Source organism: Manis pentadactyla, chromosome 1 (assembly GCF_030020395.1).
Source record: "Manis pentadactyla isolate mManPen7 chromosome 1, mManPen7.hap1, whole genome shotgun sequence".
NCBI lineage: Eukaryota > Metazoa > Chordata > Mammalia > Pholidota > Manidae > Manis > Manis pentadactyla.
The window spans coordinates 138,539,096-138,683,274 of NC_080019.1; the positions used below are offsets into that span (position 1 = coordinate 138,539,096).

General features: G+C 35.8%; 2 protein-coding genes and 1 long non-coding RNA gene across 4 annotated transcripts; 1 reads left to right on the top strand and 2 right to left on the bottom strand.

The window, feature by feature from the left end:
- Window positions 1-9,656: 9,656 nt before the first annotated feature.
- Window positions 9,657-10,583, bottom strand: LOC130682253 (uncharacterized). Its single transcript, XR_008995526.1, has 3 exons — window positions 10,357-10,583; window positions 10,086-10,184; window positions 9,657-9,723 (listed from the first exon to the last, which is right to left on the bottom strand). It is a non-coding gene; the product is annotated as an uncharacterized LOC130682253 (long non-coding RNA).
- A 3,009-nt stretch (window positions 10,584-13,592) lies between these two features.
- On the bottom strand, window positions 13,593-30,258 carry RBM11 (RNA binding motif protein 11). 2 transcript variants are annotated; one of them, XM_036881551.2, is made up of 5 exons: window positions 29,990-30,158; window positions 26,814-26,976; window positions 25,376-25,448; window positions 23,773-23,866; window positions 13,593-22,136 (listed from the first exon to the last, which is right to left on the bottom strand). In XM_036881551.2, the coding sequence occupies exons 1-5, from the start codon at window positions 30,083-30,085 to the stop codon at window positions 21,849-21,851; spliced, it is 714 nt and encodes a 237-aa protein (XP_036737446.2). In that variant the 5' UTR covers window positions 30,086-30,158; the 3' UTR covers window positions 13,593-21,848. The 2 variants fall into 2 exon arrangements, with proteins under 2 accessions (XP_036737446.2, XP_057357745.1); XM_057501762.1 differs by lacking the exon at window positions 26,814-26,976 and having other exon boundaries at window positions 29,990-30,258.
- Window positions 30,259-30,454: 196 nt separating this feature from the next.
- LIPI (lipase I) lies at window positions 30,455-78,393 on the top strand. Its single transcript, XM_057488534.1, is given in 6 exon segments — window positions 30,455-30,542; window positions 44,001-44,195; window positions 49,776-49,880; window positions 58,714-58,825; window positions 64,272-64,448; window positions 78,306-78,393. Coding segments are annotated over 6 exon segments (765 nt in total).
- Window positions 78,394-144,179: the final 65,786 nt, after the last annotated feature.

The window sequence follows — 144,179 nt, forward strand, 5'->3', positions numbered from 1 at the left end:
TAATTGAGGTGTGTGTACATGTCTTTATGTGTGCGTGAAATCTAAGATCTTCTGTGATAGCTAAACTTTTCCTGCCACTTAAAATAATAAGAATTGGTTCAATTCCCAAATCCATATCTTATGAAATATTCAGGGAGTTCCCCAAGATTTCTGGGAATACCCAGCATAAGCACAGCTATAGCCATCTTTATTTTCAAATTCCTGCTTCCACTAAATTTGTACAAATAGTATATCGGCGCTACTCCACACCTTGTTAACTCGCTGAACTCAGGTTTCCTTATTTTCAACACACACTCACACGCACACACACAAGTCAGAGAAGGTCTTTACTGGCATAGGTGACTTTACTGATGATCAGGACTAATTACCTAGGCTGATATTGTTGAAAAGTAATTTGAAATTGTAAATACTTTGAAACTGAATCTTAAACACTATCCTGTGGTGCTTTCCACCAACAAAGGGTTCAGTCTTGTGCTATTTGATCAGTTGTCTTCTCTGTTGCTCCTCTTTCTGGTTTTCTCAGTTTGTCTACTTTCTCACATACCATCCTGTTCATTTCTACGCAGTTCGATTTTATTTTCCTAGATTCCTACTAACCAGACGCTCTCTAGTGGCGTCTCAAGGCATCTTTCCTAAACAAAGACTTTCCTGCCTAATAGCTCATGCAAGCTATTAAGATTAATTCATTTTTGAACATTTCACTTGTAATGGATTCAACTAGTATTCAGCACAATTTTTATGTAACTTTATTGTGTAATTTATTTAAGTTCTTGAGGAATTAATTAGTAAAACGTTAAGTAGTTTCCCACATACCTTGCCAAAACAGCTTCTGTGAAAATAAATGATCTGTCAATGAACAATATCAAATAAAAATATCTTCCAAGAGGTGATTCACATGGCCACATTTCATAGTAGTTCATCCTGTTCTGTGTAAAAGAAGAAATAATTAAAATTAGAACGTTTCAAAGAGCCATATTAAAGTTTTTGTTCTTTTTTGTTTGTTTTGTTTAATGGTACTGGCAACTTGGCTTTTACTCATCTGTAAAATTCTGTGTGCTGAAGTAGTATTTTTCATTTTTAATGATCATACCTCAGTGAAATACCTATACAGACACTTGCATGATTAAAAGTATATTTTTTAAAAGCTGTCCATTGTCACTCCTGTGTTACAACTAAGGAGAGTTCCCTGCCTGAGGACTAACTTTTTGGAGCAGAACTGTCACCTCTGCTTTTCTCCTTCTATTCTGCAAAGCAATCAGCTACATAAACTAGCTGCAGTTAAGGCACATGACATGCACTTGTGAACAAGGGACTGGTTTTCAGGAACAAGCTAAAGGAAGGAATATGGGCTCAGGTATGATTCAAAGACATCATGGTTGACGTATTTTTGAGAAAGAGCACAGTGAGAGAAGAGCAAAGTGTCAAGGAGATGTACTAATCAGCTCTAAAACATGCTGAATGCTCTTGACTTTGGACCTTTTACTAGAAGCGCAATGTCTAAAGCTTATTGAATTAGGTTGTCAGAATGAAGTTTGATTTTGCCTACCATATAGTTAACTGGTTGTTACTCTCTACTGGATTTAATAATTCAGACCAAATTTAAGGATTAGCTGGATTGATAATCAAACCCTGTCTTTAAAGTTATTTACAAAACCCCAAAGGAAGTGTCAATAATTGGAACTCAAGACAGGGAGTCCTATTCTCTGGAAATAGTTTTTAGTTTGACTTTGTAGTTCTTAGAACTGGAATGATTTCCTTAGCCTTCCTTTGACATCTGCTAAAAAAGGATAAATTATTCTGTATAACCATTCTAATTTTTTCTTTTCCATTTCTCATTGCAAAAGTGAATTTTATAAGGGATTTTAGACATCGTTATATCCATAGTAACAAAGGGGATGATGAATCAAAACATTAATGTTGCTTTTGCATAGCAGAAACTATAGAATAAAGTCAGGTGATTTGTTGAACACAAGTGATTTAGTCATGTCTTTGCATCATTACTGCACTCTGGGATATCCTGATAGTTGCCTTGGATTTGCTAAGAATTTCATCTCACTGTTCTTGCTGTGTCACATTGTAGCAAATTATTGATTACAGTCTGACTATGTCAGTTAGATAATGCATAAACAACTTGAGGAAATGAGATGTATTTCTCTTCTCCTACTCATGATTCCTACCCAGTGAAAAATATTAAAATTCATCCTTACACAGGTACTTGAAGAAATGTATCAATTATTTGAGTCAATGGATAAGCAAAGTCACAGAAATATGGAAAACTGAACATAGCTATAGCATATCCTTGTGATGATATTAAAAACTGTTAAATGGTATTGCCTTCTTGAGTGTTTTCTCATTGATATGAAACACAGCTTTGCATTTAAGTGTTTGTTCTGAGAAAAAAATCATTCAATTTCCATGCAGTCTTTCATGATTACCAACAACTTTTGCAATAAATATGACATATTAGATGTTTTGTGGTCTAGAAGGAAAAATACTAGACATTATAAGGTATCTGGAACATTCTTAAGTTTCTTAATACTTAACATATGATATAGATCATTGTTTCTTATTTTGCATATGAGTAAAAGAAGAATAGAAATGGTACAAGTTTCCTTGGTCCGTATTTCTATATTTGATTTGGATTGGATACAGATTTCAGACATTCGGTTTCTTGAAGAAATGTTAAAGTATCTGTTATATATGGAATTTGGTACAACTAGTATATAGTAATTTCTGAACATGTTCTCAGTAATCAGTTTAAATGCACATATATGTTCCTGCAATCAAATTATTTATCAATGCACACTGAATTAAGTATTACGTACTAGTAAACAATGATATCTTCAGATGAGTGGTAAGAAGAATCAATACCCCGTCCACTAGATTTGAAGGAACTGTGAAAGAATTTCAATCTAAAACAGAACTGGAGGTTATAAAAAGAAAAACCTTATGCATGTGTCCTCAGGAAAATAAAACTTAAGGGCTGAAAGATGGATTTCCATACATGCCTGATTTATAGAAAACTGGTAATATTGGAATTTTCTTGAATGAAAAGGAAGTAACCAGGGGTTGCCTCATATCAACCTTGGGATGTTTTACTCATGATTTCCAGAGACAAGAACAAGAAATGACCCAGGTAGGATTGGTCTCACAAAATTGGCTGAATTGACCTTTTTTGTATGACTTGACTGTTTTTGTCTTCTTGGGCAATTTTCAAAGCTGCTCTCCATTAGTTTTTATTTTAACAGACCGAGTTCTTCTCCCTTTACATTCTCTGCTTATAAATATAGCCCACTCCAAACTCTCAGTGAACTTACCTGTAACTTGCTACAGTTTGCATGTTCCAAATGACAATTTCTCAGCTAATCCCAAATAAACTAATTTTTATAAAAATGATTTTGAGTTTACCTCTTTATTTCGGTTTACAGTACTACATCTTCCTCCGGAGGCATGGTGACAGAAGAGATGAACTTGCTTGTATGATATGACTGCTATTAAGAGAAGTCATAAGGATAATGTGATTATTGTAATGTTTACTCTTTGTGTTTAAATTAATTGTGTTCCCTAGCACATATTTAAATGCTTTTCTCAGGAACAGATAACGTAAACGACAGAAAACATCAATAGTTTAAATTTTCTTCCAGGATTATTTGGAGGCAAAATCAATCTTTTATACAGTGTTTTTTTCTGACCTGCTTGCTTTGGTTTCCTTTTTCCATATCATGAATAAAAACTGTTTGGTTAGGGACTTCCTGTCTTTTTAAGAAAATGGCTATAATTAATTTGCTTCACTCAGCTTCTGAGTCAACCAACCAATCTAGAAATAGAAGAAGATAAAAACCCAAACAGCCATGGTAGTAAGCTTGTCTGAATATGGGAAGTTTTCTAAAACTTTCAGGCTGATAGAAGTGAAAAACCGATTAGCTCAGCTATGGGAAGCAGTAAGTCATTCTCTCTCCACCTTCTGCCATTTTTTTCCTCTTTCAGAACTTGAACCTTTATCAATTAGAAAAATTGATACCTATTCCTCTTCCTCCCAGATGCTACTTTGTGATGTTAGCATTTACATTCCAATTCAACTTTCTCTACTCCTAATTAGATACCAAAATTCCCATCATACTAGTGGGATAGAACCAAGGGCCACCCAAAATAGAGATCGGTGTGGCTTACTATCTTCTGCAAGATATAATGCTCACAAAGAGCATTAGAAAAAGGTACGGGTCAGGAGGACCTCTGGTCAAGTTGCACACTGAGAGACCTATAGATTCATGTGCCCTACCTGTTAAGAACATTAAGAACCAGGTGTTGAATACAGAAAGGGCTCATCTAATTTTTGCAAGACACAAATAGATAAAAGCCTTCTAAATAATGAAAGAGCAGATGAACTGAGCACATATTACTGAAAGAGTGTTTTGGATAAAGTCCTAAGGAAAGAACAGGACTTGCTTCCAAGTCGGCACACAATGGACATAAACTCATTCCTCATTCCACGCAACACTGTACCTGAGGAGAGTTCTGGTTTAAGGAGTACATTTTTTTAAAAGAGGGAAATTAAAATGTATGCTAAAGCAACAGAAAAGAAGTCATTTAGTTTCAGAAAAATGAGACTTAAAAAGTTAGTTACTTTATGAAATATAATGATGAGCTTGTGTATTCTCCTCAGGATACAAAGTATCTCCACATTAACTGAACATGGCAGCAGACCATAAAGAAAGAGCAGGTTAGCATGAAGGTGAATAAGACATGATAAAAAAGGGACATGGGTGAGAAAAACAAGGATGTTATGTGACTCATAAATGGACAATAAAAGCCAAATTGGAAGAAGAGCACAGCAAATTTCAGGTAAAATCAATGAGAATAAATTTACACCTTTAAATATCCTGTAAATGAGAAGAAATGAACACGTTGACTATACTTTCAGATTTTAAAAAAACATGATAAAGAGAAAAATCCTAAAAGTATCCAGGTAGAAAAACTAAGTTACTTATAAAGAATGAAAGAACACTCATACTGGCCCTGGAATTTACCTTTGGAACTTCTTCCACATATTGATTGGCACTTCGCTTTCTTTCTTTCATGAGTCACTGGTTAATATTATTTGCCATTTTTAAAACTAAAATATTTTAGTTATGATTCATAAATGCTGGTTCTTATTTTAAAACTCAAACAATACAGAAATATAGAGGAAAACTGTCTCTTGTATCTCCTGATCCTCCTTAGAACTCTTAAGAGCAAAGCTAGTCACTTTCAACTAATGCAGTGGGAGCATTAAAAGAACCCATCTTTCTGACTGTTAGCTCCTGGAAATGTATGCTATTAAATAAATTCATCAACAATCAGGAGTTAGCACAAAGATGTCTAGCAGAGCATTAGCTATAATAGTGAGACTGTTCAAATTCCTAACAATAGAGTTATGAAGGAATATCATGAAGTGTGTTTCTTTCACCTGCATTAGTTTGGACTTTAAAATGTGATCATATGAGCTTTAATAATCTGTCTTCCTCTTGCCCACACACGTTAATGGGAAGACAACAGTTGGTCAGTGAAGAACAGGATTCTTGCAATTGAATATGGAATGACTGCATTTTGGGGTAATGGGGCGAAGTCTGAAGATATGACCATGGGGGTGAGCATCTGAGGGAGGGTAAGAGTTGAGCTCCTCAGAGGAGTTTAGGGAACTAAGTTACTGGTGCTTTGGAAGGATTGGCTAGGTATACATTGAAATCACTGAAAATTTTGGCAGGAATGGCATTGAAAATACTGACAGACACCTAGCAGTTAAATTCAAGAAATGAGAGAGCACTGTAAAGGAGGCAATGAGGAGGCATGGCAGGTGATATATTACAATAGAGAGAAGGGAGAAGGATCTTGAAGTGTCAGTGCTGAGCAAAGAGACTAGTGCCCTTCTTCCAGGCTAAGCAGTCTGAGGCAGTTGCGAGAGAAGAAGGCTGCCCTGAAAGGGTTGCCAAGGAATCAGTGTCCTCAGTGGAAAATCTAGTTTCGGTTAAAGTAGGAAAATAAGAGAGCAGGTTAAGGAGTCAGGGGACTTTTCTGTTGACTGACTATGAGTTAAAGAAACACAGCAAGAAGGTTCAAGTATTGGGAAGGAGTAGGAAAATGGTTAAGAGCAGGGATGTTTACATAAGAGCTGGGACAATTGGGATGACCTGTGTGCTTTTTGTAGCATAGGAAGCAACTCAAGATGAGCACCATAATAAGACTGATCTTAATGGTCTCAAGGGAAATAGTGTTGGTGAACCGGTGAGTCCAAGGTTTGGAGGGAGGGGGAGAAAGAGCCATGAGGTCTTGCCAGAAAACAGAGATATGGAGTGCTCCTTTATTCCTATGAGGAGGCCAGAGAAGGGGATGTCCTGTCAGTACAAGCTATCCTTTTGGATGGAACCCCAATATGATTCATTCTACTGAGGGCTTTTGAACTATACCCATGAAACAGCTGTAGATTTCAGATTCTTATTTATAGAACACCTTATACTCTACACTTTCTTATGCCTAGATTCTTATTTACAGGTTATAGGAAATATGGGGGAGCCGAACACCACTTTAATATTAGGAATTAGAAAACCTGAGATTGATAAGGGTGGAGCTGCATGACAATCACTGTGAATAAACAGGAGATTTGGAAAGATGGGAAGAGGCTACTTGTCTCCCCACATGAAATGCAAAGAAATGAAAAGCATTTAGTGAGATAAACAGCATTTTTGTAATCTTATTTGACCTGAGAAGATTAACCTGGGTTTGAAGCTTTCCAGGTTACGTGGCTTACACTGGCTGGAGTTTAAGTGTGACAGACAAAATCAAAGAGATAGCTACCCAGCCAGCTCAGAGAAGGAGTCAAGTCAACAATTAACAGAATATGCAAATTCTTAGAAGAGATTTAATGCAAGTTATTTCTGAAGACTTTTAAAAACCAGGTTTTAAACATATCTGTTTATGGATATAGATTAAATGGGATTTTTTATGGTTTACATTAAGTGAACATTAAAATTTTTACAGATTAACTCTAGGGTTAAATCTTCATAATTTTACTCTCTCTCTAACCGTAAGGATGGAAAAGTTGTCTGTAGATCTAAACATTCCAGTTAATAGATACATTACAAAAAGATTAAAGGCAGGTTAACTTGCAGAAATACATTTAAATTGTTCAATGAGCAAGTGAGCATATGGAAAGTTATTTGCATTGGTTAATGGAACGTGACAAAAAAAAAAAATCAGTTCTTTCCTTCCCATCTCACTGGTATTTAAAGGCAAATAAAACCAGTCTGATTGCATTAAAATTCTGAAAGTTGGGCTTAGCAGAAATACTTTAGAGAGGAGAAGAAATTGTCCTCACACATCTTCACCTGAATTCCAAAGATATGAGAAGACAAAGGAGTAGCAGAATGGAGGCCAAGACATAACATCTTGGGAGGAAGATAGATTATTTTTTCCAAATGACTCCCAATTCCTGGACTCCAAAATTCAACAAGTTTACAGACCCAGTAAAGATGGTGCTGGCAAAAGTTATGGTGTGGAAAGCACCTACATCTTTTTTTTTTTTTTTTGAGAGGACATCTCTCATATTTATTGATCAGATGGTTGTTAACAACAATAAAATTCTGTATAGGGGACTCAATGCACAATCATTAATCAACCCCAAGCCTAATTCTCAACAGTCTCCAATCTTCTAAAGCATAACAAACAAGTTTTTACATGGTGAACAAGTTCTTACATAGGGAATAAGTTCTTACATGGTGAACAGTGCAAGGGCAGTCATATCACAGAAACTTTCAGTTTTGATCACGCATCGTGAACTATAAACAATCAGGTCAAATATGATTATTTGTTTGATTTTTATACTTGATTTATATGTGAATCCCACATTTCTCCCCTATTATTATTATTATTATTATTATTTTTAATAAAATGCTGAAGTGGTAGGTAGATGCAAGATAAAGGTAGAAAACATAGTTTAGTGCTGTAAGAGGGCAAATGTAGATGATCAGGTGTGTGCCTATAGACTAAGTATTAATCCGAGCTAGACAAGGGCAACAAAACATCCACGGATGCAGAAGATTTCTCTCAAAACAGGGGGGTGAGGTTCTAAGCCTCACCTCTGTTGATCCCCAATTTCTCACCTGATGGCCCTCCTGTGACTGTGCCTGTCTTAGGTTGTTCCTCCCTTAAGGAATCTTACCCGTCTCTGGCTAACCAGTCATCTTTCGGGGCCATACAGGGAAATGTAAAGTTGGTAAGTGAGAGAGAAGCAATATTGTTTGAAAAGGTTAGCTTTTTACTTCTTTGCAGATTTATGCCCTGTGGCTTCTATGCCCAGCATTTGTCTTGAGGTATCTTTAGCACTTGGAGGAATTATGATACTTGGTAAATTCGATATGAGGCACGAATTCTACTTAGGGGTTGTAATTATGAAGGAAGAAGAGAAGCTATAGAAGTAGCAGATGGAAGAAAACATGGGAAGATTGATTATTTCTTTGACATATCTTCTTGTAGTGTAACATAAGCATGTATAGGTTTTAAACTACTAATTAAATTGCGCGCACACGTTAACATAATAGGAATACAGCTACATAACCAAAGCAGACCTACAATTACCAGCCATATCCAGTGAAACCAGGAAAACCAGTTAGGCACCCTAGGCATTTGTGAAAACTTATCAATGATATGATGGATATTGTCTAACTGAATTTGAATAGTTTGAGAAAAATCAGACAAATTAAAACAACCCATTCCTGGGAACTGTTCACATCCCATATATTCTTTTAACAGTAGATAGTCTATAGTCGCAAGATTTTGGAGCCATGCAACTTGCACTTCTCCTAATTCTTGGTTGAGTTCCAACAGTATAGATCCAGTCAAATTTGTTGTTTTACTGTATGCACAGGCCAGCTTAGATATCTCCTTCCTCATTCCAATGGCAAGTCCAGGAACCGGTGGGATGAATGCATCTAGAAATGCAACAGCGCCAGGATCTTTGTTGAAGTTTTTTGATAACTATCTTCTGGAATGACTCTTCCAGAGAATGTTGATGTTGGGAGTTCTTCTTCATATCTTATCTTAATTTGTTTTCTGGGTAGCCAAATTAGGCTTTGATCCTCTGTATAAACACAAACAAACCCTTTGCCCACACTTTGATATGCCGTTTATACCATTATGAAGAACTTATTGGAGATCACCACACAGGAACTGCTTTTTTTTTTTTTAAGAGAAAGGAATATTATCAGAAAAATGTACTTCCATAGCTGATCATCTGACACCCTTTAAATGATCAAAATTAAGGATATTTAAAGCATGCATTAATTGGTGATTTGCAGTTAGTTTTATCCCATCAGGGAGTAATCCCCCTTTTCTTTCTTTCCTTTTTTTTAATCATTAATCTACAATTACATGAAGAATATTATGTTTACTAGGCTCTCCCCTATATCAGGTCCCCCCCCCACAAACCCCTTTACAGTCACTGTCCAGCAGCATAGCAAAATGTTGTGGAGTCACTACTTGTCTTCTCTGTGTTGTACAGCCCTCCCCTTTCTCCCACCCCCCCATTATGTATGCTAATCATAATACCCCCTTTCTTCTTCCCCCCCTTATCCCTCCCTACCCACCCATCCTCCCCAGTCCCTTTCCCTTTGGTACCTGTTAGTCCATTCTTGGGTTCTGTGATTCTGCTGCTGTTTTGGAGAACACCTACATCTTGAGGCCAATTCACACCTAAGAAGACCAAGGGAAAGAGCAGTGCCTCTGCTTTTCCATTTTAAAAAGGTATGAACTCTTTTTTTTCTGTATCCTAGAAGCTGCAGACTGAGATGTCTCACCTTGAAATGTTTTCTAGTTATCTATTGCAGAGTAATAAATTACCCCAAGCTCAACTGGCTAAAAACAAAACTTTTTTTATATTTCATGATTCTGTGGGTCAGAAATCTAGTCAGGGCTCAGTTGTAAAATTCTTCTGCTTCCTGTGGTTTTGACTGGGTTCATTTGGTGGTATTTAGCTGATGGGCAGAATCAGAGTTTCAAAACTGATTCACTTGCATGCCTGGCCTTAGAAAGGATTGTTGGAAGGTTGGGTTCACCTGTGCTCTTCAGTCTTTCCACATGGTCTCAGGCCCTCTTCACATGGTCCTTCCAGTGAACTTTTCATATAGGGACTCCAGACTCCAAAGGTGAGTATTCTGAGATAGAGGAAATGGAAACATTAATCTCTTAAGGTTTTTTGGGCCCCAAAACTGGCACCTCATCCCTTCGGCCACCTTTTGTTTGCCAAAGCAGTCAAAGAGCCCACTCCAACACAGAGGAGAAAACAAATATCCCATAATTCCAGGAGAGGAGTGCCAAAGAACTTACAGTCATCCTTAGTGTGTGATCATTTGCCTGCCTTCGGAATACACAGGAAACACAGTTACCCTCCAATGACCCCTGGAGTTCTCACTGCATTGCAACATCACGCTCAGGCCAGGTTCCAGGTGGCCATCACCTAAATCAGATCCAGGCATGGATGAGGCTTTTTGGCTAATGGGGCACAGTTCCTTTCTATATGATGAGCTATGAACTAAAGAGACAAGTTTTTCTACTACCCAAGCAATTGTGAGACAAAAATAAGTGAAGAAGAAACTCCACTTCAAATAGGGAGGGAATGAGAGGCATAGAGGGTACCGGTCTTTAGCAATTCTGAATTCCAGGACTGGGGACAGTCTTGCTTCCTAGGAATGACTCCCTGGGCTCTTGATTGTCTTCTGAACTCTTGGTTCTACCTTTTCAGTCCTTATCTATATGGAATGGCCAATATTTTGCACCCAACTAGCCTTTTCAGCCTACTTCCTGCCCATAGTAAGTTGGGAAGGTCCAAAGATGTCTTTTCATTTTGTACTTTTAAAATCCATGCCATTAGCATGAACCACAAACACATTTTATTTTTACTATGACAGGCCCTTCTCTATTTTTGGCTAAGAGTACAGTTATTATGGGGCAACAGCTACACGATAAGATCCTTTAGTGCCCAAGGAGGCAGGCTCTTACATTTTTCTTTGAGGTCTTCACAACGGGGATTTACAGCAGTCACACACTTGTAACCTTTACCCTGAGTTTCTTTTAGTGTGCTGGATTTTATATTTGCTAAAGCTATTTCTTTGAGATCTTTTTCTGGGAATAATGGGGTATAAAAAACAATTTTATTTTCAAACCCAACAATTCCTGGATCCTTTATATTTCCTCTAAATTTCTAAAATCTGAATAAAAATGGTACAGTTCCTTATTTAGTTTCTGTCTCCCTTCCCATCCCCCCTTCCATCTTACAATTAATTATAGGAAGCTAGATGAATCCTACTGGAATTTTCCACATTCTGTCTGTAAATCTTCCCAGCTAGATTCATGAGTTCATTAAATACCTTATTTATTTTCCACATTTTAACAGGGAGCTATGGTACCAAACTTGCCAGTAACAATGTCTCCACTGTTTTTTAATTCTCACTGTCTTCTGAAGCCTCTTCCACCTTTAACCAGTCCTTCTGAAGCTCCTTTCTTCTTTTGCCTGCTGCCTTCTTCCTGCCATCCTGTCCCAAAGCCAATGTCACCTGTTTTAGGCTTTTACTATGACAGCACCTCTATTTCAGGCACCGAACTTTGTAAGATGCAACCAAGGAAGAAGAACTATTATGAGTGATAGGTATTTATTCTAGGGATTAAATCATACACAGTCATGGAACCTGGTAAAGAAGTCTACGGAAGAGTGTTACCTCTGCATCTGGCAGTCAGCTGGAAGCAGTTGTAGATTAATTTGACAGAAGTAGAGAAAAAAAAAAGGAGATTGTGAAGTGGGTTAACCAAAGACTAACTGGAACCCATATATATTTCTCAGTATCTCCAACTATGATGATGTGGGTGGTTGCAGAAGTAGATGATGCTTTCACTACACAACCATATACAGGCCTGCCTTAGGACTAAGAAAAGCTGAACAAGGAGATCCAGGAAATGTAGCGCAGTTGTGGGGCTAAATGCTGCCCCATGCCAATGATATGAGCCTGCAGGACAGCAACAAATGTGTAAGCTACAACAGTGAGACATCCTATGTGAACTTCAAAGCCTAATGTGACTGCTTCTGTGCTTCCTTCCAAATATCATTTCTGATATAGCTAACCTAGCCTAGAATTATAGAGATAAGAATTCTAGGAAATGTAGTTCCAGCTTAGCTATATTAACACATTACAAATATACTAAAAATGGGTATGATTCCTTCAAGGTGAGTTCATTCACCACCAAGTCTCTGATGTGCCTTAACTTTTAAAGAATTCAGAAAGTTAATAGATACTCAGGAATTTTACAGCAATGATCCAATATCCAGCACATTTAGAAGAAAGCCAATTCCTAGCCATGAGGGCTATAATTACAGAAATCAGTTTTTAGCATTGCCAAAGTCTATTGCAAGAGATTTAGTTGTAAATGAGTTATGATGGTTAGATGGGAAAAGGAGTAAGTATCCTAGTTTCAGCTCTGATTGAATGCTTGTTATTCATTTAATACCAGGCAGTCAATGCTTACCAAATAGACATACAAATTGTAAACTTATACTCATTTAGGAATGTTTCCTGGAGAAGGAATATTTTGGCACAAGCATTTGCCATATTTCTGGGAAAAATCTGCTAGACATACTCGTTCCTTTCTCCCAAAGTGGCAACTGAAACATTACTAACATCTTACAAAGTGTGGACATTACAGTATTGGAAGCCTTTATAATCTGGAAAATCCTCTTCATTTTCACTTCCTGGCTCTTCATTGCTCATTAAAGGGCAGCTTTGTCAAGTCATGTGAGTTCCACATGTCAGAAGGAATTTTTAGCCCTGTTGGTTTTACCTTTTGTTACAGAATTGCTTAAACCTACAGAACCTTCCTGCTTTCATGTTTGCTTCAGCTTGTTAAAAACTTCCTCGGCAGATTTTTTACTTGGAGCTGCTGTTGATGTTTCTGGCATCCATGGATCTACCAGCCTAGAGAGAATAACCATCAGTCTCTCCTCCACTTCTGAATTTCACAACTTTCAAGGACATGTTCATATGACACAATTGATATTTGCATTCCACCTGTAGTAATTATACCATTTGACTCTCTCCAAAAGCACTAATATTTCCTGCTCTTGAGCCAAAGGTAATATTACATGAATTCCAGATTAGCCTCTTCCTGATTCTGGATGCTGGAGAGCCATGCCATAGGTGGTGTCTCCATGGGGAAACACTTCTCTAATATCAATATAAATGTTCAATGACTATGGAATGTTTAGTCCTTTTTAAATATGTGTCAACACCATTGGGAACAGGACTGACACATGTTTATACCTGGAAAAGAATTTACAAAAAACCTTCATGTTACAAGGCCTACTGATTGAACAAAGATGAGAGAAGAAAAAAGAGAGGAAAGAAAAAAGCAATATGAGATTGTTCACTTTATTATGTATTTCAAATGACACATTCACATAAATGTTCAAAAATGTTGATACTCTTATTGTTTTAATCCTGAATAAAGACTTCTTAAAACTAGAATGATTGATAAAATGTAAATACACTTAGATTAGAGTGCAGGTAGCCTTATATATATTTTTTTGAAATAAATTTCCAGGACTTCAAATAATTCTGTAGATATTTTAGCTCACATTAGATAAAAGGGAAAAGGAAGCCAAAGCAAAATTAACCCTTCAAGATGATTATTTTTCCAGGTTGCTTAATTATAGGTAAGTGGTTCTTGAATGTAAACTATTTTATATCAATAAAATAAAGCAAGCAGAAAACAAATTTAACTGCATTAAAAACTTACTGATTTAAATGTTGTATGGAGATGCAAAAGCCAGGGGAGACAGTACCTTATATTCTGAAGCCAGAGTAATTAAGACAATGTAGTATTGTTGTAAAGCCAGAGTTAAATGGAATAGCATAAAAGGCACAGAAACACGAACAAGTATGAATTTTTTATATGAAAGAGGAGTCATTTTTAACTAGCCCTTTGGAGAATAAGGTTAGATCCTTAACTCATACCACACAGTAACATTCAATGTAAGTAGATTATACATTTCAATGCTAAATATGGAATAAAATGCCAGAGGAAAAGTTGGAACTAGTCACGTAATTTAATAATGAAAAAGCCTTCCTGGGAATAATGATGATGGCTGTTAACAAATATCCATTCAAATGCACTGTCCAGTTATTATAGATCCTGCAAGTAAATTCTTAGTACCAGCAGTGTGATAATATGTTTAGAGCACCGGAACAAGTCCCATGAGATTTATATTCCAGCTTTTCTCTGCTGAAATAAGATACATGTTTTTGGGCAACTGAACTTCAGCTTCCTCATTTCTAGGGTGTTTTTCTCAGGAATAATGTCTGGCATGCAGTAGTCTGAATAAATAGTAGTTACTGTGACTATTAACCTCTTACAGCTTCAGTCTCCTTCATTCTTTCATTCTTACTACTGGAGAAGTAATGAACATATCCAGTAGTAAACAAAAAAAGTATGATTAATGGTCTTTTCTGTTATTGCCTGAAAATCTACTTATTGGAAGAGTTGAGTGAATTTATCTCTGCTCCCACCTTTTGTTCAGCTGGTATATAAACCAGCTTTCTTTGGGAGTAACTTTGGAATTGTGCGGGCTGCATCTTCTGTGCCCTTTTCAGGGACACCTCTAGTTAAAATGTATTCTAAGCTGGGAAGGTTACCTCCAGGTCTTCGCATTAAAGACTTAACAGTGTCACATTTGGAACAGGTGTATTTATGCAGATCCTAATTGCCAAAGGTCAGATAATGGGTCCTTTGATTTAGGGAAGATTTTATATTTAAGGTGATTTATAGAGAGCTCCCATATGAAATAAATGCTGTCTTGGTATCTCTGGGAGGACCACATTGAAAGAAAGGCACAAAAAGTAGCATGGCTGGCCTAAAAGGATTCCTTAACAAAATTACAGAGTAGAAGTCAGACTTGCAAAAACTAATGTCCACCATACATTCTCTGACTTCCTCCCATATTCCCCTTTACTCCCAACTCCTTATTCCTGACCTCCCAGATTTAGAGATCTAGGATCTAGATGTCTGGACCCCTACCCCAAATCCATCTCCCTCAACCATATCTAGCTCCTCTTCTTCAAACAATTCTTTTAAGGCCTATAATTACTTGGCTTCCACAGAAAAATTTTTTGACCAGCTAACTGCCTTCTTTAATCTCCCTTTCCTTATAATAATTGCAAAAGGTTCTCCAACTTGACCTCAAAACATGGGGCAGTCAAGTCACTCATGTGATTACTGTCAACAAAGAAATAGCTTTAGCTGAAGCCCCAGATACACATACCAGAGCTTAACTGTCCCTTTTAATTCCACCTACTTTGTATGGCTCTATAATTAGGTCCCAAATTATAAGGCCCAACAAGCCTTATACCTTCCCATTAAATGCCTATTATGCATGTACCCTGCCTCCCACCAGAAGGAACTCACATGCCCTGGACAACAGAAGACCTTTTAAATTGCAAATCCTTTTACCCCCACGTTCTAAAGATCCTACCAAATTTAATAATGTATAAATTATTTGCAAAATATAACTGGAAAGTTGGGTGGCCGTCCATAATCTCACAAACAGGGACCTGAAATGGCTGTCAAGGGATGTCCTTCCCACCTATGATTATATTGTAATTATATAACAAGGTAGCCAGACCCTCTTCCAGGCCCTTCTACAAATGATCAAGAAAGGGCCCAACTGGAGGCTGATATTCAGGACCTGATTAGAGAAGCCATTAGAGAAGACTTTACTCCAAAAGTTAACTGGGCTAAAGTAGAACTATGTGTCTGGAAGAAGAATTGTTCTAAAGCCTTTGTGGAATGCAGTAAGCAAACATTCTAAACACACAACTTCCCTAAATCCAGAGCCTCAGAATAGTCCTCAGAAAAACAATTTTTTGATTTCTGCCTTAACTGGAAATCTTTCTGAGGTAAAGAAGCAAAGTTAAAATAATGTAGTTTGATGGGAAGGCCAACCTGTTAGTGTTATCATTGAGGCTGTCATTCAGTTATTTGAAAACAGCTTGCAAGAAAGCAAGAAAAAGAAGTAGAAACAATAGTCCTTTCCTCACAACTGAAATTTTTACAAAAACAAAAACACAACTTTAATAGCAACCCCCAACCCACCTATTCTTTTTACAACCTCAGATCCCTGCCTATTCACCAAGAACACTTACAGTTGCTGTAAGAAGTCAGGACATAGGAGAAAGGAGTGTCCTATGCTTAAAAGAAAAGGCAACCTAAGTAGTAATTACATGAGACCTCAACATTCTCAGTCTGTTTTTTTCCCCATTTATGGGTCAATTTCTCATAAACCCTACCAATTGGTGGAGTCAGACAATCTTCAGTTGCACTCCAGAAGCCACAATTAAAATACATAATCAGAAACTGGATTTTTAAATTGATAGTTGTGTGACTTTCTCTACCACAGGCTCAGGATTTGTATTTACCTATCACTTCTAATTTTGTTCAAACTGTTGAGGTCTCAGGGCAACTTATGTTCTGCCCATATCCCAAGCTACTCTGGCATCCTCAGGGCCGCTTAACATTCACTAGGTTTTTTTGGTTCTCTGACTCCTTATCAGCAAATTTTCTAGGTAGAGATATGTTATTTAAATTCAGTGCTAACATACAATGCAACAAAAGGTTATCTGTAGTCCCCTAACCCTCAGACAAAATCTTAACTTTCTGACCATCACTAAAGGAATTCTTTTCAATTCAAAATCCTCTGAAGAAGATCCAAACTTAAAAGATATCCCTATTTTTGGGCCTAAGCCTACAAATGACGTTGGGTTATTACTAAATGTAGTGCCCACATTATCTGTAAAAAAAGCAAACCTTTCCCATCTGTAGCCCAAAATTCTGAGATGTACAAGGAATTCAACCTATAACAGGCTTCCTTGTACAAAGTGCCCTTATTTCACCTACTTATACTGTAATACTCCAATCTTGCCAGTAAAGAAAGAAGGGAAATTTGATTCAAGAAGAAATCAAATCTACTGACATCCTCATTCCCTACCTCCCCATTCAGAAGACATCAACCTGAGAGTATATGACAAAGTCCTTAAAATAGTCTATAAGGTCTCATTATCTTCTGATCTCATCTCTCCTTTGATCAATCTCCTCTACCACACTGGTTTCTTTCCCTTTCTTTCAGGCATGCTTCCTCCATGGGGACTTTGCATCTGCTGTTATCTCTGTCCGGAGTGCTCTTCCCATAGATAACCACATGGCTTACTTTCTCTCTTACTTAGAGTTTTAATCCCTAAACATTTCTCTGTGTTTTTCCCCAGCAGTTATCAATTAACATCTAACTCTATATTTTATTTATCTAATTTATTCTTTCCACTAACACATTCCATGAGTACAGGAATTTTTATCTTTTTTATTTAGTGCTATAACCCAAAGTCCTGTATCCTCAAGAGGATGGGGTGATACTGACAAGAGACAAGCCACTATCTTGTACAGAGTTAAAACGTGGAGCCACCCTTCCAAGGAGGGGTCAAGAGCAGGGCTGACAATGTAACAGTTGAGAGTCAGTATAGAGACTCCTAGATCTCCACATTTCTGTGATTGCCTTTCTTTCTCCCAGGATTCATTTTCTTGAGGAATGGAGACCCTCGTGCATTTCCATTGCACAATGTGTTTACATCTATTATAACATAGTCCTGAAATCACCTTTCTGTCCATCTGTGTCAGCAGACAATTAGCTCCTTGAACGTTGGGAACATACTTTTTCAGTACTTTATTCTCAGCACCCAAATCTGTGTTTAGGATGATAGGCATTCATTATTGATTGCTTAATGATGATTTGCTTAACGATGCTTCAAGAGGGAATGAAGAGAACCTGAACAAGGTTAAAGTGAAGAGTTAATGACCACTTAGAAACTGAATTAAGGGAATTGTCTAGAATAACTCCCAGGGTTTCAACTGGCATGCAAGACACCCTGCAATGTTTTGCTTGTGATTAACTTGGAGGTGGGATAAAATCAATGAAGATGTCAGCTTGGGGTAGGTAACTATCCAGGATATTACTACTTTTCTCTTATAGAAATAAAAACAAAGACATTAATCATTAGAATTCAGATAGTAACTATGTTGGACTGATCAACAATATTCATTTAAGGAATATTTTCATTTATTAAACTCCCCAAGCAAAGTCAAGTAGATGAACCCATTATTGTCAGGTTCAGGTTCCTTGTACATGATATTACATTATCTTTCAGTTGCTGGTCTCAATCCTCTCCAAGCTTATCATGCAGGAAATATATGAGCTTGTAATTCTTACATACTGGTTATGTTCTCTAAGTCCAGTACAAATAGCAGGTGTGTTTCTTCCTTTTGTGACCTATTGATTATATAATAAGATGGTATTGGAAGCTCAAAAGGAAATGTTACTAGGAACCAGATTAATACATCACTTGTTCTCACTTGGTAAGGCAGTGTTTGCTTATACATGAAATAATTTTTGCAGGTTGGCCCTGACTGGGAATAAAGAGACTTAATTAGTCCATAATTAGGGCATCATGTGACTTTGCAGAACTCATTCTGATAAGGCAGAATAACATCATTACTAACCACTTCAGTAAATATTACTTAGTGCAAACTGGAGAGGCTGTGCTCACTGAACTTCCTCAGGCTGAGGTACAGAAGCAGGCATCATCCCTAAAAAGATGTTTTTTGAACTTTCTGCAGTCAAATATAGTTTCCATAGAGATTTCTGTTAGTGTTCACTTTTACCAAAATCAAACTCAGGCTATTAATTTACCTTTCTTAATAGGAAATAAATTAATGAAAGACAGACTTTTAATTCTGATGTAAATAGCCTTACTAGGATGTACACAAGAGGAAATAAAAGTGGAATAGGAAGACTTTAGACTACAGACCTGAGAAGTTCAGATGGTACTTCATTAGTTCCGTAGGATGATACTCCAAGAGCCAACCCTACTTCTCCAGCCCTCCTAGGGGCAGGGAGGATGGGGAACCACTCCTCCAGCCTTCCTTCCTCAGGAGCGGGGGAGTGGGGGACCAGTCCTCCCACCTTTCTTCCTAGGGATGGGGAGGACCCGGAACCAAATAGCCAAGCCATCATCCAGGTGAGGCTATTTAAACCACATCTGTGGGAGCCACATCCACCCTGGAAAATATGCCCAGACCTTAAACATATTTAAGTGGGTATGGGGTGAGCAACTGGTGATGCTTCTATCTTTTCATTTCCTGATCGGGCTCTAATAAATGGGCCCATTTTCATTTCTTTAAGTGCCTGACAAAGATTGTTTCCTTATACTTGAAGTATGTGAATGGACAAGAGGGACTGAAATGGTTCTCTATTAAGTCACCGAAGTGAGGTCAATGATTGTTGCAACCCTCCAGCAACCAGTCCATAGTAAAATACTGGCCCAAATTGGTCAAAGAAGAAAATATTTGGGGCTAAAAAAATTAGGGTAAAATTCAAAACATAATTTTCATTGCTAAAGAGACACCCAGGTGGGCATGCTCAGTAGGCACTGGACAAAAGCCTGGGGATACAGTTTTAAAAGTGTTACCAAGAGAGAGAAATCTCACTTTTGGATCACCCATGGTTTATTAGTATTTAGCCATACAAAGAAAGAGGTTGACTACATGTCAGTGTACACTGTCCTTGCATCTGGATAGTGCTAAAGAAAGTGTAATAATTCTTAAATCTTTTTCTTTCATTTCTGTAAAAAGGTAACCAAAAACATTACTGCATCATAATTTTACATTAATCATGTTACAATAACTTAGTTACTGCATATCTTATAACAATTACATTTAATGCTAAGATTTCAAAGGTAAAATACTTGTCTCAACAGTTACATATTTGATACCAGAGCTAAAGGTGCATCATTTTAGCAAAGATTTCAAGGGCATGCTTTGCACTCATCTTTTTCACCAATTTTAATTCTAACAATTTTTTTCAATTGTTTTTCTATTGTCTGATGCATTACAGAAATTCATTAAAAGTAAATTAATGAAAATGAGAAAAAAAGATGATTGATTTTGTTCTCAAATTCCAAGCTTCTTGTTGTACATACATACTTAAAAATAGATTTTGAGAAGGGAGAAATAAACTGGAAAAATAAAAAACCCTCTAAAGCAAAGAAATAATTTTAACTCAAAGATATACATTGAGAAAATTGAAAATTTAAAATTATATAGGACTGTATATGATTTTAACATTTTAAGGGAAGTTCTATATTTTCTAACACTAAAAGACACCAGAGTATATATGTGAATTTGCCTTCTGGTTGGTTCAAATTAAGTTACTTTCTAAAATTGATATTGAGGTAATTCCTGCCTATGATGAAAGAAGTTGCAAGAATTCCTTGTAGTTCATATAACTGTACTTCAATATGATTTTCTTCAAATAAGCCACCCTTACTTGCTAAGACAATTCTTATGTATACATTTCTTGTAACACCCATCACAATACTTCAGGGCTTAGATAAACTGTAATGTAGTAAGAACTGAAAAGGTTGAGGTGAAGTTAATGTGTTTAAATATATATCATTTTCTATTTATTTAGAAACATATATTTCTCTTTGCATGATCTGAAAATTACAAAAATGCAAATTTAAATGGAATAAAGAGTCACCTTCTTTAAATATTCAAGTACATGAAAGTATACAGGTCAAACTACATCAAGCAGAATTTAGTTTTTCATGTTGATTAGATAAAAATAGATTAATATTTACATTTAAAACTCTACTGTTTTGTATATTTGTAAGCGAAAGTTAAATGTACTCATTTTGCTAAAAAGTCTTTATTATCTAAAATAATAAATATTTATAAGTGCTATGCAATATGTAAAAGAAATATCCAAGCATGGCTTTTCCTGTTAAATTGGTAACTCCCAATGAAGTTGCATGATTCTTTCAATTAGTTTTAGTAAATATTTTCAGTATGTGAGTTTACAATGAGCTACTGAAAAAATAAGTCCAAATAAACTATTAATTTTACATGTAGTCTATTTTCTAAAAATAAATTAACCAGAAATAGGAAACTTGATTTGAAAATATTAAATATCATATATTAATGAAATGTTATTCTCTTATGTTATCAAGACTTAAATATGTCAAATACACCCTCTCAAACCCAGCTGGCAAAAAATAAATACTGTTATAGCTAACTAATTTTCAAGAAATATAACTAAGTGAGAAGTAAAGAGGCAGGTGTTCCTATTCATATACATTCATATAAAAAGGGAACATCCAAAAACTAATCCCATGATAATCATCTTTCCTTTGGTAACACTGTCATATATCCTCATTTTATGAGATAAAACTGTAGGACAGTAAGGCTCAGAAACAACATATTTAGACAAAAAAATAAAATGTTACTAACAAAGGAAACTAAAGCCTGCTTATTCCATTTTGTTAGGAATGTGAAACTCCTAAATATTTATACCAGTTTCATTCAGAAAGTCCCCCCACTCAGTATCGCCAACAATCCAGCAGAACAGGGTGCCTTATACTTAAGTGCTCAGTGGGTGTCTTTTGTTTAACAGTTTAGTGAATTTCATCATCAGTAGTAAAATATAACAACTCAAAGTGTATTTCTTACCGACAGTGTGTCAACAATACCATTACAAATATGAAACCTAGTACATTATATTAATTTTAAGTTTTTGTCATTCAAGACAAAAACTGAATAGCAAATCCAATGTCATATTGTTATATATTTCAAAAAAGACAAGAAAGTCATGAAATTTGTCACTTACTAGAAAAAAGATTCTTTTTTCTTTTAAGAAAATTAAGACCAGTATAGACAAATTTCATTTGAATGTAGTACTAATACCTTTTCTTCTTCTTACACTTTTGAAACTTTTGGCTGTATTCACTGCCTCTATTGTTTTCTGTGCTACTATCACTATCACTGGTTTGTTTTTGCCTCTTTTGTTTATTCATCTGATAAAGGTCAGGGTCATTTGGTTGTTGGTGAGTCCATTCATAAGAGCTGGGTCCGGCCTCTAGATCTGGAACATGATTTAGTGAGGAAGACACAGATGTGCTATTAGGAAGGAGTGCGGTCATCTCATAGCAAGGAAGCTGAAGGGCTGGGTTATATGCATGCCATTGCTGTGGAAAAAAAGACATTCACCTACCAAAACAAATCCAAAAATTTCACAGTACATTCATACTACAAATAACTACCAACGAATAAAACCATGTGTTAGTATATAAGGACAGTGACTTTTCAGAGTAGGGATATGGTAGCTTCCCTAAATGGTTAACATATTCAAGTAGTGCATAGCTTACTACAATAGAGATTAGTGCTGTCCTATAGAAATACAAGCGACACACATAGTTTTAAATCTTTCAGTGGCCACAATACAAAAATAAAAAAATAGGTGCAATTAATGTATTTTACTCAAAAATATTTTAAAAATTGATACTTCAACATATAACCAATTTAAGAATAACCACTGAGGTATTTTACTTTCCTTTTTTCATAGTAAGTCTTTGAAATCTGGTGAGTGTTTTATACTTACATCTCAATTTGGATGCCACATTTCCAATGAAAATACTTGATCTAAATATAGACTATATAAAATTTGTAGTTGAAAAAGCAGACTCACATACTCAGATTCTTTCAAATATTCTTAGTTTTTCATTAAATGGACCAAATATTTGTTTTTAAATTTTAATTTAAAATGAAATAAAACAAAAAACTAAGCTCCTTAGTCCCATAAGTGACTAATGGCCACCATATTGCATAGCATGGTTATCAACTGTTAAGATAGAGATGCTTTCTTGTTTTTAACTCAAATTTCTAACTACTCAAAGTAGAGTAAAGATTAATAGAGATAACATGAACTTGTATATTTGTGTGTATGTGATCTTTATCAAAGATAAAAAAATTCTGGGAAGAAGATATTGACAGTTTCAGATGAGAACTGTTTACTAATATCTCACTGTAAGAATTTTTTTTTTAAACTTGAATTATCAGTTTTCCTTATGTTTACAAAGTGAAAAAGGCTATTCAAAAAATCTGAAGCTCACATTTATGTTGGATGTTTGCAAAAATCATATCCTGTGAATCAGAAGAGCTGTATTACAGTCCCACATCTGTCACAAATGAGCTGTATGATTTTGGGCTTGTTGATTAACATCCTATACCTCAGTTTTACTATGTATAAAACAAAGAGTTGGAATGAAAAAAAAAATCTTAAATTCTCCTTTAACAATAATGACCATAACTATAATTACTAGGTCAGACCATATTTTTGGGAGCCTTTGGAAATAATGTAATTTACCAATTGAGGATCTTTGCCTTTAGTTAAAAAAAGAAATTTATTTAAAAAAAAGTCCATACCCAAAAGCATATTTGTGATTGATGATTACATTATATAAAAATACTTCACCTAGATTACATTAAAGTGTTTCACCTAATGAAATTATTCAATTCTAAAAAATATTTTTAAAAGTAGTCATTTAAATGAGAACTCTTTACTCCAATTTTAATTGGACCACAGCACATGATCACTACCATTCAGCCCTTTTCTGCTTATGCACTGGCTGTTTGCCAAGGTACCATGTGTGGGATTTAAGATGACCGAGTTAGAGCACACCACCACCTAGGTCGGTGCTAGGCTGCTTCTGTCTTTACCCCAGGCTTCAATTGGAGAACCATAAGTTCCAAATATTTTTCATATTATTCATAGTTTGTATCGTATTATAAATCGAACCAAATCGAAAAGCTTACCAAACTTACCATCTTCTGAAAGAAAAAATATTCTTGAGGTAAGGCTGCATTAATAGGAAAAGACTGCATGGGAAAGGAAGATCTGCCCACAACTTCTTCATTTCTTTGAGAAAGTGAAAAAGGAAGTAATAAAAAACGTTAAAATTCCTACACACAAATATCTTTTTTTCTTGAAAAAAAAAAGGATCTTCATAATAAAAAAAGGGCTTGTCTAGGAAAGCTCAGTTAAGAGTAATTACTTTTAAATTAACCATCAGTTATTATATTGATCATGCAGTAAGTTTAAGTCTTATTAATTACTATATATTGAAATTTCAATATTTAGAGTCATATTTGGCTTTCTGACATGAAGATATTAACATTTTATTTATATAAAGACAAAGAGCACTTAGATTATATAAAGAGAACAAAACAAGTCATTAAAAATCACCAAGGACAGATCAATCTTCTACAGATATAAAATGTGAAAAAAGTAGGAATTTTCCTCAATTTATTTTTGATGGTATCTTCACTGTTTAACTATAATAGTTATGTTCTTTCCTAAGTGGACTCTGATGTTACCATGAACTCACATTTGCTGATTTCTTCCATACATTAATTAACAAAAGTCCCTAATTTGAAAATTCTGTGTCCTAATGTTTTCATTTATAAGTGTAATATTCTTCTATGAATATAAAAGTGCTTCTACGGAGATGTCCAGTAAATTCCAATGTTATAAATACTTGCTAGATTCTATAGTTAGACTTAATTAGTTTACTTCCTCCATAGTATTCCACAATTTTAATGCTAATACTACTAATCATTAGGACAGGAAGTGTACTGTGGGTAAAGTAAAATGAACACAAGGCAGAGGAAAAGATGAAGGTATCTGACTAAATGGATAGGTGGTGATCCCATTTGTAAGTGCAGAGAGTAGTATTATAGAAGCCAGTGGGAGAGTGAATTTCTTTGAGGAAGTAATTAGACAGGTGTCAGCTGTTATGAAAGAGGAAACTGGATAAGCACTAAAGCCACTGAATTGTTGATCAGAAGGGTCCTGAAAACCCTTACAAGAGCAGCTTCCATGTATCAATAGGGTTAAAAAGTGACTGGGAAGTAAGAACGTGAAGAATAAGAGATTTTAGTTTGGGAGCCTTTCTATTCCATGTCCACTGGGATAGCTTGCCTGACAGTGTCCCGGGCAGCTACCACTCCATCAAGAACAAATAACCGAATAGCTTAATGTCAGAAGTTGTAATTTCAAGTCTAGCAACTATCACTTTTTCACCTTCGTAATCCTGGAATTAGTTAACTTATGCATCTCTATTTATTCAAATATAAAATATGGGTAATAGTATCTCTGTGATCCATCATAATGAGACCTTGAATGCTTATATGATTTAAAAGCTATGAAAAGTACATGGTAAACTATCTACTGCTGCAAATATTAAGACTGAACTTTAAATGAAAATATTTTCTTGTCACTTTTCATGATTTATGAAAAAAATGAATTTCTTAATTTTATCCTATGTCTAAATAGAAAGGTTTAACAATAGTCCAGTTTATATAAAAACTTCCTGGCATAAGAACATACTTGTTTGCTTTAACTTTGTGAAAAAGCATTCTTAATTACCTGTAGCTATGTGAATTTATCTTGACACAACTCTCAAAACTCTGATTAGCTGGTTCAGAAGAACGAGAACTCCCTTTAAAAGAAATAGAATAACAGATTACTTCATGGTACATTTTTTGGAATTCTAACATTAAACCATAAAGAACTCCAAACCTAAAAGGATGTAGCAGTGAGTAAAATTCCATACTCATATAAGACACATGAATATGTCTTTGATCTCCCAAGTAATATTTACAGATTGTTTATATTACTACAAATGAATAATAATGACACTTTGTCCAAAGCAATGGCTGTACCTAAGAGTCATGGTGACATGGGACCATATAAGGTAGATCATGCTGTTGTATTCTATACACCTGTAAACTAAAAATGGTAACTAATCAGTGGTATTTGTCTCCTGTGTAAAATGTGTGAGTTCTTTAAACTGCATTAACAAAAGGAAATTTAAGCTTATAGAGGAAACTGAGCAGCTGACGGAGGATGTGTCTGAAAATAATATGTCCTGGCCCGTTTTACCAGCCTTTGTGAGGTAACTTGGACAGTAGTTGAGAGCATCATGCAGCTGGCTATTTTTGCAAAGACATTAAAAAACTGAAATGCAAAGAGAAGCCCTTTTCCTTTGCAACAGGGCATTGTTTTATTATTCTTATTTGTTTTTAGTATAGCAAGAGGAACAAAAACAAAGAAACAAGGGCTACATCAGTAAGCCTGAACCATTTAGGGGAGGAAGACAGCATAAGCACTATAAGTACTGTGAACATTACTTTGCATAAGCATCAGCACTGCTGCTATCAGTCTCTCAAAACATGACAGGCCTAGAGGAATAGTACCATGTTCTCTGGGCTTCAAATCAAAGGTGATCAGTTCTTGACAAGCATGCAAGGAGAAGGCATTTGAGGCCATCCATGTCAGGAAGCTTCCTTCCATAGCTATTAAGGGTCACTCTACAGCTGCCTTTGGCCAGTGACTTTTAAAGGAGTTTAGCTACTGAGCTGTTTTGTACAGCATGATTTCCCGAGAAGGACTAAGGTGCTCACCCTGTCTTCCAAATAGTAGGTATTTGATACTATAAATTAGCATTGACAAGAATATTAGCAAATACAGCTTTGCAGTATAAAAGCTAGAGTTGTGTGTCCCCAGTTCAATTATATTTGCTTCATTTACAACTGCCAATAGTAACTATCATAACTACTTGCTAACTCATATTAAAATAGAACATTTAAACTTTTAATATGGAAAAGATGCTATGGATTGGCAGTGTAATTGGCAATATTAATTATGTAACAATATGGATATACGTGTGTTCTGAGAAAGTTTAACAGAGGCCACAGGGGCACTTTTTGGGTCTTACGTTACATAGAAAACAAAGTGTTCAGACCTCTGCGAACACCACCACCACCAAAACACATTTTTAAGATTCATCAGTGACAGGACCTACCAAATCGATACTGCACATTAATTGGTCTTCCATATAAACGAATTCCATTCAGCAAAGCTATGGCGTAAGACACTGATTCTGGGTGTTTAAAGCAGACAAATCCAAAAGACTTCGGCTTTCCTTCTCTGTCTTTGCATATAGTCACTTTGGTTAATGGGCCAGCCTATAAGAAACTTAAAAATTATTTTCTCATAAATCTCAAGATTTTTTTACACTTAGATGAATCAAGTATATTCAACATTAGATCTAAAAAACCTGCTAGCTTTAGGTAGCTCTGCTAATAATGTATATTCCTAACAATAAGTATCACACTTCATCACACTTTCTTGGTATTTTCTGGCTCATCAAAGAAACATTCATGACTGTTAAGAACAGGAAATTTTAGGTAACAGTTCCAAATCTTAAAAAGAAAGATATGTTATCCTTCTGTTAGGCTTAACGAAACAAGTTAGAAAGCATTGAAATCTAAGATTAAAATACTACTTTGTCTCCTTACATACTAACAGAGTGTAATTCAAAAATACAAACCCACTGTTGGTTGAATTATAAAAAATTGGTAACATATATTACAGCCTAATTTTTTCTGTCAAGATTAAAGTGTTTTACAAGAGAAACTAAATACATCATGCATTTTGATCTAGTAATTCCATTTAGCAAATATTCCAAAGCAAAAAAGTTTTAATACGTTTAACACTTAAGTAGGTGGATTATTAAGAGTGAAAAATTAGAAAGGCTCTAAATCCAACAATAGGAAAATTTAAGATTTAGTCTTTCTCTTTGCATTCTTTGCTTTCGCAGGGACTAGGCATCTTCCCTTCTATGGCTTCAAGGAACACTTCATTAACAAATCTATTTTTCCCACTCATGCCTCTCTCATGGAGACAGTCTCCTAGAGACCTCCATGTGACTGTGCTTCACTCAACATATTTGAAAGTGAATTCATTTTCTTTCCTCTCAAAATCTCTGCTTTAGCATTTCTTAGTTAAAAATACAAAGATAGTAAACCTGATTTTCTCACTTCAAAGGATAATCAGAAATTTGAAAGAAACTAATAAAAAGATACACAGTAATAAAATATTTATTATTATAAATAATTACTATTTGATTACCATTTTAATCAGTACTTTTCCACTACTGGCATTAAATGTATGAAAACACAAGTGGATAGAATATGCTTAAATGCCTTGAATTTTACAAATTCAAATATATGCCAAAGAATTTTTAAAGATAAAAATCCAAAAAGAAGACTGGCTTGTAGCAACAATCATATCTTTAGTCTTTTTAAACTAGAATGAAACACATAAAGAGTTTTGAAGTAGTCAAGATTTGCTAGGTTTTGCTGGGTTGAAACCTCTATAAAAGATACCTCACTTTAGTAAATCCTTCCAGAATATATATAAGGGCCTGGCCAAAAATAAAAACATATGCTTGGTTGCTTGATCTGTTAAAAGATATGACTATTTTGTATAGGTATAAATTATGAAAGTGAGATTATATATATACATATCTCATAGATCCATACAACTAATATAGATTCAGTACTTGACTAGAAATAATTTATGAATGTGAGGGCCTTCATGCCTTTTCTCCCCCAACTATCCTCCCCTTTCCAATCTCTTTTTTCGAGGCTCAACATGAAAGAAGCTTTCTGGAGAAAAATACCAATAAATTTCTTTCTTTTTTTTCTGTTGTCCTTTCTTTCTTCCCCCCTTCTTTTATTTTTTTAGAGTGACAAGTTTTAAATGATACTGAGGGAAAATAACTATTGGAAAGGATAGGTATTATTAGCACAATTAAAAAAGGGAAAGTTTAAAAGATGGAAAATTAGAAGAATTAATCATAAAAGCCTCGAATCAACAATATTTTTCAAATAACAAAAAGTTCTATGTCCAGAAAAGTAAACTGTGTTTTTGGAGGGAATTCTCTGTATCAAATTATGTGTATCTATAATTAACAGAGGGGTGCTTAAGTTTAGAGACAATGGTAGGGCCTTTCCAAAAAGGACCCCTTTTACCTCTAGTACTCACTTCTGGTAATTTAGCTTTGCTATTGTCTTCCTTGGAATTTGCCCTTATTCTGATTGGGGAGGTCACTATTTCTTGACTTACCAGTAGTAATAATAGTACTATCAGTAGCTGCAAATGCTTAGTAAGCCAGGCTCAGTTCTCTTTCACTTGGATTAGCTTATTGAATCTTTACAACACAAATGTAGATTCTATTACTACCATTGGACATTTGAGGAAACTGAGGCACTGTGACAGTCATTTACTCATCCAGTCACATAGCTGGCATCAAAGCTCAAACTCTAAACAACTTTGCTATACTATGCAAATTAAGAATCTCCTTTGTAAATTATCCTAAATCTTGACTAAAATTTCTCCTTTTAGAAAGAACAAGACTCAAATTTGTATGCTCAGCACCTTAGTGTTTGCCGTGGAATTCTGGATCATTAAACTGTTAGATGATGGCTAAATGAGGATATCTCTTTAGCAAGAGATACCTAGGTGTATTACAATAGGTGAGTGCTTACAGGAGAAGGGAGGCTTAATTCTGGAGGTACCAGATCTTGAAAAGTTTCCAGATGGTATTCTTGGTTTGATATAAAGCAAATTGGCCAGGGAATCAATTAGTCACAGTCATTATTTGGCTGCCCAAATCACCTCATATCTCTTTATCAATACTGGAGTAAAGAAACCTGCCACATAAAAAGGCTTAGGGGAGTATGTAATGTACAGGGAAACATTTTTAAATCTCTTCTCATTTCGCTGGATGTAAGGCATGAGGGTGTTTATTACCTTAAGAGAGACAGTGACAGGGCTGTTTCTGTTTTGCCTGAGACGATACCCAAGGCCCAGACAACCTGCGTGAGGAACTTACTAAGGGGGTGGGGGTTGTGCGCTGGGGTTTGGGAGGAGCTCTGTCACTGCGCACCCCCCGGACTCTGCAGTGCGGATGGGGATGGGGATGGGGATAGGGATGGTGCACACACTGACATTTCACGCCTAGGTGCTCACCTGAAGGCAGGTGCGCCGGGGCGGAACTAAGTTAAAAACCCAGGCTGGGGATGGGGTAGGAAGGGAGCCGAGCTCAGGGGCGTCCAGGTGAGCCCCGCCCCTCCGGCTGCGCTTCCGGCTCGGTATTCCCCGCCCCTCCGCCGCCCCTCACCCCCACGGTACCTGAAGGAACAGCTCGTAAAGAATCTCTTCCCTCACACGGGCTTCTAAATTTCCGACAAACACGGTCCTGTTGGCCTCCTCCTGAGTAGGGAACATCCCTCCGCTCTAGGCCCGAGGATGGAGAAGGCGGCGAGACCCCGCCCCTCCCCTCGCTTAAACTGCACCGCCCAGGAGAGGGGGCGGGGCCTGAATCGAGAGTGCGCCAGCGGCGGGGCGAGGCTGCGTGGCCACGCCCCCGGCCCCCACGGGAACCGCCCACCATGCCGCAGCCCACCCCAGATCCGGCTGGGACCACGCCAGAGTGACAAGAAAGGTCAGTGTGGGAAGTGCTTTGCCTTCTTGCTTGTGGAGTGGTTCATATACCTTAATAATTTTAAACCACAATATGTACATAATTAGACTAATCCTCCACTGTTAGACTGTTTGCATAGTTTCCAGTTTTTTGGCTATTATAAAAATGCCGGGATGAATAACCTTGCTCCTATATCTTTGCGCTTGTGTGGTTGTACTTCTGTGGAAAAGTATCTCGAATGTTTAGTGGCTGAGTCAAAGGGTTAGATCATTAGCCATTCTGACACATATTGCTAAATTATACAAAAATGTAGCGCCAAAATATATTCTGATAAACAATGACTCCCCCGTCTCAGAATACACTACTCAACTACTTGTTAGAGAATTAGTTGTAAAGTGCCTACAAAGCACTCCTGCCGCATAGGGCTCAATCAACTTTATATTTTCATCCTTCTCTTCCACATCATTTTTATAGTGTTGTTTATTGTATGCAACTTGTTAAAATTATTTTTAACATCTATGGTGGACTTAGTAAGTGTGTAAATAATATATTCTCTTATTAAACTGTAGGCATTTTATATATTTAATCATTCCTCAATACTTTGCTGTTTAATGCAATGGGACATTAATAACCCCAGCTTTCTCACTATTGATAGCAAGTAAAAAATATGAAAGTAAAATAATTTTGTATTTTGAAACACTGCTATGTATTGCTATGTCTTAAATGACAAGGTGATATTTTCATATTTTCAACATGAGCTCTGTAGAGCAGTAAAGAAAATAATGTGCAGGATTCATATAACAGTTAGTGTCACATCAAAAGCACAAAGCAAAAGAAAAATTGTATGTTAAATAGGAAAGATATTTTTTGCGTATGAACTTATTAAGAAGAATCTCTTCTAACTTGCATGACAATTACATGATCTTTCTTCTCACATTCTGAAATGACACAGTATATTTATCTTTGTTAGAGAAGCGCAGTTGCTACAGCTAAATGATGTGAAAGTACCTAGGTTATTTGCTAGGCTCCAGTCAGATTATGATGGGGGCACCTTATTAAAATGCAGTCTCTCATAAAATTCCCAGAGATCAAACGTTTCAAGATAATGATGAGGTTTCATCAGCAGTTACATTTTCATGATTTTTAAATGAGTCAGTCATTTTGTTTCTGAGTCCCCAGATCTCTGACTAGTAACTGTTGATTGTTGAAGAAAATTAAACATTTGTCTTCTTATAGTGTCTTTGGAAATTTGCAGAGACTTGAATTTCCAGAAAGCAAATTTCATTTTTGAGCTTATAATGCAGGTACTTAGAACAACTCCCTATTTTCCTGGCCTACTGAAGTCCCTTGCTGGAAGAAAAATAAGAGAAAAAATATGTAAACATGGGGAAAAAACTCTTGTAATAACTTTAAAATGTTTGCTATATTAAAAGAAAACTATTTTTCATTTTCAAATTATACATCTTCAGAGACAGACTAGTATTTAAAATTTTTAAATAGCCATTGAGTTTGGGTTGCAAAATGACCTAAACATGAAAAGGCCATATTTTACATTTAACAGATTGATGGATATGGATTTCATTATTGGTCTTACGGTGTATAAAGACAGCTTAGTTTGTAATCAAAATGAACATAAACCACAACTTTTTCTGACTTTTTCCATTTCTAGCACTCTCTAACATTACATCTGCTCTAGGCTTTCAACAAACATTCTTCCTGACTACTTCTGAAACCCTGTAGTTGAGAGGAATAAAGAAAGCCATAATTAACTTTTTCTTTCCTTAAATTTAACTTGTGTAGCTGAGTGTCTTTGACTTAAAAATCCTTTTCAAAACTACAGGCTAAATGGGAGAAAACAAACCACCTTTGCAACAAACAGGGAGGAGCAAAAGGTCAGGGACCTTTTACATTAAAACCTACCAGACTGTGCCAGTCTTACCAAAGAGAAATTTCAGAATTTCTCTTTAGGTGAATCTGAGTGCTTGTCTTACTTTTATCAGATTCCAAATGAGAGTATACATTTTTCTCTGTTTGATGTGCTGGACAAGATCTGGTAAGAACTTAATGACTTGATTTATCATAAAAATTTGTGTATAAAATAATCAGTATGGTCTTCTGATTCTGGGATAAAGAATGCTATCATGATATGAAAAAAATATGCTTTTTGATTATGTACTAATTATATTAGATTATTATGAAAAAAGTTTATGTACATATAAACATGTGTGTGTTTGGTAAATTTTATTTTCTGTATTTTTAATTACTTTCCAGATAATTGGTAACTAGAAAACTTTTGACAAGAAGGTGTAAATAGAAAACAAGTATTTAAGAGAAAGTTACAATAATTCAGTAATAGAGAAATCAATTCAGTATTTGAAAATCATGACAATTGAATCTTGATTCAATTTCATTTGTTCAAATAACCCTACTTTTGAGGAAAATTTTTACATAGGTAAACTGTCAATTACAAAACAAACAAGTTTTTTTTTCCTGTTATGCTGAAAACTAACAAAAACCAAAACTGATTTATGGTAATAAAGTAGAACTTTATTCTCCTGCTTTACTGGTTTGTGGTAATAAAGTTTACTAGTTTTAAAAATATCATCTACCACTTTGTGGTAATAAAGCAAACTACTTGTTCTACATTATAATAAGAAATTTAAAGTATCAATGAATAGTTTTTTGTAGTGATCTTGCAAAACAGATAATTTTCTTTGTTTTAAATTTATTTTTAAAAAAATTCTTGAATGCATACTTGAAATATCATTTTCAGATATGACCTAGAAGTTCAAATTAATGTTTTTTTTCATAAATTCTAGGAGGGTTTGAGTTTTATATGCAAATACAAAATTAAATGGTACTGATACACAGTTTATCATTTTTATTTTACTCATTGGAAGTTTCTTGATAGGGATTTTATGTTTGTATAATGTATAACAGTAAGACCTTAATTTGAAAGTCAGAGAAATTTAAAGTCCCTAACCTTTGTGCCATACCACAGTTTATATCATTTTAATTATAGTTTATACTCTATGTGGCAGACTTTCTGAAATTATTGTTTTGATTATTAGGCATTTGCCTAAATTTGCAGTTGCAAAATTCAGATATAATTACTAAATATGTTTGTCTCTGTTGACTAAAAAATGTAGCAGACTTCTTAGATATTAATAACAGTATATTATATAGAAAATAAGGAATTAAAGATTTCAGTGATTCTCAAAATCATTCTTTACCCATGCTAACTTTTATATATTCTGTCATTTTCCTCTAATTCCCACTGAAAATGAAATTTTCAGTAACTGATTTCATATGAGTATGCTTTATTCAAATTACCTGTGCTCCACCCTTCTTCCCTAGAGATTCAGATATATACCTTTTGGAGGGCATGTCTCCAGTCAGCATGAAAATCATTACATGATTACATCTGCCTTCATAAAAGGAAAAACACTTTGAAAAATTAAGATTAGTCAGATATTTTAATATCTTTTAAATAGGATGAAAGGGGAGTGAAGAGTAGCTGAACAAACTATATACAACTATATGTATCTCTATCCATGTATATATTCTTAGTACAGTTTCTGATTCATAGTAAGTGCTTAAGTGGCACCTGTGGTTGTTTGCTATTATTATTCTAGCAAGGGTCAACAAGTATTTCTGTAAAATGTCAGACAGTATTTATTTTAGGCCTGGAGGGCCATGCAGTCTCTGTTGCAACTATTCAACTCTATCACCATAGCATGAAAACACCTGAAGACAATTCATAAAAAATGAGTGTGGCTGTGTTCCAATAAAAGTTCATTTATGGGCACTAATATTTGAATGTACTGTAATTTTCACATCACAAAATATTATTTTAATTTTTTCAACATTTCAAAATGTGAAAACCATTCTTAGCTTGCCAGCCAGATTTGGCCTACAGGTGGTAGCTTGCCAGCTGTTGTGTGCTAGCAGCCTGGAAGTGAAGTCATCTTTCTCATTTCATAGTTGAAGAAAGTGAAATTCTTCTAACATGATAGAAATTACACCTGGGAATCTTGTTTAAAATGCAGATTTTTATTCATAGGTTGGAGGTAAAGCCCAATATTCTGAAATTCTAATAACCCCCCAGGTGATGCCCATGGGTATGTGGACTACATTTTGATTAGTCAGAGTACAGAAATTTTTAGAATCTTTCTTCCTAGGCTGTTTTTAGGACAACGATGTTTTCAAAATCCATGGAATTCTAACTCACTGCCTTAACCAATTCATCATTATTTTTTCCTAAATTGTGTACAAATCTTTCTGATGTGAGTAGTAATTTATTTCTGTTGTGTAACTAAAACCAGAAGCAACTTTAAATTCATTGTCCTGAAGTTTCTTTAAAATAAAGACTATGTGAAAGAACATGCAATTTGTAATTAAAAGCCTCAGATTCAAGTCTTGGTGACTTGTTACACTAGGCCAAATTGTTAAACCTCCCTTAACCTCAGTTTCCTCATTTTTAAATGGAAGTAAAAGTTGTAGTACTCAGTGCATTGTGAAGCTCAAAGGAGATAGACATAAATCTGCAATTTGGTCAGTTAAAAGCAATATAAATTAATATAGAATAACCCACTGTATTTTCTTCCCTATGCATTTTCCCTGTAATTCTGTCAGATTAATATCTGAGGGCTTCACACTGTATCTACATGTGTGCAGTTATGTAGACCTCTGTAGACTGCTTATATCAGAATCCCATGAGTTATGCATTTTAAATCTAGATGTACCTACCAAATCAGAATCTTCCGTATAGTCTCAGGAAATTACATTTTGAACAAACTTTACCATTCATTTTTTTTTTTTTTTACAACAGCCTTGACAGTTGTCTTTATTTATTTATTTTTTTTTTGAGAGGGCATCTCTCATATTTATTGATCAAATGGTTATTAACATCAATAAAATTCTGTATAGGGGACTCAGTGCTCAATGCACAATCATTAATCCACCCCAAGCCTAATTCTCGTCAGTCTCCAATCTTCTGAAGCATAATGAACAAGTTCTTACATGGTGAACAAATTCTTACATAGTGAATAAGTTCTTACATGGTGAACAGTGCAAGAGCAGTCATCACAGAAACTTTCAGTTTTGATCATGCATTATGAACTGTAAACAATCAGGTCAAATATGAATATTCGTTTGATTTTTATACTTGATTTATATGTAAATCCCATATTTCTCCCTTATTATTATTATTATTATTTTTAATAAAATGCTGAAGTGGTAGGTAGATGCATGATAAAGGTAGAAAACATAGTTTAGTGCTGTAAGAGGGCAAATGTACATGATCAGGTGTGTGCCTGTAGACTAAGTGTTAATCCAAGCTAGACAAGGGCAATAAGACATCCACGGATGCAGAAGATTTCTCTCAAAACAGGGGGGGTGAGGTTCTAAGCCTCACCTCTGTTGATCCCCAATTTCTCACCTGATGGCCCCCCTGCGACTGTGCCTGTCTTAGGTTGTTCCTCCCTTGAGGAATCTTACCTGTCTCTGGCTAACCAGTCATCTTCTGGGGCCATACAGGGAAATGTAAAGTTGGTAAGTGAGAGAGAAGCAATATTGTTTGAAAAGGTTAGCTTTTTACTTCTTTGCAGATTTATGCCCTGTGGCTTCTATGCCCAGCATTTGTCTTGAGGTATCTTTAGCACTTGGAGGAATTATGATACTTGGTAAATTCGATATGAGGCACGAATTCTACTTAGGGGTTGTAATTATGAAGGAAGAAGAGAAGCTATAGAAGTAGCAGATGGAAGAAAACATGGGAAGATTGATTATTTCTTTGACATATCTTCTTGTAGTGTAACATAAGCATGTATAGGTTTTAAACTACTAATTAAATTGCGCGCACACGTTAACATAATAGGAATACAGCTACATAACCAAAGCAGACCTACAATTACCAGCCTTCTCCAGTGAAACCAAGAAAACCAATTAGGCACCCTAGGCATTTGTGAAAATTTATCTCTGATATGATGGATATTATCCAACTGAACTTGAACAGTCTGAGAGAAATCAGACAAATTAAAACAACCCATTCCTGGGAACTGTTCACATCCCATATGTTCTTTTAACAGTAGATAGTCTGTAGTTGTAAGATTTTGGAGCACTACAACTTGCACTTCTCCTAATTCTTGGTTGAGTTCCGACAGTATAGATCCAGTCAAATTTGTTGTTTTACTGTATGCACAGGCCAGCTTAGATGTCTCCTTCTTCATTCCCATGGCAAGTCCAGGAACCAGTGGGATGAATGCAGCTACAACTGTAGCAGTGCCTGGATCTTTGTTGAGGTTTTTTGATGATCATCTTCTGGTGTGACTCTTCCAGAGAGTGCTGATGTTGGAAGTTCTTCTTCATATCGTATCTTAGTTCATTTTCTAGGTAGCCAAATTAGGCTTTGATCCTTTGTATAAACACAAACAGACCCTTTCCCTACACTTTGATATGCCCTTTATACAACTGTGTAGAACTCATTGGGGGTCACCACACAGGAACTGCTTTTTTTTTTTTTAAGAGAAAGGAATATTATCATAAAAATGTACCTCCATAGCTGATCATCTGACACCCTTTAAGTGATCAAAATTAAGGATATTTAAAGCATGCATTAATCGTCGATTTACAGTTAGTTTTATCCTATCAGGGAGAAATCCCCCTTTTCTTTCTTTTTTTTTTGTTATCATTAATCTACACTTACATGAAGAATATTATGTTTACTAGGCTCTCCCCTATACCAGGTCCACCCTATAACCCCTTTACAGTCACTGTCCATCAGCATAGCAAAATGTTGTAGAATCACTACTTGTCTTCTCTGTGTTGTACAGCCCTCCCCTTTCTCCCCCCCCATTATGCATGCTAATCTTAATATCCCCCTTCTTCTCCCCACCCCTTATCCCTCCCTACCCACCCATCCTCCCCAGTCCCTTTCCCTTTGGTACCTATTAGTCCATTCTTGGGTTCTGTGATTCTGCTGCTGTTTTGTTCCTTCAGTTTTTCCTTTGTTCTTATACTCCACAGATGAGTGAAATCATTTGGTATTTCTCTTTCTCCGATTGGCTTATTTCACTGAGCATAATACCCTCCAGGTCCATCCATGTTGATGCAAATGGTAGGATTTGCCCTCTTCTTATGGCTGAGTAATATTCCGTTGTGTATATGTGCCACATCTTCTTTATCCATTCATCTATCGATGGACATTTAGGTTGCTTCCAATTCTTGGATATTGTAAATAGTGCTGCGATAAACACAGGGGTGCATCTGTCTTTTTCAAACTTGATTACTGCGTTCTTAGGGTAAATTCCTAGGAGTGGAATTCCTGGGTCAAATAGTAAGTCTGTTTTGAGCATTTTGAGGAACCTCCATACTGCTTTCCACAATGGTTGAACTAAGTTACATTCCCACCAGCAGTGTAGGAGGGTTCCCCTTTCTCCACAGCCTCGCCAACATTTGTTGTTGTTTTTCTTTTTTTGGATGGTAGCCATCCTTACTGGTGTGAGGTGATACCTCATTGTAGTTGTAATTTGCATTTCTCTGATAATTAGCGATGTGGAGCATCTTTTCATGTGTCTGTTGGCCATCTGTATTTCTTTTCTGGAGAACTGTCTGTTCAGTTCCTCTGCCCATTTTTTAATTGGATTATTTGTTTTTTGTTTGTTGAGGCATGTGAGCTCTTTATATATTTTGGATGTCAAGCCTTTATCAGATCTGTCATTTTCAAATATATTCTTCCATACTGTAGGGTTCCTTTTTGTTCTATTGATGGTGTCTTTTGCTGTACAGAAGCTTTTCAGCTTAATATAGTCCCACTTGTTCATTTTTGCTGTTGTTTTCCTTGCCTGGGGAGATATGTTCAAGAAGAGGACACTCATGTTTATTTCTAAGAGGTTTTTGCCTATGTTTTTTTCCAAGAGTTTAATGGTTTCATGACTTACATTCAGGTCTTTGATCCATTTTGAATTTACTTTTGAATATGGTTTAGACAATGGTCCAGTTTCATTCTCCTACATGTAGCTGTCCGGTTTTGCCAGCACCATCTGTTGAAGAGACTGTCATTTCGCCATTGTATGTCCATGGCTCCTTTATCATATATTAATTGACCATATATGTTTGGGTTATTGTTTGGAGTCTCTAGTCAGTTCCACTGGTCTGTGGCTCTGTTCTTGTGCCAGTACCAAATTGTCTTGATTACTATGGCTTTATAGTAGAGCTTGAAGTTGGGGAGTGAGATCCCCCCTACTTTATTCTTCTTTCTCAGGATTGCTTTGGCTATTTGGGGTCTTTGGTGTTTCCATATGAATTTTTGAATTATTTGTTCCAGTTCATTGAAGAATGTTGCCAGTAATTTGATAGGGATTGCATCAAATCTGTATATTGCTTTGGGCAGGATGGCCATTTTGACAATGTTAATTCTTCCTAGGCACGAGCATGGGATGAGTTTCCATTTGTTAGTGTCCCCTTTAATTTCTCTTAAGAGTGACTTGTAGTTTTCAGAGTACAGGTCTTTCACTTCTTTGGTTAGGTTTGTTCCTAGGTATTTTATTCTTTTTGTTGCAATTGTGAATGGAATTGTTTTCCTGATTTCTCTTTCTATTGGTTCATTGTTAGTGTATAGGAAAGCTACAGATTTCTGTGTGTTGATTTTGTATCCTGCAACTTTGCTGTATTCCAATATCAGTTCTAGTAGTTTTGGGGTGGAGTCTTTAGGGTTTTTTATGTACAATATCATGTCTTCTGCAAATAGTGACAGTTTAACTTCTTCTTTACCAATCTGGATTCCTTGAATTTCTTTGTTTTGTCAGATTGCTGTGGCTAGGACCTCCAGTACTATGTTAAATAACAGTGGGGAGAGTGGGCATCCCTGTCTAGTTCCCGATCTCAGAGGAAAAGCTTTCAGCTTCTTGCTGTTAAGTATAATGTTGGCTGTGGGTTTATGATATATGGCCTTTATTATGTTGATGTACTTGCCCACTATTCACATTTTCCTGAGAGTTTTCATCATGAATGGACGTTGAATTTTGTCGAATGCTTTTTCAGCATCTCTGGAGATGATCATGTGGTTTGTGTCTTTCTTTTTGTTGATGTGGTGGATGATGTTGATGGATTTTCAAATGTTGTACCATCCTTGCATCCCTGGGATGAATCCTACTTGGTCATGGTGTACGATGGTTTTGATGTATTTTTGAATTCGGTTTGCTAATATTTTGTTGAGTATTTTTGCAACTATGTTCGTCAGGGATATTGGTCTGCAGTTTTCTTTTTTGGTGGGGTCTTTGCCTGGTTTTGGTATTATGGTGATGTTGGCTTCATAGAATGAGTTTGGGAGTATTCCCTCCTCTTCTGTTTCTTGGAAAACTTTAAGGAGAGTGGGTATTATGTCTTCCCTGTATGTCTGATAAAATTCTGAGGTAAGTCCATGTGGCCCGGGGGTTTCGTTCTTTGGTAGTTTTTTGATTACCACTTCAATTTCATTGCTGGTAATTGGTCTGTTTAGATTTTCTGTTTCTTTCTGGGTCAGTCTTGGAAGGTTGTATTTTTCTAGGAAGTAGTTCATTTCTCCTAGGTTTCCCAGCTTGTTAGCATATAGGTTTTCATAGTATTCTCTAATAATTCTTTGTATTTCTGTGGGGTCCGTCGTGATTTTTCCTTTCTCGTTTCTGATTCTGTTGATTTCTGTTGACTCTCTTTTCCTCTTAATAAGTCTGGCTAGAGGCTTATCTATTTTGTTTATTTTCTCGAAGTACCAGCTCTTGGTTTCATTGATTTTTGCTATTGTTTTATTCTTCTCAATTTTATTTATTTCTTCTCTGATCTCTATTATGTCCCTCCTTCTGCTGACCTTAGGCCTCATTTGTTCTTCTTTTTCCAATTTCGATAATTCTGACATTAGACCATTCATTTGGGATTATTCTTCCTTCTTTAAATATGCCTGGATTGCTATATACTTTCCTCTTAAGACTGCTTTTGCTGTATCCCACAGTAGTTAGGGCTTTTGTTGTTGTCGTTTGTTTCCATATATTGCTGGATCTCCATTTTGATTTGGTCATTGATCCATTGATTATTTAGGAGCGTGTTGTTAAGCCTCCATGTGTTTGTGAGCCTTTTTGCTTTCTTTGTACAGTTTATTTCTAGTTTTATGCCTTTGTGGTCTGAAAAGTTGGTTGGTAGGATTTCAATCTTTTGGAATTTACTGAGGCTCTTTTTGTGGCCTAGTATGTGGTCTATTCTGGAGAATGTTCCATGTGCACTTGAGAAGAATGTGTATCCTGTTGCTTTTGGATGTAGAGTTTTGTAGATGTCTATTAGGTCCATCTGTTCTAGTGTGTTGTTCAGTGTCTCTGTGTCCTTACATATTTTCTTTCTGGTGGATCTGTCCTTTGGAGTGAGTGGTGTTTTGAAGTCTCACAGAACGAATGCATTGCATTCTATTTCCTCCTTTAGTTCTGTTAATGCTTGTTTCAGATACGTTGGTGCTCCTGTATTGGGTACATATATATTTATAATGGTTATATCCTCTTGTTGGACTGAGCCCTTTATCATTATGTAATGTCCTTCTTTATATTTTGTTACTTTCTTTATTTTGAAGTCTTTTTTGTTTGATACTAGTATTGCAACACCTGATTTTTTCTCTCTGTTGTTTGCATGAAATATCTTTTTCCATCCCTTGACTTTAAGTCTGTGCATGTCTTTGGGTTTGAGGTGCGTCTCTTGTAAGCAGCATATGAATGAATCTTGCTTTTTTATCCATTCTATTGCTCTGTGTCTTTTGATTGGTGCATTCAGTCCATTTACATTTACGGCGATTATTGAAAGGTATGTACTTATTGCCATTACAGGTTTTAAGTTTGTGGTTACCAAAGGTTCAAGGTTAGCTTCTTTACTATCTTACTGTCTAACTTAACTCACTTGTTGAGCTATTATAAACACGGTCTCATGATTCTTTATTTCTCTCCCTTCTTATTCTTCCTCCTCCCTTCTTCGTATGTTGGGCGTTTTGTTCTGTGCTCTTCTTAGGAGTGCTCCCATCTAGAGCAGTCCCTATAAGATGCCCTGTAGAGGTGGTTTGTGGGAGGCAAATTCCCTCAAGTTTTGCTTGTCTGGGAATTGTTTAATCCCTCCTTTCCTTCATATTTAAATGATAATCATGCTGGATACAGTAGTCTTGGTTCGAGGCCCTTCTGTTTCATTGCAGTAAGTATATCATGCCATTCTCTTCTGGCCTGTAGGGTTTCTGTTGAGAAGTCTGATGATAGCCTGATGGGTTTTCCTTTGTAGGTGACTTTTTTTTCTCTCTGGCTGCCTTTAATACTTTGTCCTTGTCTTTGATCTTTGCCATTTTAATTATTATGTGTCTTGGTGTTACCCTCCTTGGATCCCTTGTCATGGGAGTTCTGTGTACCTCTGTGGTCTGAGAGGCCATTTACTCCCCTAGTTTGGGGAAGTTTTCAGTAATTATTTCTTCAAAGACACTTTCTATCCCTTTTTCTCTCTCTTCTTCTTCTGGTACCCCTATAATGCGGATATTGTTCCGTTTCTATTGGTCACTCAGCTCTCTTAGAATTCTTTCATTCCTGGAGGTCCTTTTATCTCTCACTGCATCAGCTTCTCAGCGTCCCTGTTCTCTGTTTTCTAGCCCATTAATCGTCTCTTGCATCTTTTCCATTCTGTTTTGAAGTCCTTCCAGAGCTTGTTTTATTTCTGTATTCTCCTTCCTTAGTTCTTGCCTATTTCTCTGCAAGTCCATCAGCATGGTTATGACTTTTGTTTTGAATTCTTTTTCAGGAAGACTGGTTAAATCTATCTCCCCAGGTTCCTTCTCAGGGGAAGATGTAGCAGATGCCAAAGCTGTCTGGGTTAGTCTTGTCTGGATCAAATTTTTTTGTCTTTTCATGTTGACAGGTGCTATTGACTTTCAGCTGGGAGGGCCAAACTTTCCACTTGCTACTGGCCTTTCTTTAGTGGGACAACTGCGACCCCTTGTGGCTGGTGTTGGGCAATTGCGTGTAGACTGGGTCTTTGTGTCTTGCCGGGCCGGTGTGGAGGAAGCTCCCTTGCTGAGGGCGTGGCCAGGCTCAGGCTGCTTCTCTGCTATGGCCGCGCCCCAGAGGGGTAATGGACAGGGGGATGTTTGGCTATTTATCTCCATGAGGGGTCTCAGAGCTGTTGCCCAGAGGGTTAGTGTGCCCGGGTTTCCCTGGAGTTTCCAGCTGCTGTACTGTGACCTGGGTTATTTCCCTCCAGCTTTTGCATCCCTGTCCCTTTAAGACTTTCAAAAAGCACTCGCTTTTCTTTGTCACAGGGACATCAGCTTCGGGACCCGCTCAGAGGTCTTGCTGCCCTGTTTCCCTAGTTTCCAGCCGTCCACGCATGCACTGTGTCTGCGCTCTGGTGCGGATGGCTAGCGCTGGGTGTGCATTAGTCCTGGGCTCCCTCTCCCTCCCCGCTCCGACTCCTCTGCTCCCGCCGGGAGCTGGGGTGAGGGGCGCTCTGGTCCTGCCGGGCTGGGGCTTGTATCTTATCCCTTTCACCAGGCGCTGGGCTCTCGCACGTGTGGATGTAGTCTGGCTGTTGTCCTGTGTCTTCTGGTCTCTCTTTTAGGATTAGTTGTATTTGTTGTATTTTCAAAAATATATATGTTTTTGGGAGGAGATTCCCACTGTCCTACTCATGCCGCCATGTTGCCTCCGCCCTCCATTTTAGTTCACATTTTAAACAGAAGTTATATAAGTCATTAAAGATGCATGTGTAGCCAAAGTATCATATAACACAGTTTGCTCTCAGGATTTTATCTTCACCATCATGGTTGTACTGTACAAACAGATTTATACACTCTTGCACTTTGTTGTTTTATACATAAATAGCTGAGTTACAGCTCTGGGTGTGGAATTTGGCTCACTTCAGAGCCATAGTGCAAAATGTGAGTCTCCAGTGGCATCAGGTCAAATAACACATGGCTAAGGCCATGCAGCTAGAGACGTTTGGTCAAAGCGATAAGGAGAAACTGGGACAGGAAAGGGATGTGATAAAATATTTTTTTCAAGTGGACAAAGACATTTTATTGATTTTTATTTTTGAATCTATGGGAAAAGATAATAAGCTTAAAAGACAGCAAAGACCTCCTAATAGTAGACAAAAGTCTACTCAGAAATCAGTTTGTTCCAGTCTGCCAGAGTTTATTACTGACTCAACTGAGGGAATTAATTTGATATTTAGAATATAGAACATCATGAACAGATGTCATGAAATAGCAGCTTCTTCATGTTTATCACCCGGCACATAGCTTTAATTCTAACAATAAAAATAACTGTTACCAACATGCATATGACCTCCAGTCAATCCTCTGAATAACTGATACAACTTTGACCCCTACTGTATACATATATGAGGGTTGTGATAAAGTTTTAATGTCACCTGGTTTCATAGTCATTTCTGACAGTGAGAAGAAAGGAGAGATGGGTTATTAAATTGGTAGCACTGTGTAGAGTTTGTTAAATTACTGAAATTATTTCACTGTGTTAATTATTTAGGAAATTTTCTTACAAATCTTATGTAAAAGGCATACTAAATTTAAGTTTTGAATGGTACCATTTTTTCAGCTGCTTGAAATAAAACTGCGTTGTAGTCAACACTTTAATGTTACTAAGTTCACAATGTTAAGAACTTAATCTTTAGTTTTTCTCTAATTTACTTGAACTTGGGTTAATACATCTACAGTTCTTTTGCTTCATTTTAACACTTAAGGAATTGAATTTATTAAATGCGACCACCAGAGAGCAGTTTACTTGTTCATGGCAGCTTTGGAAACAAACTGCAATTTTATTTCATTTCCTTGTTCTTCATTCAAAGATTATAAAATTGGTTCATGTGTGGATTGTGACGACTTTAAGAAAAAATCTTGTCCTTGGCTAGGTAAGAGAGATTGTTGTAATTACTGTAATTCTGTGTGGAAAATGAATAACAATTGTGTTACTATTTTTTCCTGGAAGCTTTCATATTTACTTGTGAATATGTTAACATTTTATGGAAAGATTATCTGTGGGATAACCAGAGAAAATAGTTCATTTCCTACTAAATTTTTTTTAGGTATTAAGTGAGGAATTTGGCTATTTTTCTATGCTCAATGTAGTAGGCACGTTTGGTGGTCTCATGATGATCCTTGTTCTTGATATACAAAAAGATCTCACTATTTATCTTCTGTGGAGACTAGCTCCACAAACCAGCTGAACTTGAGAGGGGTGGATGAGGAGCTTAAAGAAAACACAGAGAAAGGTACAAGAAAGATACGGAAACCAAAACTGGGATCAGGAGGTTCACTGCTTTCTGATGGCGGACAAATGACGCAGTTTATTTTCTGAGCACTACTTATATACACAAGCTCATAACGATGTCACTTCTGGACTGATCTCATACCCGGTATGTTACTTCCACTTCCAATGATCTCACTTCTGGTGATAATCACTTCCTGTAACCAGGTCTGGTGATGTCACTTCTGGGGTGACATCACATCCAGCCCTCCACATCTCCTCCTTCTTGCTTTATTAAAAAATGTAGATGATAGATATAATAGAGATTATAGAAAGTAGAAAGTTCCTTAACACAGCCCTTTCCTTAATTTCCCATAATATATTAAACATAGCCAGTCCCTTAATTCTCTATAAGATAATTAGAAAAGATAGCCCCCTCCCTTATGTTCCCATAGTGAAAGATTTCTGTAATTTCCCATAGTGTAAGAGAAAAGTGGGATTATGACCACAGCCTGGCTTTCCATCTGAGCTGAGCGTGGGCAGCAAAGCAGCCATAGGAGTAGGAGATCTCTCTCAGAGATAGTGAAGGTTCAGGCCTCTCCAAGTTAGTAGGGGTGAGGATCTGTGCCTCAACTCTGTTGGCCTCCAAGTTCTCTCCTGATGGCCCCCCTGCAACTGTGCCTTAGGTTGTTCCTCCCTTGAGGAATCTTGCCTGTCTCTGCCTAACCAGTCATCCTCTGGGGCCAATCAGGGCAATGTGAGGTATGAGAGTGAGAAAGAGTGGCAGCATCCTTCCAGAGGGTTGGTTTTTTGTCTCCTTGGTAGTTTATGCCTCCATGGCCTCCACGCCCAACACCTGCTTTAGGGTTCCCTTGCCAGCCAGTGGGGCCCTAACTCAAGTAATATATTTTGGGGAACTCAGGCTTTTTTTTATAATGTAAGATATTCTTTCTGAAACAACAGGGTAAGGAGGTTCTGCAAAAAGTTTGGTTTGAGAAGGAAGGAGAAAGTTACAGCCCCAGCAGATAGAAAAAAAGGGGTAAAAAGATTAGAAAATTTCAGTGGGTTGAAAACTTTTCCCTCTCATTTTCTGATTGAAGTTGTAGTTGGTGTAGGTTCAATTGGTCTGTGTAGCTTCTTTTCTTGAGGGCTTGCCAGCTAACTGGATGGTGACGATGGCTAACATCACTAGGAACAGCTTATTAGTCATTAGAGACAGATTCTGTTGTCTGACCATCTCCTTCCCTCCTGAATCAGCCTCTTGAGCTGTCCCCACTTGGGAGAATGGGCTCTCTGTGGTTGTTGTGATGTTGGATTTTGAGTTTAGGAGTAATAAACTATAAATGATAAAAAACTTAACAAATGACAATGGTTAAAGATTTGATGAGAGCTTATAAGACAGTTGATATAAGAATATATGGATATTTCTGTAACATAAAACATTCAATAAAGTTAGCAATATTCATTTGACAGTGCTTTCCAAGTGATTATGGAGGTAATTATTTATCAGATAAATAAACTGAATTAGCTAAATATTTTCCTCTTCAATGAGGAGAAGAAATTCCTCTGACATGTTCCAGGGGCCCTCTGGAAAATATCAGAGTTAACTAGAGGTAAAAGCACCTTTTTGAATTTGGTGTTGGGAAGTTGTCAAAAGAAAGTTTTAAGGCACTTGCCTAAATAGAATTATAGGTTATTATTAAATAATACTTATTATTTAACCAGAATGACTATAAAAAGTTTAAAGGCAAATACAGAAGGTTACACAGTTGTTAACATTTAGCTTACAGTCCTTTTAATATTAAGATTTCATTTTCTTAAGCACTCAGTAAACAGCTGTACTTTAAGAAGTTACCTTCTTTTACTTTCAGTACAATGCATTTCCATTCCTTATACCTTCTCTTATTAAAACACACATTCTTTAGCATACATAAATTTTTTCTTATATTAAGTAGTTTTAATAGAATTTAAAACCATTAGGTACTTTAACCTTTGGTGAACACTGAAATAGGCCATTGTAAACTGTTATACCAGCATTCCTCAGATTGATACATTTATGCACATGTTTTATCATTTCTGGAAATGTGCCTTACAACACAATTTCTCACTGAACACAAAACATGTTCATATAACTTAGCAAAACTTTAAGAATTTAGGGTACCACAAAATTCTCAGGCTGTTTGCAGATATACACACTATTATACATTAACACACTGTTATTCTTATGATGTTCATTTGCTACTCATTTATTCATTCTTAGCAACCATGCTAGATTACTCACAAAACTTTTACCAAACATTAGACAAAGTCAAGCTTTTCTTTAAGCATCTTCTTGAAAGATTTAACAGATAACATCAACTGAAATTACTTTACATAAACTTAGGCAGCTGATAACTATAAGGTCATGCCCATTTCAGTTAAACTTAAATTAGCATTAATGCTTAATAACTTTTCTTAGAATTGCTGGAAGTTTTAGAATGTCCAATTTTTATAAGCACTTGTCTGTAAATTAATTTTTATTAATGCCATCCAGAGGTAGGAAAATATTTTCATTTACACATTCAGACATACAAACGTACAGATTGAGATGTAATGACTACAGTCAACATAAAAGAATACATACACAGACAGAAACTAATACTAAGACTTTTTAGTTACTAATATCCAATTACAAAATGATTATTTAATTATGGGCTTGATCTATTGTCTGTTTGTTAAAGAGTAGGTTAAAGATGGAATCCATCCTACCTTCTACTGTGTAGTTTACAGCTGGGCCTGCACACTAAATTAATTGCCAAGTTGCAAATTACTAGAATGAGGTAGACTTGCAAAAGGAGGAGTGGGAGATAAGGAGAGGTTATTTTAGGCTTTCCAAGGTCAGATAGCTCTGACTTCAAGTCCCTAGGTGTGTCATCATTATCCTCCCCCGACTGATGACCCAGATTCTTTCTGAAAGTATTTTTATTTTTCCTGGGTTAGTTTCTGCTAAAAGTCTGGGAGGCAAAGATTCATCACTCCCTGAGGCCATGGATTTTACAAATGCCTCATAGCCAGCCACCGTCTTGTTTAAATTGTTTAGCCACAATGTTCCCTTTGAGAGGTTTATCTGGCAAACAGGAGGTTTTTGGGGAGGGGTCTAAACTCTTTCACTAAATTCCACAAAGCAAATGTTTCTATGGGAAAGTCCCGAGGCTCCTGGAGAGTGAAGTGCTGTTTAAGCTGCAGCCATATTTCTTGCTAAGTCCGCTCTAAAGCAAGAAAAGATTTTAACTGCTGGCTGGGCACATTACTGCCGCATGCGTGAAATGTAGTTTTAAGCACATGTACAAAGAGTGCCTGGTCTTTTGATCCAGAATGTCCCATATTTATAGCTTTAAGAGTATATACAAAATTTTTATAGTCAACCTGACAGTCTTTGACCCTTGCTATCCCAGGTTTCACTCTTGAATCTAATGGTCCTGTACCATCCCCTTACCTTATAGACGTATGACTATTCTCCTATGGGAGGTTCCTCACTGAAACAGCTGGCCATCTATGCGAGACCTGACCCTTCTCAGGTCCCTTTCACTCCATACTCAGGTCTCTGTTCAGGTGCCACCTACAGAGACCAGCTCCACAAACCAGCTGAACCTGAGAGGAGTGGATGAGTAGCTTAAAGAAAACACAGAGGAAGATGCAAGAAAGACACAGAAACCAAAGCTGGGATCAGGAGGTTCACTGCCCACTGAGGGCAGACAAGTGACTCACTTTATTTTCTGAGCACTACTTATATACACAAGCTCATAATGATGTCACTTCCAGACTGATCTCACACCCGATATTGTTACTTCCACGTACAGTGATATCACTTCCTGTAACTTGTCTGGTGATGTCATTTCTGGGGTGACATCACATCCGGCCCTCCACAATCTTCTACCTTTATTTTCACTAAAGAAAAACTTGTGCATTCTTAGTGACGCTGAAGGTTTTTTAAATGGAAAGTCTTAGAAGCAAGTGAAGAGGTGTGAACCATGGTTAGCTTTTCATTTGCTTTATCATTTTAATAGACTTGAATCATACATGGTTCACACCTTTTGTATCAATAAAGCTTGACAAGAGCAGTTACATATTGCAACTTTTGATAACTAGAGCCTGCTTGTGATTAATTATAGAGAAAAGAATCCACATAAGCATAGACTATTAGAGTGGGAAAGAATTTCAGAGGCTGTTCGGGGTTCTACAAAGAGAATACCAGATCCTAAGCATGTCTTGAGCACGTAAACATCTGATCAGTTTCTTGACAGCATCTGCCAGAAATGTTTCCGAAGCCAAGGGGCTCAATGAAATACAAAACCATTACAAACAGTGAATTAAAAGCCTCCTGCAGTTTTCTTCAGCAGGAGGTTTATACTGATGTACAAAGAGTGAATAAAGAATTGCTAGGAGAGGCAGGCAATATGCCTGTTTTGCCAGACTTACTTTCTGTCCACAAGACATCTTGTGGGATTAATTTTCTTCAGACCTCATGTCAGAAATTGCTTTTCTTGTCCCATTGCTTTTTCATATAAATGAGAAAATTGTGACCCAACATGAAAATATGGATTGCTTAAGGGCACAAGTGAGCACTAGAGTTAAACCTCTGAATTTTCAATTTCAGTATTCTTTCTGCCACATTCAGATCTCAAATTCGGAGGTGTATGAACAGAAAAATATATGAAGTAGGAAGCATCTTAAATATATATCTGTGTGTGTACATGTGTTTGTGTAATAGGTATTATATATGTACAAATAATGTACTGAAATATATGTATTATATATGCATTACATAGTGTATATAGATGCTATCTTACTATATATGTGAATGTGTATATGGGACAATTAAAGGCTGTATTCATGGAGCTAAATTTTGTTTTGAATTTTTATCTAATCAGTTTATTTTGCTGAATTCACTAAGAGTTACAAGTACAATTTTGAATTTATGAAATAATAGTAAAAACTCCTATAAATAGATTGTAGCCATAAGGGTAAGCTCTGATAAGATTTCCAGGGAATAAATTTATTTGTGAATGTTGAATTTAAGAATTATTATTGTAATAAAACAAATAGAATGTGAAATTATTTGAAAATTGTTTTCTAAGTTATAAAAATCTTTAAATTATTATAATAATTATAATACATTGATCCTTTAGTTCCTTTTGTGATTTGCAGTTTTTGTATCCTATTTGATGGACATCTAATTTCTAATGTTCTATTTCTCAAATCTCAGGTTATCAAGCTGAGCTATGAAGAAATGTTTTAAAAGAAAGAATAGAAAGAAAATCTCTTAGGACCACTGTGTTTTTGGATACTACTTGTACAAATCCATACTGTAGTAAGTTAACATTTTTAACAAATGAACAACTGATTAGTTTTACATACTAATTTATATTTTGTCCAAAATGTTCATTCTATCCACTCAAATTCCATCATGCATCGCCAAGGAACTTTAAAATTTGTTAGACCAGTTGTACAAATTCAAATAAGATTATTTAGATAAAATGAACATATCCTTTGGGTAATAGTTCCCCCCCAAAAAACAATCAAATTTCTTTGTTTCTTTCCCTCCAAATTTGCATGGTTATCCTTTCCACCTTTGGAGTTATGTCTGAATGACGGGTTACAGATTTTGACATCTATAGACACTATTACCAAGCTTTGGGAACTGAAACAGGAAAGTGCAAGTAAATAATAACATTCCCAATATGTTTAGAGTTAGACAAGAGAAGAAAAGTTGAAGAACAAGAGAGGATCTCTTAGAAATATATTAAAAATTAGATTTATGCAGAGCTATTAAAAAAAGCAAAATTATTTTATTTAGAGATGAAAATCTAGAAGTGGTTTATATATAAGAATAAATCTATTATATGAAGAATCTTGTGAGAGAAGTTTCCAGTCATTGCCATTGGCCTTGTTTACTGGAGGATAAATATTTAAAATAGATTCTCATATTTAAAAGTGTTTTTGGTCCATTATTGTTAATGATTTGCAGTCACAGTTGCTATCAATTTTAAGATATTATAATTATTTACACATCAGTGATGTCTTATTCAGAATTGGCTTGTGCATATTTTAAATTAAAATTTTTATTGAGTTAAATTTAGATTCTCATGCAGATAAAAGAAATAATACAGAAAGATACTATATATGTTTTATCTAATTATCTTCAATGGCAGATTTTTGCAAAAGTATAGAATAATATATCACCACCAGGGCATTGACAATGGTTCAGTCCATTCATCTTACTCATATTTCCCTGTACATTTGTGTGTGTGTCTGTATTTAGCTGTGTGCAGCTTAATCATCTTTATATGACTCTGTATCTTTCACCACAGCAAAGATACTGAACAGTTCTATCCCCACAGGGATCCCATAGATGGCAGTTTTATAACTGTATTTACCACCCTCCCATCTTGCATTTTTAATCCCTAGCATCCATTAATATATTCTTAAAATTTTCTTTTGAAAATGTTATATAAAGGGAATTATTTGGCATATGACCTTTTAATTGGCCTTTTCTTCACTCAGCATAATTCTCTGGAGGTTCATCCATTTTGTAGCATGTATCAATAGTTCATGCCTATGAATGAATTACATGAGTAGTATTCCATGGTGCGTATATGCGGTGTGTTTAGTCATTTATCTGTTGAAGGACATCAGGGAAGTTTTTTGACTATTTTGAATAAAGTTGCTGAATATTTGTATTCAACTTTTTGTGTGACTTTAAGTTTTCATTTCTCCATTATAAAAGCTCAGAAATGCAATTGTTGGGCCAGAAGCTAATTACACATTTAGTCTTACAAGAAATTGACAGTGTTTTTCAATGACTATACCATTCCCTCCACAAACTGTGAGTGATCCAGTTTCTCTGATTTCTTACCAGTATTTGGTTGGGATTATTTTAAAATGTTATCCATTCTAATAGGAGTGAAGTGATGCCTTATTGCAGTTTTAACTTTTTGTTGCTCCGATGTCTTATAATATTGAATATCTTTTCTGAATATCCTCTGGTGAAATGTAAGTTTGTGTCTTTTGTCCATGTTCCAATTAGATTGTTTTTTTCTTTTTAGACTGTTGAGTTTTGAGGGTTCTTTATATATTTTTGATAGTAGTCCTTCTTAGGTATTTGGTTTGCAAATATTTTTTTCCAGTATAACTATACTGTATTTTTATCTTATTCGCAAAGGCTTTTACAAGGCAAAAGTGTTTACTTTTACTGAGGTCTAATTTATCATTTTTTCCTTTCATGAAACATTCTTTTGGTGTCTAAGAATTGTTTGCTGAGTTCTAGGGCCTGAAGATTTTTTCCTACAATTTTTTCAAAAACTTTTATAGTTTGATGTGTTACATTTAAGTCTGTAATCCATTTTGATTTCATTTTTGTTTAATGTGTGGAGTTAGGATGAGGTTCATTTGTTTGCCTGTGGATGCCCATTTGCTCCAGCACAATTTGTTGAAAGGGCTATCCTTGCTTAATGAAAATGCTTTTGCATCTTTATCAGAAATCAGGTAATCATATTTGTTTAGGTTTATTTGTACTGGACCTGTGTCCTGTTCTCTGTTCTGTTTCTTTGACTAATGTGTTGATCCCTTTTCCATTACCACATATTAATTACTAGTAAGCCTTAATATCAGGTAGAATGATTAGTTTTTCTTTATTCTTCTTTGTCATGATTATTCTAGGGCATTTGCCTTTCAATATAAATTTAAAATAGGTTAGCAATGTCTACAACTTGGCTTTGATTTTAATAGGAGTTGCAAACCTATAGGTTTATTTGCAGAGAACTGACATCTTTACCATGTCACATTTTCTGATTCATGAACATATTGTACCTCTACATTTACTTTGATTATTTGATTTCTTCCATCAGTATTCTATAATTTTTGTTGCACAAATCCTGTGTATCTTATGTTGCATATATACATAAGCATTTCTTTTTTTGAGTTTTGGTAAATGATATTTAAAATTTTTGATTCCTCATTTTCATTGTTAGTATATAGAAATGGGATTGAATCTTTTATATTGAACTTGTTTACTGGGACCTTGCTGAATTCAATTATTATTTCTTGGACTTTTTAGAACTCATTACTTGGAATTTTCTAGGATGAAAATTTTCTAGGTAACAATCATGTCACCTACAAACAGAAAACTTTGATTTTTTTCTTCTTAATCTATGTATCTATTTCTTATTCTTGATTTATTTTAGTGGCTGTTACTTCCAGTACTATGTTGAATAAGATGTCTGTTCAAATAGTGAAATCAGACATCTTGCTTCATTTCCAATATTAGAGGGAAAGTATTCAGTTTTCCATTAATTACACCACTAAATATGATGTTACCTATAGGTTGTTTTTTATATAGATAATCTTTAAAATATTGAAGCAATTCCTTTATTTTCTTAGGAGTTTTACTCATAAATATGCATTGGATTTTCTCAAATTCTTTTGTGTCATTGATGTAATCATGACTTTTCTTCTTTAATTTGTCAAAATGTTGGATTACATTGCTTGATTCTAGAATGTAAGCCAGACTTGCATTCCTTAATAAATCCCACTTGGTCACAGTGCATTTTTTAAATATATTGTTGTATTTGGTGTGTTAATATTTTGTTGAGGACTTTGTGTCTAAGCTCATGAGGGATGTATATCTGTGGTTTTCTTTTTTGTGCTGTCTGGTTTTAGCAAAAGAGTAATGTTGTCTTCATGCAAGTGTAACAAGCTCAACATAAAGTGAGTTGGTAATTGTCCTTTAGTCTATAATTTTCTGTAATATATGGTGCAAAATTGATGTCAATTCTTTAAATGTCTGGTAGAATTTTCCAGTGCAATCATTTGAACCTGAAAATTTCTTTTTTGAGAACTTTTAGAAATTTAATTTCTTTAATGGTTATGGCACTACTCAAATTATCAACTATATATTGGATGAATTTTTATAGTTTGTGGTTTTCAAGGAAGTGGTCCATTTCTTCTAAGGTGGGGAGTTTATGAACATAAGATTGTTTGCACTGTTTATTATCCTTTGAATTACTATAGCATCTGTAGTAATGTCTTCTATTTCAGTGCTGATAGTGGTGATTTGCATCTTCTCTCTGTTGCTAGAAGTCTATCAGTTCTATTACTTTTCCCCCAAATACAAGCTTTTTGTTTAGTTGATTTTCTATTGTTTTCCTGTATTAAATTTCATTGATTTCTTCTCTGTTCTTTATTATATCCTTCCTCCTCCTTTCTTGGGATTTATTTTGTTCTTCTTTTTCTATTTTCTTGAGGTAGAACTTAGGTTGACATTGTTGGTTTGAGATATTTCTTCACTTCTAATGCTATGAATTTTTCTCTCAGCACTGCTATAGCTGTATCTCACGTTATGATATGTTATACTTTCATTTTCATTCAGTTGTGTGTATTTCTTTTTGAAATCTAAATATTTTCTAAATTTTATAATAAATTCTAAATTTATAATTTTCTAAATTCTAAATTGAAATGTTGTCCAAATTCAAATAAGATTTGGGTGAGGCTCTAGATAGAATTTGTCCTTGGGCAAAATTGTCTCTGTAACATATAGATGTCACATATGTCAATATATGTAGATCTCCAATCTACAGGGTTTTTGGGAATATTGTAGTATCATAAACACAGCCAGACTGAACTGAAAGTAAGAGTCCAAACATGAAAGGATATTGAGGGATCCCCAAAACGCTACATGCAAGAAACAGGTTGATAAAACTATTCAGATGAAAGTGTATGCTATTTTCATACAAGAAAGGAAAAGAAAGGAAAAAAAAAAAGAAGGAAGGAAGAAGGATAATTTTGAGAGCCTAGAACACAGAGCTGTGCCCCATGGGACATAACCTGGGGGAATAAACAGGGGTTTATTTCCAGGCCTTGAAACCAGACAATATTTGTTCCACTAGGCTGTACAATTTCTTGGGACCATTGACTGCATTTTCTTTTCATTTTCTCCTTTTTGAACAGGGATGTCCCTAACTGGCATCCCATGCCTGTACCACTATTACATTTTGGGAACAGGTAATTTGATTCTTGAGTTTAACCTGAGAGGTGTTAACATCTACATTTCTACTAACAATATGTTCAGAGTAACCTAAGTGTTTCTATCATGCTCCTCAAAATTCTTCCAGATTCTGCTTATTATCAATTGCAAATCCACATCCTTATTTTTAGGTGTTTTGTTGTAGCAGCATACCATTCTTCAGACCAAAATTTGTATTCATTTTCTGTCACTATCATAATAAACGAACTCAGTAGCTTAAAACAACACAGAAGTTGTGACACAGTGTCACTGTACAAAAGTCATGGTGTCAGCAGAACTGCATTCCTTTCTGGAGGCTTTGGGGGAAAATTTGTTTTCTTGACTTTTTGAACTTTCTAGAGGCTTTATTCCTGGGCTTGTAGCCTCTTCTTCCACGATGGCGGGTTGAGTTGTTACATCACATCACTTCAGGCCTTCATCTACATCACGTCTCTTACTGATTCACTTCTGTCTTCCTCTTCTGCTTTGAAAGCCTTTGTGAGTATAATCTTTGTGATTACAGTAGGCCCACCGGATATTTCAGGATAATCTTTAAGGGCAGCTTATTAACAACCTTAATTCCATTTGAGATCTTAATTATCCTTTGCCATTTAAGGTAACATATTGACTGATTTCAGTGAGTAGGACATGGGCATATTTGAGGAGTTCTACCACAATTATAATATGTATATGTGGTTTTTCACAGTACATTAGTATCAACATTCTATCATTTCAAGTGAAATGTGGGTACTCCACTTGCATTTAGGTCCCTTTACATTCTCCACTTTCAAATATTGTCTTGAATGCTAGATTGTATGAAAATTTGTATTTCAGTCATCAAATATGATTTATAAAACTCGTGAGGAAAAGGGTAATTAATGTATGTACCCATATTTCTTCCCTTCCCATTGTCCCCTCTTTCTTTCTGGTGCTTCAGGATTATTTATGTCAGCAATTTCTTTCTTCTGAAGAAATTTCTTCTTAAAATATTTTAGAATGGGTCTGCTAATGAGCAATGTTTTAAGTTTTTCTTTGTTTGGGAATGTCTTCATTTCTTCTTTATTCTCAAAAGATAGTTTTGCTGGATATAAGACTTAGTATTGTTCTTCCTTTTAGCACTTGAAAAATGTGTCACTTCTTTTTGGCCTCCGGGGTTTCAGATGAGAAATTCATTGTGACTCAAATTGGTGTTCTTCAGTAGGTAATGCATTATTTTCTTTCTCTGTTCAAGATTTTTTCTTTGTTTTCAATTTTCTGAAGTTTAATTATGGTACGTCTTAGTGAAAATTTCTTTAGGTTTAGCCTGGTGAGGTTCACTCATCTTGAATCTGTGTGTTTTTTTCACCAAATTTAGAAAGTTATCAATTCTTTGAATATTCTTTCATCCCCATTCTTTTTGTTCTCTTGCCTTTCTGATAACACAGATATCACATTTGTTCTAGTCCCACAGGTCCCTGAGGCTCTGTTCATTTTTTTTCCTCAGTCTGCTTTCTATCTGTTGTTCAGATTGCGTAGCAGATTGACCTGTCCTCAATTACAGATTTCTATCCTTTATCATCTCCATTGTACTATTGAACATTTCCAGTGAGTTTTGTATCTGTTACTTTTCATGTATGTAATTTCTACTTTGTTTTCTTTTATGGCTTCTATTCCTTTGCTGATTTTTCTGTTTCTTTATTTTTTTCAAGAGACTCTGACTTTGAAGCATTTTGATGATGGCTCCTTTAAAATCCGTGTCAGAAAATTCTAGCAACTGATTCATCTCAGTGTTGGCATTAGCTGATTGTCTTTTTTCCACCAAAGTTGTGATTTTTCTTTGTCCTTAGTAAATGGGTAATTTTCAGTCACATCCTAGACATTTTGTCTATTATGTTAGAATTTGAGTCCTATTTAAATCTTTAATTTTAGCAAGCAGTCACATTATTTAAGTTTTGGCTTTATGTATTCTGAGGCTGTGATTTGTTCATGATTTTTATATTTTCCTAATGACTTGTTTCTTTTTTTGATTTATACATAAAATTGTATGTTGCCTTACAGACTGTTCCACAAGATTCTGTGAAGTTTGCCTCATAGACCCTTTGAGTCTTGTCTTCTTGTATATCTTCAATATTATATTCTATAGTATTTTATTTCACTTATTTAACAATAAATATTTATTATGAATATTATCATTATATCAAGTGCTCACTTATATTTACCAATTTCAGTTTTCTACATCTTATCATATCCTCTCCTCCCCCCACTTCTTCCATATGGGTTTAACTTCTATCTTGCTGAAATATATCCTTAGTGCCATTTCTCCAGTAGTTTCTCTCAGTTTGTTTGTTTCCTTGAAAATGTCCTTGTCTCCTCCTTACTCTGGAATATACATTTAGTTCAGGATAGAATTCTACATTGCCAGTTATTTTTGCTTAGAACTTTGAAAATATTAATTCTCTTTTTTTCAGATAAGTTAATTTTTAAATTATTGCCAGTGTAATTGTTCCCTGCAGATTATCTGTAGTTTTCTTAATTAATTAATTAATTAATTAACCTAGCTATGTGTTTTTTATGCATGATTTATTATTATCATTTTCTAGTCTCAGTGATTAGTTCAAGTCTATTAAAAATTAACCAACAATATTTGTGCTATTTCAAAATACAGACTCATGTCTTTTTTTTTAAATATAGAAAATTTAGCAGTCAGCTCTTTTTCAAAATTCTCCCTTCAGCGCCAGTTAGACTTTTTTTTTCCAGAGCTTATTCTTGGAGCATTTTTTAATGTGAATATTAGGGGTGTTCCTTTACCAAGTGATGAGTGTAAATTTAAATCCCATGTTATCTGGAGTTTTATTAGTCTAAGGAATCTTTTTTTTCACCTAAGACCCATATACAAATAGGTAAGAGGAATTTTCTAAGTTGTTCTTTCAATGACAAATGAATTAAGGTCTCTGACTCTGCAGAGATTTTTATTTCAGACTCATCATTTAGCATCATATCTCCTGTTCCAGCATGAAAGTTGACACTCCAGCCTCTGTCTCCATGCTACATCCAGTTCACAAGTCCCGTGGGGTAGCAGGGCTTCAATCCTTAAGGCTTGTCTTTAATTTCTCTTCATTTCTGCCTCCTGGTATTTCCCCTTCCTTCATCTGAGCTTGGTTGTGTATTTAATTTATGAATTGTGTGCTCAGAAATTCTTTGTACTTGTAGCAGGAGGTGAGCTTATTCTCTAACATTTCAGTAGGTCATCCTACCAGACATCATCTGGGCAAGTCTGAATGCCCACTTTTTTGGGTGAAGTAGACCAAAAATTTTTGTCTAAAGCTGGTCAGTCACTTCAAAGTAAGAAGCATTCCTTTATATGTTTTATATTAGAAATTGATGAGGCACACTGGAAATGCATTACCTTATTTGAAGTACTAAGCATCAAGCATAAGGCAAGAAATTACTCTTGGCTGTTTAGTAGCAACATTTAACAGTTAGCATGCATAATTTTAATACATGCTTAAAGTTATTTTAAATTTTATGTATTCCATGTTCTGTTTATATAAATTGTCTTGTAAGAGATGGTGCATAGTACTTGGGAAAACTCACAGAAAGTCAGAACTTTCTGTATAGCCAGACAATATTGAGTATAGGTGTAAGTTCAGCATCCTTGCCTGTTAAAGATACTCAATTTTTAGTAGGGATATTTTGAATGAGAACTACTATGAGTTCACTCTGTATAGGATTGTTTAATTTTATAGTCATTCCTAAACAACCAGTGGAATTGAGAATTATATTAGTCAAACAAATTTATCTAGTATACTAATCAGATATTAAGGAACTTTATCATACTTAGATGTGAAGTTGAAAAAGAAAAATTCTATAATTGACTTAAATTTGAAAATTTTGGTTTGTAGATCAGTAAGTATTCAGTAATTATTTGGCTAACTCTTCACCATACCCATGACTATCTGGCAGACTTTTACATTCCTCATTTTTAATACTAGTTAAAAATTGACAAGAAGTAACATATAGTACTCATGTACCAAATAGCTACATCTTAATTTACATAGATAATGTTTACCTAGATTACATACATGTATATGTACATTCATATCTGCATATATATCAACACAAAGTTAAAATAATGTGAATTGCATTTTAAGTTTTTTTTTTGTAGCCTATTATTTTGTTCTTAGTATAATTGCTCTGAATAAAACTATGAAGAATGGCTGTATTGCATTTAAATTATTGAATCAGCTTGGAATGACTGAGTTGCCAAGACTCTATGAGTAAGTATACTATAGTAGTTTTCTTTGTCTTTTGTAAAGTAAATGTTTGTTTTCTTCAGTTTGTTTGGAAGATAATCCAAATAGTATAAATTTTCTATCGAATGAATATTAAAGTGTTAGATATTAAAAGGATCTCAGGTGTTATATTTTAATTCATTGATTCTATGAAGGAAGATACTGAATATGAAGAAGACTAAATATCTTATTTGTGTTATACATCTAGAGACTATGAGAGTTAGAAAAGAAGAGACTTATTTTTTCTATTTTAGCTCTCACTCCAGTGTTCTTCCTCTCAAACCACCTTGCCTTCTAATTCCCTCTAGTTTTTAGGCAGTTTTGTATTCACAGTGGTGTGAATCAATATCTAGTGACTTCTGTCAATAGAGTGGCCCAATTTCAGTATTTCAGAGAATGATTCCCAGCCACAATGCCCTAAATAGTAGGAGAGGGTTTGTTTTTTGTTAAATTTTTATTTAACTTTTTATGTATGTATTCATATTTTTAAAGTTATCTAGAATGTATGTTTGTATGTTTAATAAATTATCAAACTGGGAAATCCATTTTCCTTGAAACAAAAGAGTGATATAAAAGTGTATGTTACTATTACAATTGTGCTCCAACCTGATGAGCTAAACTCCTAGAAATTCATTAAATAATGTAACTCTTTTCAAAAGGCTCACAGGTACCATCTCCAATGATGAAATACAAAATAAATTTCATTTTATTTTGCTTGAACTTAGCAATAATTTGGTTTTAGACTAGTTACTTATGACATCATTAGAATTTTGGAAGGCACAATGGTATTTCCAACATTTGTTTTTATCACTGTTTAGGTAGTTACCATATTTGAATCAACTAAATCTAATGTGCAGTGGACTTCAGACAAGTACATCATGACATTCAAACTTATTCAACTATTAATAGTGAACCAGGGAAAATCTCTGCATGGTTATTTATTTGTACATTAGTATCAGAAACAATGGTGGTGATATATTTCATTTTACAGTATTACGAACCCTGATAAACAATATAATATCTAAAACAACATAAAATATAAAATGTAGCAATAGCCCATAATACATGAAGTTTGCTTTACAGATTAAATTTTAAAACCTTGAAATCCACAAAGAAAAAATTTTAAAAGAGTCCAATAGTAAAATATTGAGAATCTTTGTATTGAAGTAACAGAAAGACTATTTCATCATGGAATAACATTATCATAACCTTGGAAATGATATTCTGAGTTACAAGTCACGCATAATTTTGAAAATTTTGAGATAACCATTTTTAATATTAATTCTATAGATTTAATTTTCTTGAAATCAATAAAGGCCTTGGTGATAATTTAGTCATCAGATAGACCTTGTAATACATGAGTACCAATTAACCTTGCTTGTTTCCTAGGATTTCAATCCGAATTCTTTACTTACAACAAAAACCATCTTTTATTAAGAGAAACTTTTAAGTTCTTTCCACCTAATTTTAGCACTTATTGAATGTGTTATAATAATAAATAATATTATTCCATAATAGCTTATTACTTTAAATTACTTAAAATGGTGTGTATATGTATATATACATACACATATATATATGATCCATTGTTCTCAGACATGCTTCATTAGCTTTTGAATTTACTTATTTAACAAGTGTTCAGCACCAACCAAACTTATTCAGGAATTTCACCAAGTAATGGGGATCCAAACCTAAATATCAATGTTATCATTCTCAAGGATATCAGGGACTACTAGAGGAGACTAATACATAATTGCAGCTCTGGGTAATAAGTTGTATAAGTAGCAGAATATTTACATGCTATTGGAGTACAGAGGAAGGAAGGAAGCATTTGCAGTTGCAGGGGAGGTACTGCAGTCAGGGACAGAGAGAGGGTGGTTTCAAAGGCGTGCGTGTAGGAAAGTACCTGAGTTCAGTAACAGCACACAGACTGCACTCCTAGAACAGGTGTTTCAAACTTGTTCAGAAGGCAAAGAATTTATGTCTTGATTTCCTTTACAAACATCATGGTCTATGTAGAACATCGACAGATATTGATGCATTTTATTCAAACCCTTAAATTAGTACATTTTTCATGAAAGAATATAAAATATAGAACACATATATGTGGTAAATCTAGTCTGGCCAATGGCTTATTGTTTTTCTACTAATAATTCTTTGCTAAGAAATTTAATCATGCTTTTGGATTTAAACTGTCTTAGAAGCTAGGGATGTCAGAGAATTTTAAATAATCTTTTACTTCCCTTTTCAAAATTAAAATAAGAATATTTGTTTGCTCTAGGAAATGTGTCATACTGTAGAAAATGAGAATCATCTGTATTATATCATTCAGGGATATTCACATTTACCATTTGGTTTATAACTATTCCTTCTCCTCCACTGGTACTCCTTTTACTCTTCTTTCTTCTTCCTGTAGATTCCCCCAGGCACACACACATTATTTTTTATTTAGAAAAATTAGGCTCATTGCAAATATGTTCTGCATCATGTTTATACCAAATGCTATAGTGATGATTGTTTTCTGTGTCACTAAAAATCACTTATACATTATAATATGATGCCAAATATATTAATACATCAATACAAGATTTTAAATGAAGTATCAATATTGGATATTTGGGCTAGAATGATTCCCCAGTTGGATGAGTAGTGGGGAGATTAGAGTGGAATAAGTCCAGAGAGGTGGCTATTGTAAGAATTTATATGAAAGACGATGGTAGCCTGGACCAAGTCACTGAAAGTTGGTTTTTAGAATGTAGAATAGATGTGTTTTTATGACTAGTTAAACATGTGAAAGTGAAGGAAAAAAAGTCTAGAGAAACTTCAAGTTTTAAACTTGAGGAGTATTTAAATTACTGTGCCATTCACTGAGATAGGAGATACATGTCAATGAGCCAATTTAAACATTTGATAAAATTTCTTGAGAGCATCTATAGGCTAAGACTATACTAGAAATTAGAGATAAAATTTTGGACAAATTAAATTTCTGTCTTTACATAATTTCAGTCTGGTATAGCAGATGTACTTTACAAATACACAATATAAATAAAATGATGGCTTTTTAATATTTTTTACTTTTTATCATTTTTTTCATTCATCATTCCTCTATTCAAATAATTTTTAATGAGAATGTACATTGATCTAGGCACTGTGCTAAGTGCTATGGATGCTGTGAAAAGAAAAACATATGTGGTCTTACCCTCATTAAACTCACAGCATAAAAGGATATAAAAGTAACCAAATAATTGTTAATTATGTTAACAATTAAAAATATGTTAGTAAAATGTGAAAAATGTCTTAAGCAAATTACAGTTGTATGGAAACATAAAATAGGAATGTGAGCCAGTTTGTGGGGTCACTAAAAGTTTCTCCGAGGACATTTCATATTAGTCAAGAACTAAGTGATGAGTGGGCACTTAGTCTGTTTGGCTACTTTCCAGGCAGATGGACGAACAAATGCAAAGGTCCTGAAGCAGGAGGGGGCATAGTCCATTTCAGGAGCTGAAGGGAGTTCATAATGTCTGAGAATAGAGGCATGGAAAGTAAGAGAGAGAGAAAAGAGGTAGAGAGCACCTAGCTTTTGTAGCAACTAGAACTTGTAGGACATGTTCCAGGGTTTATATTTTATTCACTGGGAAAGTGAAAACCACTGAATTGTTTTAGTTGGGGAAGTTGATTGGAGCCAGGATTGGATTTTTATTTTGGAAAAAAAATTTGACCATTGTGGGTTTGAAAGGGAAAAGTGGATTCTTGCAAGAACCAATGGTGTTCTGAGATAGAATGCAGTGGAGTCAGAAAAATGAAGGTGGATTCTAAGCAGTTCAGGATATTTCATAGGTAAAGTCAGTAGGAATTTATGATAGATTGGATGTAGGGGTTGAAAGGATGCTATCAAGGGTGAATCCTAGTTGACTGGCTTGAGTAATAGGTGGTAGTATCATTTTAAATGATAGGGAAATTAGTAAATTTTAGGTTTTTTTTGTGTGTGTGTGTGAGGTGGTTGCTGAGGATGATGCCAAATAGATTTGAACCTAGTGAGCTATAATCATTCTTGAAATATCCAAGTAGACATGGTGAATAATAGTAGATATGTATGTCTGAATCTCAGTAGACAGGGCTTGCTAGAGGCACATATTTGGTGGTTACCACCAAGCAGTTGGCATTTGAAACTATTGGAGCAGATGGAAATTCACGTGGGAAGACAAAATTCCCATATGGATACTGACTTTATGGTATCTCTGAGAAATCTAGCTTTTGGACAGAAACTGGGGATATGATCAATGACATTATATTCTGTGAAAGAGGAGGTAGCACACTGCCAGCAGGGAGCAGAGATGGGCTTTGACAGGGGTGATGACAAGTCTTTTTTGGCCCAGCTGCTCTGAAGAATCAAAACCAGGGTTGAGAAAGGCACAAATATAAGGTGGCACAAGTGCTGGATGCCCACTGGTTGCTCTTCAGCTGTTCTATGTACGATTGTCACCTTTACCTAAATAAGGAACAAATTGGAGGAGGAAATTATTTCAATGGATTTTTTTGAAAAATTTCCTTCCTTTCTCTCCTCTTTCTCCTCTCCTCTCTTCTCTCCTTCCGTCCCTTTCGTTTCTCCTCTTCCTTATCCTGTTCCCCCTTCTTCTCTTTTTCCTTCTCCTTAGTGTTCCCTTTGGGGTCAAGCAGACCCATGTTGACCTAAATGACTGCCAGCCAACACATTTCTGGCACATAGGGATGAGGAATTGAGTGGAGTGGTTGAAGAGCATTAATCTGCCTGTGTTTGCATTCAGTCTTTAATTCACTAGCTTAGGAAAGGCATTGTGTGCTCTGATACTGAGTTTTTTTTTATCTGTGAAATGGCAGTACTAATGGTACATAATAAAAGGAGTTGAGATAGTTCAATGAGATCAAATATGTCAAGCTTTATCACAGTTCTGAGGATCTTATAAATGCCTAGGAAATTCTACTTATTAAATACTAACTTTATTTTTTATGTTTAACCTTAGGCTTTTGTAATTACTCCTTTAGTTCACAAATATTTGATAAAATGGTACAGAATGATAAGGGATTATTATTTGAGTACCCAGTCTCTTCTAAAGAACTGTGATAGTTATTCATGGGTCTAAAAGAAATATAAGATTGCTTCTTTCATCTTCAAGAAATATAAAATCTACATACCTAGTCAGAAAAGTGCCCCACTTTTTTCCTAAAAAGTATTTCCAAAATACTTGTGTATGAGGATGCATATATTATTTTTCCATTTGTTCTAAATTATTGTTAAGTTATTTTAATAAATACTTTGACAAATACTTATTGTTTGGCCTTTTCCCTATAAAATTGTTCTCCCTATCCTGCATTGTTAAGATTATATTGATTTTAGAGTTAAATTATATTCTAAATCTCTAATATGCTGAGTAATATCAAGTTTTCTGTTTAGGAAGAACAAATCATTTTATATATTTCAAGAAGTCAAGATTCTTGCCCAATTTTTAAATTATGTTGTAAATATTTCAAGCATTGCTTTGGCATATTTTCAGAGCTCAAATCAGCAATGTTCCACATGCAAATATAGCATCCGGCGTCTCATGTTAAAATCACTTACGTATCCAGAAAGGTAGGAGAACTAAATTTCCATTTCAGTTATCTTTTAAAGTTGAAAATATTAGTTTGTATTCAAATATCTGTTTATTGTATATTTCAAGTTATATTTTATATAAATATCAGAATACCTAAAAGGTTCAAAATGGACTTTTTGGTTTGGAGATTTACTTTGGAATCAAATTATACAAGCAAAGAAAACACACATACAATAATTTCATAAGACATAACAAAAGTGAAAAAAGTGAGACATATCTGCCTTAAAAGTTTTTCAATAATTTATTATGTATCTGGAGAGTTGCTTAGAGTCCTTTTATATAGTTCTTTAAATGAGGTCCAATGGCTGAAAACTCTATAGTGAGACTTAGTCATAGGTAATTAGAAGTCATCATGACTTTTAGTGATCTTTTCTTCCTCCCAAATTTATATGATCTTTTATTTCTCCCAAATTTATTAATCTTTATTTGGGAAGAGAAAAAAGCCTTTTTTCATCTGCTAAATCTAAGATTCTACAGATCATTCTTGGAAATTCAACCCTAAGAATATACTGACAAGAGTAAGGCTCCACACACACACACACACACACACACACACAATCACATATATATATACAGTAACAGCATAAGGATAATTTCTGACTCTACACTTTAGTTTTACAGTCATCTGTTTGGCTTTGTCAGTTATGTCACAGATGTCTCCGTTTCAAAAATATGTGACATCATCATGACTATGTAGGTACCACATTTTGAAGATGATAGTATCTAGCAGTAGTTTTCTTAGACCATTTAATATTCTCTTCTTGGTTCCATGTTGTCACAACCAAAGAGGTTTTCCTACCATTGTTGTCCTCATGGTATTGATGCACATTTTCACTGTGGCAGAATTCAGATTCCCACAGAAAACACCCCTACGGAGGTACTAAGAACAGCTAAGAGCTCTTTAATGGGTTGATCATCTGTCAGCTCGGATTTGTAAGTTATTCTAACAGTGAGCATCAACTGAGAGCCAGTGGCAATGAGTCTGTGAATTTCTAAAAATCTTTTTTAGTTTACTGCAGTGCCTCCTCTTTATGTTCCTGTATTATATGTTTTATTTCCCAGTTATATGTCTATGAATGTTGAATATAGTAAATAAGAATTTTTTGATAATAAAAATAATAAATCATTTAGATGAAGTCTACATCAACAGAGAGTTGGAAAAATCTTTGAAGCATAAGTTATTTTGTAAATTTTGGTATGAGAATGTTTAGTCATCTAAAAATCAGTAAATTAGATTTCATCATAATGGAAAAAAATCTAGGAGTACTACTATTTGCGTTTGATTGAAATAGTTACAAAAATACCAAAATATATGGAAATTTTCAGTTAGGAATATTAGCAATATCATTCCCTGCAAAAGTTTATCAGAGAGAGAAAAAGAGGCGGGGGTGGGTGAAGGGGAAGGATAGATGGTCATGTTTGAAGGACTAGAGCTTTTATATTTATGATCTTTAAGTGATCTCTGTATCTGTTATCTTAAAGATGCAAAGCCTCTACTGAACATATGAATGGAAACTACACTTGTAGTCCCCAAAACCAGGTTTTAAAGAGGCCAGGGTTTTGTACCATCCCCTATTCTCCCCCATAGTACCTCTCTGAGCATAAGGAAGATCAGCATAAGTAGAGAAGTGTAGAAGCTGTAGCTTTACATAGTCTGTTTCTGGCACTTAAATGTAAAGCAGTCATACTGTCCCAGAATAAATTCTTCTCCCTATATGTCATAACTGGAAAGAGGAAAATTTCCTCCCCAGTCTTGAAGATACGTATAATAAAAGTCTTGGCCAGGCATCAGAAATTTAGCTAAGATCTTTGTACATAAAATAGCTCAGAAGCTCAAAATGAGGAACAGAAATTTAGTTCTATACATGTAGATAGGACAGGAAAAGGAACCAAGGATAATTCACCCTTTGTGTATATGAGCAAATGCCAAGGCCTTGGGGGTAGTGGGAAGGGGAGATGTTGGTCAGAGAATACAGCCTTCCAGTTATAAGATAAATAAGTTATTGGGATCTAATGTACAACACCATGATTATAGTTAACAATACTGTATTCGATACTTGGAAGTTGCAAAGAGAATAGATCTTAAATGTTCTTATCCCAAAAAAGAAGTGGTAATTATGTGGTATGGTGTAGGTGTTAGCTAACACTATGGTGGCAATCATTTTGCATGATATGAGTGTATCTAATCCATGTTGTATAACATTCTTACACAATGTTATATGTCAATTATATCTCAATAAAGCTGAATAATTAATTAATTACAAAAGAAATCTTACAAATCAGTAATAAAAGGATGAATGTATTACAGGGATAAATGGGCAGGGATACACAGGAGGAAATTAGCAAACTTTACAATAATGATCTGAGAGCTTTTATTTTTAATTTTTATTTTGTCATATAAATAATGTGTGGTGTGAGTACATAAACAAAATACACTCTCTCTAATATCTGTGGACATTATGCTGAGTGGACATTAATGCCTGAGATACTCCCACCCTACCTGTTTCCCCAAATGGCTAACTCATTAAACTTTCCACTACTGCTCAGGGGTGAAGCAAGTGGCCAGCTCTCTTACTTCCACCTGACCCCATCGTTTAACTATCTTTTTTATTATTGTTATGGTAAGAATGCTTAACAAAGGATACTCTTTTAAATTTTTAAGTGCACAATACAGTATTATTTACCATAGGCACAATATTTTACAGAAAATAAAAAACAAACAAAAAAGCTCTTACTATTACAAAAGAGAGAAAATCCAACCATGAATCCTTAAAGATAAAGGGACGCAGCTAGGTATACCTGAAAATCACACAGAAGATTTGGCTCCTAGTTGGCCTCATGTAAAGGACCAAGGAGCAGCTTTGTGCCAACTCTTGGCTCTGTCATTACCATGCTTTCACTTTCATTCTTCATGCCAAGTAAGCTGATACGTGATTCCAAGTTTAAATCCCAAATGAAAGAAAAAAATATAGAAGGGTTTTAAAGCCTTACTGCATCCCACCTCTTTGATTGATCAAGTATATATCTTAAACCTTACACTGTGGTCAAGGAAATAGATTCTTCTGATTGGCCAAGCAAGTAAGTCCTTAGATTGGTTTATGTTTAACTCTGATTCAAGATGGGATCAAATTCATCCAAAGTTTATAGATTGAGAGTGGGATAAAGAACAATAAGGGTTATTTTACCAGAGACCATAGTATTAGCCAAAAGGGATAGATGCTTGGTGGCAGAAATAACAGACCATACAGAGAGACTGAAAATATTTTGATAAGTCAGGCAAAATATTAATTAGAATTAGATTGTCTGGCTTGTAATGTACTCTGCTAAAGTTAAATACTGATTTAATTTAAAAATATTCAGTATAATTCTGACTGGCTAACAGAAGTAACTTGTGAATGGAAGCAGTAAATGAATAGCTAAGCTGGAGGATTCAAATTCAAATCTTTCAAGATCTGGGTATTTCAAACAATTTTAGGATACATTAGGTTTTTAAAATAATTATGTTTATTGTTCTGTGTGGCTATAATGTAATAGTTTGTCTGATATGACATTGCGAGATTGAACATTGAAGTAATTCCTCAAATAATTTACTCCAGTATAACATGGAGGACTTATATATAGATTTAGATGTTTTGTTCTTTTTCAGATTAATTAAATTTTAAATCTGTAATGTTGTAATTTTGAAAGGACTGCCTTACTTATGTCATTTTATCTTCTCTGGTTATTTAGTATTGCATGTAGTCTCAAGATTCTTTTGAAAATATTATACATAAAGCTTAGACTTAATGAGAGTGTTTGGTTCACAATAACCTTTAAAAAGAACTGTATTTAATTTGGAGAGAAACCTCAGAAAACCAATTTACAGTTGTATTATTTGTGCTCAAGTCCTTAATATTTCATTTTGTCTTTTACACTGCTTGGCTGTTGCCTCCCAACAGTACTTTGGGAGAATGTGAGGACTGGAGTTTTAAAACTGCAGAGTGTTTAAAGGAAGCAATATTGGCAAAACTATTTTACATTTTGACAAAGTTTATTCATCCATCCTGAAACCTGTCCCGCAGCTTCACCATCTGTACCCGCTTTTTTTCCTGGGTCTTCAGTGATGCTTCTTTCCTAGGTCAGGGAAATACTGAGAAGTGATAAAGATAAAGAACTACAAGGAATGTCAACAGTATAAGTAACATGTGTGTTTCTATATGTAATGTAAGCTATGCCTTATATAAGAAGAATTCAGTGGTTATAGTATGACTGGAAATGAGCTTTTATTTTATATACCAGTAGAGCAATTATTGAACCAAAAGGTTATTATACCTAAATATTTTTAGAAATTCAACATTATATTAAGAGACAAGATATTTTATTCATATTTTACTTCTAAAATTATTTTTTAGATTAAAATTTTTATTGCACTTACATAAGAATTTTTAAAATATTTGGTAATCATAAGTGATTCTCTTAATTTATCTAAAACTTATTATGACAGTTCTAACTGGTAATTGTATAATTAGGTACTGCAATCAAGAATTTTCAAGTTGTAATCATAAAAATTACAGCACATGTTTTTTTTACTAACTATGCTGTAAGATGCAATTATAGATAATACATAGCTACCCAATAATCACTACAAAAGAAAATTTGATGAAAAGTACATTATATAAATGAATGAATAAATATAATAAAAAGTAAATATAAATATATTTTACAATTACAAAATGGTTTCTTTTCTTTCTATATTTTTCTTGTAATTTCTTCTACATTTTCAGTAGTATAATATAATTAACATATGTATTTGGCTCATAGTAGATGCTCAATTAACAGCAATACTATTTTCCTTTTTTTCTTCCCTTCTCTTATTGGTCCCCAATTTAACAGAAACTCAGAGGTTTTAAATAATATGTCTAAGGCTTTTTTCATCTGAGAAGTGCTTTCATAAGGATTTGAAACTTTTCTTAAGTTTTTGAATTTGTTGTTTGGTTTTTAGGTGCTGTTATTTTTACAGGAAAAAAACATTTTTTCACTAGTTAATATAGTCAATTATTCTCATTGTGGAACACTTGGAAAATTTATTTCATATGCAACTCTAGAAATGAGAGATAACACAATATTTTGTCATACTTGTAATCACACATCTTACAGTTGAATCATGAATTTAATTATTTACATTAAATTATAAGCAGCCTTTTTTGTGCAGAATCATGCAGTTTATTCACTGCTTAACTTCAAGGTCACTGTTCACATAGACAACAATATGAACACAATGTGCCTGGATTTGTACAACACCATGGACTTGGATGTAAACAATTTTTTATTTGAAACTTTAAATTTAATGGCTATCATTATATGCCATCATTTGCGGAATAATTTGTTTTTCCTGTGTTGGTAGGTATTTCATTTCTTCCCATTGTTTACTTATAAACACTGACTATGCATAGACAACTATCTGTACTTTAAGCAATTTCCTTGTTTTATATTAATACAAAGAACTTTAAGGAGAAGGAATATATTCAAATCTATCTCCCACATGATGTTCAGACATTGATACAGAAAGCTGGTGAGCCTACAGACAGTTATTTCTCTGTCAATGCATTTCTCTTTTTTAAAATCACTTTTCATAAGGGGAAAGGAAAGGTTAAAGCAGACAGATATGTTCACTATTATATTTAACATACTATCTTTTCAATCATGTTTTACATAGACAAATGTTATAGACAACTCATTCACTGGTTAAGTAAGAAAGAGGGTGAAATCATTGGGATATGATATAGAGTATAAAATAAGCATTCATGTAATTTTAATTTTTAAGTAAAATCTAAACAGTGGACAGACTGAAAGTTTTCTAAATTTAAAAATTTAGATGATTATTTCTACTCAGGGAAAAAAAACTAAAATACATTTTGTGGGTGGTCAGCAAAACTCCTAATATCCCTCCTGGCTGGGAATGCTAACAGATGCGTGGATGAAAAGTATGCTTTGAGTTTAATTACCTAGATAATTGCCATAACCATGTAGTTGCTTTTCCTATTTATATCTGTCCATACAGTAATATGCAATTAATGAGAATTAGTACTGCCAAATTATTGGCAGTGTGAGTTATAAAAATGTAATGCCTTATGGTCCAGATTAAACTGTGTATGCACTCAACCAGTAATTATCCCTCTGTAACAAACTGTGATAGAGACTATGACATAGTTCTCCTCCTGGGCATTTCTGGAAGAGTAGGGATTTGAAATGTAGGGACTGAGAGGAATATTCCTAGTGGAAGTGACCTGGGATGACCCCTGAGAAAAGCTGGAGTAACCCTGTTTTTAAAAAAACTTTACTTAACAGTAAAATGTTTTGGTATACAATCCCATGAGTTTTTATAAATTCATAGAATCATTAATCACCACCGCAATCAAGATACAGAACATTTCCATCAATCACAAAAACTGCCTTGTGCTGACCCTTTTTTTCAACCCTACTCCCCACTTCCATTCTCTGGCAATTACTGTACCTAGTTTTGCCTTTTCCAGAACATTATCTCAATGGAATCATATAGTATGTAGTATTTTAAGTAAGCCTCTTTCATTTGATTTCATAAATTAAAAAAAATTCATCGATGATGTTACTTAAATCAATGGAATGTTATTTGTGAATAGCTTTTTATTGTATGGATATACCATATATGTACATATAAGTGAATAGAATTTCATTGTATGGATATACCATCTCCAAATATGGATATGGATGTAAGTTTATCCATTTATCAGTTGGAGGACATATGTTTGTTCACAATTTTTGATCTCTATGAATAAAGTCAACATAAATATTTGCATGCAGGCTTTTATGTGAATACAAGTTTTCATTTTTCTTGGATAAATACCTGAAAGTGAGATTGCTGGGTCGGTCAGCAATTTAATTGTATATATAACTTTATAAGAAACTGCCAAACTTTTTTTCCAAATTGACTGTACATTTTGCACTCCCATGAGCACTTACCAGAGTTCTGTTGCTTTCTTGCACTAAAAACTGCACCTTTCCCAGTTTTTTGTTGGTGTATTTTAATTTTCACTAGTTTAATAGGTGTGTAGAGGTATCTCATCGGTGTTTTTATTTATTTATTTATTTATTATTTTTTAATTTTTTTTATTAAGGTATTATTGATATACACTCTTATGAAGATTTCACATGAAAAAACAATGTGGTCACTACATTCACCCATGTTATCATGTCCTCCCCATACCCCAATACACTGCCCATCAGTATAGTAAGATGCCACAGAGTCACTATTTGCCTTTCTCTGTGCTACACTATCTTCACCATGATTCCCCCGACACCATGTGTGCAATCATAATACCCCTCAGTCCCCTTCTCCCTCCCTTCCCACTTAACCTCCCCCATCCCCTATTCCCCTTTGGTAACTGCTAGTCCCTTCTTGAAGTCTGTGAGTTTGTTGCTGTTTTGTTCCTTCAGTTTTGCTTCATTGTTATACTCCACAAATGAGGGAAAACATTTGGCACTTGTCTTTTTCCACCTGGCTTATTTCACTGAGCATAATATCCTCCAGCTCCATCCATGTTGTTGCAAATGGCAGCATTTGTTTCTTTCTTATGGCTGAATAGTATTCCATTGTGTATATGTACCACATCTTCTTTATCCATTCATCTACTGATGGACACTTAGGTTGCTTCCATATCTTGGCTATTGTAAATAGTGCTGCAATAATCATAGGGGTGCATATGTCTTTTTGAATCTGAGAAATTATATTCTTTGGGTAAATTCCAAGGAGTGTAATTCCCAGGTCAAATGGTATTTCTGTTTTTAGTTTTTTGAGGAACTTCCATATTGCTTTCCACAATGGTTGAACTTGCTTACATTCTCATCAGCATTTGTTGTTCTTAGTCTTTTTGATACTGGCCATCCTAACTGGTGTGAGGTGATATCTCATTGTGGTTTTTATTTGGATTTCCCTGATAATTAGGGAAATGTGGAGCATCTTTTCATGTGCCTGTTGTCCATCTAAATTTCTTTTTTGGAGAATTGTCTTTTCATATCCTCTGCCCATTTTTTAATTGGACTATTTGCTTTTTGGGTTTTAAGGTATGTGAATTCTTTATATATTTTGGATGTTAACCCCTTGCCAGATATGTTGTTTAAAAATATATTCCCCCATACTGTAGGATGCCTTTTTATTCTGTTGATGGTGTCCTTTGCTGTACAGAAGCTTTTTAGTTTGATGTAGTCCCATGTGTTCATTTTTGCTTTTGTTTCCCTTGCCTGAAGAAATATGTTCATAAAAAAGTTGCTCATGTTTATATTCAGGAGATCTTTGCCTATGTTTTCTTTTAAGAGTTTTATGGTTTCATGACTTACATTTAGGTCTTTGATCCATTTCAAGTTTAGTTTTGTGTATGGGGATAGACAATAATCCAGTTTCATTCTCTTGCATGTAGCTGTCCAGTTTTGCCAATACCAGCTGTTGAAGAGGCTGTTATTTCCCCATTCTATGTCCATAGATCCTTTATCTTATATTAATTGACCATATATGCTTGGGTTTATATCTGGGCTCTCTAGTCTGTTCCACTGTCTATGGGTCTTTTCTTGTGCCAGTACCAAATTGTCTTGATTACTGTAGCTTTGTAGTAGAGCTTGAAATTGGGGAGCATAATCCTCCCAGCTTTATTCTTCCTTCTCAGGATTGCTTTGGCTATTCCGGGTCTTTGTGGTTCCATATGAATTTTAGAATGATTTTCTCTAGTTCATTGAAGAATGCTGTTGGTATTTTGATAGGGATTGCATTGAATCTGTAGAGTGCTTTAGGCAGGATGGCCATTTTGACAATATTAATTCTTCCTATCCATGAGCACAGGATGTGTTTCCATTTATTGGTATCTTCTTTAATTTCTCTCATATGTGTCTTGTTTTCAGAGTACATGTCTTTCACTTCCTTTGTTAGGTTTACCCCTAGATATATTCTTCTTTTTGATGCAATTGTGAATGGAATTGTTTTCCTGATTTCTCTTTCTGCTAGTTCATCATTAGTGTATAGGAATGCAACAGATTTCTGTATATTAATTTTGTATCCTGCAACTTTGCTGAATTTAGATATTAGATCTAGTAGTTTTGGAGTGTATTCTTTAGGGTTTTTTATGTACAATGTCATGTCATCTGCAAACAGTGACAGTTTAACTTCTTCTTTGCCAATCTGGTTGCCTTTTATTTCTTTGTGCTGTCTGATTGCCATGCCTAAGACCTCCAGAACTATGTTGAATTAAAGTAGAGAGAGTGGGCATCCTTGTCTTCTTCCCGATCTTAAAGGAAATGCTTTCATCTTCTCAGTGTTAAGTATGATGGTGGCTGTGGGTTTGCCATATATGGCCTTTATTATGTTGATGTAGTTGCCCTCTATACCCATTTTGTTTAAGAGTTTTTATCATGAATGGATGTTGAATTTTTTCAAATGCTTTTTCACCATCTATGGAGATGATCATGTGGTTTTTGTCCTTTTTGTTGATGTGGTGGATGATGTTGATGGATTTTCTAATATTGTACCATCCTTGTCATTGGTGTTTTTAATTTGCATTTCTCAAATAACAAATGATGTTGATGGCCAGTGCCATTTAATTGAGGGTGTTTACATCTTTTAATTTAATGGAATTATTATATGGTTGGGTTCAGGTCTATCATCTTGCTATTTTTGTTTTCTATTTTTTCTGTCTTTTTTTGCCATTTTTCTCATTGTCTGCCTTCTTTTGATAAATTGAGTAGTTTCTTAATTGCCTTTTATCCCTTCTTTAGGTTTATTATCTAAAACTCTTATTTATTGTTTAGGTTTCTTTGGGGTTTATAGTATGATCTTTATCACAGTATACCTTCAAGCGAATTTTATCATTTCACATATAACATAATAACCTTAGTCCATTTTTCCCATCGTAGCATTTTGCCATTGTTGGCCTACATTTTACTTGTACATATGCTAAAAACTCCATAATAGAGGATCATTTTGTTTAAAGAGTCAATATCTTAAAGATTTGTGTGTGTGTGTGTGTATGTAAAATGAGGAAAAATCATTGTTTTCCACATAATTACCATTTCTGGTACTCTTTTGTAGATGCCTATTGTCATCTTGAAAAATTTACCTTCTGATTAAAGTAGTTCTTTTAATATTTCTTGTAGTGTGGGTCTGTGGATTGTGAATTCCTTCAACTTTTGTATCTGAAAAGTCTTTATGATGCCTTCAGTTTGAAAAATAATTTCTCTGAATATAGAATTCTAGTTTGACCATGTTTTTACTTTCAGTATTTTGAAGAGGGTGCTATATTATCTTCTACCATGCATTGATCCTAATGGGAAATCTAATCCCATTCTTCCTTTGTTCCATTAAGTAAATATGCCCTCTTTTTCTCTCTTGGTTTTAAGACTTTCTTCTTAGAACTGATTTTAAGCAGTTTAATTATGATGTATCTTGTAGTTTTTCATATACCTCTTGTGTTTGGTGTTGACCTTCTTGGACCCATGAGTTTACAGATTTCATCATCTATGCATCTGTGCAATCAATCTGATTTCATCAGATTTCATCTACATTTTTAACTATCTTTGGAATATCTTTTTCTGTGTTCCTTCTTCCTCTCTTCCTTTGGAGACTCTAATTTTAAGTTTATTAGGCTGCCTGAGTTGTACAACAGTTCACTAATGCTCTGTTTATTTATTTTTTATTTCATTTTATCTTCCTGTACTTCATTTTGTATAGTTTCTCTTGCTCTATCATTAAGTTCACTATTTCCTTCTGCAGTGTCTAATCTGATATAAATCTCATCCAGGGTATTTTTCGTCCCAGACATTGTAGTTTTTAACCTTTGGAAGTTTGATTTGGGCCTTTTTATATCTTACCTGTCTCTATTTAACTATTTAAACTCACGGAACACAGTTATAACTCTTTTCAATGTCCTGGTCTGCCAGTTCTCACGTCTGTGTTAGTTCGGGTTGGTTTCAGTTGAATGATCCTCATATGGGTACATTTTCCTGCTTTGTAAGTTTTGCAATTCTTGATTAGATGCCAGACATTGTATATCTTATCACGTTGGGTCCTGTATATTTCTGTATTTCTATAAATATTCTTCAGGCTTATTTTCAAGATGCTGTTAAGTTACTTATAAACTGGTTGATTCTTTCAGGTCCTGCTTTCAAGGTTTATTTTGCAGGCCTCAAGTAGTGCTCAGTTTAGGGTTAATTACTTGCACTACTGAGGCAAGACCCTTGTGTAAACTTTACCCTATAAACAATTAACAAGACTTGTGAATTGTTCATTTCCCCCATCTGACCGGTGGGACCAGGCACCTGTGTTAGTGGGGGGAACCTTATCCTAAGTAAATTTTCAAAAGAATATTAGATGCAAAGATAGGGTGATACATCATACAGAAGTTAGAGGGAGGTTTTTCAAACAAGGAAATACATGTATTTCTTGTAATTTTGGATAATATATATGGATTAAAATAAAAACTGTATTTAAATTTTAGAGTCTTTTTATCACTGGATTTCTTCTATTATTTTTATTAAAGTTTTCACTTTATCAATATATGTTCATTTGTGCTAATTCATAGCAAGTAAAGCATTAGAATGCAATAATCAATGCTCTTTTTTGTATTAAAAATAAACATAATATTCTTTTCCCATGGTGGTTCAACTTATATCACAAATTTTCTTCTAAATTATAGTTTAAAAAATTATTATTGCCAGAGGAGAAGAAACTATTAATAGCACAGAATAAATTATGTCAAAATTAGTCATAGCAGAGAGTCTAGGTAACCTTTTCACAGTGTAAGAACAAGGAAAATTAATTTTCTCATACGTTTTGGTGAAATTTAACTTAGGCATTATGAACCTGCCAAACTTGTAGTGCTTGCAGGGGCTCTGAAAAATGTGGAATATTTAATAAAAAATATACATTAATATATTACTAACTGAACATATTTCAGTGGTAACAGGGCTGTGAACTTTCATTTCATCATAAAAGAAATAAAACATATTTGCCTTCATATTGTACAATAAATATGGAACAGGAGAGTTACTTAATGGCTCAGGTAATTTATCCATTAATAAGCCTAATGACACACTTGTTCTACTATGAAAACTTAAAAATGAAGTGGATCTGGGGAGATCCAGAGCACTGAAGTGGCAATCAATGAATGAGGATGTAGCAGGATAGATAAAGAATTGACATAAGCATATGTATATTTCTTGGGGGAAGTAGTAAAGTCATTCCTCCACTTACTTTCTAACAGTGGAGAAAGGATGATGTCTTATTTTTCAATTATATTCTAATCTCTGATAACCAAAACTACTTTTGCTAACATTTAAAAATCTTGTAAGATTGAAGTACTATCATTTTGCATTTACTACTACTATAGTATTAAAATTAAAATTCCAAAATGCCTTTATTGTTTCAAATGAAAAATACTAGCAAATATATTCCCTTTGGTTTATTGTTACCAGAAAACTGGTAACAAGGTATCTCTATAACTAGAGCAGTGCATGTGTCAAATAAAGGTGATATTTGCTATACTTTTTATTTGAAATGCATATAGTAAAGCATTCTTTAGATATATTCTAAAATCAGCATCTGTGCAATTGAATTGTCCCCTTTTCCTTGACTAAGTTATTATTGCTGGTACAAGAAATCTCCATTAATTACTACCATAGAAATTTCAGCCTACTGCTACTGCTTTTATTTTCCTTTGGCTTCTTTCCTGAACTTTTACCAATCTTTTCTTATTCTAGTTGATTACTTTTTGAAGTTTTTCAAGACATTAGCAGGAAAATAAATAGGGAATATGCCTGATTACCTTAGTGATTTCTCAAAAATCTTCAAATGCTAAATACACAATCTCTCCAAGACATAGAATACTTTATACATTATTATTTCTTTTTTAGTAAGTGGCAAAGAGGATTGATCAAATCATTTTGGCAAAATTTGTATACACAGTTCAGCCCAGCTCTTCCGTGGGTGGGGCTATCGCCATAGTGGAAGTGGCCCAGCCACTAAGACTTGAGTTCAGGTTTCAGCTATTTCAGTGTCCCACAGTATCTCCCATGCAGTGGAAGTACAGATGGTCCCTGACTGACGATGGTTTGATTTAATGATTTTTCAACTTTATGATGGTGTGAAAGCAATACACATTCAGTAGAAACTACTTCAAATTTTCTCTTTTGATGTTTTCCTGAGCTAGAGATACTCAGTTTGATCCTCTCCTGTGAGGCTGGGAGGTGGCAGTGAGCTGGGCGCAGCTTTCAGTCAGCCACACGATCATGGGGTAAACAACTGACACACTTATAAACATTTCGTATCCATACAACCATTCTGTTTTTCACTTTCAATATAGTATCCAATAAATTACATAAAATAATAGATACCTCATTATATAGTAGGCTTTGTGTTCGATGATTATGCCCCAATCTAGGCTAAGGTAAGGGTTCTGAACATATTTAAGGTAGGCTAGACTGAACTATGATGTCAGTAGGTTGTGTATTAAATGCATTTTCAATTTACAATACTTTTAACTTATATGATGGGTTTATCAGGACATAGCCCCATCATAAACTGAGGAAGATCTGTAGTCCAATGAAGCAGCAAGGAGAGAATTTGAAACAATTTTTTCTTTCTCATAAACATTGTGTCTACTTCATCTCTGCATAACCAAATGAGATGGAGTGGAAACTACCCTTTAGGTTTGTTTCAACTCCCTGCATCTGGATAACTGGCTAGGTGCAGGCATAGAATATTCTAATGTTTATCAGAAGAACATAAACTTTACTGTTTTACTAATAGTAATTTTTTTCTCTCTTATTCTCTTTCACAGACCACCACTTTGCATGTATAATTTTGAACTTAAAGAAAGTGAGGAAGTATTTCTCAATCCAACCACCTATAAACCAAAGGGAATATAAAATGCATTCTTTGGACAAATGTAATAACTTGTTTGTCAATTAAAGAACTTGAAAATGGGAACAATGTAATAGTATTTCTTTTATAATGCATTGTTCAATCTAGGATTCAGATATTTATACTTCTTGAACACATTTTGAAGAATCAAAAATATAGCAAATTTTAAAAATGCATATAGTAAAGCATTCTTTAGATGTGTTCTAAAAGCTCTTAATTTCTGTTTACCTCAGTCAAATGTTTATCATCAAATGTTTCCCCTAATTACCTACTTTTAATAGATAATGTCTTTAGAAAAAAAGGGAAACTTACTGCTTCAATACACTGTCTAAACAGCACAATTCTCCACTTCTCAGACTGCAGTAGAAAAACAAATGAATATTTTTTTAATTGCAAATTTGGAGAAGTCACTTGTATTAATGTAAATTTTGTAAGCATAAACACACCTTCTGTTTAGTGATCTATTTGGTATCTTTGTAATGCTTGATAAATAAAAACTTTGTTTCTATGGAGCACAATAATCTATGCGTCCGTAATGCTTAAGGTAAATCTTGGGTCCACTACTTACTGATGATGTGTAATCTTGAGTAACTAGCTTACCTCACTGTGTTTCAGTCACCCAAGAATTTTTGTAAAGGTTGATTAATCCTTTGATGAGTGTCTGCCTGCATAATAATGATGATGATGATTATTATTATTATAATAATGATAGCTAACACATACATCACTGTATTCCTTCACACTTTAATACTTTAAATATGTATTAATTCATTTAATCCTTGCAAAAGCCTATGACAGTAGCCTGGTTATCACTACTGATGAAAAAACTGAAACACAGAAATGTTAACTAATTTGCCCAGGATCATGCACAAAACCAGAATTGAAAGCTAACAAGTCTGGTTCTTAGGTCAGCATTTTTTACCCATAGGTAATGTGCTCCAAAGTTGAATACATGTTAGTCGGTATATTTACAAATAATCATATTCAAAGTAATAATGTAAATGTCGTTGGCATTCTCCCATTTACCTGTTCAGTCCAGGAGTTCCCAGGCCTCAGCTTCTCTCTCACTTAAGTGTGAGTGCTCCGTTTGTTTTATTTATGTTTCTAAACCAGTTTGTCAACTACAGTCTTAGTCTTTATGTTTTGATTTCCTGTCATATTTGTTTGCTGGGGTTGCCATAGCAAAATCCTACAGACAGGGTGGCTTAACCAACATAAACTTATTTTTTCACAGTTCTAGGGGCTGGAAGTCCAATACCAAGGTGTCAGCAGGCGTGGTGTCTTCTGAGGCCTCTCTCCTTGACTTGCAGATGGCTGCTTTCTAGCCATGTTCTCACATGGTCTCTCTTCTATGCAAGGTGTCTCTTTTTTGTATCTTTATTTCCTCCACAAAGAGACCTGTCAGACTGGATTAGGGCTACCCTAATACACTTGATTTAATCATCTCTTTAACGGCCCTATCTCCAAATAACAGTCACATTGTGAGATACTAGGGGTTAGTGATTCAGAAAATCAGTTTTGGGAGGACACAGTTCTGCCCATAGCACCTGCCATGACCCATTAGCCACATGATGACCTTTGCCTTACAAACCATTTGAAGGTGAGTTGGGGCCTTGTTGGCCCCAACTGGAAAATGCTAATGTGTTAAGATTCTTGGTGTTTTACATATGGTTCATGCAGAAACAAGGAGAAAGTGCTCCACTTTTTGCCTAGGGATTTAAGCAGTGCTGCCTGGGATTCTTTCTGACAGTCCTGGAAAACAGCTCTCTCAGTTTCTACTGCAGCCCTTCACAGGCTTCTGACTCCAGTCCAGCCATACCTTCTCTCTTGTCACCAATGCATTTGCTCACAAACTTAGCACATTCTTAAAGAAAATCTCAAACCCTCTTGTAATTTTCTAATCCCCTCCCACCTCCCACTAATTAACTTGCCAGACATCCCTGGAACTTTTGAGTTTTGGTTTGTGACATTAATTACATTTAAAATCAAATAAAATGTACTTTAGATATGCTAGGAGCAGAAATCCTGCTTCAGTATTACTGTTGGCTTTAGGACTCGGGGTAGCAGAAATGGTTGCCAACTTGTCTTATAGCAGATTAAAGGACCCTAAAGCCCTCATAATAGAACTTCCTTGCTATAGGTGATAGAATCTCCCAAAGATAACTTGAAAACATAAGCTTATAAAATGTTTAGGTTTCCATATTGCACTATCTTCTCCAGTACCCTAATTCTTTCCACTTATTTTTTTTCAAGTTGCAGGTTAATAAGGATAGCAACCTTTAGAACTTGTTTTGGTAATGAGAGAAGTAAATGCCTCTGACCCTCAAGTTCATCATCGTCAAGCACTATTTTTAATATTTGTTTTTTTTTTTTCAAATTTATGGAAATTATAGACCAAAAATAGAAGAAGAAAAAATGCACTTTTCAGAGGGCCGTAAGGATGCACAGGTATTTTATACCAATTATCTGGACCACAAAAGGAGCAAATAGCCATTATGCGCAACATATGTTACACTTGACTGCTTTGAGGGCATGATGTTCCGGATCAGATAAAGAAGGAACAGGCAGATGAGGTGTCCACATTATTTTCCTTGAGGATGCCTATTTGGCAAGGGTCAAAAATTGGACTTACTGTTTTCAAAGTTCTCTCAGCAACATAGTTTGATTACTTTTAGGCTAATTTTAGGTTTTATCTAATTAAGTACTATATTACCTATTTTATCGATGTGCCTTCTTTATGTTTCCATTGAATGATAAACTTTACATTTAAAAAATAAAACACCAATAAAGCAACAACTCTTACCTTTGTTACTCACAGTGGTTGACTGAAATGACAAGTGGACATAAGCAAAGGCCAGCTGGATTTTGCTTGTTTTAATAAACTACATTTAAATAAACAAATTATATCATCCACATAGGCTGTAATAGATTCTAAGTTACTAGAAAATTGTTTAATATTGTGTATTTGTGTGTGTGTCCAATACAGATGCACAATTATTTGTAATCAATTACTTTCATAAAATTTGTATCTTAGACATTTATCCTATTTTTTCACATGGTTAAAAATGAATGGTTAAAGTAATAATACTATGTACATAATAAGCACTTACCATGTGCTAATTTGCGCTCTAAGTCCTTGACTTACATATTTCGTTTAGTTCTTACAGTCTCCTATAAGTTGGTGCTTTTATCACCTTCAGAAACTGAGGGGATAAAAAGAGGGAAAAAAAATCCTGAGATGATTGACAGTACTTGAAAGACATGTTTGTTATATTTTGATTGCTATCTATTGAGTATATAATAGTGTATAGTAATATCTATTGATATTACTGTAAGTGATATAATATGTAAGTGTTTGTGAATGAATAAATGGCTGGATGGGTGAACAGGAAATCAAGTCCTTTGGAGAAGAAGTGAAGGATAAAAAGGGAAAACCTGGCTCTGAGAAACTACGATGTGGCTGGTGAGTGCCTGCCACCTGGGGCTTGCTGAGTGTGCTTTTAGGATCTTAGAATGAGGACTCCACTAAACATTACCAGATACCTGAGTCCTGCCCCAAAACAATACAACTGGCCTCTCCAGGTGGCATAAGTGACATTGTCAGAGAACATTTGGAGATGACTTTGGGGTTATGAAGTATAGGACTTAAAGGCACAAGTAATATTTTCATTCATAATTTCTTTTTTCCTGTGAACATGTGGGACATGAAAAAGAATGAATATGGGAGGTGAACAGCTGGTTATGCAGATGGTGTTGGATTGAATTTGGATTTCTGTAGCATGGCTTAAGTTTCTGGAATGCTAGGCTCTTGGCTAGGGGTAGAATTGCATCTCATAGGGACACGGAAGAATGTGTTTGCATGTAGGCTAGCAGTCATGATTAGAGTGCTTAAAATGGAACATAATATTGCAGAAAGTGTTAGAAGATTCAAATCAACATATCATTCACCCAGATTCAGTAGGACCCTATTGAATTCACTTTCAGCTCTAATGCTTCATCCCCAACAGCACCTTCTAGTTCTTACCTCTGATTGGCCCTCACACCTTCCCTCACACTTTGGCCCTTTCCTGGCCTTTTCCATGGTTAACTTGCTACCCCTCTCAAGCTCACTCTTCCTCTGCTTTTGCCCCCTCTGCTGTTTCATGTCTTTCTTACAGCATGGGGTGTTATGACTCAAGTTTGCTCATTTGTTTGTGTCCATCACTAGAATGTGCATTTGCCTAAGAGAAGGAAATCTGGTATTAGACATCTTTCATTTTCAGGGTCTAGACGAATGCCTGGCCTGTAACAGGGACTGCATAAATATTTGTTGAATAATAAATGCAAAATTAAATAAATGAATCAGTAAGTTTCTTTTTTAGCTTAAAAGGGAAGAGAGTGGGCAGAGACCAGTGATTACAGGCTATTTAGTAGAACAAAATGTCTAAAAGTGGTTCTGGTTAGAGATCAAAGAGCTCTCACAGTACAGCAAATTTAAGATTACTTGTGCCTTAAACTGTTTTCTAAAAATTTAGTAAAACCAGATTTTAATATTTGATGGTAGTCAAGACAAATAAAATATTTAAGAATAATTTGCACTTAGAATTGTATTTTTAAAATTCTCCCATATATATCACTAAAGTATTAAAACCTTGTTAGCCCAAACACATAGAAGAATTATAAATTTAATAACTCTCTAGTAAAAGAGAAAATTTGAAGGTGAAAGAGCAAAGTCTACTGCAGACAAAAATCCTGAAATCACTGGACCTTTCTCAGTTGAATTGTCATAAGTTTTCAAAGGATTTTTTTAACTCTCCAGTATTTGTTAGTATTGTGTTAGTCTTTAACACTTGGTAGGAGAGATTTTTATTTGGGAAAATGTCTATGGATAAAGTTTTCATGATGAGACTTGTCAAAGTAAATGAAGAATAAAAAGCTAGAAAGTGGGCTTACTGAGTGGGAGGATATGGGATGAGAAAAAGAGTGACAAAGAGAGAGTTTTGGAATTTATTAGGAACACATTTCATTGTAATGATCCAACTAAATGTATTATCAGAACCTTATGACCTAGGGCACCACCCCAAGAAACTTCCATTGTAAAAGACAAGGTACAGTTTCTGTTAAATAGTGATTTTCTGAATATAGGGGATATCTTATTTCAAACTTTTTTTCCCACACAGACTTTACCAAAAAATAACACTTGATCAGTATTTATACATTTCAGTATGGCACAGTTTTGTAAGACACCTCAGAGTGATGACGATGACACCCAGAGGTGCTGGATTCATCCTTCTTGCCCTTCCCAGGGAGCAAGTCAAGGAAATACAGAGAGAATCTGGGTTTGAAAATCTCTGTCATCTAGGAAAGTTAATCACAGTCTTCCAAAGTTCAGGAAGAAATTGTAATAATCAAACAGCAGTGGAAATTGAGGCAGGTAGTTGAGCTGAGAAGGGGAGAGAAGAGGTGGTTCACTGCAGTGATTCCATTTTACCTCCCAGCCAGATGTGTGTGATCATTTATCTACTGAATAGTAACAACTTTTTGAGAGCAAGAAAATCTTCACTCTCCACCACATTCTCCCCCACTTTTCTGCTTTCCAGTCATCAGATGCCCACAAATCCAGGAAAATTATGTTACTGGAAACATACGGACAGGCTTGCTACCTGTGGTAGATTGCTTCAGGAATGACTCCCAATTTGTTAAAATTTCCCTGTAATCCCTCTTGTAGGTAACCCCCAATACCGTGGCTCTGGACTTGAATAGTGTCTTCCTTTGGCCACTGGGGCAACAGCAAACAGGCTGAGACCATAAAAGTACTTGCTGCCGCTGGATCCCAGAGAATCATGTTACAATGCCCAAGCTGGGCTGCCAGAAAGGTGAGACATCGAACTGAGAAGTGAGACACCCCAGCCAATGGCTACCACTCAGCAGATTGACCATAGAAATTGACAGGGTGGGCCCAGACCTGGAGAAATACAACGGACCCACATAATCACGAACTAAATAAATGTGGTGGTTGTTTTAAGTCACTGTTGTGGGATGGTTTGTCATGCAGCTAAAGGTAAGTAATATACTGTCTGAAAGATGAAACAGGTAGAGCTGGATGGTGGCAAGACTATATGCAGTTTCTAGAGAATGTGTTAGAGAATGTGTAAATTAGGCATTCATTAATTCTACATCTAGTGAGGTATTCATTAATTCATTCATGGATTCATTTATCAAATATGCATCAAATGTATATTATGTGCCTGATATTTTGCTGAAGAGAAAGCTGAAAACAAAAAACCAGGTTCTTGAACACAGCAAGCTTGACTTCTTGAGCTCAGTGGTAAAGCAGGGAATAAATAAGGTAACAGAAATGTAACTTCAGAGAGTGTCAGGGCAGTGAGAAAAATAGCAGTGAAAAGAAATAGTGATATTAGAGAAATATTGGAGTTTGTTTAAATGGTCAAGGAACACCTTCCTGGGAGGGTAATATTAGAGCAGAGGTCTGAATGTTAAGGTAGAGCCACTCATGCAAGGACCTGGGGAGCAGCATTTCCAGAAGAGGGTACAGCAAAAAGTGTGATGGAGGAATAATAAGGCCAGTGGAGCTGGTAGCTTAACAATCCAGAGACAGAGTTGTAGGAGTTGAAGCTGGCATCATAGGCAGGAGCCAGATTTTTAATATCATCTTGGTCACGTTTGGTCAGTAGTTTGGATTTTGTTCTAAATATAGTATATAATTGTTGGTATGATTCAAGCATGAGAATAACCATGTCTTTGTTACATTATTGAACGGGGACTTCAGGTAGCCTGGTAAGTTTGGACACAGGGACACCACTAAGAAGGCTGAGTGATCATGGTGGCTTGGTGTACGCTGGATTTTATGGCAGATGTAGTGTTGGACTCAGTATTTTGAAGGTAGAACCATGACCATACCAAATTACTGAATATGAAAAATGAGGCAAAGACAGGTCCAGTATGTTCACATCTCAACTAATTATATCTGCAAAGACCCTATTTCCAAATAAGATCACATGTGGAGGTTTTGGGTGGATATAGATTTGGGGAGGATACTATTCAAACTAGTGCAAAATCTAAACACTCACCTCAAAGAAATGGAAGGACAAAATAAAACTTTATTAAAATAGAAATGAAACATTTTTATGATGATAAAATAATATGTATATTAAACCAACAGTTTTCACCTTAGCTAGCAATACAGCAACCAAGTGACTCCTGTTGAAATTCAGCATCAAGGTAAGGAAAGCTGTTGTCACTATTGTTAGTTATTTTTATCTGGAAATTTTGCCCAAAGCAACAAAATGTAAAATGGAAATATATATGTATGTATTGTGTATATATACACACTTTATAATAGACAAAGATGATATATATGATGTATATTTTATATAAGTATATTATATAATTTAGTAATATATTATATATATTACTACCATTTGCCAGCAATGCTAACTTTGAGTCCTCCTTTCAAAAATTATTACTAGATGATAATACTGTCTACCAACAAAACACAATAGAATCAGCTACTGTTATAACAAGTAAGAGTGCAGTAGAGTGGTAGGGCATAAAGGAACACAGAGAAGATAATAGCACCCCTATATTAGCTAGAAAATGTCAAATGACAATTGTAAAAGAGATGTAATTAATATCAGCAGTAAAGCATAGTATACTTTGTATGCTTATAAAACATTGACTTTTTCTGTTTATAAACACCAATTATAGAAAATGAAAAATGAAAATGAAATTCAAAAATAATTAAATCTTATCCCTATCATCCTTACTTTTATTTCTTTCTCTCCTTACTTCACTGATTCACTCCAAACACGTATCTATGTACAAAAATGTATATTAAAATTTTTTAGATCGTACTCGTGATTCTCACTTCTTGTCTGACACCAAATGCAGTGGTGTTTTTTTTCCCTACATGTATATACATATGTATAACAGCAACAATATTATGCACAGCAGTAATAGTAGTATAACTCCATTTAAGTACCTGGACCCAATTCCCATCTGTGTAAATATATGGGAGGGGGGTCTTCCCACACATACTAACACCACGCAATTCTTGAACACCAGCAGGGTGTTGGAGAACTCAACTCAATTCTGATGCTATCTGCCCAGAAACAGCACCAGATTCCCAGGTTAAGGGCTCTGTCCTACAAGACTGCCTTCCACCCCAACATCTTACCCCCCAGAGGCTGGTTGCAAGCCCCAGGCAATTATTCCCTGTGCTTCTGACCTACAGGCTAGAGCTTGAAGGTTCCCACAATCTCCCCTACAAGTTAGCTTAGTTTGCTAAAGTAGCTCACAGAACTCAGGAAAACACATTTACCAGTTTAATAAAGGGTACCATAAAGGATGCAAATGAAGAGATACAGAGGGCAAGGTCTCAAATAAAGGAGCTTCTATCCTTGTGGAGCTTGGGTCCTGACTCAGTGGCACATGGAGGCATTCTGGTTCCCCAAGCATAAAAGCTCTTTCTGACCAAGAAGCAGGACCAACCAAGCAGAGCAGACAGAGCAGAGAGAGAAACTCTTTTCCAGGAGTTTTTGTCAGGGTTTCATTGCATAGTCATGATTGACTTAATTATTGGCCTTTGGCTGATTCAACCTCCAGCCTCCACCCTTGGGTGGGGTCCCAAAGCCTCTCACTAACATGGCACAAACCCATTTCACCTTTAAAAGTGCAGTGTTTTCAGGAACTGTGGATGAAGACCAAATATACCTGGGAAATATGTATTTGGTCATATGAATGACCAAATATGTATTTCCTATGACTCATTCTATCATAACACTTATCAATAATTTAGAAGGGTCTGAGATACAACCCTACTTGCAAGTTATTCTGCCACAGTTTTATGGATGCTGGCTGTAGATTTCTGGCTCAGAGGAAAAAGAACCTGTTGCCCACAGTACAGATAGCATAGCCAGAGTATACAACTCTCACAGGGCTACACAGAGAGAGCAACCCCAGGCTTAGGGAACCCAAAACTTTTATTATGGCAGTTCCTTTGCCAGAACTTTACCTAGATGGATACATTATCTGTATTTTATTGAGCAGTAAAAAACCCCTTCCTCTGCTTCAGAAGAAGATACTGTCTCTGTATTCCAAGGTTGTTTTCTATGTAGACATCCTTGCAAAGATATTCAGGAGAAGGAGGTCAGTACTTGCAAACTGGGCAGAAATTAGAGAGACCCAAGAGTTGTATCCCCCGCAATCCAGTGTTTTAAAACCAGTGTTTTTCTACATAATAATATGCCTTTAAAAATTATTTTTTTAAAGGCATTTTAAATGCCTTTTCTGAATCTAGAAGGATACTATGAATTTGATTTTATTTAGTACTACATTAAATACTGATTGTAATAACCAAGCTATTAACTTTATAGTATTAACAAAGTGTAACAATAATATTGTGAAGTGACATGTCTACATAATGCCAATCATAATTCCTGTTTGGAGTGTAATGATTATTTTCTGATATAAAATTGATAGATATAAAGAGATCAGAATAAATAAATTAAATGATAAATTTTCAAATGTAGGTGGAGTAAGTGTAATTGGTTTCTGAGAAAAAATATTTTTTAATGTAATTTTTTAAAATTAAGGTATTATTGACATACACTCTTATGAAGGGTTCACATGAAAAACAATGTGGTTAATACATTCACCCATATTAATGAGTCCACCCCCCCATACCCCATTATAGTCACTGTCCATCAGTGTAGTGAGATGCCACAGTCATCACTTGTCTTCTTTGTGCTACACTGTCTTCTCCATGATCCCCCCCCCTACACACCATGTGTACCAATCATAATACCCCTCAATCCCCTTCTCCCTCCCTCCCCACCTGCCTTCCCACCCACCTCCCTTTTGGTAACCGCTAGTCCCTTCTTGGAGTCTGTGAGTCTGCTGCTGTTTTGTTCCTTCAGTTTTGCTTTGTTGTTATACTCCACAAATGAGGGAAATCACCAGCTGTTATGGTATTAGGAACAATCTAAATTAAACTCAATGTGGAACATCTACGTTCAAGGCTACCAAGTGAAAGCTAAGGAAAGTAGTCCATAGGTTTCCCTACATTTGACCCAGAGGAGCCTAAGAATGGGATTATTTTTGAGACATTTTTATATCCAGATTGTAAATACTTTACTTCCTCTATGTATTATCAGATTAAGTGGATCAGTTTTAACTGTGGAATAAACATACAAACTACATATTTAGGCATAAAAAGTTGTGATGAATAATTTATAGGAGAAAGACTACTATGCTTCTGTCACTGTCACTATTTCCTTCGTGAAATCTCCTAAAATGAGATTTTACAAAAATTTTACAGAAGGAAATTGGTTGTCTCTCAGGACTTGAAGTCTTGAGTACCTCTGGGTGCATTTTCACAGAACTGGAATGTCTAGGATTCTAACACTGTTAGGGGATGACTCCTACAGCAGAGCTTGATGATTGAGAGAGTTGTTTCAAGTCCAAGTTCAGGAATCAAGTCTTCCTGAGTTCAAATCTTGGATTAACTACTCACTGTCTGTGTGCTCTTCATCTGACTACTTAAGCCCTTTGTGCCTCAGTTTACTCAGCTGAGAAATGGTGATTTTAATCATACTTTCTTCCCAGGGCTGCTATGAGGATTACATAATTATAATGTCTAGCACATAATAATAGAAGATATAGAGAAATAATAATTATTGTAGCAATTAGCTGCATGTATGGTAACTATTACCCTCATGTATGGGAGAGACAAGAAACAGGTCATTGGTCAGCTACTTTAGAAGTCATAAGAACAGGGCTCTGCTGTGAGAGCATTAGAAGCAGGTCATTTGGCTTGAGGTTAAGCCAGATGGCCTCAACTCAGATACTGCCTGAAACATTTCATTAGTACTTTACTTTTTTTAGAGCAGTTTAAGCTTCACAGCAAAATTAAGGGAAAGGTACTGAGATTTTTCATATATCCCCTGCTCGTATACCTACTCCTATACTTGCCGACACCCCCATTATCAACATCCGTAGCCTGAGGGCATTTGTTTTACAATTGATGGTCTACACTGATGCATCATAATCACCCAAAGTCCATAGTTCATGTTATGACTCACTTTTGGTGTTGTATATTCTATGAATTTTGACAACTATATGACACATACCCATTATTATAATGTCATACAGTGTCACTGCATTAAAAATCCTCTGTGTTCTTCTTTCACTTCACCTGAACCCCTGGTGACCACTGATCCTTTTACTGTTTCTATGGTTTTGCTTTTTTACAGAATGTAATATAGCTGGAATCATACAGTATGTAGCATTTTCAGATTGCCTTCTTTCACTTAATAATATGTGTTTAAGTTTTCTCCAGGTCTTTGCATGACTTGCTAGCTCAGTTCTTTTTTAGCACTGAATAATATTTCATTGTCAGGATGTAGCAGTTGATTTACACATTCACCTACTGAAGGACATCTTGGTCACTTGCAAGTTTTGGCGATTATGTATAATGCTGTTATATATATAAGCATCTATATTTAGGTTTTTGTGTAGGCATAAGTTTCCAATTCCTTTGGGTAAATACCAAGGAGCGCAATTGCTGGATCATATGTGAGCACATTAAATTTTATAAGAAACTGCCAAACTCACTTCTAAAATAGCTATACCAACTTGCATTGCCATCAGCAATGAACAAGAGTTCTGTTGCTACACATCCTGACTAAAACAGGCTAGAATAGGGAGCAGAGGGATTCAGGGCCTAAATTAGAAGGTATGGGATAACAGGATGCTTACAAGTACAAAGTAACAGGGTTCTAATTGTTCAAAACAACAGGATGCTTGAAGACCTAAACATACCAAAATAAAGTCTTAATGGTCTGTCTACCAAGTTAATTTCCTCTTAAGAGGGAACATTTTCTCTTTCCCTCATTAGGCATGTGCAACCCAGCCCATTAGGCAAACTTACCACCTCTGCATCCATAAATATTTCAAGGAGACTCCACCTTACTGCAAACTAGATTCTTTATAAGAGACCCAACTTGTATACCCCAGTGCTGCTCATCTCTGGAGCATGTCCACACTCCCTTTTTGAGTGTATACTTTTGATTTAATAAACTCATGTTTCTTTGCACCTGCTTGACCTGCTCATGAATTCCTTTGCAACCAGAGTGGAGAAGACCTCTTCTGAGGCTGATATCTCACCTAACTAGCAGGGAGACCTCCATGGATTGGATTTTCTGACAACATCATCAACATTTGGTGTTGTCAGTATTCTGGATTTTGGCCATTCTAAAAGATGTGTAATGGAATCTCACAATTAATTTGCATTTCCTTAATGCCATATGATGTGCAGCATCTGTACATATGCTTACTTGCTGTCTTTATATCTTCTTTAGAGAGGTGTTTATTATAAATGTTTTCTGTCCATTTTTCAATCAGGTTGTTCATTTTCTTGTTGTTCAGTTAAGAGTTCTTTGTATATTTTGGATAAGTCCTTTATCAGATGTGTCCTTTACAAATATTTTCTTCCAGTCTATGTTGTCTTCTCATTCTGTTGTCACTGTCTTTCAAAGAGCAGAAGTTTTTTATTTTAATGAAGTCCAGCTTATCGATTATTACTTACCTGGACTGTGCATTTGAATTGTATCTAAAAAGTCATGGTCATGCCAAAGGTCATCTAGGCTTTTTCCAATGTTATCATCTAGGAGTTTAATAGTTTTGCATTTTACATTTAGTTCTATGATCCATTGTGAGTTAACTTTTGTGAAGGGTAAGGTCTTTGTCTACATTCACTATTGTTGCATGTGGATGTCCTATTGTCCTGGCACCATTGTCGAAAAGATAATTTTTGTTTCATTGCATTGCCTTTGCTCCTTTGTCCAAGGCCAGTTGACTATATTCATGTGGGTCTATATCTGGGCCCTTTCTTCTGTCCCATTGATCTATTTGTGTATTCTTTTTCTGATACCATACTGTCTTGATTGCTATAGTAAGCTTTATAGTTAAGTCTTAAAGATGGGTAGTATCAGTTCACTAACTTTGTTAATCTCCTTCAATATTGTGCTGGTTATTCCTGGAAACATTTTTTTAGAGAGTGTTTCTTTGAATACTTGCTTCTGCAGCTTTAAAATATTTTGCAAACACTCAAGTGTCCTTCATAAATCTCCTTGAAAGGAGTAGTGTTACTGCATACATAATCATTTCAATCAGTATTTCCAACAAGTATTTACAGCGAGTATGACAGGTGTTTGGAATATAGAAAGAGAAAAGTTCAAATTCCTAGATCAAGGAACTTATATTGTATTAGGAAAGGTACCTGTCATAAACATAGGTTGCAATACCATGTGATAATTATGGAAATAACGATTACCCCAAGGTATGATGTGGAACACAGCCAAGTCAGTGGCAGTGGAGGCTAGGGAAGGCTTGACTGATTTAACAGAGATGATCGAATTGGTTCTAGATGGAGGTTTAGGGATTTACACATAGAAAGAGGTATACAAGAGAATGTAGCTATTTACAGTTGTAGACTATGAGGCAGGAAAGGAGAACAAAGTTGATACAGGCAGGTCAGATTATATGAAGTTTTGTATATCATAGGAAAGAAGTTATTGAATTTTCAGGAACTATTTAAGATTCTTGGGTAAGGAAAAGGCATGAGCATACTTGTGTCTTTAAAATGATATCTCTCTCACATGCATTGCTAAAGAGATTTTTACAAATCCTTCTGCTGGGGCCCTGGACATACTAAGGTAGGGTAATAAAAGATGTTAGGCAAGCAAGAAAAATAGAAGATTGAATTTTTCTATTGGATGCATTGGAGTTTTGCCGCAACAGTGTGGAAGAACAAAAGAGAAGTTCATGCAGTTATGTTGTGTAGATATGGCACTCTAATGTAACAGTATTTTTATCCATTCTCTAAAACATGTTGACACTACCTTTGAAGCTCCATCAGTGGGAAAAACCTAGTGGGAGTTCTGTAAGTGGGCTTACAGAGTAAGGGACAACACAAGAGAAACAATTAAGGATTCCAGTATACCACCCATTTGACTTTGAGTTATATTTTCAAAGAACATATTATAGACTTTCTTCCCTGCAATGGCAGGAATCTGAGGACAATGGCAGGTTGAGTTGACCTACTTAGAGGTAAATTTTGGATGGTTCCTGCTATCTGAAGGGCTACTAGGAGAATTGGTTTACAAAATCTATTCCTGCCAAACATATATATCCTAAATGAGTTAAATCCATACTCTCTAGACCCAAATTGCATCATATCTCTGCCATTCCTTCTCCAGAATAAGGGTATTTTTTGTTTGTTCAGTTTTTTTAAAAAAATAGAGATCATGATAAGTGGTCTTAAATGTTATTTTCATTTTATCTTCCTTACAAGGAAAAATCACTGACTCATAACTGTGTATATCTACTTATGTCCCTGGGTGGGGAGGGGAAAGGAGGTTAATCTCCCAAATTTTCCCATTGAGAAGATTCAGGTTTTCACGTGAGCAAACTTGAAGATACAAATTGAATATATATGTTATGCTGTAGATAAAAGTCAAATATCCACTTATATATACACATATGCTCACATTAACCAGTCATTGAATACAGGCTGTCCCTCTGTGAACTTGGATGAGATTTTTTTCAGCTGCGAGCTGAAAAGTCAGCCGTCAACACTCCCAGGGGCCAAGAGAGTGATGCTTCAGTCCTGAAGAAGTCACCCGGGTGTCAGAGCCCAGCAGAACCAGAGCATGGGGGTTGGATGGTGGTTAGGGGTTTAGTGCTTGACCATCTGTCCACACATGTACATTCTCATGTGACCATGAGACCATTCTTTGGTCCATTCTCATGTGACCCCTTTAGGCCACCAGGCTCACTGCTGCTGTTATATCATATTTGGAGTATACAGTACTCTCATGAATCTGCCCATGGCCCCCTCTGCCTAAATACCCTTGTAGCTATGTCTTTTCTTTTTTCCTGAGACCTTTACAACTCACGGGTTCTTTCTAGGAAGCTGTTCCTAGGTGTCCAGTGCTTATCAAAGAGGCCCCTCTGTTTTTTCTTTCTCTGAATCATATGGAAGGAATATAGGGATATGGAGAGTGGAATTTTTCCTAATCTGGGGAAAATCTTTCTCCTTTCATATTTATACAGTCTTTCCACTAAGCAAAATATTTTTCTCCACCAGTTCCATGATCCTTCTAAATTCTCTCTATGGCTTAGGCTTTAGAAGTCAAGTAAGAAAAAATTATAGCTCTTTTTCCTTTCTATGAAGTGCTTCCTTTCCATTCCTCTGAATTAGTAAAGCCAGAGTAACTTTGAACCTAAAGCTGGGAAAGATGGCCTAGGAAAATCCTGGAAGAAAAAAGAAACTTAAAGTTAACATCACAAAGACATTTCAGTCACTATTGACAATATAGGGTTGTGATGAAATGAGAGGGGGACTAATTCAAGAGATATGAAGGAGAGAAAATTCCCTGAGAACATTGTAACCCTCATCATATTGCATTCAAATTGTTTTCAGTATGGTTTTTCCATTATATAGAAATGTTCTTGAAAGAAGGGATTAAGTATTTCATTAATGCATCTCCAGCATCTAGAGGTATTGGTATTTATCATATAATAAAATCCTATCTTACTCAAATTTTAATAGTGTCTCCTGTGTTAGTTTATCCTAGTCAATTTCCTAAGTTCTCTGAAGCAAAGCCAAGTACTTTCTCTTCTATGCTTCCAGGTATAGTATATATACCTGTATTATAGTGTTTGCATTTTTCTTTGCAATTGTCTGTCATTATCTCCTGCATTAGAACAAGAGCTCTTCAAAGCCAGGAGATAATGTACTATTCATCTTTTCACTAGTGATGTTTCTGATTAATGGCTTATTCAATGTGTGGGTGACGTTCATAGTTACACTAACATAGATGATAGATGGCAACTTAAGACAAGTTATGAAGGTCTATGATGTGTGTTACTGACACCTCAATCTATAGCAAAATTCAACTCACTTCTTAAAAGTAGAAAAGTGGGTTATATATGTTAGAAATTTATCTATTAAGTTAGTTAAATAATGAAATACATTTAAATTTCAAGTCCCTGGGACATCTGCCTAATTAGAACTATGCATTACCTAAAGTTTCCATATAAGCAAGATATTTTTAAAATACCAGTCTACATTAAGGCTTTATTTTTTGTTAATGCTATTGTCACTGAATTCTAGAAATCAGTTATTTTATAAGTAAAACATAACAATACATTGTCACAAGAGGGCAGCCTTTTAACATGAACTGTTCCTCAATCTTTAGACATTCCTTGAAATTTTAAGACAATTACTTTAATCCACACAAGTAAATAATGATAAAACAATACAGAACATTCAAGGAGATACTTTGCTTTTTGCATGTTGTGTTTTCTTTTCATTAGTGCTAACTAAAAATATTTAAAATTCATGAGGAAAACAAAGTCTGAATTATCTCATGTAGAAAGAGGGGCTTTATATATATTGTGTCTTTAAAACATCAAGATAGCAGGTCTTGATGTTGAGGGCACCAAAAATTTCACATGACAAAATGTGAATGCTTCTCTGATCTCCCCAAAATTCTAACCAAACAAAGGCAAGTTGGAAGCATCCAGACTTATATATGAGCCAAGGTCAAATGAATGTCACTGGATTGTATGTTTCTAATTTTTAACCTTGTATGTGTCTAAAAACAATGCTAGTGGATATACTGATAAAGAGTAAATTGCAAAATGTCTTGGTATATGGCTGATCTTGGTCTGTAATACAGCTGAATAGTTTCCTCTCCTAAAGTCATGATTCCTTTCCAAGATCAGCCCATGGTTATAAATGCCTGGTCCCATGTACCCCAACTTGCTCCAATTTGGGTTTCTCTACTTACTGAATCTCCCAACCAACTGTGGTTTCACAAGTACTCTGGATGATATTGATTGAGAACTATTAGCAGCTACCAGCAAAAAGCACCAAAGAACCAAATCCCGCTGTGTAGTTTAGACTGCATCCAATTTTCACCCTTAATCCCTCTCTCCTATCCTCAGCCTGGTACCTTGGCTACCCAACTCTAACCCCCTCCCCCACTGCCCACCACTGCCCAAGACACATACCTGTAGGCTATAGTCACCTCCTTGTCTCTAGGACTGATCTGACTTGTGGCAGAGGGATTGAAAGAACTCACACTGAAAGTGTAATTTGTGCATCATCTCTGATGGTTATGGAGTATTCCAGCTATGATCATGGGGATACTCCATTTGTTTCCAGTCTCATGCCCTTCCTCTCTACCACTGTCTACCTCATATTCTGATAAGTAAGTTTCTGCCCTCTGAAAGTCCATATTCCTGAGTTCCTGTTTTTTGGTAATTGGTTTAGTAGTCCAGTTATTCTCACTGCCTGGAAAGCCCCAGAAGACAGCCTTTGCCTTGGCATCTTCTGACTTTTAAAATTATAAACATTCTCAGGACCCCATTTTATCCTAGAACTGTATTTACCTCTGGCTGTAGCTTCCCTCTGGTTAGTTTAGTCTACCTGGAGGCCCAGTCTGAATTTCAACTACTGACTATTCTAAACGCCCCTTTGGGGGTGATAAGACTTCTTCATCGTAGACACTATTGCCAATCCGTTTGTCTTGATTGTAATTGAAATAGTTTAATCTATATTACTTCCCAGTAACAAGGACCTTCTTTAGCAGACCCTAAAGATGTGAGTCAGTCTCACAGAATGTGTCCTTCTCCTTGTGTGGACCTGATGTCAGAGGCAGGCCTTCCTTTTTTGTCCAGCTTGGTTCTCAGAAAGTAGATCTGCCCACAAAGTTCCAAGATAATGCTCATGGGTCAGAGCAATTTCTGAGTGAGATACAAGTTCTAAAACAAATAAACTTGCCTTAAATATGGAATTAAGTATAACAGGACAGGAAATAATTTTTTCCTTTTCTGATCTTTAATTGTTCAGTTGGTCTTGCTAATTAGGTTTTTTTTTTCTTTTAAAATTAGTGAAATCATTAATCTGAATTTTTTTTTTTTTGGTTGTAAGCAGAAACTATAAATAGTCTTTGGACTTTGACACCAACTAAAAACTCTTGAAAGAATTTGGGAATTGCTCTAGGACTCCAGATAAAACATGTAGTCCTTGAGAGAAAACTAAATTATATTATTATATGTATACTCTTTTAAAATTTGTTTAACCATGCATTAAAAAAATATAGGAAAGAGACATGACCTTCTTCCAAAATGAGAGACTGGAAATTTACTGCAAAACCAATTGCTAGATGATGTGTCAAGATTTTAAATGTGTATGTTTTTTGTTTGGATGTAGATGACATTGCATAGGACAGAAAAGAAGTCAGTCAAGTTGTTGTTAGCTTTTGGGTTTTAAAGCCTAGGTCGGGACCTAAACATTTTGGAACTACAGATGTTGAGATCAACGTGTCCTCATGTTGATTTCCTAGGTTAGGTTGTAAGGGAGAGGAAAGAGACAGAGAGAAAGCAGCTTAGATAACAACTTCTAAGCTTGAAATTGTTAGTGGGTACCTCTCCTCACTTCAAATTAAGAGAGCTATTGGGCAGGTGATTTTTAGATATGTGTTTGGAGAATTCAAGAGGAGTGGTAGAAATTAAGATCCTAAAGTTCCTCTGCACCGGTTCCTGTAGGAACAGGAGACAAGTCTGCAAAGTGGTGGAATCAGATTGACCTGAAGAGCCTCTCTGTGATTCCAGTCTAGAAACTAGTCTCAAGAAAGAGCAAGGCACTTAGTCAAATTAATGCACTTTGTGCAGTGGGTGGAGTGACAAGGGAACTTCCTTAAGATCCTGTGGACATGGAATCAGAATTATGTGTTCCATAGACCTGGCAGATCTGAAGAGGCCTGTGATTGTGCTTGGGACAAAGTAGACACAGCACTGATCTTCATGGAGTAATGATTGAAGACCCAACAGGAGTAAGTCTATCTCTGTGGTTACCATTCAGTGCTACTTTCCATCCGCTGCAGTATCTCAACATTATAGAAAACCCTTCCTGGTCCCTGGAAGCAAGATGAAGTTCTGGGAATAGGATGGTGGAGACCGTGAATTGATCATTAGATTTTGCCACCTAGTGGCTGTGTTTGTGACATGTACATGCACCTGCCATGCCATCCATCTGGTGGCAATTGATCATAATTCTCAACCTAGTAACTAGGAGCAAATAACATTTTCAGTATAAAGTGACCTTTGCCTTTTTAAATTTCTAAGATGATGAAAAAAATTATACACCTGTCAAACCAGGTATAAATAGGGAACACACTGTTTTTGACCTCTAAAGATTGATATCATATGCACAACTAATTTTCTTGTGAGATAGAGTAGAATTTACTTAAACTAGTGAGATTAAATAAATCTACACTATACCTCCTGGTGATAAAATTCATATTAACTCATAAATTTTCAGTTTTACATAATCATTTTCATGTATTTTGAGTTTCACTAAACCTAATTTATATCAGAGGAGAAGCTCATTCTTTGAAAGAACTAAAAAGAAAAGTTTAAAGTACAAATTACTGGGAAACTTGGATAGTATTTGAGTGAAACATCACATGAAGTGGCACTGAAAAATATCATCTGTATGTAGTAAAGCACTGAATCTAATCACTATAGGCTATTTTGGTCTCAAACTAAAAATCTGATTACAGCTGAAGAGAATTACTAATGACAATAATTTAAAAATATATATTATGTATGATATAAAATTGGTTAGCTTTTCATAAAATTAAAATTAATCTTTAATTCTCATCCATTAGTCAGCATTTTATGAATTGAAAGTAATTAGATAAATCTGTCAATTTATGACTGAAGGAATTTAGACAAGCAAACTCACAAAAAAAAACCCTGTAAATTAAATATTTTTGGAAGTCATTGATAGTAAGTTTTTTTTTGTTTTTTTAGGTTTTTTTTGTAGATAATTATTTTTTATTGAAGGGTAGTTGACACACAGTATTACATTACATTAGTTTCAGGTGTACAACATAGTGATTCAACATTTATATACATGACAGTTCTAGGTACCAGCTATCACCATACCAAGCTGTTACAATATCTTGACTATATTCATTACATCCTGGTTACTTATTATTTTACCATTGGAAGTGTGTACTTTTTTTTTTTTTTTGTGAGGGCATCTCTCATATTTATTGATCAAATGGTTGTTAACAACAATAAAATTCTGTATAGGGGAGTCAATGCTCAATGCACAATCATTAATCCACCCCAAGCCTAATTTTCGTCAGTCCCCTATCTTCTGAGGCATAACAAACCAGTTCTTACATGGGGTACAAATTCTTACATAGTGAATAAGTTCTTACATGGTGAACAGTACAAGGGCAGCCATCACAGAAACCTTTGGTTTTGCTCATGCATTATGAACTATAAAGAGTCAGTTCAAATATGAATACTCATTTGATTTTTATACTTGATTTATATGTGAATACCACATTTCTCTCTTTATTATTATTATTTTTAATAAAATGCTGAAGTGGTAGGTAGATACAAGATAAAGGTAGAAAACATAGTTTAGTGTTGTAAGGGAGCAAATGTAGACGATCAGGTGTGTGCCTGTAGACTATGTGTTAATCCAAGCTAGACAAGGGCAATAAAACATCCACGTATGCAGAAGATTTCTCTCAGAACAGGGGGGTTGAGGTTCTAAGCCTCACCTCTGTTGATCCCCAATTTCTCACCTGATGACCCCCCTGCGACTGTGCCTGTCTTAGGTTGTTCCTTCCTTGAGGAATCTTACCCGTCTCTGGCTAACCAGTCATCTTCCGGGGCCATACAGGGAAATGTAAAGTTGGTAAGTGAGAGAGAAGCCTTATTGTTTGAAATGGTTAGCTTTTTAGTTCTTTGCATATTTATGGCCTGTAGCTTCTATGCCCAGCATTTGTCTTGAGGTATCTTTACCACTTGGAAGAATTATGATACTCAGTAAATTTGATATGAGGCACGATTTCTATTTAAGGGTTGTAATTAGGAAAGAAGAAGAAAAGCTATAGAAGTAGCAGGCAGAAGAAAACATGGGAAGATTGATTATTTCTTTGACATATCTTCTTGTAGAGTAACTTCAGCATGTATAGGTTTTAAGCTACTACTTAAATTGCGCACACACATTAACATAATAGGAGTATAGTTACATAACCAAAGCATACCTGTAATTACCAGCCATCTCCAGTGAAACCAAGAAAACCAGTTAGGCACCTTAGGCATTTGTGAAAACTTATCTATGATATGGTGGATATTGTCCAACTGAACTTGAACAGTCTGAGAGAAATCAGACAAATTAAAACAACCCATTCCTGGGGAATGTTCACATCCCTTATGTTCTTTTAACAGTAAATAGTCTGTAGTTGTAAGATTTTGGAGTGCTACAATTTGCACTTCTCCTAATTCTTGATTGAGTTCCAACAGTATAGATCCAATCAAATTTGTTGTTTTACTGTATGCACAGGCCAGCTTAGATATCTCCTTCCTCATTCCCATGGCAAGTCCAGGAACTGGTGGGATGAGTGCATCTACAGCTGTAGCAGTGCGTGGATCTTTGTTGGGGTTTTTTGATGATCATCTTCTGGCATGAGTCTTCCAGAGAGTGCTGATGTTGGAAGTTCTTTTTCATATCGTATCTTAGTTCATTTTCGGGGTACCCAATTAGGCTTTGATCCTCTGTATAAACACAAACAGACCCTTTGCCTACATTTTTATATGCCCTTTATATCATTGTGTAGAACTCATTGGAGGTTACCACACAGGAACTGCACTTTTTTTTTTTTTTTTTTGGTATCACTAATCTACACTTACATAACGAATATTATGTTTACTAGGCTCTCCCCTATACCAGGTCCCCCATATAAACCCCTTTACAGTCACTGTCCATCAGCATAGCAAAATGTTGTAGAATCACTACTTGCCTTCTCTGTGTTGTACAGCCCTCCCTTTTCTCCTACCCCCCCATGCATGCTAATCTTAATACCCCCCTACTTCTCCCCCCACCTTATCCCTCCCTACCCACCCATCCTCCCCAGTCCATTTCCCTTTGGTACCTGTTAGTCCATTCTTGAGTTCTGTGATTCTGCTGCTGTTTTGTTCCTTCAGTTTTTCCTTTGTTCTTATATTCCACAGATAAGTGAAATCATTTGGTATTTCTCTTTCTCTGCTTGGCTTGTTTCACTGAGCATAATACCCTCCAGCTTCATCCATGTTGTTGCAAATGGTTGGATTTGCCCTTTTCTTATAGCTGAGTAGTATTCCATTGTGTGTATGTACCACATCTTCTTTATCCATTCATCTATCGATGGACATTTAGGTTGCTTCCAATTCTTGGCTATTGTAAATAGTGCTGCGATAAACATAGGTGTGCACTGATCTTTCTCATACTTGTTTGCTGCATTCTTAGGGTAAATTCCTAGGAGTGCAATTCCTGGGTCAAATGGTATGTCTGTTTTGAGCATTTTGATGTACCTCCATACTGCTTTCCACAATGGTTGAACTAACTTACATTCCCACCAGCAGTGTAGGAGGGTTCCCCTTTCTCCACAGCCTCGCCAACATTTGTTGTTGTTTGTCTTTTGGATGGCAGCCATCCTTACTGGTGTGAGGTGATACCTCATTGTAGTTTTAATTTGCATTTCTCTGATAATTAGCGATGTGGAGCATGTTTTCATGTGTCTGTTGGCCATCTGTATTTCTTTTTTGGAGAACTGTCTGTTCAGTTCCTCTGCCCATTTTTTAATTGGGTTATTTGTTTTTTGTTTGTTGAGGTGTGTGAGCTCTTTATATATTCTGGACATCAAGTCTTTATCGGATGTGTCATTTTCAAATATATTCTCCCATACTGTAGGGTTCCTTTTTGTTCTATTGATGGTGTCTTTTGCTGTACAGAAGCTTTTCAGCTTAATATAGTCCCACTTATTCATTTTTGCTGTTGTTTTCCTTGCCCGGGGAGATATTTTCAAGAAGAGGTCACTCATATTTATGTCTAAGAGGTTTTTGCCTATGTTTTTTTCCAAGAGTTTAATGGTTTCATGACTTACATTCAGGTCTTTGATCCATTTTGAGTTTACTTTTGTATATGGGGTTAGACAATGGTCCAGTTTCATTCTCTTACATGTAGCTTTTCAGTTTTGCCAGCACCATCTGTTGAAGAGACTGTCATTTCGCCATTGTATGTCCATGGCTCATTTATCAAATTTTAATTGGCCATATATGTCTGGGTTAATGTCTGAATTCTCTAGTCTGTTCCATTGGTCTGTGGCTCTGTTCTTGTGCCAGTACCAAATTGTCTTGATTACTATGGCTTTATAGTAGAGCTTGAAGTTGGGGAGTGAGATCCCCCCTACTTTATTCTTCTTTCTCAGGATTGCTTTGGCTATTCGGGGTCTTTGGTGGTTCCATATGAATTTTTGAATTATTTGTTCCAGTTCATTGAAGAATGTTGCTGGTAGTTTCATAGGGATTGCATCAAATCTATATATTGCTTTGGGCAGGATGGCCATTTTGACGATAATAATTCTTCCTAGCCACGAGCATGGGATGAGTTTCCATCTGTTAGTGTCCCCTTTAATTTCTCTTAAGAGTGACTTGTAGTTTTCAGAGTATAAGTCTTTCACTTCTTTGGTTAGGTTTATTCCTAGGTATTTTATTTTTTTTGATGCAATTGTGAATGGAGTTGTTTTCCTGATTTCTCTTTCTGTTGGTTCATTGTTAGTGTATAGGAAAGCCACAGATTTCTGTGTGTTGATTTTGTATCCTGCAACTTTGCTGTATTCCGATATCAGTTCTAGTAGTTCTGGGGTGGAGTCTTTAGGGTTTTCTATGTACAGTATCATGTCATCTGCGAATAGTGACAGTTTAACTCCTTCTTTATCAATCTGGATTCCTTGTATTTCTTTGTTTTGTCTGATTGCCATGGCTAGGACCTCCAGTACTATGTTGAATAACAGTGGAGAGAGTGGGCATCCCTGTCTAGTTCCCAATCTCAGAGGAAATGCTTTCAGCTTCTCGCTGTTCAATATAATGTTGGCTGTGGGTTTATCATAGATGGCCTTTATTATGTTGAAGTACTTGCCCTCTATTCCCATTTTGCTGAGAGTTTTTATCATGAATGGATGTTGAACTTTGTCAAATGCTTTTTCAGCATCTATAGAGATGATCATGTGGTGTTTGTCTTTCTTTTTGTTGATGTGGTGGATGATGTTGATGGACTTTCGAATGTTGTATCATCCTTGCATCCCTGGGATGAATCCCACTTGGTCATGGTGTATGATCCTTTTGATGTATTTTTGAATTCGGTTTGCTAATATTTTGTTGAGTATTTTTGCATCTACGTTCATCAGGGATATTGGTCTGTAGTTTTCTTTTTTGGTGGGGTCTTTGCCTGGTTTTGGTATTAGGGTGATGTTAGCTTCATAGAATGAGTTTGGGAGTATCCCCTCCTCTATTTTTTGGAAAACTTTAAGGAGAATGGGTATTATGTCTTCCCTGTATGTCTGATAAAATTCTGAGGTAAATTAATCTGTTCCGGGGGTTTTGTTCTTTGGTAGTTTTTTGATTACCGCTTCAATTTCGTTGCTGGTAATTGGTCTGTTTAGATTTTCTGTTTCTTTCTGGGTCAGTCTTGGAAGGTTGTATTTTTCTAGGAAGTTGTCCATTTCTCCTAGGTTTCCCAGCTTGTTAAGCATATAGGTTTTCATAGTATTCTCTAATAATTCTTTGTATTTCTGTGGGGTCCGTCGTGATTTTTCCTTTCTCGTTTCTGATACTGTTGATTTGTGTTGACTCTCTTTTCTTCTTAATAAGTCTGGCTAGAGGCTTATCTATTTTGTTTATTTTCTCGAAGAACCAGCTCTTGGTTTCATTGATTTTTGCTATTGTTTTATTCTTCTCAATTTTATTTATTTCTTCTCTGATCTCTATTATGTCTCTCCTTCTGCTGACCTTAGGCCTCATTTGTTCTTCTTTTTCCAATTTCGATAATTGTGACATTAGACCATTCATTTGGGATTGTTCTTCCTTTTTTAAATATGCTTGGATTGCTATATACTTTCCTCTTAAGACTGCTTTTGCTGTGTCCTACAGCAGTTGGGGCTTAGTGTTGTTGTCGTTTGTTTCCATATATTGCTGGATCTCTATTTTGATTTGGTCATTGATCCATTGATTATTTAGGAGCGTGTTGTTAAGCCTCCATGTGTTTGTGAGCCTCTTTGCTTTCTTTGTACAGTTTATTTCTAGTTTTATGCCTTTGTGGTCTGAAAAGTTGGTTGGTAGGATTTCAATCTTTTGGAATTTTCTGAGGCTCTTTTTGTGGCCTAGTATGTGGTCTATTCTGGAGAATGTTCCATGTGCACTTGAGAAGAATGTATATCCTGTTGCTTTTGGATGTAGAGTTCTATAGATGTCTATTAGGTCCATCTGCTCTACTGTGTTGTTCAGTGCTTCCGTGTCCTTACTTATTTTCTGCCCGGTGGATCTATCCTTTGAGGTGAATTGTGTGTTGGAGTCTCCTAGAATGAATGCATTGCAGTCTATTTCCCCCTTTAGTTCTATTAGTATTTGTTTCACATATGCTGGTGCTCCTGTGTTGGGTGCATATATATTTAGAATGGTTATATCCTCTTGTTGGACTGAGCCCTTTATCATTATGTAGTGTCCTTCTTTATCTCTTGTTACTTTCTTTGTTTTGAAGTCTATTTTGTCTGATATTAGTACTGCAACCCCTGCTTTCTTCTCACTGTTGTTTGCTTGAAATATGTTTTTCCATCCCTTGACTTTTAGTCTGTACATGTCTTTGGTTTTGAGGTGAGTTTCTTGTAAGCAGCATATAGATGGGTCTTGCTTTTTTATCCATTCTATTACTCTGTGTCTTTTGATTGGTGCATTCAGCCCATTAACATTTAGGGTGACTATTGAAAGATATGTACTTATTGCCATTGCAGGCTTTAAATTCGTGGTTACCAAAGGTTCAAGGTTAGCCTCTTTAGTATCTTACTGCCTAACTTAGCTCGCTTATTGAGCTGTTATATACACTGTCTGGAGATTCTTTTCTTCTCTCCCTTCTTATTCCTCCTCCTCGATTCTTCATATGTTGGGTGTTTTGTTCTGTGCTCTTTCTAGGAGTGCTCCCATCTAGAGCAGTAGGCCCTGTAAGATGTTCTGTAGAGGTGGTTTGTGGGAAGCAAATTCCCTCAGCTTTTGTTTTTTCTGGGAATTGTTTAATCCCACCATCATATTTGAATGATAGTCGTGCTGGATACAGTATCCTTGGTTCAAGGCCCTTCTGTTTCATTGTATTAAATATATCATGCCATTCTCTTCTGGCCTGTAGGGTTTCTGTCGAGAAGTCTGATGTTAGCCTGATGGGTTTTCCTTTATTGGTGACCTTTTTCTCTCTAGCTGCCTTTAAAACTCTTTCCTTGTCCTTGACCTCTGCCATTTTAATTAAAATGTCTTGGTGTTGGTGGTGTCCTCCTTGGATCCTTTCTGTTAGGGGTTCTGTGTATTTCTGTGGTCTGTTCGATTATTTCCTCCCCCAGTTTGGGGAAGTTTTCAGCAATTATTTCTTCTAAGAAACTTTCCATCTGTTTTCCTCTCTCTTCTTCTTCTGGAACCCCTATAATATGGATATTGTTCCTTTTGGATTGTTCACACAGTTCTCTTAATATTGTTTCATTCCTGGAGATCCTTTTGTCTCTCTCTATGTCAACTTCTATGCGTTCCTGTTCTCTGGTTTCAATTCCATCAATGGCCTCTTGCATCCTATCCATTCTGCTTATAAACCCTTCCAGAGTTTGTTTCATTTCTGCAATCTCCTTTCTGGCATCTGTGATCTCCCTCTGGACTTCATCCCATTTCTCTTGCGTATTTCTCTGCATCTCTGTCAGCATGTTTATGATTCTTATTTTGAATTCTTTTTCAGGAAGACTGGTTAGGTCTGTCTCCTTCTCTGATGTTGTCTCTGTGATCTTTGTCTGCCTGTAGCTTTGCCTTTTCATGGTGATAGGAATAGTTTGCAGAGCTGGGACGAGTGACGGCTGGAAGAACTTCCCTTCTTGTTGTTTTGTGGCCTTCCTCTCCTGGGAGAACAGCGACCTGTAGTGGCTTGTGCTGGGCAGCTGCGTGCAGACAGGGTTTCTGCTTCCTGCCCGGCTGCTATGCAGTTTATCTCCGCTGTTGCTGTGGGCGTGGCCTGGTTCGGGCGGCTGCTTCAAAGTGGTGGAGTTGCCTTGGAGGGGGAGCGGTCTGTAGGCTATTTATCTCCGTAAGGGGCCTCCCTGCTCCCTGCAGCCCAGGGGTTAGGGTGCCCAGAGATCCCTGGATTCCCTACCTCTGGATTAAGTGTCCCACCCTGCCCCTTTAAGTCTTCCAAAAAGCACCCGCCAAAACAAAACGACCACGAAAAAAAAAAAAAAGGTGGCCGCTCGTTTTTCTTTATTCTCCGGCGCCAGTCTCAGGCATCTGCTCACCGGTCTTGCTGCCCTGTTTCCCTAGTATTGGGGTCCCTATCCCTTTAAGACTTCCAAAAAGCACTCTCCAAAACAAAACAGCAAAAAAAAAAAAGAAAAAAAATAAATGGTCGCTCGCTTTTCTGGTGCCCTCCGGCGCCAGGCCACCAGTGCCCGCTCACTGTTCTTGCTGCCCTGTTTCCCTAGTATTGGGGGCCCTATCCCTTTAAGACTTCCAAAAACCGCTCGCCAAAACAAAACAGAAAAAATAAAAAATTAGTCGCTCGCTTTTCTTATGTCCTCCGGTACCCGGCCTCCGGTGCCCGCTCACTGTTCTTGCTTCCCTGTTTTCCTAGTATCCAGGGCCCTGCACTCTGACCCGGATGGCTGGGGCTGGGTGTTCGGCAGTCCTGTGCTCCATCTCCCTCCCGCTCTGCCTATTCTTCTCCTGCCAGGAGTTGGGGGGATGGGCGCTCGGCTCCCGCCGGGCCGGGGCTTGTATCTTACCCCCTTCGCGAGGCGCTGGGTTCTCTCAGGTGCGGATGTGGTCTGGATATTGTCCTGTGTCCTCTGGTCTTTATTCTAGGAAGGGTTGTCTTTGTTATATTTTCATAGATATATGTGGTTTTGGGAGGAGATTTCCACTGCTCTACTCACGCTGCCATCTTCCGCCCCCCTGATAGTAAGTTTTTAACACCTGGAAACTATTAGCCTAAAAATTAAACCATTTCTTTGTGACATGGTGGAGTCATTTCCGGTTTATTAGCAGAATTTGGGCCTGAGTGATAAATCCAGTTAGAAACTTCATGGAGTGATATAACTCCATTTTGGGGACTTTGCATTTCTTTTTTATTTTAGACTGGGTGTACTTCTATTTTTGCCTTTATTCATCAAGGTTACCTGGATAATTTTCAGCTATATTCCTGGGTATAACATATAACTGAAAATATAATCAGTTATCAAAAACTGTTGGTTGGATAAATGGATATAGTGTACTCTCAAAGTGACTAAATGGTGAAGCTTATAATTAAATCTGTTTTTCACATAGAAAAGAAAATTGACTTAAGAGGAACTGAGTGAGGTGCATGTAGTTGAACAAGGCAAAGATTGATAAGCCAGACTGTAGGGTGGAATCACTGAAGAATTTACAATAACAAAAAAAATTAGGAGCCTGGGTATTACCCCTGAAGATACTCTTTCAATTCTTACAGATCTTTTAAAAATTTCAAGGAAATCTGTGGTTTTAAAATCACTGGATTATGTGATGAAAAAGCAAATGATATCACAATAAACATTACACTTAATTTAGAGAAATTAAATTCCATTGTTTAGAAAGAATACAATTTAATCATTATTTTTTTCTCTGGAGAATTTCTCTTGATTTGTCTTCAAGTTAATGATATTTTCTTCTGCTATCTCTGGTAAACTCATCTCATAAATTTTTCTATCAGAAATTATAAATCTTAGTATTAGAATTTCTGTTTGGTTGAAATGTGGTTTTCATTTCTCACTTAAAATTTACCATATATTCACATGTATGGGCACCTATTCCTTTAAACCTTCCACACTTATAATAGCTAATTTAAAGTTGTCTCTTAATTCCAACATGTAGGCCATCTCAATGTCTCTTTGCATTGTCTACTTTCTTCTGTGTCTCATATTTTCTAGTTAGTTTTTCTGTCTAGTTATTTTTAATTTTATATTGAATTTTGTAGCTGATGCATTGTACAGACTCTGGGCTCTGTTATTTTCTTTTGAAGAGTTCTTATGCATCTATTTGTACTCAAACATCAAACTTACATTCTTTGTGATACATAGTAGTTTTCTGTTCTGTTCTAGTGCCCCAAATATTTCTTTCTGCTAGGGTCTATGGAGTTTCCTCTATGCATGTGTAATTTAGGAGTCACCCATAATCTGAATTGAGTTTATATACATATTTCAGATCTTCACTGTGTGTGACATTCTCCTCTGTGCGTTTTCCTTTATGGGATTCAGTCCCACCCAACTCAGTTTCTGTTCTTCTATTCTATTAGCCTGGGACTCTGTACTCTTTTTCCTCAAGCTAGAAAAAAATTATTGCTTCAGTCCTAGTCATCCAGTTCTTCACAGACTACAGAGTGCCATCAGGTATAAAGATGTATTGATGCAAACTTAGCCAGTGATGTTATCTTTCAATGGTCAAATACTCTGATATTCCTGTATATTTTCTATTTTTTTTCCTAAGACATCAAATGTGATTTTTAAAAATATTTTGATTAGAGTTTATAATTTTTCCTCTGTATTTGGGTTCATCAGGTATGAGCTACTATCACATCATTGTAATTTAAAGTTTTTGTCTGTCATCTTTTGAAATACTTCTCTATATTCAAAGAATTTTCCAAGCTGTGAATAGTTCTGTAAGTAGAATCAAGCCTCAAATTCCCAATTTCACTTGTATGCATATGTACATATGAAACTTTGGCTCAACTGGTCAGACATCCCCACATATTTGAAAGTGGGAATAGTGATAAATGGCACTGTATGTAGATATAATTTTACTTGATGCAGGGAAGGACAACAATAACCAATTTTCACTAGACAACTCTGTCTTCAATGATTGTTTTCCTATGGAAAAATGGTTAATTTCATGGAATTGTAAATGGAATATAGAAATGGAAATGTTGCGGTGGTTATAATTGATTCTGATAATATTCTGTTTTTTTCTCTTTTTTTTTGATGCTAATTCACCTTTGTTTCTGCCTCTGCTACCTATACAGTATATAATCTCTCAGAGACAAACTGATTCTAGCTTTTGTTTTCCTAGCTTAAAGTGGATTTTAATGGGCCAAATTCTCACTCTTGACTAAAAGGAATGATTTTGTTTGGTCTTAGATAGAAATAACAACAAAGAGGAAAGTAAGGGACTATGTCATCTTAAAACATTATGTTACTGAAATATTAAAAATTCAACAACTCTCTTTACTAAAAAATGGATATTTTATACTGTTTCTCATTATATTCATATCATTAAATGAAGTTTCTACCTCATGAAGGATTTTCCAAAGTATGCAATACTTAATAACATTCAGATCATTAGGGGGGAAATGGATAGAAGATTGAAAGAGATAAGCTTTCTGTAGTAATCTAGTTGTGTGCATGGAACCTCAATACTTTCTATTATGGCATTTATAAAACAAAAGTTAGGTTCCTGTGAACCTGTTAATTACTATGGCTTTCATAGACATTTCATTAACCTAAACAGTTTAGGTTTCCTGTAGATAGTCTACATGTATTCTCATCTTTAACCTTTCCATAATATTCCCTAATTAAAGATTTCATTAGTTCTTAATAGCAAGGAATGAGAGTGGTTTATAAATTATTTTCTAAAATTTTTAAACTAATATATGAAGTTATTTCCTCTTTCATTTCACCTCTAGAGTTAATTATGCATTCTAGGTCAACAAAAATTCCTGATCATGCTATCACTGGTTTAAACTTTACAATGAACTCATTATTTCCGTTTATTACTAGCCTGCATTATGACGATATGTGGCTAATGAGTTCTTAGAATGTTTTTCAAGAGGTTAAAGAGTACCTCAAATAAATGCCAACATTAATTGATCTACCTGAATATGTTTTTAGAAGTTTTCTTTTTAACCTCAAAGGACACTTAATGAAGCTAGGATATAAGCACTCTCGGGTTAATAGAATTGCAAAAGTTAAAATGGATTATTTCATTTTTTCCTCATACTCTGATGGTTATAAAATTTTTCAAAGCCATGCATATGTTCAATTTTTAAAAGCTATTTAGAACCTGCTTTTAAGATGAAAGCTCTTCAGTTTAGCTGGTAATTGAAATTTGAGCAACATTTCTTTTGTTTAATATAGTTAACTGACCAATCTAGGCCTCTAGAGTTACTGGTATGTATAAAATTATATAAGCAGTAATTAGGCACATATATAAAGCAGGTAGCTTTCTGCAGCATCTTTTGGGCTTTTATTATATATACTATGCAACTGGGCACTGGTCACTTCAATTTATAAATTACAAAATACAAATGGAAGCATATAATTTAATAACAATAACATAATAACAGTAGCATATAATTTAATATGTATAACAATAGCATCTAATTTAAATTATGTATAACTTTTGCTTTTGAAGAAAATTTTTAAAGTGCAAATTAATTAATAGCATTTATAAGCTATAAAGAGTTGTCTGTGGGTCAGTAGGCAAAGACATCTGTGACTAAAACAAAATTGGTAGATATACTTTTTTTCTATATGTAATAAATGCATTGAAGTGTTTCCAGAATATGTGCTGCTGCAGGACACTAGTCATGAGGTACGAGCAGGAGACAATGATGCGGTGAAGGTGAAAATGAGGAGCAAATAGAAATAGGCCTTTAAGTGCAAATGTTTTATAAGAAAATTATCAGATAGCAAGTGATTTGGAAACTTGACTTCACTAAAAGATGGCGTTTTCTAAATGTACCACAAAAGTGATGGGACTTTTTTTAGATCATGCCAGTGCAACAAGCATTGAAGACTACTTATTAGAGTTTTGAAAGTGGTTGACAGTGGATGAGTTGTTTATACTTGTGTTAAAAGCAGTGACTTTGATTTTTAGGGAGTGTGATGATGTCCTGAAAATATCCCTCAAGAGATATTCTAAGGGCATCTAGTTGGCAAAAGCTTATCTCCGAACAGCTACCTCCATTAGTCTACAGAACATTTACAGTTTCATTTTAAGCAAATTTCAAGTTCTACTATCCTTATACATAAAATGAATACCTACCAGAATAAAATTTTAAATGGTAAAATTAATTGGATCTTACAAGTGAAAAGCTAGTCTACCGTAGTTCCTCCTTCGAAATGACTGATTTTTATAAATCTTTTCATTCATGTCCTTATAGGTAAGTCAACACTCTCAAGAACTTCTTGTGAGACCCATCAGCATAACCAATGTATGCCTAATTAACCCACCTGCAAAGGTTGGTTAAATTAAATTGGAAGTAATTTCCTGATTGGCATATCCTAGAATAAAAAAACCTTAGTAGTGTTTGTAAGAGAGTATAAGCTGAAAAAAATTCCTTATTAAATTTTACAAAACTCAGAATATAAATTTTTGTCTCCTATTCTGCAGTATGATAGTTTGTATTGTATAGTGAACATAGCAATGGACAATAGTTGCTCATTAAGCAAGTTTGTGCAAAAGCTTTGGAACAGGTCTTGTTCTAGGTAAAGTTGTAAAGTATTTGATGCATGTGTTCAGAGTTTCTTTCTCTCCCTCAAAGGTAACCCACATGTCAAAAGATAATTGGGCTGAGAGCTTTCCAAAATTCTTCTGGGAAGTGTGCCATGCATAAGCAAACCTTAGTAGCCTGCATTTCCCATCAGTCACATGAGCAATAGCTGCAAAGCTGCAGGTCATTCCAACTCTACCCTCTCTTATACATCACAACACCTATGAACATACCTGTGTATATGTCCAAGTTAAAAGACATATTTATTTATTAGCAAGAAATTCTCATTGTGGAATTCAATGAAGCAGTTATCGATGTACCGATGCCTAACAAATAAGCAGAATCTTAACAACAACACTTTACCAAGGCAAGTAACATTTAGGGTTAACCCTAAGTTAAATCATTGGAACACACAACTACAGATAAGGGCACTCAAAGGCACAAAACCAGGTTATAAATAGTAGTGTTTTCCATACATTTAGCAGCCTTAGCTGTGGAAGTGGCAAAAATTAATAGATTTGGAACTGTTGAAGAGGCATGAATAATACCAATACTTTCACTCTATTCAAACTCAGGTTAGCAGGGGGCTGCGTAGTCCATTTATAGTGCACCAACCCATCATCGTTGCTTTTTTATCTATAGACGCTCCCTTTTTAATGTTCTGTAGATGGCTATAGGTATGGCTGCCCTTGGTGCTGTATTTAAATGGTGTCATAGGTAAGTGAGACGTTACTGGCCAGCATCTACCCTATTTTTTGTTGCTCAGAATAGCAATGGTGCCATAATACAAAGCAGTAGTTGGGAACTTAGTGTAAGATGCTTCTGTAACAATGGATAGAAAGAGATAATCAAATGTGGATAAGTGAAGATTCTAGAAAGCTGTTTAGATAGTTTGTGATCAGTGGAGATACTGAATGAAACATTTGGAAGTTGTGGTCTTGCAACTGTGCTTTTAATGGTTCTTGTCATAAACAAGAAAGTGTTGTTTCTATTTGTGCTGGAGCTTTAGTGTCCATTTCCCATGAAGTTGCTATAGTATATTTAATAATGAAAGAATTGTATTGAAAGGGCCCATTTGATTTCAACAAAGGAAAGATGTATTTGCTAAAATAGGAGTTGACTTCCTTCCTGCTCTCATGGCCTTTTTCTTCTCTAATAAATGTTGGAATTCCCTATTGCTGCATAATGAAAATCACATGAGGTGATCAAATAAGGCAAAATTTTACATTGTAAGGACATATACCTTCTTGATAATCTCTAAACTGAACAGCCATTGTTCTGCCTTGAATGTTTTTCCAATTACTATGGACTAACTAAACTTGGGTCTTGATTTTCCACCCATTTATCATAAAGACAATATTTAGCTGGGAAATATTTTTAATATGTTATGTGAACAGTAAATATTTATAATAGTCTATCTTCCAGTCTTTTTAATTGTCAAATCTGGTGCAATCAAGGGGTGTTGTTAGAGGTACTCACTGACAATATTATATACACCTAGATATAGATAGATATAGACAAAGATATGTATAGATGTAGATATAGGTTACAAATATAAATGATTGGGAGGGACTTTGGCCTTTCTTCTGCAGCTCTGGGTTGGGGAACTAGAATATATATTTCTTTTGTATGTAGTTCCAAATTATCCTTATATAGACTTCCAATAGGCTTGCATTTGGGAACCATTGATGAAGGCAATCATTAGAATTTCTATGCTTAAGCAGATTCCTCCATTCTTTCATATATGCAATTATATTTTTCTCAGACACTGTTCTATTTTTGGAACTGTAAACTTTGAATGTTGACTGGTAAGTGTAATCCTATTAAATAACAAAGTTTGACTCAAGTGAACTATGTTTTATGACGAAGTTGTACAGATTCTGAATGAGCATTCACTCCTCCTATGGTCTTGTGTTTTCTAAGTTTCAGGGCAGGATGAAAGCCTTTCCCTACATCACAGTCATGAGCCAGAATGAATAAAGCAAACTATCCATTTATTAGCAACATATACTCCAAACTCACCATTTAAGATGAGAAAGCCTTTGAAAAGGTATCAATTTAATCTTCATAGCATTTACAACTAAATTTGCACTCATATTATTGGTGTTTTAATATTTAATTAAATTACAATGATAAGATAAAATAGTGTATATATGGTGGGAAATAACTTAGGTAGGCTTGGTAAACCTGCAAGTCAGCTGGTATTAGCAGGAATGCCTGTGTATGTTAGTGAAAAACCTGCCAGTCAAAAATATTGGGCAGTGTTTCAGGCGGAAAAGTATATTAATCCAGGGAGTAAAATGAGTAGTAGCGAGTTAAAAGAAATATTTCACTCTAAGTTTTGCTTAGGTTTCTACTAAGAAGGAAATATAACATTTTATATTTTTCTCTATCACATTTAATATTTTCTCTATTCTTGGTAATAGTTTTCTCTTCCCCTCTCTGGCTCTTTTTACCTCAATCTTTTGTGAAAGCTACCACCAGACACTGGGTCATCCAAGATCTACAGGGCATACTCAAAATTTATTTTTCCCTCTGTCCCAGTGCACAAAGCCCATCTCTTCCAACTCCTTAACCTCTCTATAACCCTTTCTTTCCATCTCCACTGATGGTACCTTATTTCAGAATCTCTTGTCATTGGAAGTTTTGCCAGTAAACATCTTCCTCGCTGCTGCAGCAGGCCTCCAGGGCACATGGCTGAGTACGCCGTTCCTCTCCTTCAGGCTCTCTATGTCTTCCTACAGCTGTAAGGAAGATATCCAAGTAGTTTAGCCTATTATATATACCCCATTGTGGTACAATTTAATTCCATTTGAAGCCTTCTCTTCTGCTTTCCTTTTATACCATTTTCTCCAAACTATTGGGCTAGTAAGCTTCCCTATGTGCTCTATGCCTTCTTTCATATCCAAGTTCCCTTGGTCAGAAGAGATGTCCCTTCCTTACTGTCATATTCATATTACCTTCTAATCTATTTCTATTTCTATTTTTTTTATTCTTCTAGGCACAGTGCAGCATCACCAATTTCAAAAAGTTTTCCCTGATATTCCCAATATGAATTAGGCACATGCTCATCAGCTTCTGGAGATTTACCAATCTGCATTTTACCTGCTTGTCAGTGCATCAGGTTGGAAACTAGATTCTTGTGATCCGGGGCTGGGATTTATTTATCCTTATTTCCATGCCTATCATAAGGCTGATTGTCATATATACATATTGTAGAACCATAATTCCTAGGGACACATACGCATTGTAGGGACCCATTACCATAAAGGTTTGGAATCAGTGAAAATGTGAGAGTTTGGAGGGGTCAAAGAACTTGGCATCTCTGCAGATGAAAAGCAAAAAGTAGAAGAGGAAATAGGGGATACCTGAAACACTGGGAAAATACAGTTAGAAAGCAAGAAATTGATCCCACATGCTTAGCAGTGAAGAAGTTTGGAGAGACATACTTGATGTAGCTCAGGGAATGGAGTGGGTACCAGAGCCCAGGAACCAGAGTCAGTGCTAGCAACACAGTGAGGGGACTGCACTGGGTGGGGTGGGGTAGGGAATGTCAGAGGTTAAAGAGAATTCAGGATTAAATGGAAGACTAAACAAGAGGCTGATGGTCTGTATGTGACACACCCAATAGATACAGAGGTCCAGCTAGGTGCCACAATCTTCAAAGAAGCTATTTTTGCACTGGTAAGAAGCAAAAAGTCCAGGATGTGATAAAAGATAAACAGACAGTTACATTGCAAAGTGATCTGAGAACCCATTAAAGGCAAAGGTATTGATGGTAACCTCCACTTTGCTCACTGACAGTAGATCTTTTTATATCTTAAAAACTGTAGTTGAATGCTTAGTTTCACCCACTAGCTGTAAGGGACTTTTTTTCAGTCCCAGGGCCTCCAAGGGAATCCAGATGAGCCTCGTCAGCTTCCAGCCACTGATTCACCACTGTAATCTCATCCTTAGAAGCTTTCCTTCTCCTTCTCAGTTTAACATAGCTTTCAAATAGGCTTTCCAGTAAAATGGAGTTTATATGGTTTTGTGTTTCTTCCTGTTGCCTTTATAAGCATGAATCCACATTGACACTTATTTCTGTCAGGCCATGAGATACTCAAGGTGAAGAAAATGGTACAAGATGACTAATATTTATTTAGAGCCAGGTGGTGTTCTAAGTGTCCTGTAAGAATAAACTACTCTAATATTTACCAGCTCACAAGAGAGGCACAAATTGATGCATATGTAAAACTAAGTCACAGAGAGGTAAGGGAATTTTCCCAGAATCACACAGCAACTAGGGATGAGTCAGAATTTGAGTCCAGAGCTCATGCTTTCAACCGTCTTTTGTACTGCTTCCCTAAATTATGCTCTGCTCTTTGGTGACTTCAAATCTCAACTATGCCGCTGATTATCTGAGTGTCATTATAACTCACTCTCTTTATGACAATGTTTTTTCTGTAAATGATAAAGTCAATATATACCTCATAGGACTATTGTAAGGATTGCACGAAAGAACACATGTAAAGTCTTTAGAAGGAACTGAAAGATGGCAAGCTCTTATTTTGTCAGTAGCATATCAGTGTTGCATATAGTTGATGTTAAGTAAGTTTTGGCTCAGTTCATGAATGAAATATTAATGCTTAGTAGTCTTCAACATATTATTAATATAGCATGAATAAATGTGGTTATTTAATTGTTGACTAATATTCATTTTGCTTTTCAATGTTTTTGTTTTTTATCTAGAGACTCTTTAAGATCTCCTTAATATTGTACATATTTCTAAGTTTGGTGGAAGGATTCCTTTTTTTTTAAATTTGGTATCATTAATCTACAATTACATGAGGAACATTATATTTACTAGACACCCCCCCATTACCAAGTCCCCCCCACATACCCCATTACAGTCTCTGTCCATCAGCATAGTAAGATGCTATAGAGTCACTACTTGTCTTCTCTGTGTTGCACAGCCCTCCCTGTGCCCCCCTTCATTATACATGCTAATCGTAATGCCCCCTTTCTTCCCTCCTCCTCCCCCCCGCTTATCCCTCCCTTCCTACCTGTCCTCCCTAGTCCCTTTCTCTTTGGTAACTGTTAGTCCATTCCTGGGTTCTGTGAGAAGGATTCTTATAAGCATCTTATGTTATGCTTTCCTTAGTAAATGCTGAATTTCATCATGCAGGAGAAAGAGAGTTTTGTCATGTTGATACAATGGTTTAATATTCCCTGTGTGGTGATTCTAATTTAATTGGTGTTTAGAATAAAAGCTTGCTACTTATTATATGCATTCATAATTACAAATTTGTTTTTTAATACCTTCTACACATATACTGTGCTTGTCTTTATTTCCTTAAATTTTTTTCTATTTCATAATCTGGCATTTGAAATCTCAAAAAATGTTATTTTGGGGATTGCTACAAATGTAATCTACATAGTAATGGCTCTTGTTTGTAGCATCTTTAAGGCATACAATGGAATTCATAGCAGATTAAAAAACATCTCTCTTCAGGGTGTATTTGTGATTGGTATGACTTTGCTCCCAGAGGACAGTTAGCAACAGAGCATTATGATTCTGCATACAAGGATAACAAAAATAAGTAAAATAAAAACAAAAATAACTCCTCTTAACAAAATTATTATTACTATTATTATTTTGTCAGAATCCAGAGATTGTGAATGTTAGACTGTGACCTCTTAGTTTAGCTTTACAAATGCATAAACTGATAGGATTTTCAGGGCATACTTGGATGAATAATCTAAGACCAGGAGAACAGTGTTTAGACACATCTTTAGAAAGTGCTTTAGCTCATCAGTATCAAGCAAAGAATCCCCACTGGGCATAGGGCTTTCCATCTCTGCCTAGGGAAGTACCTCTTGATGTTCACCTATAAGGTTGGGTAGTTATTTATCACACATGACAGACAAAGGGAGAGAGTTTAAAATGAAGCACTATATTTTACCCAGAGGAATGCCAAATCAAAAAACAATGAATGACCTTTCCATACATTCTTTTCCTCCTTGGTGCTACTCTCCAGATGGCTTCAGTTCATTAGAATTCTTCTAAGAATTAAGAAAGTCTTCATGAGTTACATCCAAGCAAGCTAAATGTTCTTCCTCTGTGTGCCCAAGCATAAGGACACAAGATTGCCTTTGGATACACAAAGCCACTAAGAGTGAGTCCTGCCAAGCTTACCTCTATGACACCATTACCCGACTGACAGAAAAAGTAGGCTTTAGACACAGACAGTCTGGATATTTCCAAGGGTAAAGTTATTGTCAGGTTACTATAGTTTTTTGCCTCTGCTCAGTTTCTCCTAAGGCTGATTTCTGAGGAAAGGGATGGTTGACCTTTGATCTAGAAATTTATGTTGGTTGTTACATAAACAATAAAATAAAATAAAAAATAAACCTTCCTTTAGGTTCCTCTATACTCATTTAATTATTGTGTCAATGTGCCATTAATAGAAAACACAGAAGGACCACACTGCAGACACTATTAGAGAAACAACTTTCTTATATTCCTTGTGTTTAATGTCCTCAAAAGACCTATTATCTTATCTCAGCAATTAGACTGCCAACTAGTTAAACATAGAAACAATGTTTTTTGTCTTAAAGTACTTATCAAATGTCTTTCACATTATGGGGGCTTTAACTTTAATTATTAGATTGTTAATTGATAAGACAGTGCATATGCTTTAAACCGAAGAAGAAACACTTGTTAACTTCCATAAGAGACATACTGTATTTTTCTGGTTAATAGAAATGCCTTTTCATACAGGAGCTGGATACTGTGTGCTTCAATGGGCTCCCTCAGCCCTAGATGAATCCTGATAAACCTAAGCCAATCATTTTCAGCCCTATCTTAGCTGACATGTCTAATTCATAACAAATTCTTTAATGGCACATTCAGTATTTTAAAATGTTACTGAAAACATATAACACATGTATTCTAGTCTTTAGAAAATTAATATACTGTCACAACTAACATAAAGGAGAAATAATTTGAAGTCAATTTATAATAAAATTTATAATAAAAATTGTGCCAAAGTATCCACATATTTAAATACTATGGGAGGTAATAAAATGTTTGTGTCCACACCCATAATCATTATAAATGCAAAGCTACAAATATAATAATGCATGTGAGTTTTATTGGAGTACTCAAATACTCTTTCATTCCCAGTTTGCCTCTGATCTCTAGTTGTACTCCATCTTTTACCCTGCTTTTGTCCAAGCAGAAGAAGAGAGGGGTCTGGGACTATTCCAGGAGCTTCCTCCCTCCTAGGTCTCTTTGGCCGATCTGTGTCCTTCATGAGGTCAGTGTTCCCTTGTCTCAAGGTGGTTTGTTCCCCAGAGTTACAGTTACCTATTGTGGTACCTCTACTCTTATCCCCCTACACCTTTGTATATAGTGTCTTTGTAACTAAACTTTGGTTAAATTATCATTTAAGAATGCACTGTTTATTTTTGTACTCACAGGAGTACATATATCTCTTTGAGATAATGATTTCATTTCAGGATCATTTGAACAGAAACATATTTCTCCTTAACCCACAAGGTCATTTCTTTTCTTTTACCTGCAAAAGTGTCCCATGATAGTTGCTTTGAAGATCAATTTGCATGTTTGAAAAACATTGTCTTTAATGTCACATTATACATCCAATATTAGATTTTATTATTTTAACTATGTAAAAACTGTTTAAATCTATAAGTTTCTGTAGTATTGGCTGTGAACCAAAACAAATTTGTGTGTCCATATCTGTAATAATAGGTTCCTGTGGGTTTTTAATTTTGGAAATATTATATATATTTGACCTCCTCTAAATTTTCAATTTTTGATACTAAGGTAATGGAATCTCAAGAGGAAAATGAATCAGTGTCTGTGATTATATTCTTGGAATCATGATTTGATCCCCATTCAACAATGTGTATGAACTTTCCTGCACATTGCACACATACATCTACCATGCTGACTGATGTTGGAGAAGTGTTTTCAGTAATGCTTTCATGAAACTATCAAGCTCCCTACACTTAGGTTTTCTCTTTTTAAATCCTTCTTTTTATTCTGCTATTGATAAGTGTCTTCGAAGAAATGTACAAGCAGGAAAAACTAGAAAAGACCCTTAATCTAATTAACTAGCTCCCCTATCTCTTAAGAATTTTTGTTTTCAAATAACGTTCATTTTCTTTTCAAGTTTTATTTTTCTTTACCCTTTCCAACACCAGACTTTTCTCTATTTGTTTTTTGTACCTTTAAGAAGAGACACCTACAGTAAAGAAAAAAATAACTATGACATTTTCAGTGCAAGTGCAAATTTTGCATTGCTACAAAAAAGAAAGTATTATCTGCTTATAAAGAAAAAACAATAAAATTATGAAGCAAGAAAGCACAGAAGGTAGTAACCACATTTAGTTGTTTATCATGGAATCATCTTTATAGTCCATCTGCTTCAATTCCACAGAGTGAGTTTCGAGTAATTAGGAAGTTTCTCCTCATTTTATAGATTTGGGTTTGGAAGCTTTTAAGGCCAATACAATACAAATATTATTTAGTTTCTATGGAATTTTGATTTCAGCTTAGTTAAATGGCCACCAGGTGGATGATAGAGGCTTGTGGAACATACAGATAGTCTTCATACAGCTTTAAGGATGTAAATATTACAGTATTTTCTATCCTTTTTTTATTTAGAAACACATTTCATTTAAAAAGATAGCATCATATCAACAAATCATAAAATTTAAAAGATATAAGGAAAGCAATGTTTTTTTAAGTTCCTGTGTAAAATTAGTTACCATTGTTATCTTCGAATATTTTTAGCCCTTTTACATGTAAGCTTAGTTTTATACCAGATATGTGGCTCTGATGATATCTTAAATTTGAAACTTAAAAAAGAAATTATCTCTATTGGGTGTTGCCTACATATCAGCTTTTCTAGATGCCAAATTCCTTTTCTTAGCCACTGTGATGACAGCAAGTCAGATAGTCAGGAATTCTAGCCACTGGTGCAGTCTTGAATTATGTGATGAAGGCTCAGTTGAGATGAACAAATGGGTAGCAGGGCTTAAAGTTGGCTGGGAGGTTGCCTTGAGCTATACTCAACAGGGAGAGAAGGCTGGGCAAAATTATGAACAGTATTGAACTTTAGGTTATTATGAGTCAAGCTTTCCACACCATCAAGCACCAAGATGGAAAAAGAAAGGTGAGTGTTTAATTTGTTCAGCTTGGTAGTTGGATTAGGGAAGTTATGGATAAACACTTTCCTGCTCTATTCCTCTACCTAACTCAAGACCAATTTGGGACATGGGCTTAAAGGAAAACAGGGCTGAGATCCAGCAGAAATGCCCATTTGAACATAGGACCCTGTCTTTCTGGCCTGAGAGCTGCTTCATTCTCCTTTGCCATGTAGAGTCATCTCTTCTGGCCGTTTGTTCCTCCATCAGTGAATGTTGGGCAGGGGACAAGTGGGTTACATGGGAAGATGGAAAGAAGTTGTAGCAGAAATACAGAATGAACTGAAGAACTTAAAAGTGCCCCTCTGTGAACCAGGGGAGGGGGTTGTGGAAAGCAAGGGAGGAGAAGCCAAGAGGCCCAATAACCTCACTGTTTTCCCTACCTAGTGAGAGTCAAATTGCTAGCAATATATATCAATAATTAATTTGAGGCTTTTTAGAAAGTAAGACTTTTAATACCTTAATAGATGAAGTCTTCCTCAGTACAATACATGACCTGTGGACAGATTTTAGTCATCATTAATTATTAATTCAACAAATAGATACTAAGTTCAAGACATAGTCCTATACTATATCTACCTACCTAGATCTTTGATTGTTTCTTTCTTAATGTCTGGTCACTTTAGAGCTGCCATAGAATGTGGTTTGGAACATGAGACTCTGATAAGTAATGGCTAAAGCTGTCTTGACTCAAAAACTTTGTGGGGAAGGTTTTAGTAGCCAAACCCCTATGAAAATTTTCTGTTCTTCACACATTTGGAGCTGAATATATTGTTTAATTTTTACATCAATGATATTTTAACATGATTCATGCAAATCAATTCTAGTGGGAGTTTATTATACTCCAGTAACAAGTAATACGTTCCTTAAATTCAGTGTAAGTATAAATTCCATATGGTACGTAAAGCTTTCTTTTTGAATTATTGCTATAGAATATACCAGATTGTGTGAATTTCAGGACAGTCCAGGTAAATTTTAAACATTTTAACATTTTCAGAAAGTGTTCCTTTCATTCAGTTTATAGGACTTTAAAACATAAGTTACCACCTGCTAGTAGGATCACTGACTGAATTCTGTGTGCCTAAATTAATTTTCCTATTAAATTATCTAGATGCTTTCTCAAAGTCCTTCTATGGCTTTTTGAAAATAAAAGAGAATAATTTAAGAATTGTGTTTAAAACCAGAATCATATAGTGAGTTTGTATATTCCTTTCATGTGTCCATAATGGATACATTTCTTTTTCTGTGTGATAGTTCACTGTCATTAAAAAGTTACTCAACCATTATTTTCATTTAATAGTTTTATAAAGTGAGTTTAGGCAGTAAAAGGGTAAATGCCATTATTTGTAGTTTGCCAGAAAGTGCCAGTTATCAACCTTGAATGTATATCCTGTCTACTGAAATCAACACGACTTTTATAGTTAAGGAAGATAGAGTTCATTCATAGTCTTAATGAGGATGATGACCCTAGAGCAGCCTGTCAGTGTGCTCTGAGAAACTTGTCTAAAGCCCCTTCATTTGGAGACATCTTAAATACTTTCTCTACAGCAACGGATACATGCAGAAAGTAGATTACATTCGTCAATACAGCAGGTAGTGTGGCACAGATATATTTAGTTAGTGTGCTAAAAGATCATGCTATAGGTATTCCAAAGCTATCTATGTGTGTGAGAGGCAGCAAGGATAAGTGTCTCATTAGATGGATTACCTCATCTTCCTTCGGGGATAGAGAGGGCATATGTGACATTATCTTATTGATGTTGACCAGAAAATTCCTGACTGACTACATTTCCTGGGTGGGAGTGGGAGTGGTGGCAGTATTAAGCCCTGGTTTGGTGACTTGGCTTAGCAGAAGTGACACCATGTTGGACCTCTCTTTCTTTGTAACAATCCATAACTATGGAACATTTCTCCAGCTGCCAGGAGTTATCCCAAATTGAGATTGGAACAAGGACTAATTTGGTATGTGTTCATTCATAACGATAAACCTACTTGGCATTTGACCTATGTAATATCAGCTCTAGAACTATCCATGAGAATTGGATAATTTCTGCTCTCTGAAAACTGTGTATCATTTCCAAGAGATTTAAGAGTGAACTGCCTTAAAACCCAAAATAGTGACTAAGTCTCCAGGGGACCTGACCATCTCAATGGAAGCTTCTTCTGAAGAAGGCCACATCTTTCAGCCTCTAGATTATATCTTTCTAGTTAGCTTCAAGTGATAATTGGTAGATCACTGGTTTGAATACACACATGATTGCACCTCACTTTCTGTCTCTGCCACCTACTTTTGTGTGTAAAAACTGACGGCAGTAGTGATGGCCTTCAGGGGCAAGTGACTAACTAGGCTTTTTAGCATCATAGGTCCTCTTGTTACTAGGCTGTCAGGGCTGTCTCAAAATAGTGCCTGTATATAACCTACTGTCCACTTAACTATTTTGGTTCCTATTTTCTTAAGAAAATTTTATATGTGGAGATTTTATGCTCTTGATTCACACTATGGTTTATTTATAAAATAATCATGCATTTCAATATTTTTCCTTTGATAAGTTAGATATCCAAGCTATTACATGTAATTTTCAATTGTCAGAAAAGTGATACCCAAATATAACACTATATGAAGAAATTCCTGATGTAACATTTATTCTTGTAAACCTTTAATTATTTCAATCCACATGTTTACTTTATCCCTCAATAACTCTATGTTACTACAATGGCTATTCCTGCTAGTCAGAAACGTTTGTGTGGTTAACATTTATAAAGTAGATTGTAAATGAAAAGATGTTTGAGTAATAGTGTTATAAGATAGTGTCCTGATTAGAACTGCTAATTTTCCAAGGGATTGAAGATTCCTAAGTCTGTCTACATCTGTCAACTTTGGATCATAGGAATATCTCATTATAATAAGCCAAGCGCCTATTCGATAATTATTGATGATTTTTGACACTTAATGAATAGCTACTTAGGACATAGCTTATTTCTAGTAGGATTTTGAGGTGCAAATTACATAGTTCTCTTTAAATAATTAGGGTAAGATATGGACACTATCAATTTTCACTCAATATACAGAACTAAATTCAATTTATTCCTAGAAGAAAGGTTTCATTTTGCAGGTCCAATCCACAATATGAGGTGTTATCAAGCTGCACCTTTATTTTCACTTTTAAGTGATTTCTCTTTAATCATAGTATAGCAGTATTACAGTCTGCATGGAAGTAAAAATGTATTTCACTGTCAAGTTCCTTAAAGAGATCATTTACCTTCAGTCATTTTCAAGATATGTGCTTTTACAGTAGGGACAGGAATTCATGTATTTGTTAAATGCAGTCCTCCTTGAAAATGTTTCTAAATGACATTTCCTTTGTTATACAGCTAGTTTTCATATATTCACAAATGAGATGCATTATAATTAATGTAAAAGCATAGTATATCTATAAAGTTTAGGATATAAATAGTGTCTCTTGGAAGGAACATACTGAATGAATTATCAAAGCAATTTTATTGGTTCCCAGATTTACCATAGAAGAAATAAAACACCCTTACGAAAATTGCAAGCACTTAATTCCATTTAAGGTCTATTTCATATGCCCTTAAGTTCCTCAGATGCTATTGCCAGTAACAGAGAGCATCTTATAACAAAACCATTTTTCTTTCATGTTCTCCTTCTATGAGTATGCAGCATACTGGTATGAACTCTCTCTGTCTCTTAGAGTTTGTGTGAGTGTAAGGAGAAAAATGTTCGTTAATTTTCCTTCCTATAAAGTAAGCTCTCAAAGATTGAAGGTCAACAAACTTTTCTTTTAGTTTCATACTGAAGTTTTGCAATTGCCAGCTTTCTTCTACTTAAGTTGTGATATTATGATTTATATTAAATATATATTTGGTCTTTGTTAATGGTTAATGGCTTACAGACCCCAGACCCTTGGAATTTCTTGAGCAATAATAAAAATAGGAGCATCTTTTGTTATATTTGGTTTCTTGCCTTCAGTTTCTGGAATAGCTTCAGACCTAGAAAGGTGAAATAGGTGTCTATTTATTCATAACAAGTGACTTTCAGTCACACCTGAGTTTATGTTACTGAGGTGGCTTTGGGAGTGCCCTGCAGATGGAGGTGGGAGCTCTTTGTTGGATGAATCGACTGTGATTAGGGGATTGAAACTGTCAGTCACATCCCCTGATTTTTGGGAAGGTTGAATCAATCACCAATGGCCAATGATTTTTAATCAATCATGCCTATGTAATGAAGCCTCCATAAAAACCCAAGAATGGATGGATTTCCAGGTTTGTGAACACATGCTGATCTGGGAAGAGTAATGTACTCAAGCATAGAAGCTAATGCATTTATCTATATTTTACCTTCTGTACTTCTTTATCTGGCTGTTGATTTGTATCCTTTAATATCCTTTGTAATATGCTCATAATCTAGTGAAAATATTGGTTACCTGAGTTCTCCGAGCTGCTCTAGAAAATTAATCAAACACAAGGCAGTGGGTCATGGAAATCTTTAATTTATAGCCAGTCAGTCAGAAGCACAGGTGACAACCTGAGCTTGTGATTGGCTCTGAGGTGGTGCACATCTTATGGGTCTGAGCCTTTGGCCTGTGGGATGTGTTGCTGTCTCAAGGTCAATAGTGTCAGATTTGAGTTGAATTGTTGGACACCCAACTGGTGTTGTGTGTCCTTCCTGATGTGGGGAAAAAACTCACACATCAGAATTGAGTGCAGAATCATGAAAGAAGAAAACTAACATTCTGGACTATGTTCCAAAAATTCATACCATTTCTTTTAATTATCACACTCACTTTTCCAACTTGTGAATCTTTCAAAGCAGGCAATCAATAACAGTAATTTGTTTCTTCCAAGAGAAACCACAGTAAAACTCAAGTTGTTAGAACTCCGGTTTCTCAGACTCTGAAAGTCACATGCTTTAGTATCTCTGTACTGAACAGAGAAGAGAGAAACTCGACTCTTCTGCAACCAGGGAAGGAAAATATTCAATCAGAAAAATCTATTAACTTTAAACTGCAAAGGTAAAAAAGGTAGCAAAACCTCAACTCAAGACTAGTGACATGAGTAGCTAGGACATATGCTTAGTGACATAGTAACATATGGTTGCTATGAATACCTGACCAAAAATCTCCCTCATGATCCTCAAATCATATGCACAGCTGCATTTAATGAGTTACATGAATCATTAGTATCAAGCTCAACAAAGATCTTGTCTAAAATAGTAAGAAAATTATATTATACAGATGACTGTATTCCTCAGGCAGTCTGGTTAAGAATTCAGCTTCCTCAGCGTTAGAAAATATGGCACTGAAAAAATTATGAAAGTTCTTCTAACTTTATGCTCAATGTCATTGGTCATACTTCTTGAGAACCAAATGGGCAGATATTCTGTCAAAGATTTTTGCTCTTCTCCAATTTCCATTTCTGGTAAGATCTGGAATGGGAAAGGCTCAGATAAAATAGCATTTTTTTTCAGTTTAAAATTTTAAGTCAAAATGGAAGTAATTTTTAAGAAGTTTTAAAAATCCAAATCCTAGGATTACAGAATCCTAACTGATAAATTCAATTACCTCTCCCTCATCTACTGGTAATTTTTGCATGTTTCAATTTAACTCTCTCCCATCTACTTACTCCTGTCTTAATTCTACTTGATATCAATCGTGTTTTATCATAGGTGATCCTCTGTATATCCTGACCCCTCAGTTCCTTGATGCCTCTTCTCTTGTGACAGTGTTTTCACTTGAACTATTTCTACCCACAACACTTTTGACACCAGATGTTTGTTTTTTTCTCAACCAATGAATTCTCCACTCTCCACACATCAAATGGATGTCCTAAAATTCAATTCAATCTTGAAACTATTTACCTTGCAGTTAAGTGTCGTATCCCACAAGGGACAGACAGTCCCACAAGACTGCCCTCCATTCCAGACACCAATGGCAAGTTCAGGGTTTCCTGTACTTCTAACCCATGAGTTGTAAATCAGAGTTCCCGCAAATGCCTCCTGCAGGTTTAATAATGCCCAATCTGGGTGTGTCCTTTTACAGTCATAATGTAGGCATGATTGAGTGAATTGACAATGGCGAAATGATTTGATCTCTGCCCCTCTCTTCCCTCCCCAAAGGTAAGGGTATATGGATGAAAATTCCAGCCCTCTGTTGGTGCCTTGGTCTTTCTGGTGGCCAGCACCCATCCTGAAGCTATATCGGGGCCCTTTGTCACATCAGTCATCATTAGCATAAAGTCATGTACAGCTGAAAAGGGGGCTTATTCTGAATAACAAAAGATGTTCCCCTCACTCTTGTCCCTCAGGAAATTACAAGGTTTTAGGAGCTCTGTGCCAGGATCTGGGGACAAAGATCAAGTATATATTTCTTATGTCACAGTATCACACCACTCTTACCTTGTTCATGTTCTCCTAGAGGACACATGCTAAACCCATGGTTCTAATTACTATGTACAGCAAAAAACACCTGAAAGTGTGGTAAAACAGATTGCTGGGCTCTGCCTTCCTCTGAGTCAGTAAATTGGGGATGCAGCCTAAGGATGTGCAAGTCTAACAGATTTCCAGGTAATGCTCAGGCCACGCTTTCTGGATGACTGAATGAGACACTGTCATTACTTACAACAGCAACTCCTCTGTGCTCACAATTTCATGTACCCCTCTGAGCTACTCCTTTAATCATTTCCTTTAATTTTCTGACTTTACAATCTTTCAGTCTCTCTGGGACCTCCAAACTGTTATCTTCTTACATTAACATTGACCCATACTTTGTTGATGTCCTCATTTTCCTGTTTTCTTGAATTCTATTGCCAGTCATTCCCTTGCATATATCCTCAACTTCCCTATTCCCTTTTGCTTTGAACCAGCATGAAAAGTAATTAACCCTGGTTAGATCCAAATTTCCATCTAATTTTTGTTTATTCCTGAGTAACTGGATGTGTGGAGCAAGTGGACTCAAAACATGCTGTCTTCTCCCACTTTAAAATTGTGACTGAGAATCTCAGTCTGTTTATCAGTTATACTATCTACGCCCCAATCCATTTACTCCCTAAACCATTGAAATTATAATTTTGCATTTTCTCCTGTCTCTTAAACCTTTAACATCTCCCCAGAAATCATTCTCTTTGGTTCCTACTTCCCTGAGGATACCGAATCAACTAGAGGAGAACTTTCAGACTCCTAAAACTATTCATACTCACTTAACAGTATTTGCACCCATGTAGTCTGCCTTTTCTCTTTTACTATCCATGAACTACCTGGCTCCCATCTGTATATTCTCTTATAATCCTTGTTTTATAGGTGAAGAAAAAGAGAATGGAGTTAAAGTTGCTTGCTTCTTATAACATAGCTTAGATTTAAGCCCAGAGTCTGTTTCTAGAGCTGGGGCTTGAAATTGCACATTTGGAGTTGGGGGAGCCCAGTAGAAAACCAGGACTGGAAAGATCCTGGATGAAGCTGCTGACTGAATAGATCCATTTATTATTATGAGCCCTTTAAAATAGATGTTCAGCATTCTCACTTGGACCAAAATCATTCATTTGAGAGAGCTGACTTGGGTTTGAGATTTTGGAAGTCTATGAACAAATACTCTCATGCACCAACTAAAGATAAAAGGCTTAAAGACAAATTATCTTAAGGACATTTAAATGAAAACATTTAATTGGTCAAATGCAACTTTAATAATTGTCTGTTATCTGATCATTTCCAAGCTACATGAGTTGGAGCAGTGGGGAGAACCCAGAGCTTTCCCAGATACCTGAACTTAGGGAAAATTTTATATCCCAGAGAAGAAAAGGGCTCAGAAAGGGAAGGTTGGATACATATAAAATAAACCTCAAAAATTTTGCCTTTTGGATGAAATATTAATTCCTGCAAGAAAAACTGTCTCACATCTGTCAGTGTGTTCAGCAATATTTCATGTAATGTGTAAGTTCTTTTTTAGCAGTCAATAGTTCAATAAAAAAGGTTAGTTTCTGAGGATTTTATTCATCAGAATCTCTAAAAGCATCTGCAAATGCTAAAACTGTCAATTTAAATATCCAGACAATGCTACATACAATAGCTTTATACAAACGTACATGCTTTGTGACAGCATTACCACTATAGCTATTGGCTGGTGGCTTTGTTCTTATTTCATTTCATAATGACAAATCTAGTAAATGAAGATTCTGAAATGAATTTCAGGATAAGTTTCTCAAAGAGATCAATTTATATGTAATTTAATCTTTAAAAACAAAATCTTCCCTAGTCACTTCTTAAAATACTACCCATGCTCTGACTTTCACTAAACCCTGAAAAAATATCTAGATTTATGTGCAGCTATTGCAAAGTGGATGCTCTGAATGTCTACTCTGTTTGGGTGACTCTTTAGTCTAATTGCTATAAAATATTTAATAAAATAGATTGGTGGACAAATGGAAAATTTGAACTTTATGCACTAGATTTTTACTTTGTATTACCAACTTGAAAACTAGATGCATATAGTAGAAGTGACATTCATTTTACTACATCATAATATATTTCAGGCTTTTTATCTTCAGCTACAAAATTACCCCATCCTTTTAATTATATTAACAGCCCTTTGTCACCCAGCATTGCCTATCCACCTCCACTAATTCACAACTCTATTTTATTTCTCCAGGGGATACATTTCTGTTAGGTAGAAAGATAGACAGGAGCAGTTGGAAAAGGGAAGATAAGGTTCAAAGAAAAAGGCCCCCAAAGTCTGCCCAGGGAGGTGGTGCTATGTGAAGACAACAAAGGCTTTGCAGGGAGATAACTTCATCCCTAACCAGATCCCATTGGGGTACAACCAAATGGAACTAAGGACTGCCCGAATCCAACCTCAGCATGGGGAAGGGCCATGCTCACTGAGAGGGAGGACTGTACAGATGGACCTGTAAATCAAATAACCCCACCTTGTCAGTCAAAGAGGTGCCTCCCAGCCAGAATGCTGTATATAGGCCTCCCATCTCAAAGTTCTGGGCCTTTGTCTACCTTGACTCTGGCCCACTCCTCCCTTGGATTTATTTATTCAAATAAATATTCAAATAAAACTTTCCCTTTGCTTTACTACTGTGTTTCGGCCTTTTAATTCTTGGTTGCAGGGGTACAAGAACCAAGGAGAACAAATTCAACCCATAACATATTCATAGTCCTGCCTTGTTACAGGTTTATTTTTTTCTTCCATTTTTTTTTTTTTGACTGACATCCAAATTTTTTGGCTTTATCTGAGATTTTCACTTTATTGTTTGTCACTTCCCTTTTTCCTAGCTTTTCATAATTTACTGTGGTTCTATCTGCCTAGGCTTTTAGTTCCCTTACAGATTTGTTTTCAAGGCTTTAAACTTTTTCATTTTATTTTTAGCTCATGATACTTGCAAAAGTCTGTACCCTTTTGATTTTCACTTGCTTCATTGACACATTCTTGTATTTTGTTTTCATTTTAAAATACCAGAAAGTAAAATGTCTCAGCAGCTTGGTGAGTGGAAAAGTTTATTTATAATTCAAAAAATTTTACTTTTTGTGAGATATTTGCTAATACATTAAAATCTTGTGTATAAATTGTGGAAGAAAATCTTAAAATTTCTAGGGAGTTGATTGATATTCTTTTATCATTCTATGTAACTGTTGGTACAATATTTTTATTCCCCCATTCAGGGGAAATAATTAACATCTAAATGGTAATGTATTGCATATTATTAAAATACTATTAAGCAACTGGACATGGAAAAGCATTAAAACAACAAAGTATATCATTTATTTTATTCATATTAGACATTTTTCTTCTCCTGAAAATAAAGAGTAACTAGTGGTATGCTGGCAGACTGACTAGGGTAAGAGGGTGGGGAAAAGATAAAAATACCTGATTTGTAGAGCTTTCCAGTTTCTATGGTGTGAATACTATCACCATGGCCAATTTTAGGATATCAACAATTTTAACAATCAGCTCACAAAATTTCTGAAAACTCATATTTTTATATTTCTAATTACTAGTTATCTAGTATGGGAATTCTTTTTTTATTCTATGTTATTTCTATCATATAATGTGAATAAAGAACAACTTTTACTTGCTGGTAACTCAAAAAAGCAGGATTTTCTTTTCCTATTTTGATAATTTTGCCAAAGTACAAAACCCTAAGTTAAATTTAGTGAATATCTGAAATTTTCTACTCTTTTGTTATAAAAACTTTAGAATTTGTCTTTGTAAAGAATAGTAGAAAGAGAATAAGATGATTCTTAATTGCTGTCTCAATCATTCTTGGTTTATAGTGTACCTAAATCAGAGGCCATACTCTTAATTTCAAGTTTATATATATATATCAGTTGTCTGATAGAAACTAAATTCTCTAATGTGTATAATATGAAGTTAAGAAACTTAAAAAAATTACTTTAATTTCATTGCTGGAAAGTTTGTGAATTTAAATCTCAGCTTACTGTGATGAGCCTATTTACTTTCTGCTGACAGGACAGTATCTTGGGGCTTGTTTTCCAAGTCAGTTCTAAATATGCAGTGTATCAAAGTCTCCTCGTTATGCTTGGACGTTATGGTAGATAAATGGTATCTTCACAAAGATACATTCATTCTGGTATTGAAAATGCCTACTTAAAATTCTGCATGAATAGTTTTATTGAAAAAAATATGTAGACAAGCCATTAATTATACATGCAGACTTGGAACAAATTCTCATAAGAAGTATAGCATTCCTTCCATTAAATGTATATATTTTATACAAAGTTAGTGAAAGTCTTCCTGAGGTTAGAAAATAAATCTTAGAAATGTAACCACTCTGCTCTCCTAAAGGTAATTTCTTACACTATGACATGCACATACGTTTAGATATTAGCTTAAATAACTAGACAGTATTTCAGTGCATTTTTCTGTTTTTTAAAACTCTAGTCGTTAGGAGTAAGTTGCTCAGTTATCTTCCTAAATTTATTTTTGTTTATTTCATAATAATTATTCTATTTTGGTTCTCTTTTGGGATTGTGAAATATCTTGAGTCAGAAAATGCAGAGAATATTTAGATGAGTGAGAGTGCATCCCTTCATATATCCAAATCTGTAAAGTACTTTGTTATAGATAATACCTTGATTTGAAATAGAAATTTTATTCAAAGCACCTGAAGCATTTTCCAGCTCATATTTTTCACAATAGTGTAGGGTTTATTGTTCTTTTATTTGGAAGGGGATGGCAAACAAATGATTATTTTATTTCTTACAATTTTAACTTTGGTATTGTAAACTTGCCAATTTATGTGGACTAATGAAGAGTCTTTACAGGTAAACCCACAATCCTTTTTTTCTTTTTCCAGTTTAAAAGCACAAACAGGAGATGAGTCCAAGATGGCAGCCGAGAAAAAGCCTGAGAAATTCGTCCTGAGGAAGAACAGAAGTCTGAGTGGACACCTTCTGTGTAACAAGGGATGTAATAAAGACAACATAAAAATACAAATAGTAACTACATATACACAAACAGGTAAAGGAAACTTTAAAAAATATAATTAATTGGCCAAAAAAGAAACTCATAAACATGCCATAAAGTCCTTAATATTTTCAGGACCAAAATGGATTGAAAACAAACATTTCTAGGAAAAAAGACTAAAAAGCTAAAATATGTGACAAGTGAATTCTTCTTGCTATCAAATATATGACTAGCATGGCTTTTCAATAAGTGCTAAATTTTTCTGAAAATGTATTAGATGAAAAAACTTCCAAAGAGCTCTTTCTGCAAATGTCATTCTTGTGACTGGAATGAGAGAAATGTCCTGTTAATTTATTAGTGGACTCAAATTAAGAAATCAGAGTTAAATCCTTATCAAGAAACATTACAGTAGCTTGTCATATATAAAAATATGAGCCATATTGCTTATTCAAATTCTAATTAGAAAATTCTCTTTACTCCTTTTTCCAACATGAAAAATGCACAGGCAATCTGCAATCTAGGCACATAAATCTTATTACTATCACTGCAAATGCCCAAGACCAGGAATACAGGATTCCCTAGCCAAAATCCTAAAGAAGTTTCTCAGTACAAAAGAATGGACATGAACTGTTTATTGGGGCTGGTACTTTGGGTGTATTCTTTTGGCTATTTTACTCTGCCACTGACAAACAAAAGTTATAGAGCTGTATTAATCAACTTACCCTAATTCAGATAGATAGAAAAATGAGTAATCCACAATCTTGACTTCAGTTTGCCTGGAGTTGATCCTGTGTGTCCTGTAGCTAAATCGTTGGTAATTCAGGGGACAGTCCCCACTGACATGAACATTGTCCTTCTCAATATGCCTAGTGCCTGCCTGACTTAATTCTTGGTTCCATTTGTTTACAAACTTGGACTTCTGGTTTTTTTTTTAAGTAAATGAACATTGGCTACTCATTAATATTCTCTCATTTTTAAGTTTCTGTGTGGTACCATTTGCTTGGCTTTTTATGCCTCTAAAGTCACACATTGTTCTTTGTAGCTTTCTCTTTCCTCATATTCTCTTTAAATTAATTCTGATTGCCACCTGCCACCTCCCCTAGGAGCTGACCCTTCATTCTTTACTTCTCTATAGTACATTTGAGTGATTTTTATTTACAATCATGGTTCAAAAATAACTGTAATTTATGGCTCTTGAATCTGTGCCCATATAATCAACATCACTTCTCAGCTAGAAACCCATGTGTGACTCCTTCTTGCTCTCAAACTCAGCATGCGCATTACTGAACTCATCCCCACTTTTTGTCCCAATCATACCCACTGATCCAACTTTCTGCTCTTCTGGTTTTCTTTATGCTGTTATTAAGATCACACACATGGTCATCAGAACCAGACAGTCCAGTGTCATTGTCACCTACCCAGTCATCCCCCACTTGCCCCATTTGCATCTGTCACCCCCTCTTGATCTTACCTCTGAAATCTTTTACCCCTGTGTATCCTCATTTCTCTTGCTATTGGTACATCTTTTATGGCCTCTCACTTGGGCTGTATTATATACTCTTTTAACTGGTCTTCCCTTTAGAATTGTAAAAAACCAAAACTCTTCTTCTGAAAACCAATAGAAAACCAAGGTTCTTATTCTGAAATGCAAGCTCTTTAGGATGTAGGTAGAGCAGCTATCAGCCTTGGCTTTTCATCAAAAACACCTGAGAAACTTTGTGAAAACACATGCTCCCAGGTTCTCTCCTTGAAATTCTGACTTAATTGGTCTGGGGTAGGATCTATGTGAAAGTATTTCTAAAACACTCAAGGCAATCCAGGTATGCAGGAAGAGCTGAAAAGCTCTGTTTCAGTCTTTTTGTAATCTTTCTTACCTGCTCTTTTTGGAGCCTGAATGCTCCTCCTCCATTTGCTCAGGTCCCTGTGACTTTGCACACCTGATTTTTGGCTAATTCACTCTTTCTTTTCAATTATTTCCCACTTCTATTCCCCCTTGCTCAGCAATCTGCTTAAACTGTGTTCAAAGCATCTGAACAGTCAGTGCTACTAACACACCTTCAAATGAATGCCTTTGACTTCTGTCTTTTTAAATGTTGAAGCATGCACACTTTGTTGTAGTTGCATTTGTTCTGTCTCCTCTGCTAGGCTGTTAGCTATTTTAACAGGGGAATGTATATTATTTTGCTTGAAGTTCTCACTCTATCCCATTGCTTGGGACAGATGAGGCACTCATTAAAAGAGTCTAAAATTGATGTAATGTATTATGTACCAAAGGATTCTGTATCTGGTATTATTTAGGGTCAGATGACATCAAAATTATTCAAAGTTCCAACCCATCCTTTACCACCTCCCACCCTCCCTTTCATCTGCCACAGACTTATAACGAGTCTGCTTTCATATTCTTGTCTCTGCAATCTTTTGACACTGTGGCAGAGTGGTCCTTTAAAATGGAACATTACAGAGATGTCCCATAAGGACAGTAAGACTCTACTTTGGCTACTTCCCAAGAGGATTGCCCTTGTTCTTTGAGCTGCAGCCACATTAGCCTCCAATTCTTCATTCTCCCTGTGCTGATTACACTCCAGGGGCCCCTCTCCCTTCCTCACACATTATATTTTTCTTTCATCTCCTCTGTTGCCTGTGCTTCATTTCTAATCACCTGGTCTCCTTTGCCCTCTGGCTTTCTGTTGAGTTCAGCAAATAAGGGTCAGGGCAAGAGACTGGAGGACTGGTAAGAAGGATCCTGGAGTATCTATCCTCCACCCTTTCTCCCTAATGTTTTCCTCGTATGGTTGGTTTCTTTATAGCCACACCTCCTGGAGGGAACTCTTCTAAGACTAATTCTCTCACCAGGTTCCATGACACAGTTTCTTCTTTTTGCCCCATTGGATTTAGGGATGTTAAATGTTTCTCATGGTTTCTAGTTCCTGGGTGTCTCTTACCAAGTCTTGTTACTTCCAGATAGCCTTTTTATTAAATTTTTTTAAGCTAACCATTTTCTTTTGGTGCCACTTGGTTTCTGCCAGCACATACCAAGTGTGCTTCCATCTCAATGCCTTTGTACTTGCTGTTCAGGTATCTAAAAGTTGCTGTTCCTAAATATTTCAACAGCTGGTTCATTCACATCATTTATATCTCTTTTCAGGTGTAATTTCCTCAGAGACACCTTCCCTAGTCACCCTACTGAAAATAGCCCCTTAGTCCAACCCCTTTCACTTTATCTCTATTCCTGCTCTATTTCCTCTCTGCAGTATCTGACTTTATCATCCTATTTGTGTTGTTTGCTTACTTGCTCATTCATTCATTGACTTCTACTCTAGAATGTAAGCTGCTTGAGAATGATGCTGACGCCAAAGTAGGTGGCTCAAAAAATCATTACAAATTCTTTTTTATTAAATCAATAAAACTTGCTTGTATTACTGAAACTTCAGGTACTCAGTCCTTTCACAATTCTAATCAAGTTCCCTGTTCATATTAATAAGTTCTTCACTCATTTTTATTTGTACTATATTCATTATAATTTTTTTCACTAGTTGGTAAGATTTATATGTTAATATTTTATTTGAAACAAACAATATTCACATAAATATCAACTGTCTATAGCTCTATTTTTTCAAAATCTATTTCAATGTATTTCATGACACTCAAGGATTAAATACCTTTAACTCCTACAATGTGTCCTTGGGAGGCAGTCATCATTACTTCTCTAGTAGAATAGAAAAAAAAAATCAGGCAGGTGGAAATAGAATAATTTATGCCATGTGCCTTGTATGATTAACTCCCTTCTTTTGGAAATCCTTAACCTCTGCTTCCTAAGTATTGCATTTTCCTTGTTCTGCACCCTGCTTCCACACATCTATTTTTTTGACAAAACTCTGAGCCATCTTGTTTTGCTACCTCTGAGGATGATATTGACTTGCATTCACTGTCATCATTTTACAAAATCCTCATCTCTGCTTCCTGAAAAATTCAGTGTCACTCATACCTAGGCACTTTCAACAATACCTAGTAAGTGGATGACTTTTTTCAACCTGAGACTGTCCCACTCACTGATTCTCACATTTTCTCTGCGTTCACTTCACCGCCCTTGTGTGCATGGGCTCTGGTGCTGTGGATGCTGAACAAGAACATTGTGTTCGTTTCACCACTTGTTAGTGGCACTGCCACTGTTCTGATTTTTCTCCTTCCTTAGTTAGGTTGCGTGTGTTTGTTTTATTGTTTTTAATTTTCTTTTCTCTCTTAAACCACAACTTTCAATCATTTTCCTGTTTTCTTTACAGATAGTGTCATTTCTCTTTTTTGTTTTCATGATCACTATTCACATCTACGGCTTGGTCACCTCTTTCCTGAAGCACAATATTGGTAAGGACAACTAATACTTTACTGAGTACTTACTGTATACCATACAGTAACCTAATAATTTTCCATGTAATTTCAGACTCAATAAAAACTTCATACATTTCTGATCATCTTAAACCAATGAAACTTATCTGCCCTTGTTGGGCCTTTAGAAGACCCATGACTTTCCAAAAGCTCCTCCCAACAGCTTTTTAATCACTTTCTCTTACTTACTACACTCATGCTGACTACCTATTGTATCTTCTTTTCACATTTAATTGCCAAAATTAACCATAGACTGTAGACTGAATTCATTAGGATTCTATATAATTATTCAGATCACAAAATCACATAACCTTGAACATCAATTTGGGAGGCTCTTAGAGATCATTCAATAGAAAACAGATCTACTCTCTGACATTTATAAAAGGTGGTCTACTGGAATTCTATTAAACAAAAAGTACACAACTTTATGATGTAACTGATGTAATTACTGCTAATATTTTTATGAAGTGGCATTCTTTGAGGTTCTTTTTATAAAATTTGTAGATCTCTGGAAAAAAAATCTAACATCTGTTCTGGCAGCTTTTATTTTTTTTCTTTGAATTAAACATGGAATATCCTAAAGTTACCTATATTTTTCATGAATTCAAAGCACTCATCATATTTCAAAGTGTATTCTTGATGTTCTGTATTGTGTTAGCATCTGCCTTGAAATGAGAGGCCCAAATAACAATCATACTGTTCAGCTTGTGGCTTGACAGTATATTATATTAATGTTTTAATCACTCTTTTAATGATGTAATGCTTTTGTCAATCTTACTATAATTTTTACTTGTGTGTTTAGTGTTATTAACAGAAATTTAGCTTATAGTAGATGAATTCATTCTGATCTTTGCAAAATAAAATTCTTTTAAGTTTCTTGTCCTATATTCATTTATTTCATTAATCCATCTAACATTTACTATTGAACAAATTTTAGATATACATTTTATTATAGCGGCTAAAGATAATGAAAAAGACATAAAAATCTTTACTTATTATATATAGAGAGAGCAAAACAAATAAACCAAAACTTACACATCATGACATGTGTTTCAAGTTTGGGTATCTTAAAAAAAAATGGTTTCATAAGCCTAAATATAGAACTTGATACTTATTTCTACTATATTTGATTTTATTACTTAGGCATTTTATTTTTGAATCTTGAGTTAAATAATTCAACAGTTTGCAGGCTGTATCTTTATCCATGTCATTGGTAAAAGTAATGAGTAAGCAAAGTCTAAAGGAAAGTGGCACCCTGAGATATTACTAGAAACCCCTCTCCAAGGTGGAAAAAGGATAAGAACAAGGGTATTAAATACAGATGTCCTCAATAAATGAGAGTTCTCTGGAAAAAATAGAAACAATAGGATAAATAAAATAGAATATATTATATTTATTAATAAGAATTCACTCATATGGTTATGAAAGCTTAGAAGTCCCACCATCTATTGTGTGCAAGCTGGTGATCAAGGAAAACCAGTGGTATAATTCCAGTCTGAGTCTGAGGACCTGAAAAACAGGCACACTGGTGATGTAAATCCCAGTCCAAGTCAGCTCAACCAGACAGGCAGGAAGGGAATTGATCCTCCTTTCCTCTGTTGTTCATTCTGTGGGCCTTCAAGGGTTTGGATGGTGCCCACACACACTGAGGAGGGCAGTTTACTGAGCCAACCCATTTGAATGTTAATCTCATGCAGAAACACCCTCATAGACTCACACAGAAACAATGTTTTAATCTGGGCATCCCATGGCCCAGTCAAACTGACACATAAAATTAATAATCTACCTCAACAAACAAAAAGCAAATAATCCAATTAAAAAATGGGCAGAGGAGCTGAATAGACAGTTCTCCAAAGAAGAAATTCAGATGGCCAACAGACACATGAAGAGATGCTCCACATCGCTAGTTATCAGAGAAATGCAAATTAAAACCACAATGAGATATCACCTCACACCAGTAAGGATGGCCACCATACAAAAGACAAACAACAACAAATGTTGGCGAGGTTGTGGAGAAAGGGGAACCCTCCTACACTGCTGGTGGGAATGTAAATTAGTTCAACCATTGAGGAAAGCAGTATGGAGGTTCCTCAAAATGCTCAAAATAGACTTACCATTTGACCCAGGAATCCCACTTCTAGGAATTTACCCTAAGAATGCAGCACTTCAATTTGAAAAAGACAGATGCACCCCTATGTTCATCGCAGCACTATTTACAATAGCCAAGAAATGGAAGCAACCTAAGTGTCCATCAGTAGATGAATGGATAAAGACGATGTAGTACATATACACAATGTAATATTATTCAGCCATAAGAAGAAAACAAATCCTACAATTTGCAACAACATGGATGGAGCTAGAGTGTATTATACTCAGTGAAATAAGCCAAGCAGAAAAAGGCAAATACCAAATGATTTCACTCATATGTGGAGTATAAGAACAAAGAAAAACCGAAGGAACAAAACAGCAGCAGAATCACAGGACCCAAGAATGGACTAGCAGTTACCTAAGGGAAAGGAACTGAGGAGAGTGGAAGGGTAGGGAGGGATAAGGGTGGGGAAGAAGAAAGGTGATATTATGATTAGCATGTATAATGTGGGGGGTGGGGGGTAAGGGGAGGGCTTTGCAACACAGAGAAGACAAGTAGTGATTCTACAACATCTTACTATGCTGATGGACAGTGACTGTAATGGGGTTTGTGGGGGGGACTTATTTAAGGGGAAAGCCTAGTAAACATAATGTTTTTCACGTAATTGTAGATTAATGACAACAAAATAAAAATTTTAAAAAAGATTTAAAAAAATAATCACAGCAGGTAAAATCAGGATGAGCTTGAAATCCTTTCTCTCTACATAGACCACTTACATCATTCTCCTGCATAAACAAAACCCAAACATTCCTCTTCAAAACAATATTTACCAAATTTTCCTTTATTATGCCTATGCAATAAAATTATGCCATTTCTCTCCAATCCTGCCTGATATTCAAGGCAATCTAGTATAGTAAACAAGAGTATAAGCCATATTTTTGGGACCCCCTAATCTGATTGTTGTCAAGCCAAGTTTTCAGGACACAAAATGAGACAAATAAGACAGGGATAGTTGACCCTGAGAGACAAACATTCAGAATCAATGGGTACCTGAAAGCAAATTCACAAGTCACAGTTCAAATGCCTAATTCTTTGTCTGCCAATCTGAATTTGGGAAGTAAGGGACGCATGAAATTTTACCATCCTCTCTTGACCAGGCACCAAAGATGAGATCTGGGAAAACTGACTTTGATAAGAATTCTTAACTTTTGCTGGCTTCTGCTGGTTTGCCCAGGATCCTATCTGTAGGCTGTGGGGCAAGGGGAATGTTCCAGTGTTAAGAATGTTAGGTAGGAAGATAAGACATGAGCAGCCAGGGAAGAGGAAGATAAAGTTCCAGGAAAAAAACTGCCCAAACTGTGTAGATTGGGGGTCCCACAAGAAGATGACAAAGGCCTTGCTGGGAGATAATTCATTGCTTATCAGGTTCAGGCCAAACCTGTCCCAACCAGGTCCCAAAGCAGGCACAATGGGACAAAACAAAGAACTGCCCAAACCTCACCTCATCATAATCTCAATAAAATAAAATTGTGGTTTTGCTCTCTCACCATGAGCTTTTCTTTGTGCATTTTGGTAAAACATGCACACCAAGAGGAGTGGGTGTGTAAGTAGAGTTGTCAATCAAATGACCTGACCCTGTCAATCAAAGTGCCTTCCAGCTAGGTCGCAATAAATAGACCCTCTTCTAAAAGTTTGGGACCTTTGTTTACCTTGACTCTGGCCCAAACCTCCCTTGGAATGTATTTAGGTAAAACTTTCATTCTTTTTGTTACTGTGTCTCTGCCTTGCAATTCTTTGTTGCAGGGAAGACAAAAACAGAGAAAAAACTCAGTCCCTAATACCAGTAGGGCCTCATCCTTGTCACCAAAACTATAGAGGAAGAAAAATAATTTTCGCTCCATTCTTGAGTGTGTGGCTAGACAGTTTTTCTCCAGGGCACCTGATTCAATGGGTAAACCTACTTAGGTTAAGAGTTTCCTCAGTGGTCACTGTAATTCAAGATTATCTTTGGTAATGTTAACCTGCTGGTACAGCCTTTCAACAGAATTTTATTCACCTCTGTCTTTACACCAGAACTAGTCCAATCCCAGATCCAGTCTGGTTTCTAAGCTGGACCCAGCGCGACCCTGGACCTGGTCTGATTTCCAAGTTGACCCATTCCGATACCAGACTGGTAAGCTTTTCAGGCAGATCCATTCTGACCCAGTCCGACCTATTCCACCCCCAACTCAGTTTGGTTTGTAAGTTGGACCCCTTGCGTCCCTCGACCTGGTCTGGTTTCTAAATTGCTCTTAGTCCTAGTCCAGCGGATTTCCAGACCCAGTCAAAAGAATGCTCAAATTAAGTCTGGAAGCTCGTAACGCGAAAGCTGGGGAGCTGCCATCCACGAGGTTACCCACCTCTTACAGAGTCAGTCGGAAAGCAGCGGCAAGCTGCAGGGGCTCGCAGGTATCCGCCTGATGGCTCACTTCTCCTGGAGCCTATCGCGTTTCTTTTCAGTTCCCTCTTCTGAAACCGGAACTGTTCAAAGAAAAACTGAGGCATTTTAAAAATTAAAAGTTTATTTGAGCAAAAAATCAATTCAAACAGGGCAGCATTCAATCTAGCAGATAGCAAGGAGCTCTGAGTTGCCCACAAAGTGAAAGCCAGAACAAGGTTATACTAAACAAAAAAGTAGGTTGGTTATTTACAAGATTCCTTCAGGGGATGGCAGGAGTCTGTCAAGCAGACTACTTAATTAATGCTGATCAGGTGATTACTTATCGACTGGTTTAAGATTCCATTTCTGGGAAAGCTGAAACTGTAACTGAATTATGTCTTGGTTTGATGACATGAGACTTACCAGTGTAAGTGTCTCTATTTGTCTTGTTCTGTGTGTGTATGTGTGTTTTAACAATTATTACTTGCTTAGTCCCTTCAGTGAAAACAAAGCATAGGATAAGTTGAAAGAACAAAAGGCTAGAATGTTGGTGAAGTTGGGTCCTGTGAGGTTAAAGGAAAGAGTCATGATAATTACTTTGGCAAATGAGATCCAAAAGTAGAATCTGGGTCCTCAAAACCTATTTCCAGAGCAGAGAGATAATGAAAGCTGGAAATGGCATAAAATGATCCAGGAAGGCAGATGAGTTTTCTAAGTCCATAACTTAAAAGTAAAAGGAATTAATTCTTTTCTTTTTAGGGGTATCTAACTTTGAAGTCAAGCCATTCTGAGTGCAAATTCCTTTGAATTTTGAAGTGATCATGATGATATTTACTCAGTTTGCCTCCAGTTTGACAAAGGTGATTGCTATTCCTCAGACTAAAATCAATGTCAGGAAATATAAAGCAATGTGTTTTTGGTTGCTCAAAAACTAATTTCAGCATTAAGGAATAAGTAATTGCATATGTGGTCCTCCATATACTTGCTCTTTTGAGTAAAATACCTCATAGTTTGCTTTCTTTTACTTTTCAATCTACTGAAAATTTCCAGCTGCTATCACTGGGTCATGCATAATCAATCAAATAGACCAGAAAGCTATTTGCTGTAATTTTCTATCACTAAGCTGCCTTTTGGGAACTGTGTACTTGGTCTGCTTCACTAAGTAGTCAAATGCATGCAAATGTGTTTGGTGCTCATGACTTTCTTTTAGATAGTCCCTTGGGTTCAACTACCAATTTTTTTTGCTTTTGTAGGTAGGTGACTTTATGTCTTTTTAGGCTTTCATTGTAATATTAGAGACAAGAAAAATGAAATTCACCAAGGAGTCAAAGATAATTGCCAGGACAATATTTTAAGTGATAATTAACCACAGGACTCTACTGTCTGGGGTTGAGTAGAAAAAATATTTTGAATAATTCCTTTTTCTTTAAGATCACTTTGAAGAGTTGAATGTATTTTTTCTTAAATATCTGTTAAAGTGTATTTTGCATTCCCTCTGATCTTGGGGTTTTTATGTTGTGTGCAATGAACTGAAGCATTGCATTACAAAAATAAATTTTTACACAGTTGATAGTTTGTAGGTCTCTGAGGAACCTATTCGATTAGTGTCATGTCCTGGTTCCCCATAGTATTAAAATTCACCCAGAATTGCAGATGTCTTAGAAATTGTATGTAATAAACCAGGAAAAGCATCATAAAATTCTTGAAAGAAGGGGGCGAAGAAAACAGGTTCCTATATGATCTTGTAAAAGTAGCCTAGAACCTGGCATTTAGTTGATTCTCAATGAAGGTGTATTATCTGAATCAGCTAACCTAAGATCACAGGGCTATACTTTTAATTAGATTACCAAAACCTACCTATACAGACTGGGACAAAGTTACATTTTTCTTCAAGGACAGCTGGGAAAATCTCACTTCTAGGGAAAGAGAGCTCATCAGTTAGATATTATAGAGCCCGGGATTGTGGTCACTGAGGGGAAGTTGGGGTTCCTATGGCCAGGATCCTCACGGAACTTAAACCACTTGATGATGTAACTGGCCTGTTGCTAGGCTACTGCTTCCACACCCGGAGGCAATGAGCTATTATTGCGCTATATAGAGAGCTCGGCCCAGTGCTCTGGGCAGAGGCAGAGACGCTAGTGCTCGACCTACCACTGGGAGAACAAGCTGGATAGAAAGCCCTTTCTCCCCAAGAACATTTCACTGTCGTTTCTTTGGTGACATTGAATCCATAGTGAGCTTGCCCGGGGCTGAAACCCATTGGCAACACAATTGGCAACAGTTGGCAGGGTTCACTGGTGACCAAGGAAAAGAAAAGTCTGCCCTCATGGGAGGGGTGTTTCAGCGGGCTGCACCTATGGACAGGGAGACACTCGAGTGTCCCCCTGTGGACATGTATTACTGTGAAGGGGTGGAGGACTGGGGTCCACCTCCAAGAGAAAGAAAATTTGCTGACTGAAATGGCATCACTACAAAGCGCTGTGGAAATAGTAAAGGATGTTGTGGCGGCCCAAGAGGAAGCAGCGGCACGAGAAGGAGCGGCACGAGAGCGCAGGCTGCCATGTGCCTTGGTGTGGGTGAAGGACGTAGTAGGGCCGTAGGCCCCAGATATGGAGGAGTGGAGGGTGGAGGCCTGCCAGTGCCAGAGGCATCAGCCCCTCCTCGCTTGAGACCCCATCTGGTTGAAAGCTGGTGGAGTGCCCGTAAGACTTGGCAACTGCGGGTTCTTTCAGGAGAGGGGCAGCCCCCTCCACAGGTCATGGAGCACCCCATGCTCTGCTTTTGCCCTCAGGCTCAAGTACAAAAGGAGATGTGGTCTGCTTCTTGAAGGAAGAGTTTGGAGGGTCCCATGAAGGTCACGAGGATCCAGATGTGGGTTGATTTGATAAAGGCAGGAGCAGACAAAGAAATTGGATGCAAAGTCAAACAGATTCTTACTGGAGCTGTGGCAACAACTGAGACTGGAGCAGCAGTTCTGGCTGCTGAGGATGAAGCAAAAGCCAGAGACAAAGCAACAAGATTGGCCTGTGTGTCTGCAAGACTTTCTGCTGGAGAGGCTGGAGAAGGTGGGTATTGTAAAGCCCACCCATGATTCTTTGGTTAACCTATTTGGGCAGAACTGCTTTGAATACAGCCAGGATGACCACTTGGTGGCAATGGATCTCCTCCGGCTTGAGGGTTATTATAATTTGTTGTAATTTTTGTTATTTGTATATTGTCATAGCCTCTGTTATTGTTATTGAATTTGGTTACAGTGCTCCAGCTTTCTCGCACAAGGACCATTGCAGAGGATTGAGGGCACATAGATTGAGAGGAGAGAATCCTGGAGGGGTGGAGTGTGGTTAAAATGAAAGTTCCTGTGGCCAGGATTCTCTCCTGGCCCGGGTTGGTTAGCTCACTACACACATGTGGGCAATACATTGCTATTGACTCTATATAAAGAGCTCCACCCAGTGTTTTGGGTGACATGGTGACAGGGCTGCAAGGCTGCAGGAGAGCAGAGAAGAGGCTGGAGTTGGGGCAGTGACCGGCTTGCTGCATGCAGACTTGCTCTGAGTGGATGGGATTTTAGTGATTGACCTGCCACCTTGGAA

What these genes read in the sequence shown, in the direction of transcription:
- RBM11 (XM_057501762.1), bottom strand. Translation starts at nt 30,251, where the DNA reads ATGGTGGGCGGTTCCCGTGGGGGCCGGGGGCGTGGCCACGCAGCCTCG. An exon ending in TTTACGAGCTGTTCCTTCAG is followed by an intron (nt 25,449 to 29,989) that starts GTACCGTGGGGG and finishes TTTCTTTTAAAG; the next exon opens with GGAGTTCTCGTTCTTCTGAA. An exon ending in ATTTTTTCTTTCAGAAGATG is followed by an intron (nt 22,137 to 23,772) that starts GTAAGTTTGGTA and finishes TTTTTTCCACAG; the next exon opens with CAATGGCATGCATATAACCC.